The 144,179-nt window shown below is 36.4% G+C and overlaps 13 protein-coding genes and 2 non-coding genes across 16 annotated transcripts in view; 4 read left to right on the top strand and 11 right to left on the bottom strand.

Annotated features, from left to right (window-relative positions):
- Positions 1 to 16,335, bottom strand: part of LOC111599073 (transcription factor SPT20 homolog) — a 40,178-nt gene extending 23,843 nt beyond the window's left edge. The window contains exons 1-3 of one of the 2 annotated variants that reach the window (XM_023314601.2): positions 16,197 to 16,335; positions 12,351 to 12,485; positions 5,952 to 6,122 (exon numbers count right to left, since the gene is read on the bottom strand). In XM_023314601.2, coding sequence (XP_023170369.2) covers positions 5,952 to 6,122; positions 12,351 to 12,485; positions 16,197 to 16,320 — 430 coding nt within the window. In that variant the 5' untranslated portion in view covers positions 16,321 to 16,335. Of the gene's footprint in view, positions 1 to 5,951; positions 6,123 to 6,722; positions 6,886 to 12,350; positions 12,486 to 16,196 lie in introns of those variants that run through there. The other variant, XM_023314602.2, reaches the window with a different exon arrangement.
- Trnag-gcc lies at positions 9,227 to 9,297 on the top strand. The gene has a single exon. It is a non-coding gene; the product is annotated as a tRNA-Gly (tRNA).
- Positions 9,869 to 9,939, bottom strand: Trnag-gcc. The gene has a single exon. It is a non-coding gene; the product is annotated as a tRNA-Gly (tRNA).
- Positions 16,336 to 31,550: 15,215 nt separating the features above from the next.
- On the bottom strand, positions 31,551 to 86,937 carry LOC111599125 (AF4/FMR2 family member 4-like). The gene is made up of 3 exons (XM_030224530.1): positions 86,339 to 86,937; positions 58,882 to 62,423; positions 31,551 to 31,686 (listed from the first exon to the last, which is right to left on the bottom strand). The coding sequence occupies exons 1-3, from the start codon at positions 86,345 to 86,347 to the stop codon at positions 31,551 to 31,553; spliced, it is 3,687 nt and encodes a 1,228-aa protein (XP_030080390.1). The 5' UTR covers positions 86,348 to 86,937.
- Positions 86,938 to 87,453: 516 nt separating this feature from the next.
- LOC111599157 (NADH dehydrogenase [ubiquinone] 1 subunit C2) lies at positions 87,454 to 88,117 on the bottom strand. Its single transcript, XM_023314728.2, has 3 exons — positions 87,910 to 88,117; positions 87,694 to 87,837; positions 87,454 to 87,615 (listed from the first exon to the last, which is right to left on the bottom strand). Exons 1-3 carry the CDS (start codon positions 88,070 to 88,072, stop codon positions 87,566 to 87,568), a joined length of 357 nt encoding a protein of 118 aa, XP_023170496.1. The 5' UTR covers positions 88,073 to 88,117; the 3' UTR covers positions 87,454 to 87,565.
- A 1,742-nt stretch (positions 88,118 to 89,859) lies between these two features.
- LOC111599171 (protein mothers against dpp) lies at positions 89,860 to 93,270 on the bottom strand. The gene is made up of 3 exons (XM_030224469.1): positions 92,827 to 93,270; positions 90,946 to 91,636; positions 89,860 to 90,289 (listed from the first exon to the last, which is right to left on the bottom strand). The coding sequence occupies exons 1-3, from the start codon at positions 93,094 to 93,096 to the stop codon at positions 89,883 to 89,885; spliced, it is 1,368 nt and encodes a 455-aa protein (XP_030080329.1). The 5' UTR covers positions 93,097 to 93,270; the 3' UTR covers positions 89,860 to 89,882.
- A 14,483-nt stretch (positions 93,271 to 107,753) lies between these two features.
- LOC111599126 (caspase-like) lies at positions 107,754 to 108,669 on the bottom strand. Its single transcript, XM_023314688.2, has one exon. It carries the CDS (start codon positions 108,653 to 108,655, stop codon positions 107,840 to 107,842), a length of 816 nt encoding a protein of 271 aa, XP_023170456.2. The 5' UTR covers positions 108,656 to 108,669; the 3' UTR covers positions 107,754 to 107,839.
- Positions 108,670 to 108,940: 271 nt separating this feature from the next.
- LOC111599106 (probable tyrosyl-DNA phosphodiesterase) lies at positions 108,941 to 111,205 on the top strand. Its single transcript, XM_023314657.2, has 5 exons — positions 108,941 to 109,126; positions 109,188 to 109,749; positions 109,841 to 110,230; positions 110,353 to 110,950; positions 111,009 to 111,205. Exons 1-5 carry the CDS (start codon positions 109,051 to 109,053, stop codon positions 111,138 to 111,140), a joined length of 1,758 nt encoding a protein of 585 aa, XP_023170425.2. The 5' UTR covers positions 108,941 to 109,050; the 3' UTR covers positions 111,141 to 111,205.
- A 2,775-nt stretch (positions 111,206 to 113,980) lies between these two features.
- Positions 113,981 to 119,382, top strand: LOC111599151 (adenylyl cyclase-associated protein 1). Its single transcript, XM_030224459.1, has 7 exons — positions 113,981 to 114,299; positions 115,314 to 115,809; positions 115,904 to 116,025; positions 117,146 to 117,509; positions 117,573 to 118,120; positions 118,179 to 118,693; positions 118,763 to 119,382. The coding sequence occupies exons 1-7, from the start codon at positions 113,996 to 113,998 to the stop codon at positions 118,844 to 118,846; spliced, it is 2,433 nt and encodes an 810-aa protein (XP_030080319.1). The 5' UTR covers positions 113,981 to 113,995; the 3' UTR covers positions 118,847 to 119,382.
- A 71-nt stretch (positions 119,383 to 119,453) lies between these two features.
- Positions 119,454 to 120,276, bottom strand: LOC111599096 (vacuolar protein sorting-associated protein 29). The gene has a single exon (XM_023314637.2). The coding sequence runs from the start codon at positions 120,120 to 120,122 to the stop codon at positions 119,574 to 119,576; it is 549 nt and encodes a 182-aa protein (XP_023170405.1). The 5' UTR covers positions 120,123 to 120,276; the 3' UTR covers positions 119,454 to 119,573.
- Positions 120,277 to 120,370: 94 nt separating this feature from the next.
- On the top strand, positions 120,371 to 121,840 carry LOC111599095 (general transcription factor IIH subunit 3). Its single transcript, XM_023314636.2, has 5 exons — positions 120,371 to 120,647; positions 120,704 to 120,884; positions 120,942 to 121,137; positions 121,206 to 121,624; positions 121,679 to 121,840. Exons 1-5 carry the CDS (start codon positions 120,614 to 120,616, stop codon positions 121,749 to 121,751), a joined length of 903 nt encoding a protein of 300 aa, XP_023170404.1. The 5' UTR covers positions 120,371 to 120,613; the 3' UTR covers positions 121,752 to 121,840.
- A 28-nt stretch (positions 121,841 to 121,868) lies between these two features.
- Positions 121,869 to 123,867, bottom strand: LOC111599093 (5-methylcytosine rRNA methyltransferase NSUN4). The gene has a single exon (XM_023314633.2). The coding sequence runs from the start codon at positions 123,694 to 123,696 to the stop codon at positions 122,164 to 122,166; it is 1,533 nt and encodes a 510-aa protein (XP_023170401.2). The 5' UTR covers positions 123,697 to 123,867; the 3' UTR covers positions 121,869 to 122,163.
- A 267-nt stretch (positions 123,868 to 124,134) lies between these two features.
- LOC111599094 (sialin-like) lies at positions 124,135 to 126,067 on the bottom strand. Its single transcript, XM_023314635.2, has 5 exons — positions 125,879 to 126,067; positions 125,610 to 125,824; positions 124,780 to 125,551; positions 124,432 to 124,718; positions 124,135 to 124,356 (listed from the first exon to the last, which is right to left on the bottom strand). The coding sequence occupies exons 1-5, from the start codon at positions 125,910 to 125,912 to the stop codon at positions 124,240 to 124,242; spliced, it is 1,425 nt and encodes a 474-aa protein (XP_023170403.2). The 5' UTR covers positions 125,913 to 126,067; the 3' UTR covers positions 124,135 to 124,239.
- Positions 126,068 to 126,503: 436 nt separating this feature from the next.
- LOC111599108 (sialin-like) lies at positions 126,504 to 130,403 on the bottom strand. Its single transcript, XM_023314661.2, has 5 exons — positions 130,328 to 130,403; positions 128,570 to 128,811; positions 127,721 to 128,501; positions 127,011 to 127,297; positions 126,504 to 126,952 (listed from the first exon to the last, which is right to left on the bottom strand). The coding sequence occupies exons 1-5, from the start codon at positions 130,365 to 130,367 to the stop codon at positions 126,764 to 126,766; spliced, it is 1,539 nt and encodes a 512-aa protein (XP_023170429.1). The 5' UTR covers positions 130,368 to 130,403; the 3' UTR covers positions 126,504 to 126,763.
- A 5,937-nt stretch (positions 130,404 to 136,340) lies between these two features.
- Positions 136,341 to 143,677, bottom strand: LOC111599086 (probable serine/threonine-protein kinase tsuA). Its single transcript, XM_023314622.2, has 5 exons — positions 143,073 to 143,677; positions 137,719 to 138,201; positions 137,421 to 137,646; positions 136,710 to 137,017; positions 136,341 to 136,645 (listed from the first exon to the last, which is right to left on the bottom strand). Exons 1-5 carry the CDS (start codon positions 143,272 to 143,274, stop codon positions 136,524 to 136,526), a joined length of 1,341 nt encoding a protein of 446 aa, XP_023170390.2. The 5' UTR covers positions 143,275 to 143,677; the 3' UTR covers positions 136,341 to 136,523.
- Positions 143,678 to 144,179: the final 502 nt, after the last annotated feature.

The raw sequence follows: 144,179 nt of genomic DNA, 5'->3' as shown, positions 1-144,179 counted from the left end.
GTTTTATTGACCGGATATGTCTTGACTTGTCTTGTAAGTCTCCCCCTCTCTAAGAGCCGAGTGACCCCAAAAGACCAGTTTTGTAAAGAAATCAAAAATAAGCCACGATTTCATTAATTATGTGTTCCAAAAATTGATTAAATAATTATTGCACAATTTACCAGAAATATAATAAGAGAAATAGTTCATATGAGGCAGAAAAACATTTGAAAGTTAACGAATATGAAGTGCTCTTAAAATGGAATTCGAGACGATTGGGTTTGGCTTAAGGCAAAGGAGATGGAGCTAGGGCATAGATGTTGCTTAGAGCAGAGTCACAAATGTGTGAAAAATATGGAATCATAATATTTTGATAATAATTGATTTAAGAAGATTCATACAGAAAATGTCAAAGAATTTTTAGTTCATGCTAAGATCAAGCTAAGAAGGCTTCAACTCTCACAAGAAAATTTTAATTTCAATTGAAAATATTATAGAATATAAATTATTTAAATTACAAGAGATCGTATATGATAAAGATAAAAGAAAATATTATACTTAAAATTTAAGTTAAGGAATAAGCAGATGATCGGAATATATTAAGACATTTGTACTTGAAGGCATGAATGAATGATATGTTGTTAGCTATGTAGATAAGTAAATATAAATATAATTTAATATAATATATAATATAAATATATGTATATAATTATATAAGCGTTAAGCTACACGCTTCAAATAAACTCTAAAAAAACCTTTAGACAGCTGTTCGAGATAGGATGAAAATGATTCAGATTCACTTTTGATTCAGTTTCCCACAAACTTAACGCAAGTTGTATATATATATTATAACTCTCATAGGCAACACCTCAATTATGTCCAAGACAAGGCTCATTATCATGCCCATAATGCCCATAAATTAAAGTGTATCTGCATAGCGTGCCGGATATCAGTTCAAAAATTATGCATAGATTCGCATGCGATTGGCAATTGAATGTTTTTTTTTGTTGCTGTTTACATTTTTTTCCACTCAGGAACTATAGAGCAATTATATAAGATCCGACAATTGGCTAAAGAAACGAAAATAAAATTGTGGCACCCGCTGTGTGGCAGCAGCTAACTGTGGCAGCTGTTGCTGTTGCCACGCCGATTGCGTACTTTGAGCCTGGCCAAAATTTCCCACCTTTTTGGCCAAACACAGTCAAAAAATATGATTGCTATATAACGCAGTTCTCACGCTTGGCCCTGTTAAATATTCAAAATTGAATTACACCAAAAAGAAAACCCCGCGTAGCCCCCTCCCCTACCAAAACTTCGCTTTGGTTTGCTAAGCAATTTATGCAATCGGCTTTTGGGTTTGGTCTTTGCTCTGTCTCCCCCTCGCTCTTAACTCTTTTTGGACTTACCTAAGTCAAACCTTTTTTGTGTGCAAATATCGGCAAAAAAATTGTCGAAAAATATCTTATGCATGTTTTTTTTTTTTGGACAGTTTTTTCTTCTTTTTTTGTTTGTCATGCCAATTAAGCTTGTGAAATATATACATTTTAGCTGATTTTTAAGTTTCTTATGTGGCACAGCGCAATTGTAAAAAACAAAACCTAAAACTCATCTATTCGAATCAGCATTTATTGTGACTCTTAACTCATGTGCAAAGTGTTTAATTGTCTTTTTACATTTGTTTTTGTGTTTCTTTTGGCGACTCATTTTTGAGAACGATGATGAAGGGGCTTACAACACATCGGATTGGACAGATTTGTCAATTGGCTGCACAGCAAGTTACAATAGCTACGCCATATGAAGCACGTAGTTTGAAATAATAGAAAAGTCACAAAAAAAATATCATATATTATTGATTTTTTAATATATTTTATATTAAATTGATTTTTTATTTTTAAAAATTTGAAGATTTTTTTATGTTTACTGTTATTTTTATATTTACTAATTTTTTTATAAATTTATTTTTATATTTAAAAATCTTTTAATATTTTTTGATTTCTTTTATTTTACATTATATTTTATATTTATTTTCATATTTTATAATTTCTATTATATTAGATTGATTTTTTTGCGTTCTATTATGTTTTTATTCATATTTGTGTTCTATATATTTACTATATTATTTCTTTTTTACCTTGAATGCCCCTTTAATCGATAAATATCGATTGTGATAATTATTCCCATTTTTTACCTATTCTAATTGTATTGTAATTTCTGAACTACAAACCTAAAACGCTTAACTAAGCATATAAAAATACCTTGTTGTGGGCCCTGGCTATAAAGCACACTTCATACGCTGTGCGCTTCGTTTATTTGAAATGCTTATTTATGGCTTTCACGCCCAAAGCTCAAAGCATTCAATTAATTTGTCACTTAATTTGATTGTGTTACAAATTAAAAATAAATAAAAGAAGAAGCATTCGAAACACGCCAACTTTGTTTGGTTGGTTAAATGAGTGTGCGTATGTGTATGTGTGTGTGAGTGAGTGAGTGTGGCACGCCTGTTAACTTTATCTCGTTTTCACTATGTTTTATAGCCCCAAATACAAACACACAGACAAGTTCATTGATTTCGTTTGTAGCTTCTCTCTGCGCACACTTTTCACGCTTTCATTCGATTAATTGATGAATGAATTTTGTGTCAAAACATTTTTAACGTCTCCATTGGCGTCCAACTCCGCCCGCTGTTCGCCCTGGCTGACCTCCAAGAAAAACATTTGCAAAAAAAACAAAACGAGGGAGAAGCACGAGTTAATGACCGCCTAATGAAAGAAACCTTCAACACGCACCTTGTGCGGCATTTCCATTTTCATTTCCATTTTTCATTCACTTTTACTTTTTCTTTTTTTTTTTTGTACGCCATGCGTAACCAGCCCAAAAGTAAAATCGCAATCGTTATATCGTTATCGGCATCGTCATCGAATTTGATATTTATGTTATTCATGAGTGTTTTTTCAAGCCATTTATATTCATTTTTTACTCTTGAGTCATTAACTTACAAATTGCTTTGTAATTTCCCTCGGATGAAAATAAAAAGTTTTCATAAGCTATCGAAACTAATCGATAAATGAACGTAATAAAAGATAAGCGTGAAAAGAAAATATATATACAAACGTAACATAACATAACATAAAACTATTCATTTTAAATTTATTTATTATTTATATTAACAATAATTTAAATATATTATGCTTTATTATTTTTAAAAAAATCTAAAGTATTTATAAATAAATATAAAATTCAATAAATAATTTTAAATAATAAATTTACTTTTAGCTTTCACAAAAACAAATAGATTTGAAATCAAAATTTGATTGCAGTATCAATAGAATTTTATTTTTAAAATTTATTCTTGCACTTATTTAAATTAATTGAAATTTTTTATTTATTCATTTGCTTTTCAAATATTTTATTAATTGTTTACGTTACTTCTTCGGGCTCAAATCAAGATAAATAGATAGATCAACAGCGCTGTCTTATGTTTGGTTGTTGCATTGGCTGAATGCCCAGCGCGGTTGTGTCCCCGCTAAAGCCAATGTCAAGCATTAAGCAAACAATTTAACTTCAATAAGCCAAAAACATGGCACAAGTTGTGGTTAAGCAGCCTGTGACATGTGGTGGGCGGACAGTGGGAGGCGTGGTTGTGTATGTTGCCGCATATTAAAGGCACACGCCAACACACACACACATAATCCCAGCACGCCTACTTCCCCCTTCAGAAGAAACAGTTATATTTCAAGCGCACAACTCGTTGAGCATCAAAGCGACGCGCGGCTAAACGTGCAACGTGTTTGTGCTACAAAACAAGTTGTGACATTTCTGTGCAGGTAATTATGGTGCACGGGGCAGGGGGTGGTGACTGGCAAGTGCTGCGCGCTGCAACGCTCGCAGCGCATTATGCAGAACCTGGCGAGCACTCGCAGAGCCAAAAGGCATTCATAAAGCGCACAAAGTGCACCAAACACATGAAATTAGCGCTTACCAGAGCAGCGCTAAAGGAAGTGTTATTTTAATTAGGCATAAATCAACTATTGAGAGGCTAATTAAATGATGTGATGTCTATAGATGTGAAATCAGATGAATATCTTTTGAAAATGTTTTGCAGAAACAGAAACAACAGAATACATTTCTGAAAACTTTGGTTAAAACTGAATTAAATACTAAAAATGTTATTTTAAAAATATATAAAATCTAAAAACATTTCTGAAAGCTTTGGTTTAGACTGAATTAAATACTAAAAATGTTATTTTAAAAATATAAAGTCTAAAAACATATTTCTGAAAACTGGTTTAGACTGAATTAAATACCAAAAATGTTATTTTAAATATATATAAAATCTAAAAACATATTTCTAGATATTTTAGTTTAGTATTAATCAAAGCGGAATACTAAAGATTACATATGAATTTTTTATAATAAACAAAAACAATTTTAAATAATTTTTAAGCCATTTTACTTAAGAGATTTCTATTTAGACTCATATATATAGATATTTTTATATCATATTGAAAATGGTTAAAGTATTTAATATTACTGTTTTTTATGTATAAAAACTTTTTGATTAAAACTTTTATTTTATATTTGTAAATAGATAAATGTATCGAAAAGATTTGACTGTTGAAATACAATATTATAGTTATCGGTATCTTGTTTTGGTCAATCTCTATAAGAATTTTCTAATCAGTCTGTAGGTCAAATTGGAAAGCGCTTATATATTTCTAAGACATATGCTTAAAGCTTTCGCTGAAAAATAATATTAAGACCGAAATGCTGCACTTATATGTATTTGCTATAAATTATATATTTTCTATAATATATTTGCTATAAAATATATCTTGAGTAAAATAAAAATAAGTTGATGAATGATAACTGATCTTGATACAAAAAAAAATTAATTTTTTTTATTAGTTGAAAATTTTATATAAATATTTTAACAATATATGCCACTTATCTTTGCCATTTCTTATAAGACATTTCATAGTTTCTGTATTTTTATCTATTCATATTATTCATACGACATTTTCTGTATGTTTACAACTCATTTTTCCTTAGCACAGCTGTGTTATTTTGAGTTTTGTATACTTTATGAATAAGTTAATTTTATAAATTATTGTAGTTATTGAACTTTGTTTTATGAATTTCGAGAAGATATGAAAGTGTAGACTTTAAGCTGAAGCAATGCAATTTTTGTCAACTACAACATAACAAAATATTATAAAAGCTAAAAGTGAGAAACCGAGTTTAGCAAACGTATAAAAGTGGCCAAGCCTTAGCTGAAACTATGCTTTTAGCTAATAACATTTTTGTCTTAGCTTTCGCAGTCAAAGCTAGCAAACTCCTAATGCAATTGCATGAATATGCAGCAAATATTTGGCTTTTAACAGAGCGAGCTCGAGCTCTATTAAGTGCATAATTTGCTTGCATGTTTGCCATTGAAAAAGCGTTAAGGCGTTTTTTGCACTCGAAACAGGTGTCGCCAACAAGGTAACAGAAAAACTGAAAAATAATTTGAAAATATATATCCACATATGCACATAGGTATGTGTGTGGCATATTTATGGCAAGCCGCAAGCGTGGCATGCCCCCCGAGGTCTAATTAGCGGCATTAATATTAATTAGAAAACTTGCGTCAAGACGCAAAACTTTTGAAATAGCCGCAAAATGAGCCCAGGAGCTCAATTTGTAAGTGTGTGTGGGAAAGTGTGTGGGTGTGGGTGTGGGTGTGTGGTGGTAAAGTTTGTGTAACTGTTGCAAATAGTATTATTATTATTATTGTTGTTGTTGTTGTCAAGCCAAAAGTTGAAACTTGAAAAATTACTTTTGATTTGCTTTCACAAAACGAAACAATTGAATCGAACTGCGAATCAAATTCGATGTTCATTCATATATAAATATATATATAAATATATATATATAAATATATATATAAATATATATTTTATTATTATAATTTTACATTTCTGTGTGTGACTTACCTTCTGCAATCACCGCGGATAAAGTTTTCGTGGTATTTTTCTTATTGTTTGTTGCATTTCCTGGGGCATTTTTGACGCTTTTCTGTTGCGATGCTTTTGTTAAGAGTTTGAGGGATGTACCGCCTGACGCTGTCGGTGTTGATGTTGTTGTTGCTACTGAAATACGTTTATCTGCAAAGCGAGAGAGAGAGAGATAAGGTGATATATGTTGAGATAAAGCATGGTAAGGCTTAATTACAAAGTGGAAAATAATGAAAAATATAACTGTATAACAGTTAGGTTTAACTGATATGTATAACACATATATAAAATATTTATAACAGATATTTGTCAATTTTAATCAATATAATAATATTTTTGTCATGTAGATTTATATTACTGTGTCAAACAGGTCTGTTATACGCATATGCTATGTTATACATATCTGTTATAACTACTAACAGATTGGCATAGTATGTATGCAAGTATGTATAACCATATGTATAATAGCCCGCTAGAATGTATAACAGATTTATATAAGAGCTACAAATCTGTATAACATTCAAATATTTATAAGATATTTATAACAGATATTTATAACAGTAGTCTAAATCTGATTAATATAGAATCTATATTAATATAGACTCTATAGATGCTATAGCTTAGCGTCAGCTTTTTGGGAAATATTCGCTTGCTACATTTTGGGACCTCCTCAAACCACTTTAAAATGTTCAAAATATTTAAACATTTCGTTCATTTTTCGAATCTATATTTGACACAAATAAAACTCACGATTAGCTTTGTTGCGGGTGTCCGTTTTGGGTTTATACCATCTAAAAATTCGTTTAAGAAATTGGCTAAGCTCCATTCTTTTCAATAGGTACGAAGAGATTAAATTATTAAAAGAAAAATAAAAGAAAAACAAAATAAAAATAAACTAAAAATAATTTTGGAAACCAACAAACAACAAATACTACAATGTTTGCTACGATTAACGAAAATATTGCACAATTTCGATAGAATAAATAAGTACATAAATAATTAAACGAGCTAAATGAAGCAATTGTAAGCAAAATAGAGCTTGGCCAGGGAGCGCAGCAAAACAAATATAAACAAAGCCAAGCACAATATTATATAAACCAGTTTATAGAGTTTTTTAGAACAGTGCCAAGCAAAAAATTAAAACATAAATAATGAAATAAGCACCTGTTTTTAGCAGGTGGAAAAGAGATAGCAGAGGCAGGGGCCGATTACATAGCGCAAGCAGTTAAAAGCAAGTTTGCTGTTGCAGCATGTTGACAAACGAACAAAAAATGACGGAATGACATTCCATGTACAAGCAGTGCAGCTTGTTGCCAGTGCATGCTAAAAACGTAAGACAAGCAACAAATTGCAATCGATAGACGAAAAGCAGTCAGATGTTGCAAGCAACATGTTGTTAAGTAATAGATCTTCAGGCAGTGTAAGTCAAAAAAGCAGTGAGCAAGCAGTATTCACAAAACTCTGAAGCAAGCAGCATGTCCGACCATATATATTTACATAAAAAGCAATCATAAACTAATAGTATAAGTAGAAAATAAATAAATAGTAAAAAGAAAAAGTATATAACAAAAAATGCTTGAGAATGAGAACAGGAACTCTGCGGTCAAGTGAAACATGGGAGCAACAAGTTGCTCGATAGCTAAGAAATTAGCAGCATATGGCAAGCAGTTCAATTATGTACAAGCAGTTGATCAGCTGTAAGCTTAAGCGAACAGCGCATACCTAGTCCACAAAGCTTTTGATTTTTGCACAGCACCTCTAGCAAGCAGTTCATGTTGCTGCAGCATGTAGCCGAGCAACTCTCTAAAGAGAGCACAGCCCAACATAAGTAAATGCATTCACTCTTAGTTCTCTTCACACATACCAGTTTCTCTACACAAATAATTAGCATAATTTACTTTTATGTGTGGCGAGGGAAGCTGCTGCTGCTGACCAGCAACGCGTTTGTCTCTACCTTGTTTACTTACTCTTTTTACTTTACTTTTTTTTCTGCCTTTTTTGCTCAGTATTGTTTTAGTTAATTTGCGAGTGCACGACAAAAAGTTGTCGCGCGCTAGCTCAATGCTAACCGCAGCTTTAGAAGAAGCAGTAACAGCAGCAGTAAAGAGACAAAGCAGAGTCGGAAGCCATAAATGGCTAATACAAGTCTAGGCCGCAATGCACAATACACCCAAGTCGCCAAAAATAGAGGAAACAACATAAACAAAAAGCAAAAACATTACAAAGTAAGGGTGGGCTATAGGCAGAGAGTGCCAGACTGCATAATACCCTGTACCAGAGTTAGAAGTTCTTGTTACGGAAGTCATCATATAGCTCCCGTAAGAATTTCGTACTTAAAAATCTTCGCTGAACCTAACTCTTATAAAATGTATGATATTCAAAATATATATATATATAATGTATAATTTGTATATGTATCATACACATCTCTGAATAGAACTGTGAATTGTAAGGGCTTAATGAACTTCGAAATTTTTATAAACAAGATCAAAACTAATTCCGCTACTAAGTTAATGTAAAAATATACCCTACTGGCCGCTTTCGTTGCGTACAGGGTGTGGAAAAACACAGCGAAGTTGCAATGTTGCGGCCAATGTCATGCACCAAGCGGCGCCTAAAAAGCAGCTGCCAAGGCTAACCACAAGTTAAAGGAGAGACAACACAGCAGAGGGAAAGAGAGAGAGAGGGAGAGACACGCAGAGAGCACAGAGAGAAGAAGATAAGTAAACACTGTGGACAGCCGAAGTGCCACTGAATTATAAAGGTTAAGCAGGATCCTCGTTGCAAATCAGTTTTTTTATACTTTCTGCTGATAAGCAATTAGTCAATGATCAAGTCTAACCGGATCTGTGGCGTTGCAGCCTGTGAACAGCTTTAAAGAGGTGACAAAATGCCGTCACAATTAAGCCAATAAAAGTTAAGCCTCTGCTCAAATCGATAAACATACGTGGGCCCATTCAGCGGCACGTTCAACCTACGCGCATGTCCATTGAATCTTAAGCAGGTTAATTGCAAAATTACGTTCAATTTGCAGACGCGTTTGAAGAGTGCGCAAAATCCCAGCCAAAGAGCGTGTGTGTCCAAAGACCCCACGTCTATAAATAGAAACTGCGTCTTATCTTCCTCTCTGATAATATGCGAGCAACTGTGAATTGGAATGTCTCAGCACCCAAACTGCTTGACCAGCAAAGAGCAAGGAGATGAAAGAAGACACTGCGTTGATGTGCAGAACTTGGACGAAGACTTCCAACAGAGCATCGGTGGTTCAGTGGTAGAATGCTCGCCTGCCACGCGGGCGGCCCGGGTTCGATTCCCGGCCGATGCAAACTATCTTTTTTATTTCATTTTGCTGTGCCTTTTACCTACTTCTAAATGCTAGAAGTAAAAGATGCATATCTTCAGGCTTTAATTGCCATGAATTGCTAAAGAAATAATAACGGCGGCCCATTGCGTGATACTCAAGCTAAACAATAGGCCGAGATTTCAGCATTTTATTGTGCGCTCTCCTATGGGAATTTGCATATGCAAAACACGTTTCTACAATGCCTTTTGCCTATTCGTATTCATGTGCAAATAACTGGAAAAACATGCGCAATAGTGCGAGTAAATTTAATTTAGTCTGCCTCGATTGCGGTGCGCTAGGCTTTGTGGGCAAGCAAAACAAAAAAAAAAAATATATATATATATATATATATATAGTAGAATGTGCCGTTGAGAGCACTCGGCGGCGATTTAATGCGACAATATTTGAGCAATTTGCTTGACCAAAGGCATAGAAACTACAAATGGCTCAAGTAATACAATGAATTTATCCATTAAAAATAATTTATGCAAAGGCAAGAGAGAAATAAGAACCAAAATATAAAGAGAGAGAGAGGGCAGCAAAAAATGAATTTTGCATCGGCCGGGAATCGAACCCGGGCCGCCCGCGTGGCAGGCGAGCATTCTACCACTGAACCACCGATGCTTACATGAAGATTTACACAAAAGCTCAAAGAGTTGACGGCAGAAGAGCAGAAAGAGAGAAGTCGAAAAACTTGATAGTTGTGAAGCCACAAATAGCAAGTTTTCATTTGTGTGTGTGAGTGTATCTGTGAGATTGTCTTCATATCAGCAAATATTATATTTGCTTTAAAAGCAAAAGCACTTTTGATTATTCAATACGAAATGCCAAGTATAGCAGACGAGCCAATGTAATTATGTATTACGCAACGACCAACGATTGTAAATTGAAATATGGAAATATTAATTGATATGTGAAGCAAGCGATTTAAAAGGTTTTCAATTGAATTATGCCACAGGCATATGTTGCACAGTGCGAAATGAATTTGTAACATAAAACATTGTGAACACATGTCCAGAAATATATACAAAATATATTAAGTGTGATTGATATGAGAAGTGGGTATCAATGGGTCTTAAATAACTATACCATATGTAAGATTGTTAAAAACGTATCAAATTACGATATCACATAGCTTAGCTAATTACTAAAGCCAGACGGTCTGTATATAAAATAACATCAGGTGCTGACTATAATAGATAAACAAGTTTATTAGACAAGTCTCGAAATATACTTAATATACATATACATATGAGCTTCCAGATCTCTTAAACTCAGTCTTCCTTCTCTCTATTGCTGGCATAGCTTTTATTGGAAATGTTATTTTATCGATCATTGGTAATCGATTACCTTAAAAATATATATCGTTTTCTAATGAAAGGAGCATATAGTGAACTAATGAAGAGTTTATAAAGTTAATATTAGTCCATATCTAGAAATCATCTTACTTTTGTATTCTAATTTTAATATAATTAAAAAAATTAGAAACATTTTCTCATATTTTTCTTACTTTAAGTTTCAGTTAGGTTTGTTATAAAATGTAGAAATTTTCTTTTTTAATAAATTTTACAAGTTTTTCCCCCGGAACGGGTATTAGGCAGTCGGATTGTGCAACATTCGCTTGTTTTTCTTGTTTTACAAGCAATTGAAAGCTTATGTATAGCAATAATACCTCTATTTATAATCAATCTCTGTAAAATTAGTCCCAAATGTTATTTATGTTATATGAGACACTCCAACTCTATATAACATATGTGTGCCACGAACCAGATGCCCAATCTAATGCGCCCTTGACCAAGTCCAAGTGAAATTGGCAAATCATTTTGGCGATGATATTTAAGTTCACTTTTGGGTCATGCCCCCAATGAGTGCGCACATACTGCGTGCTGCCGTTATTTGGTGGGCGTGGCGAGTGTAGGCTGGCAACCGTTAGTTTTCCCGCTGGGATCATGCGAATCACAATAGCCAAATCTGGACTAACATTTGTTTTTCCTCTTCATTTTTTTTGGGTCCATTGAGATAGAAATCTGTGTGCACAAAACATTCGCAGCAGCCAAACGAATTGGCCAAAAAGCTGACTCACACACAGCCAAACTGTGTGACTCATGCCCAGTGCCCAGCGACATCTGAACGATACAGGAGCTACAGGCACACACACACAGATACAGATACAGATACAGATACATATGCAGCTACAGCTACTGAGCTACTCAGCTCCACAGACCTCCATCAACGTTGAGTTGCGAATGTGTCAATGACAACTGATGCGTTTAGCTTTTTATCTTTTCTTTTTTTTTCAAGTGTATTTTGTTAATTTTTAGGGAGTGGACGCTATATACTATATACACAAGTTGCCGAAGCTGATGTCAGTCATTAAGGTATCTTTTTTCAGTCTTTTTTGAGGGAGACAAATCTGAATAGCTGTCAACAAAAAAATAAAACTGACTACACTTCGAAGAGTCTTAAAGAGTTTTTAAAAATTATTTCATATTTATAAAAAAAAATCTTTTTGCTAAAAAATCTTTTTTATATTTAAGTATGTTGTTTTCAATATGAATTTGACTCTCCAAAAATCAAAATAAAAATTGCACAAAATCATTGATAAGATTAAGAGTTTTTGGTAAGCTAATTCTTGACTTGAACATAAAATATATAGAAAAAAAAAGTTATAAAAACATTACGTTATTTCTATAAGGAAACAAATTCTTTGAATCTATTAACTACAAACTGAATTCAGTTCTAAAAGGTTTAAGGAGTCTTGTAAAATTTTTATGTACACCAAAATTCGTTTAAGAGATATTATAAAGTAAACAGAACTAAGCTCAAACTTGTTTATGTATTCCTAATAATATAAACTACAATATAAAATATTTAAATTTAAATTATTTATATTATTATTATTATTAATATAGTATTTGTATTATGAATTTATATTATAAATATATATATTCAACATTTATATAAATATATATATATATATCAATTGAAATTGATCCCATTAAATATTTTATATTTTCTCATTTTCTTCTACTTACGTATAGTTGTTGGTGTTGGCGTTAAGGATTTATTCCACGACGATTGCCCCTTAGCGGTCTGCTGAGTCTTTGGCGGCGGTCCCAGATCCGTGGGCGATATGCTCAAGTTGCGCACATCCCGCTTTTTGGCAGCTCCTGCAATAGAGACAAAAAATTGATGATGATGCGAAAAGTGAAAAACTGGTGACATTTTCACGCATATTTGCATGTAATCGATAAACGTAATGCTGTCTAAATTATGCGCGAACACGTCGGACTTTGTGCGCTTGACATTAAATAAAGGCAACTTAGTGAGGGAGAGAGAGAGACCGCATCGCACTTTAAAACGTTGCCCCCTCTCCGCTCTTTAGATGTAGAGAGATTGCTCTGCTATTTGCATTTCAATGTTTGTCGATTAAAACAAAGCACTTGCGTATAATTGAAGTATCTTTGCTCTGCCCCAGACCCAGCTCCCGCTCCCGCTCCCTCTTCAACTCTAACTTTTTCCATGGCAGCCAGCATCAACACCAGGAAATGTGTGAGAAAAAAGTGAATGGATAAAAGGGGTGAAATTATAATATATTATGCGAGTGCATGTTGCTAACGCCAGGGGGCGCTTTATTATAGCAAACGTAATGTACACAAAGCATTACGATAGCCAGACAAAATGGGAAGAGATATGTAAACTAGAGATATCATAATATGGCGGGTTCTCAGCGTGAAGTTTTTTTTTTTTTTTTTTTTCGTTTTTATTTCTTTATTTTGTTGCAGCTTATTGTCTTAGACTCTATAGCGCATTTAGCTCTAAACCTTAACTAATGGGAGGGCAGATATGCCAATTATTCTGCACTTGTAGCTACTATCTTAATTAGTTCTAATATTGTCTAGAGGATGCAATCTCTTCAGTCTTCGCCTATTGTTGTTTATAGCCAGGTTGCTTGCGAGATGGTTAGGATGCGCTGCAAGTCTGTCCGCGTATCTTGAACTGTGTCGCCCAATGAGTTCAGCAACTGTGGGAATTGCTAAATCCCTATGTAAGACTGAGTTTCTTACAAACCAGCTGGCTCCAGTCCATCTGCGTAGTGCTTTATTCTGCAGGGTCTGAATTTTGTTCCTTGTAGTCTTCGCCGAGGAGCCCCATAGAGAGATACCATATACGAAGGTTGGGACAACTATTGCCTTGTAGATGGCGGCCTTGCTGCTGTAAGACAACTTGCTTGAAGCTCTCAGCATCCAGTCGAGGGTTTTTAGCTTGCTTTTGCATTTTGAGGTTACTTGACTTATGTGCGCTTTAAAAGTCAGCCTTCTGTCAAGAGTGATACCAAGGTACTTTACTTTTGAGGCTTTGGGAATAGTGGGCCCCAATGCAACGCTTGGGCAATCTCCTCTTCTAGTGGCGAAGGTAGTATGTACAGACTTTTGTGCATTAATGGTGATACACCACCGTTTTGCCCAGCGTCCGAAAGAGTCCAGATATTTTTGTAGTGAGTCTGAAGCTTCTTGCGCAGATACGTGACGTGATAAGATGGCGGTGTCATCTGCATAGGTCGCTATGAGTACTGCATCTGTACTTCCTATATTTGGCTCGGGAGTTGGCATATCTCCTGTGAATAAAGTATAAAGTGTTGGGCCTAGAACACTACCCTGTGGTACTCCAGCCATAATTGGTCTAGTCAAGGATACTGTTTGCCCCCTTGACACTTGGAAGGTTCTTCCAATAAGGTATGAAGCGTGAAGTTGCTTTGATATTTTTTGGGGGAAGTATTTTGAGTTGAAGCAAATCTGAGAGCATTTAAGAGTTGATAGATGATTGACAAGAGTTTTTGGACTAGTTATAACTAAGTGAACTCAGCTGTAAGTGAAGATAACTTCTTGAAATTTGGTATAACTGTTGCTTTAGTGTTATCTAAGGTATATCTGAGACAAACAAGGAAATCATCTTAATATTTCCATAGCAAATCTATTAAGATGTAGTGCTTTGGTTCCTGTTTCTCTTAGATATGCCTGATAAGAGAGCTATAAGGTTACGATAAAAGTACGTATACTACTATAAGCTATCGGAAAGTTCTCATAGATACTTAAACAAAACTTAATATCATATCAGAAATACTCAATTCCTTCTCAATTCCTTCTCAATTTATCTAAACCAAAATCTAAATAAATAGTTTTGTACTAAGAACTTCATTTATAAACAGGCAATATTATTTGTCTCCTATTTATAACTTTCCCTAGAAACAATCAAATGTTTTATTGTCTAAACACTAATAAATATTTAAAATATGCCCGAAATTCTAGCTGAAATTGAATTTTCCACAATGCAGACAAACTTTGAGTCAAATTGAGTTAAAGTTTTTACGCAAATCTCGCACTTGTTATGGCGGCGCATTCAACACAATTTGCTGTGGCAACTTCGTGTTAAACGATGTCTGCATGGTGCAACGCTAGGGAGCCACAGCAACAGCAACAACAATAACAAAAGCGATTTGCACAGCTGCATGAAATCTAATAAATTTTATTTTTAGCTGTCTGCTAATTGCCTAGGAGTCGGACTCGGACTCGGCCTCGGTCTAGAGCTGCTGCTGGGATTTGAATGTGAACCACAGCAGTGCGTTGCACGTGTGGATTGCACCAACTTTTTATCAGTGGTGAAAAAGTGGGCGGCACTCTGCCTGCTTGCCTGACCACCTCACTTAAGCCGCATAATCCCCTTTGCGGCTTATCAAAAAATGTGACCGCGCAGTCAGAATGTTCCAAAAAAGTTTTCAGTTTTGCAAACTATTTTAGTCATTAAATTTGTATGTTATATATATTATATATATATATATATATATATATATATATATAATATATATATATATATATAATATATATATATATATATATATATATATATATATATATATATATATATATATATATATATATATATGTATATATGTATATGTATATATGTGTCTTTTAGCTAACCACAGTGCATTATAAAACTAAGCTTAACTCAGTTGCAGCCACAATGAGCAAATCACTTTATTTCAATTTCTATACAAAGTATGTTGAAAACGGAATAAATAACTAAAATTAAAATTTAAAAAACCATTAGTTATAGTGTTTATATTGTGTTTAAGCTTTTACAAAATGATTACTTTATCGCTACTTGCTGCACACAAAACTTTCCTCTTTGATCGTTGGTAACGTAGCAGTTTGATATTGTGTCTACATATTTGTTCTTTTCTAATAAGCTCTCTTAAGTTTAATCTTCTTTCATTTACTCTTAGAGCACTTATACACATAAGCAAATTTACATTTGCAATATTCAGCTGCGCCCACTACTTGTAACTTATATTCTTTGCCTTTCTCTGTCTGCCCAATAATTGTTAATATTTTATCTCTTCATATAAAAAGTTCAGCTAGATTTGGATTTACTTAAATATATACACATTGATTGAGTGTAACTGACTTCACCCGCTTCAACTCTCTTTGCAAAAGCTGCAACCATACAATTCTCAAATGGTTATAGCTTAGCTAGAGTAGCAAAGCAAAGACTTGGCTTAACTTGACGAAGCAGTCCATAGCAATGTTGTCTGATGATCGGGAGCATTTCTTGAAGTAGTTATACAGAAAAAGTGTTGACAGTCTCATCTCAGACTGATCTCATACAATAATAAATATATCTATATAAAAGCATAAACTATTCATATACGATATTTATAAGTACTTTAAGAGTCCTCTCTAGACTCAAAGACCGTGTGAATTGCTGCACAATTTGCCATTCATAATTTATTACTTCTATTTTTTCTAGTGTTTGGGCAATCAGAGTTTAATTGAATTCAAAATTTCTGCTTGAACACTTGAAGTGATCGTAGCACTTACCTTTTGTCACGCTCTTGGCACGTTTGCCAAAGCTGCCAAATCGTTCGCGTTCGATCATTTGACTGTGAATATAGCGCTCGGAATACGAGCGCGATAATTTCTCCTTTGAGCTGTGAGCGCCCATTTTGTATTGGCGTAATATCGGGATAGATGTATATAACTATGATTAAGGTATATATTGCCTATATATAGATCTGTGGCGGCAACTTTCACACACAAAGAGAGAGGTGCGCCTCACTCGCGCTTTCACAAACTGCGACACCCGCGCCGACGAGGACTTTCATTTGTTGCTGTCATTCACAATAGCTGATTGAAGACATTTTTAGTTTTTGCTGTTGTTTGTCATGTTTTATTGTGTTTTTGTAAGGTTTTTCTTTTGTCAGCGTTAGTTTGAGTTTTTATTAAGCAGTTTGCAGTTTACATTTGACTGCAATCAAAAGTTCACGATTTTTGGACACATTTTCATCTATATATATATATAACTGTTAATTGCTTAATAACCGTTTCAATTAGTCGCCTCATTTAACGGTCAAGAGCGCACTCAAGCACAAAAATGATTTTTCCACACTATACCCTGTAGGCATACAGTGAGGCAATGGGGTATATTTGATATTGTATTTAGCTAAATAACTAAATAATTTAATTTTGGGCATATGTTTGGAATTAGTTTATTGACTGATTAAATTTATAATTTTATCGTAAATATTTAAACATTTATTTTTTAGGGTATAAATTAGTTGAACCTTAAAGCCATCATCAATTTTCATATAAGTTTCATAAATGCTTCAAATAATACAGAACGACCTCAATATATTTAAAAACTCATTTGTATACAGGGTATCTTTAAGTCTTTCAACTCACTCACTCTGCTCCGCTAATTAAAAGATTTTCATGACACATTTTTAATGGCGCATTTAAATGCTCTGGGAAAATTCAATGCATGTTGAGCATGTCCATTAAAATTGTGTGAAAAATCCAAAAGCTTCATAATTCAGCCAAATATTTGACTTTAAAATCCAGAAAAAAGCCAAAACAAAACAAAACAAAACATTTGAAAGGGGAGCCGACGATGGCATCTGCAGGAATTTCGCAACACAAATGTCGTCCGTTTGATAAATTGCTGCAGCAGCTGAAACGACCTCAATTTTCCACTCGTAGACCTAGCTGTCGTCTGGCAGGTGCAGTGGCAGAGCGCACCGCCACATCCATAGCCGCAACCAAAAACTATTGCAACAGGCCCCAAATAAATCTGTCGACGATCTTCCAACGCCTCGAGCTAAAATTTCCTATGCTCCGCGCACTCTGACGACAGCCACTTGAATGTCATCATAACTTATTAGCCGGCTGGAGTAGGAGCAAAATGAGCTGACAAATTGCTCGCCAGCATTTGAAGCCGTGTGCAGCATGCGACGAGCAGCAGCAAAAAAGTACCTGCTCATAATTTCCCCCTCACAGCTGTAACAGCGAACAATAAAAACTGGGAAATTCATGCGCGACAGGCGAAGCGCAACCTCATTGCTATAAATAGTTGTGATGTGCTCTTTATAATCAAGAGGGAGCGACAGGGGTGGTATGAAGTGATTGTGGTAGTAGTGGAAATGAATAGGCATATAATACAGGCTTATGCGATATATATCTATAGAACTATTTGGTAAGTGAAAATCAAATTTTAAATTTGTAAAAAATTACCTTAATTTTAACAGACAAATTTAACCGTACTCAAAGCTGCTTAAGCAGCCCTCGCTCAGATTATATATCAATAGGCATATAATAAAGGTTTTAATAAAGGTTTATGCATTACATATATTAGAGATATATCTATATGCATTTATAACTATAAGTTTGCAAAACTCCACAAACAAATCTAGCCAAACTATATATAGCTTAAGCAACCCTCGCTCGCTTCAGTCAGCGTGGCACAAGCCCTGCAGATGACATTTCGGCCAGCCAAACTATAATTAGCCGTATTTAAGGCAAAGGTGTTCCGAATCGCAGCAGAGACTAAGACAATTGCTATGCGATTGATAGAGCGAGAGAGAGAGTGAGAGAGCTGCACCAGCTGGGCTGAGGGGATGTGGAGATTTCTAGTTGGAAGTAGGTCTAAATTTGTTGGCGTCAGTCAATTGGAAAACTTGAGAGCATAATTCACATGCTTCGAGTCAGATCAAATGCCGGAAGTGTTTCAAACTGAAAGCGGAAGTTGCGGCCCATTCTCAAGGGCATTTTCCTCGCGCCATGCCTGATCGATGGAACGAACCTGCGGCGGCTCCATTTAATTAAATATGCAAAAATTGAATTTGAGTTTTAATTAAAAGTTGCTGGCGCTTCGCTGCGTGGGCGTCTGCACTTTTTCGTCTCGTCGCGACTGCAGACAACCAACAGCAGCAGCAGCAAAAGCAATTAATTGAGCAGGCATGAGGCTGAGATGAAGGTAGATACAGGTGAGCATAAATATGCATAATTCAGGGAGCTCGCCTGTGCTGGCAGGTGGCAAGTTGCAAGTGGCTGTTGAGACCATTGCCACACAAAAGCCAACGACAAGCAGCGCTCTTAATGGGGCGTAACTTTAACAGCAGAACAGAATATAAAAAAAGGTTTGTAAAAGCTAAAGAGAAGAGAACAAATGATAAAGGCTTGAATTAAATCAACATTTCCATAAGAAATAATTTGGTTTTTAATATTCTTTTATATAAATTGAGTTTAGTGTAAATTAACTGAGTAATTGAGAACTGAGATATCAAAAGAAAACGTAAAGATATGAAAAGAGCTGCAAACAGACTCGACTAAAAATCTGTGTGTAAACAAGCTAGAGACAAGCCAAAAATGAGCTAGAAACAAGCTTTAAACAAGCTAGAAAACACGTCAATTTAGATACAAGCTAGATACATGCTAGAGACAAGCTTCAGACAAGCTGAAGCTAAATACTTGAGAATAGATTCTTTTTGACTTGTAAACTATAAATATATATAACAAAATTATAATTTTAATTTTATGTTTAATTAAAATTAAAAAATATTAATTAAAAAATTTTAATTTTAATGAAAATTTAAATTATTTTAATTTTATTTAATTTAATTTAAATTTATTTTTAATTTTAATACCAATTTCAGTTTTTATACTTTTAGATCAGAAAAAAAGACAAAATTTAGCTATTTAGAATTTACCACATAAGCATAATTTGTACACAATTATCACATCTCTTCCTAAATAATTGTTGCATTCATATCACATCCGATCAAATACTACTTAAAAACAAATAAACTGAAATTAATTATAGTTATCTATAATTTCCAGGCATTTCAAGAGTTGTGAAACTATAAAAGTTCCATTTAAACGCACATTATGCAGCCAGATCAAGAGGAGTTTTACGAGTTGTGTGATTTTTGCAGGCTTGTGGCAATTAATTGCGCACATAATCGTAAAATGATCGCCCAGACCCGTGGACGAAATGGACTACAAAAATTGCAAAAAATTTGATTATTCAAATGGACGAATGGGCGCATGAAGTTTCGAGCTTCAACTATTGCAAAGCCATAAAACCAAATGGAGTTGAATGAACTCACTCAACTCAGCTGAACTGAACTGAACTGAACTGAACTAAATGAACCAACTGGTCAATAAAATTAACCATACGCAAGAGTACTTGTTTTTTATATTTTCGTATTTTTCTTTTTTTTTTCATAAATATAAAAAAAATTGTACGTCATTAAAGGCAACTACAATAGGCCAAGAGAGGTGGCTCGAGCAGGGAGTACCGGACATGCACAGAGGGTAAAGCAGAGTTGGGGTATTCAGCCATGTCAAAGAGTCATTAAAACCCAAGCAAATTGCCAGCCATAGCTAATGCAGCTGCCATTATATAGAAATATATACTTATACACATATTTATCACATATATAATATATATATATATATATATATATATATATATATATATATATATATATATATATATATATATATATATATATATATATATATATATACATCGACAATTCTTGTAAATCTGGCTGTATATAGAAAATTTGAATTATTTTTGTTAAAGATTCATTATGTCGGATGTCTGATGTCATTGAAATGTTTATTTCCCACTATTTGCTCCAGTAAATTTCATAAAAACTGCGCAGGGCCAAAAACAAATTTAGATGTTTGACATAGATTTGTTGTGTGTCTTTAATACGCTGTAAACATTGAATGAGCGTCTGGGGCATATGGAGTCGATCGTACATTGTTTTTAGAAAAAGATCTTAAGCAGGCATAAATAATTATTTCTGATTGCAACTGTTTCAAGGTTTAATGTTTCAGTAAAAACATTTTTCTTTTGACATTTTCAGTTTCTTTAATATTTCTTCAGTTAATATATGTGTTAAATTCTAGTTATTTTTCATTAATTAATAGCTTTCTTTAATTTTTTCACTTAATTCATCATTAATTAATATTTCTTTATTTTAGCTAGGTTTCTATTCTCTACTGCCCATACAATTTCTGCACATACTGGGTATTTACTTAGTCACGCATACCCACTCACTCGTGCAGCCTTCGCCGTCTTGCTGCGTCTAGCGTCGAGTAAATTGCAACTGCATACAAAAGGCGCAGCACGCAGGCAAATGCATTCATAATGCAATTTTATTTTTAAATCGTTGGCTGTCATCTTGCTTAGGGGATATTTCTTCTCTCTCTCTCTGTCTGTCTGCCTCTTGCTCTCTCTATTCTTCCATTTGGCTCCTGGCACACTTTTCGAATGGCAAGCAAGTGGCGGCAATTTGTTACAAAAATATCCATTTGCATATTAACATAGATTTAGACTCAAGTAAACTTAGTTTTTCTCTGTTTTTTTGTGTATTTGTCTAGATTGTTGGGCCAAAAAAATGTGTGAATCTTTAAAGCCAACACTTGTCACACAGTTGCAAAATGGTTTCTGGGTAAATGGCATAAGAATCTCAATTTTTGACTAGCCGAACAACAAGTGGGCCGCTAATTTGTCTAATTTGTGTTAAATAAGCCAAGAGAATCGCATTCAAAATACATTTCGTGTTTTGAAAAAGGCGGATAAATAAGGCTATGAGTGGATGATGTAAGAAGTTAAAGCTCTTTCGAATTTCAATGAAACTTTAAGCCAGCTTAAAGGCGGTATAGAGTTTTAAGATATCTGTATATGAAGTAAGAATTTCTAAAGATTTCTGCATATAAAGAGTTAAGAATTGGTTGACTTTGAGTAAGCTTTAAGCATTTCCAAAGCTTTAAAATCTCTAAGAACTACTAAAAGCTAAAAGCTATGAATCTACATATAATATATGTATATGAAAAACTAACAGTTCTTTAGTGCTTTAAGATTAAGTCTAAAAGTTAAAAGCTAAGATTGCATATAAATCTGAAAAGCTACAAATAATTTGATTTTTTTGCAAAGCTTTAAGTAAGTTTTCAGCACATACAGAGCTTATCGACTTATCGAGGTTTCTTAAAGCCAAAATCTAAGATTCTATATAAGCTTAAAGCATTTATTTTAGGTTACAAATGCTTGTAATATTAGTTTAATATAACTCTAAAAACAATCAAAGTTTTGCGATAAAAGTTCAATGAATTTAGCTTAAAAATATAATATTTTACTTTATTCAAATATTTTCATTCCACAGTCAACTTTCTTTTCTAAAATTCATACTTTTTTACAGCTGAGGTCAGTTTTCTCACACGCTTAATTTTCGTTGATATATTCGAGCATCATTCAAGTGTTTTCACTTTCTACATAACTATTTGAAGAATCATCTTCACGAAACGTGCTCATATTTCTGTTTGACAGACTTCTTGTTTGGATTTTCAAAAGCTAAAGCCTCAATGACAACAACAACGAAATGTTATTCCAAACTAATCAGCGATCGTCTTAGATATTGTGAGCCAAACAAGTCTATAAACGAAAACATATTAAGACAAACCTTGACTGCGTCAACTGAAGTGCTTAGAGTTTCTGTAACAAATGTGGAGACTTTTATTAGATGAATACCTGGGGTTTACTTAAGAAAGAAAGTTCTCTTTATCCACAAGAGCAAAGAGTAACAACAGACAGAAATTTTTTGATAAAACTTGGGTATATTCTTATTAATCGATTTATCGATATCTTTAAAAACTTGATATGATCATATGATTTCTAACTAATTTCAGCTAAGTTGCCTTTGCCAAATAATTCCAGACACTTTTACCTAACTGATCAATTTATAACAAATAAATATTGAAAATTTGTACAACGATTCATCGACATGAGGCATCTAATAGATCTGCTGACATACATTACTATAATATACCTAATATATATGACTTTTCAGATAATATATGTACCCTACTATATGCTACAATGCAGCGGCTGTGAGGTAAGTGTTTAGCAGATATATATACATTTATCTATATTCGAATATTATAAATTTCGTTTCTAGGACAAGGAGGAAATGATAGTTAAATGTTTCGAAAAGCCGCGTAGCTGTTTCTCAACTTTCAAAGACTGTTTGCCTTTGTGCACAAGAATACGATAAAAAGTAGCGATTGTGAGTTTATGGAGTCATTCGCCTTGAGGTTATTTGAATATTTCTATAAAAACTTTGGCGGAATATCAAATATTTTTGTGCTAATACTTATAATTTAAATTTTTGAAATTTATTTATATATATATATATATATATATATATATATATATATATAGATTCTAGTATATAGCGGACTCTGTAAACTCTTACTATTTTTACTTAGTTTTAAAATAAATTTTATTTTAAGAATAGTTACAAAAAAATCGGTTGTAATTATAACATGTAATATATCATTGAGAAATTCATCCAGATTTCAAAAAGTTTGTTAGCGTCATACATCTTCAATAGAAACAAAATTTTTGAAAAGTTTAGAAATAAATATATTTTTGTTTAATAATGGATGATCGCTGGTACATAGTATTTTGGGTGATAGTATTCCTATTCTCATTCATAGTGGCTTACTTTGCATCATTCTTTTACATTTGGTTCTATATTTTTTCACAGTGTGTTGAGGTGTGTGTGGTAAGTTGAACAAATTTCATTAACCGTTATACATATTACATCCGTAATGCCTTTTTCAGAAAATAGCCGACTTTTTGTTGAAAGGCGTACAGCTACCCGGTTACTGCATTAGGGGCTTGATCGATCGTAAGAAGCCATGTTAAACATTTTTAACAGAAACAAAAGAATTGCACATTTCTCGTCTATTTCATGGCGTATTTTTTAGATGAAGAAGTGCAGTGGAAATGTAATAGTCAACAGAATAACAGAGTAGTTAATTGGTATGAAATAATACGAAGATCTGATAATACACAGCTATATTTATACTTAAATATTTGGCTACCTATTAGTAAATCGTATATTTATGTATATTCATATGAATAAATAGATTATATTAAATATATCAATCTTGAAAAGATGAACTGTTGTTCGATCGATTTTTATCGAGAAGGAATTGGAATGTGCTATCGAAAACGAATAATTAACTTGTGATGCGTATGGCATGCGGGAGTATATATCTAAAAATAACAGACGAATAATTCTCTGAAAAATCAGCCCCTCCTAATGCGCTCTGCTACTCCTGCATCTGCATGTTTTATAAGTCTACAAGGAGTATAATATTCTGAATTCCAATTTACACGGTTTCACGCTATAAGAAATTGAACAAGTTCTGAAATATAAGTATATATATATACATAAGAATATATATGTTTCTGAAATATAAGTTAATATAAGAAATGAATGGAACTAATGGAACTATTATACATTTGAATATTTCTCACTCATATCTCTATCTGGTAACGCCAACAACGGTAGAGGTAGAGTCAAGGTTTTCTCAATACACCGACATGATTTTCTCTCTATAAATTTGTATTTAGTGAGTACTTGAACTTGTCTAATGAATGGCGACAAGTTATTATTGTTGTTGCTGCCGGCCAAATGCTTCCGGCTGTCTTGAGTTAGGTTTTGTTTTTGGATTTCGTTTAGGCCGCGCACGTGCGACCTCCAAAAGCAACTTTGGCACCCTGCGAATGTGTCTGAGCACAGTTGGGTCATTAAATTACAATATGAATGACAATTGCTTGGCCCACAGGAAGTGACAATGGGTAAAAGCTGTCTGCGCGCCCTCTAACGACACAATTAATTTATTAAATTAAGCCGCTTTCAGCATGAGGGTTGAGCTACATAGTTTTGGCTCCGCCACTTGAAGGCAAATGCACTTTGATGGGCTTAGGCCAAGTGGAAAGCACTCGAGCCCAAGTTTCCCCGGACTCCATCCATTCCCAATTTGAGGTCTTTAAAAGCCTTGCGCTGACTCAGTTTCATATGCAAATTAGCCGCAAGACGTTGCATGCCTCTGCATATTGAAGTCAATAGAAAATGCGTTGATGAGACCCAGACAAAGTGCCCCAATGCAGAGGCAGCTGCCCCCAGCTATAGACACACACGCAACACAGCTAACATATATAGATAGATATGTGTATAGTCTCTCTCTTATCGCGTGGCCATTCAACAACTCAACAGCAACAACAACAATCAGCATTTGGACCCAGCTGCTGGTGGCTTTAACCGGTGCGATCAATCAAAAAAGTAAACCAAATGCCGACAACCAAACACGACGCAAATGCAGCTAATCATAAATGCGAAGACTACAAAATACACTATCATCCACTGAAAGAAAATTTAAAAGTAACGCTGGTCAAACATGCTCATTAGAGATCGCAACTCAAGAATTAAAAACGTTTTTCGAACTAATGCTATGAACTGCTGGAACTAGTTGAGAATTATAAGCAGAAAATGCATAATCTACGCTGCTTGCTATAAGAATAAAATATACAAAATACAGTGCAAATTGGTTGATTTAACCTGCATTGATATATAGAAAAGAACTGGAAAAATATTAAAATAAATTATAAAATTTATAAAAACAATTATAAAAAATAAATTATTTTTTAGTTGAAAGTAAAAAAGAAATTATTAAAATCAGAGAGAAATTATAACATAATTTTAATGTAGTTACTCTATAACTATAACCAACTAATCTATGAGAAATATAAATGCAGAAAACTTGTATAGATTTAGAGCCAAATATAAAAAAATTATGACGAATCTAATGGAACGAATCCATGAGACATATGGAATCAAAAGTTAATATAGTTTTCGAGTTAACATACAAAGCTAAGAAGAATCTTTAATTCTTTAGCATTATATCCAGGTTAATTAACGAACAGAACTCAGGCTATAAAAATCAATTCAGAATTTACAACATTTTCATGTTATGCTCAATTTGAAAAAAGTCAAACTGGAAAACGGGCCACGAAACGGTTTTAACCTCATTTGCAATTGGACAACGTCTCTCGGTTCGAAATGTCTCCATCTTTTTACGATGGCCCCACAGATCAAAGCGTATCGTTAGCCGTGTTAATCTGTTAATGGGCTCGTTTGCTATATATTTTCGATTTTAATGTTTCTCATTTCAGTGTTTTTTGCTCTTTCAGTTAGATGAAAACATGGCTAAAAATGCATAGGACTCAATCCAGTGTGTTTACACTGTGCTACAAAGTGCTTGCAGCTTTTCGGGACACGCAAGAATCGAAATGCGAAACAGCAGTGGCAGCGGCAGCGGCACCAACAACATACAACATACAACAAACAACAAATATAACAAGCAGTCGTCGTCAAGATGATCAGCACACAAGAGCTGACAACAACAACAACAAAGGAGTTGTTTGTTGGTTCAGTGACCACTGGAAATTCGTTGTTGTTAACTGATATGTTGGCCCGCTTTGGAAAAGTGCCTCAGTTAGCTGGCTCTTAGCTGCTTTTGCATACATGACCTCAAATTAAAACGGGTATATTGGTTTTCAAGAATGTTTTGGATGTTGAAGTGAAGTAGTTGATATTCGGCATTTAAACAGTTATATAAATTTTTATACAAATTGGTTTACAAACTGTTATACAACCTGTTAAAATAACGCTTATTTAACTTTTCATAAAAGCTGTTATACATACTGTTATAGAAATTGTTATACTACGTTTTGTGCAGCCTTTTATAAACAAACAATTTATTATGCAACCAGTTATACAACTTTTTACACAAACTGTTATACAAATTATTATACTCTTATTTAAACTGTTATACAAATTGTTATACACACTATTATTAATAACCTTAGTCATGTGTAAGTCGTTCGAAGTTTAAATTAATCCATATCTATGCACGAGTATTAGGCAGCCGTATATGCTCAATTATAAATCTCTTATTAGCATTTCTTTTTTAATTTCTGTGTTTGGCTTATAAGCACTTCGTTATGCCAAAATGAAAAGTGCCCGAGTTTTCAATGAAAGAAAGCTAGGCAGGCGGCATTATGCAAAATATATCAGTAACGAAAAAAACTTAACAAAAAAAAGTTTATCTCCCCCCACAAGAAATGCATTTTGCTGATATGCATTCAAGTGAAAGTTGACAGCGAACTTTTTTTCTTTAATACATTTTTATGTTGCTGCTTTAGATATTTCCTGAGGTAATTTAACAATTGCAAAGGGCGTCAAATTGTTGGGCGTTGCCAGCTGATTAACATAATTATTGGTCTCGTTTACTCCATCTTTTTTGAGGAAACAAGTGTTTCATATGGCTGAAGGCGCTGCAATCAAATTATTCAGTGAAAGAAAAAAATTTGATTTGTAATTCATGGTAAAAAATCAAGTTTTTTTAAATAAAAAAACAGCATTTAATTCTCTTTAAAGTTTACTTAGATATTGCATCATATAAATTTTTATAAAGAATAAATATCTATAAACATCATGTCAAGTACTCAAAAATGAGCTTATGGAAATTAAAAAAAAAAATTAAAAAATTAAATAATTAATTTTCGCTGTAGTTTGCTTATCAAAAAACAAAAAACATTTTTACAAAATCAACAAATATTTGCACTAAAACTCAGAATATCTTTTACAACTTTTTTCATACAGAAAAGTTTTCTGTTCGGCCCTGGAAAAAGCAAAAAAAAAATTGAAAGCAAAACGAGCTCAGTCAACTAACACAAACTATTTCAAGCGGCAAAATGTAACAAGAAAAAATTACTGTAATATTTGTACCTATTTTCTTTACTTTTTTGCAATACATTTTTTAGAGCATGTACTTTTTTATGATGAACAACGCCTACAACACTTTCTCGCATAGTTAAACGTATTGTAAAACAGAAATAAAAAATATACAATAAATTGCGAAATATCAGAAAAAATTGCAGTATATGAAAAAATCAAAGAAAAGCTACTACAGGGAAAAAAAATTTCTGTCTAGCATTTTACAAATTTCCCACATAATTATGAAGCGCCAGCCAGCGAAAAAAGAAGAAATAAAGAAGAATGGCATGAAATGCAATGCAGAAAGCGAGTGCGAGTGGGAGAGCAAGAGGGCCGCCAAAACAGTGCAAAGCAAAAGAAAGCACACAGAAACACACACACAGACACAGAAGAAGCCGACGTCAACTGTTCAAAGCGCCTGCTGACAGACAGCTGAGCTCTCAGCTGAATGAAGTCTGAGAGAGAGAAAAAAAGAGCGCGCGGCGGAGTGTAAGTGACGGCAGAGGGAGCAGCATAGCTGCGGTTACGCTTGTAAATCACGAATGCATATGCATGCAAGGGCGAGCGAGAGAGCGCACAAATGCAAATATGATAATAATAATAATAATAATGTAAAAAGCACAAAGCACACGGCACAAAGCACGTCAAGTGAAAATTAAGAAAGAGCAAAAAAGAAGCCGCAGCGCAGACAACGCTCGACTACATAATGAAAATAATAGCCGTCACAATGATAAATATACTCACACACACGCGCGCACATACACACACTCACACACGAGGGCACGCAAATACAAAGATGCAGTTAGCTTTAGAAGCAGTAGAATATATGAACATAGAGCGAGAGAGCCTGCATCTGACTGCAGGCAGTTGTAAATGAAGCAGTTGAGAGATTCACAAGCGCCGGAAACAGGTGTCGCACTTGCACTTGTCTAAAACAACGGGAATACAAATTTACATCATTCATTATTCCCTCTCGCATTGCTTAATCTTTAGCAACTGACAGATAAATGGGCGATAAAATAAGAATATTTGATTATTTTTCTACATACTTTCTTTGTAACTTATAAGAGTTTTTGATTCTTATCGATAACAGAAAGTATTGTAGAATATCAGCATTCTTAATGCAAGAATAACTTAAGGAATGGCTCGGTAAAAGTTGTGCTGTTTCTATTAACATTTTAGATTTCTATATACAATTATCGACAACTTAGCCCAGAAAATCGATATTGTACAAAATTGTTATATCAACTGAAAAGAGCCAGAATAGCAATCACTTTTCCTAACATTTTGCTTATCTTTATAAATTGTTAACTTTGCACAAATATTGTTGCTGCTATCTCTTTAAGCTCCTCTCACATTCCTATCGATAACAAGACAAACAATACAAAAAAGTCGATATCTGCAAATTGCGAATTGTAGGAAAAGAATTGCGAAAACCTTTCAATCACAGTCGAGTAGTGGCAAATGGAAGGGAAACCACTAAATATAAGAATCAACAGATCTACATTGTTGATCCATAGAAAAGAAATGTGAAATTCACATTAAATTCGACCTGATTTGCCGAACACATGTTTTTCTTAGTCTTAATCATCATTAATCATATTTAAATAAAAACTTTCACATTTAGGTTAACATTTTTAAATATTTGAAGCAGAAATTTGGGCAATTATAGAACATGTTTGTGCAAAGAGAGGAGGAGAGAAAAGAATTTGAATACAAATTTATGAAACTTGGAATACTAATCGAATTCATATCGTATGTATACTATGTCAGCTCTATAAATATCTGGAAGCTGTCAGACAATACATTAAAAGAGATATAATATGGAGTTGACATTTCAATAATTAGACATTATTTGCTAAGTGATACGAAAACTTGAAATTTAAATCGCAATCAAAGGAACTGGTTTAAAAATATATATTTAAAAACAAAGCAAACAAATTCAATTGAATAATTTAGTCAATTAAAGTATATTAAATTAATGCCAAATTATTTCTGTTTTATTAAATAATTTTCAGATTATTTTGAATAATTTTAATAAACTTCAATTGCTCTACTTTACAGTTCATTCGCCTATTATATAAGGCATAAGAACTTAAGATCATTATGCGAGCTGAATAACAAGAATAAAACCCTTCCTACTTAAAGCCCGCCCATTTAATGAATTTGATCTCGAACTCTATAGAACGAAGCACGTTTCTAGCCTTAAGACGGCTGCCTAGGTAAATGAACTTGCAGACAAAAGCTAACGGCGCTTAACAGAGACAAATACAGCATAGTAAAAGAGTGAGAGAGAGAGCAGAGAGCAGAGAGCGAGGCGTGAGCTAAGACTGTGGCAAGAATTTTGCGGCTGTCGTGAGAACCGATGAACCGAGTTTGCCACAAACTGTAAACTGTAACAAAATGATTAGCCGCATAATTTACTGGCCAGGCCAAGACGTTAACAAGCAACAGACGCGACTGACTGACTGACTGACTGACTGCATGATTGATTGATTGATTGCTTGGTCGCCCAAAACTAATGCGAATTCTCGTTCGTTGCGTTAACTTTTTGGTTATTCAATCAACGCACAACTCGATCGCCTTGAAGGAGAGGCTACCATAAGCAAGCAAACAGAAAAAGCCAAAATACGTAAAGAGCTCAAGTCATATAAAGGCAAATGGTTGGGTATATTCGACTAGCAGAAACAACGCTTTGACATGCTCTTAATATATTTGAGCTATGTAGAGTATCACATAAGAAAATAAGCCTAACTTTAGCTCGACTTGCAGATATCTAACCTCTACTTAATCTGAGGTTTTCAAATATATATAAATTATTTCTTATTGAAGTTTATATAGATTGCTAACATCGGCGCATTATAAACTCTTTCAACATATGCCCACATACAAAATTCCATAGCTTTAACCCTGACAATGCCCGAGTTCTTTGAGCACAGTGCACAAAACAATTAAACAAAATTGGAAAAAAAATATGAAACTCAAATGACGTCAAATGCAACACAGCAGCAGCAGCAGCAGGTAAAAGCTCAATTTAGGTTTCAGGTGTTTTGATCTTAAGTTCGATTGTTTCAGGCACGTCGAATACATTTCCAGAAACCGGCATACTTTAGAGAACAAAACCCGTTTGTTGCGTTCGATGTATATGAGAAAGAGAATTGGCTTGAATAGGGGTTCAGTTTTGGTTTTGGTTTGGTAGTTTCAAATAGGGTTCAAGGGGTTGCTCAATGCGCAAAGCCCAAACAAATTGAAAAACACTTTGTATAGAACAATCTCTGTAGATAAGTGTTACTTATGCTTTCACATTGTATTCACATTTTACATTTTTTTAATTAATTTTTTTTCTCTATTTTTGCAACAAAATATTATGTTGGCACGTGTTAATTGCGCATTTCTGGTTAAAAGAACGCGCCATAAAACACGCAGAAAATTGGTCGAAAGTAAAATGCGAGCGCGACCGGCGAGCGACAACATTGAAAACTCGCCGCAGACTAAAGAGACGTCGAATGGAATTTGTGTTGTGCCGTTTTTATCGAACGCTGCAGATACATTTGTATCTAGATACACACGACACGTTGCCACTGCTGCGCGCTGCACAGCAACTCTTCAGCTGGCCGTGCAAGCAGCAGCTGCTCTCTAAAGAAAAGAAAGAGAGAGAAAAACAAAAAGCCGGTTCGCTTTTTATTATAGACTATTCTGTTTTGACCATTTGTTGAGCTCGTTTTAACCGCAGCTAAAAAGGCTGTAAAAAAAACTAGTTTCATTTGCTCTTAAGTTCTCAAATGTTGCAGCAACATGAACGCAGTATTAAACTGCTTCACAATTGCACTGCTTGCTCGGCACAGCTTGTTTGGGTTGCAATGATCGCTGCTTGTGTAAAATTATAGCATACTTTAATGCCATACAGTAATTGTTGTAGTCTTATACTTTTACTTATACTTTTTAATTACGTAGCGTAACTTGATGCGTAGCTAACTATTTGTTAACTCTTAAATATTTTAAAGGTAACTTCACGTTGCTGTTATTGACATTTATAAAATGTATATTATATGTGTATAAATTGACTGTCGAGTTATTGGTAAGCTAATTAATTCGCTGTTTGATGGTCGGCTAAGCAGCTTTTCGAGCAGCAATTGCTGTTAAATAATTGTTGCATACTTTTAGGCAGCGCAAAAATTTTATGCGCAGAATTCTTATATCATTTATTTTAAGTCAAATTAAATTAATATTTAAGACTTATCCAAAAAAATAAACTTTACTTACGCAGTGGAGTTTTTGCCAATTGTTTTGGGGAACCGCTGCCATTGCCATTGCCATTGCCATTGCCATTGCACAATGAGCTCAGATCGCTATGCGAGCTCTTCTGGCTGTCCTTGCTGTAGGAGCGACCGCTGTAAAGAGAGCAAATGCATTGAAAACATGTTAACTAACAGTCTGTTAAGCTTCAATATGTTATGTGGCATTGTTAAAATATGCGAAAATTAAATGAAATTTTGTGGGCTGTATTTGGGTAAAAGTTAATGAGCGTGCAGTCATATATATATTGCATTCATATATGTCTTGCATTTTCAATTGCTTTTCGCGCATTGTGAAAAGCTGGCGCCTACTCAAAAATGCGCCAAGCTGTGAAAACTATAAGAAAAACAATCATAAAATCCAGGTGAAAATTCAAGTGTATCAATTTGGCCAAAAACGAAAAAAAAAGAAGAAAAACGCAAGACTTGTTATAGTTTATTTCTCGCTGCAAATTTCCCTTTTACAGCTGTTTTTGACAGCGACTTCCGCTTGAAGCGTTAATTGAAAATGCAGCAAAAAAACCGAATTAAAAGAGGCAAAAAAATTTCGTTGGGCAGGGAAATTTTTGCAATTTTTTTTGTTGCAGGAAACGGACGAACAAGCGAATGGCCAAAAGGAATTAGCATTGCCAACTGCGTTTCCGTTGGCAGCCAGCGGCGGGCATAACTGTAATTTATGTGCAAACAACTCCAACAACAAAAACAACAAATGTAACAACTGAGCAAATGCCAAAGTTGCTGCTCCGTTTGCAGTTGTCAACGAGGCGACATTTTTCTTGCCATCTTTAGCTACCCTACAGCTGGGGTACTCGAAATATGTTATGAAGTGTGCAGAGCCATATTTGGTTATATATAAGAGTGTACTTAGTATAGAGATATATTTTAATTCACTTATGTATAGATAAAGTTCTATATAACCAGATCAACCTATGAGAACTCAGCTTCCCGTGAAGCTTTCTTATTGAAATTTGTTGCAGTTGCCTCATTTTGCTTTAATCATAGTATATGACGAGCTTAGCTGGATCATACAGCTATATCACATAGTTATCACATCGTATAGTGACTTATAGCCAGCTATACATATGGTACTCGAGCTTTAAGTACAGATTTCTTGTTGAAGCTTGCAGTAGCTGAATTTTGTTTTAAATATAAAATCAATACAAATTTTGACTTCTATCTGACATAGTTATCATGCCATTTAGCGATTTATGATCGACTTTGCCCATGTGAACTCAGCTTTCAGTGAAGCTCTCTTGTTAAAACTGGGTATAGCTGCTTCTTTTTGCTTTAAGTATAAAGTATAATCAAATCATGCGCTTTAGACCAACTCATCAGCTACTTATCACACATGAAATTTGGTAGTGTTACCACTTTTTGGATTTGGAATAATTTAAAATAGTATTCTTTAACGTAAGCTTTCATATCATTAAGTCTGACATAAGCGACTGGCAGCTGGATGCTGACAGGTATGCATCCAGCTGCCAGTGAAGCATCCTCTCTAGCACCTGTCTATGTGCTCTCCACAAAATATATATAGAGCCAATCTGAAAGTCTTTAAGCGAAGCTAATGTAATCTCAGTTTCATAATACTTCATAATACTTCCCAAAGTGTATTTAAGTTTCGCCAACTTTTCGCCTATTTTGCGCCCATTTTTTCTTTTCCTTTTGTCGTTCATTGTATTTAATTCAATTTTCTTGTCGTCGCATAATTAAATGCAATTATAACGCAATTGTCAGTGCAACTGCACCTGCTGCCAGCCCCTCGACTAGCCCATAAAAGCAAACCACTTTTTTAAGCCATCCGGTTATATGTAAGTCCACATTTTGCGCAAAATCGAATTCAATAAGAAAACAATGAAAAGAAAACTTTTTAACATTTAATGGAGCGCAAGGGAAAACTACGTTTTCCTTCTGTTTCACTTTGCATGAGGATTGCCAACATATGGAATGATTTAAGTACAGTTGGGTCTAGTGGAAGAGAGGCGCCAGAGTTGCCACCAAATTTGATTTCGGAAAAAGTTAAAAGTGAAACTTTTAAATCGTTTTATAAACTAGAAATTAAATATTATAATTAAAATTAATAATTTAAATATATATATTCTGTCGAATAGAAACATTTATATATAAAACTCAGATACAACCCAAAAACTGACTGAGAATAGACGTAATACTATTAATCAAAAATATATACTTTATGCATAAATATATATAAAAAATCAAAGTAAATTATAGCAGTTTCGTAGACATAGTTTAAGCTCAAATCAAACAAAAAAGTTAAAAGAATTTTAATAAATTTTCTGATTCCTGGTTTGAAAGCTTACACTCACTACGATATGTGACATTATTGCCACATGCTCTATAGGCTCATGCTCAACTAATGATCAAGTGGGTTACCTTATTCAATATTCCAACAGCTTCATTGATAAATTTAACAGTTGCTCAAATATAGTTATCGGTCATAGTAATACTCTTGTTGGGTCACTCTTTATAATATCATATTCCACCAATTGTTTGCCACAAGTTTTCAGAACCTTAAAGAAAGGCAAGCACTGAAGACGAATTATTCTTCAGCAACTCTCACACAAGAAGATATTTTGACTAATGATAAGATGGCACTTATAGCCCAGATTCCCTGGAAGTTTGAAGCCTTTAGCCTTAATCCCTTCTGAGTGTCAAAAGAGTGAATGCAAGAAGTGTGACTTACAAGGAGATTATTTTGAAGCACAATCTAAATCCATTTTCTTTATTATTTTACAATGTTTACCATATAAAAGCCAAACCTCGTACAATATATTAGAACATTCTGAGCAAGGTTATATAAAGACAAAACTTTCTATAAATATAAATATATACAATATATACAAGCTGCACGAAGTGTTCCAAGAATTAGCAATCTATCTAAGCTCTATGCAAACACACCCACCCTACGTAGGGTATCCAGACTCGCCTCTAGAACTGGAAAGAGCACGAGCTCTTCCTGCTAAAAAGGGCTGACAAAACAAGCAAAGCTCATATGGTTGCACTGTGACAGTCGTGTCTACACTGCATATTTAATTAATTTCTTTGCATTTGCATTTCATTAATAATGCATTTTAATTACACTGCGCACAATTCCGCCCGCCACCCCCTTTGACAGCGCCTGTAACATTTTCAGTGGTTGTCGATGATATAATAAATATTTATAACAAACGTCACGTCAACAGCAACAACAACAATTTGTGAGCTATTTTAAAATACAATTTGTTTATAACTGCCTCTTACTATCTGCCTCTCTATGTCTCCCTCTGTCTCCCTCTCCTTCAGCTACTTTTTGATTCTTCGCCTTAATTTCCGCACAATGTTTATGCTTCAGTTCACTTGGCGGCGCGTCGCTGCGTTTTCCTCTGCTCCCGCTCGACGTTTCTCCATTTCTCGCTTTGCATAATTAATTCCATTCCCTCAATTGCTAAAAGTATCCAGCCTTGCCCCTACCAAACCCCAACCCCACGCATTTGTTGTCCAACACAATTTGGACTTAACTCAACTGCAGCGGCAACTGCAACTTGTTACCTGCTGCTGCTGCTGCTGCTGCTTCTTTTTCTTTCTTATGAACTTGACAGTGAAAATATGAAAATGGAGCTACGCATTTTCATGCAATTTCTTTGCAATTTTAATTCAATTTTCTGCAACGAAAATCTTTGGCCAGAAATTGTTATTTTAAGCCAAATTAAAGACTAAATGCAGCATGAAACGAATAAAACTCGGGCTAATGAAACTAAACAACTTTTTCAGAGTTTCGAGTTGGCTAAAAATAAGATTCAATTCTGAAAGCAAGTACTTGAGTAGTTCTTTAGCTACTCAGGAAGTTGCAAAAAAATGAATGAAAAATAAATTAAAATTAAAATACAAAAATTTAAAGAATTTATAGTAGATTTATAGAAGTTGTTGTTGTCAATGAATAATATAAGAGAGTTTATATAAGTAATTCAGACTTGTCAATAGCTGGCTAAGGGTGGTTCATGTATAAGAAGTTGTAGCGCTTTTGAGCTAAGTTATTTTTAAGTTCAGAGTTCTTTCAGAAATTAATAATTTCAAGCCGCTCTCTTACAGAGTTCTTAAATCTTTTGATTGATATTCTGATATAATACTATAATAATACATGTATAATGGCATAGTTGTAGTGAAGAAAAATGATAGAATTGAAGAAAAAATATAGAATTTATTTTTTATCTGTGGCTTAAAGATCTAAGCCTATAGATTATGAACGTATAAAAAATTATTTAAAAAAAAAAATAAATAAATAATTACTGGAGCTGAAATGCGACCAAAATGTTGGCTAAGAACTGAGGCAACATACTTAAAATAAACATTCTAATAGAAGTATATATATTGTATGATATGATAGGGTATATTAAAGGATATGATATGATATGAAATGCTATGGTATATGCTATATGGTATATGCTTCATTTAATCTACTCATCATTCTGTCAAGAAAAAAGTATCTCAATGTAAAAAAATTATGTAAAGAACATATTGAATTTGGTAAATAATTTTATAAATTCAAAAAACACAAAAGTTTGGATATGAAACACAAATTAAGTTATTAATAGCTTTTGTCCTTGATAAAAAGATAGAACTAAAATCTTAAAATCTTTATACTTTACTTGCCACTAAACAGATGCATATAAAGTATGTAACTACGCAGCTCAAAACAAGTCAGAAAATTGGATTGAATAACAATAAAAAAATGCCTCAAAAGGTTAATATATATATTATTTGAAATTACTAATTAGATTAGCATAGAAAGCTGCAAAATATATGTAGAAAACCTCAATTTTTTGCTGCTCCAAAAAATTGTCAAGCTCTATGCAAAGTGTAATTGAGTTAAGCCACAACAAAAGCCAATGTCAGCAGCTAGCTCAACAAAGCTGGCTTGCTATAAAATATATATCAATTTATTTATCCATATCTCTATGTGACGCTCTCAACTTCAGCTCCAAGCTACGTTCTATTGGTATATTGGTATATATTCACGTGTAATTAGAACAGTGTTGTTAATGAACGATAAACACGGCTGAAACATCAATTGAACTACATAAAACAAATGAAAGAAATATGCATAGACAACATTGGCTGCGACGGCGGCTGCTGCCAGACAAATCAACAAACCACAAGCAACAACCAAGAGCAACTGTTGTCAACAGAAAGGAGAAAAATAATAATTACCATTTCTTATCGCGCTGCTCTTTCAATTTACACATTTTGCAATAGGAGAAGCTGAAGTCGGCGTGCTCTGAAGTTGAATTCGTATCTCTGGCTGGCTGCACATGTCGTGTCTCATTAAGAAATGCAACAACAACGGCAACAAAGTCGGTTTCCTAACCTCAATGTTGACAGCCGTCTGCCGCAGTTGCCAACGCTTCAATGTAAAAGATATATATATATTTATTATATATATATATGAGTATCTATCACATATAAGGCACATCAGCCCATATATGACAAAATGTGCAGCAAAAAGTGTAGCGAGCAGGTTGCAGACGTGTTCACGTTGCATGCCACCACCAACAACAACAACAACAGACGAAAGCAACTGGTAGCAGGGGAATTTTGCTGTCGTTGTTATCGTAATTGCCGTTGTTCTTGCTTTTATTATACTCTAATTGAACTTCAGTTGATTGATGTTTCTATAAAGTTTGTCACGCTCTAAGTGAATTATGTTCATGATACCCTGCAATTACGCGAGAGCTCTGTGAAGAGTATTAGGCGTATCAGAACTGAAGCCATTCATAAACATATCAATATATCAATATATTTATATATCAATATATCAATATATCAATATATCAATACATCAATATATCAATATATCAATATATCAATATATCAATATATCAATATATTAATATATCAATATATCAATATATCAATATATTAATATATCGTAGACCTCTATTTGGTGTAGCTGAAAAATATATCTAATTTCATAATTTATTAAATTTTCATTTCAAATGAAAACTTAATAAAAATCTTATAAAATATAATATGTAACATAAAGTATTATAATATAAATAAAAAAATATATATATTAAGTATTTCACACTCACAACTAGGGTATTTCATAGTCGGCAACCTAACAGTTCACTTTTCTACACTAATTAATTATATTCTTGTATGCTATTATAAGTCTAAAAAGAGTATTTCATATTTATAGAACATTTTTAGCACTGCAGTTCCGGTTGCTATTGTAGTCCACTATGCGGGAGCTTGACTGTACTAAACTTGTGCACAAAATGCTGCTAATGCAACATGAACAACTCAAGCGTTGAACAAAAGCTGTGTGCCGGCTGCAGCGTTACCCCAACATGTCTCGCTCGCTGCCTCTCCCCCTCACTCACCATCTCCATCACTATCTCCATCGCCATCTCTCTCGCGTCCTCCTTCTCTTTCAGCTATTAAAGTTGTATGACCATATAGTGAGACTCATTCACATAAGTCTTCAATGGTTTTAAACGCAAGCACGCTGATCTATTGTGAATTAGACTGTTGCAGACTGACGTGACAAAGCGCCAAATAGGAATTAAATGGAACTGGACAAGTGCAGCGGAACGATGGAAACGAAGAGCTGTACAAAGAAAAAGTGATTCGCGGTTCCTCTAAATAGAGACATTCAACAGCTTTGCAGTTCCACAGAATCCATGTTATTATGATTGCTGTTCTTTGGAAAAACTTTAATTAACTCTAGTGAACAATAAAAACAAAGAGAGATGAGCTTTGCAAAGAGTCGAAAAGAATTTTCCTTGACTAATTAAGTTGTATATAAATTAGCCGAAAAGGTCACCTAGTTATGCGAAGAACAAAAGAATTGATTAATGGGAAGTTTCACAAGCAGAAAAGCAAACACACCAAACACACTCAGGCACACACACTGCGGCCGAGTCATGTAAATATGCAAAAGAACTCGCATAATGAACTCATTGTGCCGCTTGGTCGAGCCGATCCATGGAAAAGGAAGTGGGCAATTTAATTATGCCGAGACTTGGGGTTAGCAGATCAGAGCGTGGCCCGCGGTCCGCATCGTCTGATTAGAGCAAATTGTCTGTGGCCAAAGTGAAAGTACGCAAATTGTGGGCAAATAAACGATAAAAATCCAATACGAAAATGATGATCCAAACCCAAAACGAAAGACTTCAAAAGCCACTCGGCATCAATTTCAGGCAATTGCCCCAGCAAACCGAGCAAACAACAGTTTGATTGAGTCTAAGAGATACTCCAAATGCCATCAACTGTGGCTGTTGCTGCGACATATCTTGTAATCTAAAGAGCTGCAATTGTTTAACTGCGACATTCAATTTGTGAAATTTATCAAAAAGTCAAAGTTTGGTAATTATTTTTACAAAATGTTAACTTTAACTTTAATTAAGCTAAGTCTAGTATCGTTCGTTAAAGCTGAAATAGAGATTAAATTTTAATAATTAACCAAATCGCAATATATGATTTACTATATATAATAAGATATAAAAATAAAATCTAAGGGTCAGGTATAAAAAATTGGACATAGTCTAAGATACCTAAGAGAATACCACTAATTTCCTTCCCACCCTCTCCATAGAGTATACAAAGTTGATTGAATTTCAATTAAATATTGCAAATAACTGAGAATTTGAAGGCTCGCTGAATGCGTGGAACAAACAGAAGCAGATTAAAAGATGCGCTGTAATGAGAAGAGAGAGAGAGAGAGAGCGACATATACAAAGAGACAGAGATAGCTAGCTTCCGCAATGCCTCGCGACCCATCCAAAAAGCTGGCTTTGGCCGCCTCTGGCCAACAGTTGCAACTGCAATTAAATTTAATGGAAGCTCATTAAGCGAACGAATTATGTGTTTTGAGACTTCGAGAAGGTTGGCGGCCGGAGGGCGCTTGCTGCTTAGCGAATTGCATAATTTGCAGATCCCTTTTGACTGCTTTTTGCCGCTGCTGAGACTCGCAAGTTGCAGCGACAAAAATTATTGAGGAAGCTGCACAACTTTGGCAACTTGCAACTTGCAACTGGCGTGCGGAAGTCGCTCAGTTGTCAGCAAATTTCAATGGCTCCTCTAGGGCCGAAGAGGCCAAAAGTCAATCCAATAAAAAAATATGCACACAGGCCAGAAAAAAGCAAAACAGAAGCCCACACTCAATGCCATAAAAAAGTGTCAAGCATTTTTTAGTTCCTTGTTTTTTTTTTTTGAGTTTTCTCTCTTTTTTTACAGCAATTAAAACGTGGCCCGTAGCATCAATAAAACGGAACAGTTGTCAGCTAGCAAAAAAACGTTTACAGCATCAAAGCTGACAATTGATGTTGTTCGTGTCGTATTAACCTTGCTATGAATGAGGCTTACAAGCCAACAAATTTAAGGTAAATGTAAACTAAAGGATTAAACAAGCAAGGAAATATAGAAGAATGGTTTGGAACAACAAAAATATAGAAAGACGGGTTATAATATAACGAATATGATGTACGATGTCTAATATTTGATTTTTGATATAAGATGTATGGTACATGGTATATGATATATGATATATGATATATGATATATGATATGTGATATATGATATATGATATATGATATATGATATATGATATATGATATATGATATGTGATATATGATATATGATATATGATATATGATATATGATATATGATATATGATATATGATATATGATATATGATATATGATATATGATATATGATATATGATATATGATATATGATATATGATATATGATATATGATATATGATATATGATATATGATATATGATATATGATATATGATATATGATATATGATATATGATATATGATATATGATATATGGTATTTGATATATGGAATATAATAAAGATAACATCATAATTAATCTATCTCTTATAGAGATCAAATCAATCTATTATCAATATATTTTAAGCTGTCTACACTGTACTGTAAGAGTGTAAATTTTCTAAAGGCCTGTGTAGAGAAAGGTACATAGATATGTAGTTATATCGACTATGTAGCTATATTTGGGGATCGAAGAGTTTTCCCTTTATGGCTGACATAATCATAATAACCTAATATGACAAGTAATTCATTTCGAATAGCTATCGCAACAGATCTATTAAATAATTTTACTGATCAATTCAAAGTTCAATTTGAAATTTTTATTACGAGCACTTCCTTCCTCAGACGAAACATAAACAAGATCTTTGGCCATATTACATCATCAGCTCCAGATGCAACATGGCTAAAGACCGCAACCCCAATTCGTATAGTTTATGTTACAACAACAACAACAACAACAACACAAACGTCTATTCAAATTGCGGTCAACCGAAAATTACGTTATAAATAGCCTCGCTTTTCTCAAAGCACACAAAAATTATTATTTGTTCTGGCACTTTGGACGTCTTTGGCCAAGATGTAACCGATTTTATGTTGCTTTGTTTTCCAGCTGAAGATCGTAAATATATATATGCATTGTATATATATATGTAATTATGCATGTATGTATGTATATGTGTGTTTGTGTGTGTATGCATACTTATTTCGAGGCAAACATAAAACAACGCCCCGTTTTTAGGTTTTTTTTTTTGATTAGACCTCAGCAAACTGGAAAATATAGCTAGAATGTGTTACTTATAAATACCCTGTAGAAGGTTTGAAAAGTTAAGAATGTAAGTTTACAACTTTCTTGATCTACATTGCATTAGCTATGCATTTTACTATAGTCAAAAGAAGAGCCAAAAATTGACATATCTTAGGCTATCATCATTGAGTTTAGCTATCAGTCTAAGTCATCCCACTAGGTCATCATCATTTTTACAGCGCATACACAAAAGAGAAGTTTGTTTTCCAACATTAGCGCACTCAGCTGGAACCTGAGCGCGGAAATTTGTTGGTGCAAAAAGTGTCCATTACATGTTATTAATTGAAAGACGTACAACAAAATTTGCTAACCCAAAAGAAATACAAAAAGTACCAAAGCAAAGTAAGCAAAGTTTTCTAGAGGATGTAGCACAACAACAAGTGCAACAACAGCCACAGCAACAGCAACTGCAATAGCAACGTAATTGATTCTAGAATTTTAACAACCGGCATTGGTTTTGGTTGAGCGCCCGTTTGTTTTTTTTTTTTTTTTTTGCTACCCATGTAAAATGAACGAAACTGACCGTAAACATTTCAACTGTTCTTTTTTCTCTTGCAGATAATCCCAGTTGCTGCAAGAAGTTGAAACGGTTCAAGGCAAATTCATACGAATTTTTAATGCGCTGCAAGCAATTGGCAAGGGGATCTTAGCTTAGGCAATAAGATTAGTAAACTTTCAGTGGAGCTTTCATTTAATTATATAATAAATTCAATTAGAGCAGCACACAAACTTTTCTTTGAACTTTTTAAGCAGCTTTCGTTTTTAAGCTAAGACAGCGAGCTTTCGCTATATTTCGAATTAGAGTTTATATTTTCAAGTTACTTAAGCATAATACCTAGAGCATTCAAAAACTTTTAAGGCAGCTTGTTACAAATTGGTAAGCTTTTTATTGATAATCAGTCTGAATAATCAGGCTAAAGCCATGTAATTTTCAGAAATATTCTATCAAATTCATCTTGAACTTTTAACATGCTTTTCAAGCAGCTTTACAGTGTAAGTGTAAGCTTTAAATCTTACTCAAGGAGCTCATTATTATGACAACAAATTGAAAGTAGCGTTTTTCCAACTGGTAAACTTCTTACAGATGAGCAGTAGATTTAGTCTTGTAATTTGCAAAAATATTAATTTAAATCCTTTTGAGCTTTTAAGAAGCTTTTCAAGCAGCTTTGAAATGCAATGCATGTTGCATATAGTAACTAAACCTAACTTTTTAATCGTACTTAAAAAGCTCATAAATAGCAAAAAACAGCTTTTGCTTTCTAATTTGTGTATGATTTGTCTTAAGAGTTATAAATCAAATGAAAAAAGTTTAAACACAGCAGCTTAAGGTACTTTAAGCTAATCATTAAGACTGAAGACAGCTTTACAATCTCTCTGTGTAATCTGAATTTACACTCTGCCTGAATATAACTGAGTTACAGCCACTTCTGTAGGGTATGCATATAATAAGCGTAAGCCTAACTAGTCGATCTACATTATCTTATAAGACAATATAATTGTAACTATTACAGCCACGTTTACAGGGTACATCTCAGGCTGTTAAACCAACTCTCATTACGCGCTCTGTAAATTTGTTTTAATGCCCACCTTGTGTCGGTTACCTGGTCAGCGCTGTTCGATTTTCAAGTATATTCAAACATATGCCGGCATAGGCAACAACAACATTTGCGGTCGGAAAAGCCGAAAACGCAAAAACAAGTGTTTTCCAACGCGTTGCGCATCGTTTGGAAGGAAAAACAAAAACTTGCGGCATGTGGCACGGTGGCTAGGCGGCCACAACATGCAACATTTTGGCCGGCAGTCCTAGTTTTAAATATAGCATTTGAACTAATTTCGCTTGTTTGCATCTCGTTGGTGCTCCATCGGCGAAGTGGTCGACGTGAGGGGCTCGGGTCCGGGGTCCGAGTCCGAGGCCGAATCCCGTCGAGAGCTGCATGCACGATGCAAAAATAGAGTTGTCCGAGTTGATGTTGGATTTGAAATTTGAATTTGAATTTGGATTGGGATTGGGATCGGTGCTGATGCTGATGCTTGCCCCGTGTGCGCGTTGTCATTTTATTTTATAAATACGCCACGTGATTCATGAGTGGAATTATGTATTGTAGTTCGTTGAAGATCTGTTCGGTTGCATGTTGCCAAACACGGGATATGTGCCTGCCTTCGAAGTGCCCATGGGACAGCTAGACGTAGATATTTGTTTGTTGTGTGGATATAGAAAGCCATTGCGTGGGCGCCCAAGTGGGTGTGCATTGAGGCAGGTGCATAGGAGCTGAGGCACTTGGCGGGTTGCTTAGGTTTGCTTAAATTTATGTTTGATAAACGGAACCTTTTTGTGAGTTTCCTTAAGAAATATTAGTGGCATTAAAGACATGGACTATTGTTAAGCTTGGAGCCAGAATAACAATGAGTTTACAGCAAATATATTATAACTTGGCATATGAAGAAGAGCTGACTCTGTTACTCTAGACTCAAGAGTCTTATATCGAGATCTATCAAAGTATATATTTATATATTTTGCTAGGTGTAGTTAAACGTTTACTTAAGTGTGTTTTGCTTGAGTTACTTTTGCCTGGTAAGTCAGTTATTTGAATGTTACCCGCATATGTTTGTAACATTGTAGAGTTTAGTATAATTTGATTCAGCGAAAGATACTTTTGTAAAGCTGAAAAGTATAAACTATTGCTCAGCATTAACAATAGAGTCAATAGAGTTAACAATCAATGCTTTTTCTACTAGCTCATTGAGCACACCTTCATTTGCCAACTGCACTGTACTAAGCATTGACACACAAGTCATAAGCATCAAAGTTCAACTACAAAGTTCGAACTTCACCTTCCAACTGCACTCATAAATATTACTTTCAAATTATGTCTAATCAACTAGGTAACTAGGCAACAATTCTCAAACAAAATCAATCAAGCTCTCTGATTAAAAATTGTAGTTCTAGTTCTTTAACAGTTTCTTACTTTATCCTAATGTCAATTCAATTATAAGTTTGTTAAGCAACATTTAAATTAAATATTACATTTTATATAAAAAATGGTTCAAAATTTTGGTCCCCAACCATAGGCCAAACAATGTTTCAAATGCTATTTACAAATAACTTTCACAAGGTGCACAGCTTCTTCTTTAATTTCATTTTTCTCAAAAGGAACACACACATCGCACACATCACACACGTAATCCCCACACACACACACTCGGATGATAAGTATCTTCTTTCAACTGGCGCTTTCACAAAGACCCCGAGAAAGAAGGAGAAAAAAATCGCTTAAGCTCATTAGTTAATATCCAATTTATAAAGAGCAGCAAAGGGCGAAACAAAACATCAATCAAATATCACCCGGCTTCATGTGAAGTGAAAAACTAAAACAGAAGCAGGAAAGAAAGACACAAATTTCACTCACTTGTAAAACATTTTCGAACGAAAAACAAAAAAAAAACTAATTCGGATGAGGGGGCGCGCGACAAATTCAAAAAGTCGAAATCCGCTTGCGACAGAGCCCCACTGATATATCGGGCCGTGAGATGCGAACTGACAGTATTTAGAGGGGATATATACCCAGGGTGTAGATTCTGTTGACACTCGGTCTGCCCGAAGATTGCGAAACGTGCGAAAACGCATGTGAGGCAGCAAATATGTGTGTGTGCCGAAGTGTGTTGTGTGTGTGTGTGTGTGTGGAGCTGCCTTAAATGTAGCCAAGACAAAATGTGTAAACGCAAAACCTATAGACACAATACGAAGTGCATATAGGCGACTGGCAGATACCCTGTGACCTTTCAAATGTTGTATGAAGAAAAACAATTTTTATGGTAATGTTAGTTAGTGATTAAAGGTTAAATTTTAAAGTCAATGTTAATGTTAATCTTATTCTTGGTGTTAATGTCAAGCGTAGCACCTTGATTTTAGATATAATTATTGACTAGATTTAGTCTCAAACAAACATAGAAATTATATATACTCTAAACCCTAACTACTAAAATTTTATGTTGAAGATTAAGCTTTTAAAAGCTTTAATCCTTTGACCTAACTTTAAATATATTCTCTGCGCTGGTTAAGCAATTAATGTTTTTTAGAATAAAATATATATAAAATTTGAATACAATTGACATACATTACTATACCCTGTACATTTTGCATATCTGCTTTTGCTTTAAAAAATAGAACAATATAAAAAAAATGTATTTTATAACTATAACTAACACAGTTGCCATCAATGCCGCTTAACCCTCTCAAACGCCTGTTACAGGGTATAAGCCATAAGCACAGCTAACAGCCGACAAAAGGTACTGACAGTAGGCACTGTCAGGGGCAACGGCTGAGGCTGTGGCTGTGGCTGTGGCTGTGCCAATGCGTTGATTGTGTAAATGCCTCACGTGACGCATGTGGCATGTGGCGAGTGGTCAGTGTGCTTTGTCTGCCTCCCAAGTACCCCAGCCCTACTAAAGGTGTCGGTGTTTGTTGAGTTGCTGTGACGAATTCATGATTTGTCATCAATTTCTATGCCTATCGCACTCGCTGCTCAGTGCGTTTCCTCATCGAGTGCCTCCCCAAGTGCTCCGACTGCTGCTGTCTGCCTTTTTTCGACCATTTATTTGATCTCCATATGCAATAATTTTCCATACGTTAGGCAATTTGTTTTCACGCTCACATAAATTGCTGCCAGAGTTTTTTCATTCTCTCTTTTTTTCTCTGTCTTGTTGACTCTTCCCCAACGACTTTTTGGCTTTGCGTTGCAAATGTCGCCACGTGAACATTTTTTATCGTTTTATTTTCAGTTTTTTTTTATAGTATCATATGATGATAATGTTGATGAAGCTGACGGTACAAATGCCGCAGCTGTTCTTCGGCAACGGCACTTAAAATATCATCAAATTGCATTGGACCCCAGGGACGAAAAGTCGGAAAGTTTTGGAGAGCTTAAAGAAATCTTTTTATTAACTATTAAAATGTAGTTATTAATTAAATACTCTCTGCTGATTAGCAGCTTTATTAATAATAATAAAATACTATTTAGATATATTGAAATTCATACAACAAAATATATTACAAGCCACCCAAAAATGCCCAAAGCCACAATTAAAAATGGGAATTCATGAATTAATATATGCAAATATACAAGGCCCATGTTTCGGGCATTTCCTAGTCGGATAGTCCCGACTTTTTTACTTTTTCAAAAGTGAAGCACTACAAAAACATTGTATTTCATCAGCTGTCTGATCTGCCTGTCCTGAGACTTGTTAATCTAGATTAAGCTAAAAGTTGAGTTACTTAACAAACTAAACACTTTCTAAACTTATCTCTAAAACTACCGTTTCAGCCAACATAAGCAGGACAAACTCTGAAGTAACATTTTTGCCAACACTCGCTCGTCTCATAAACTTCAACTTCATCTCATCCACAAGTCTGTTTATATAGAAATTATTAAAGTTTATGGCTTAAAACAATATTTTCACTTTAATTTAAGCCGCGACTTTTTCGCCCTCGCCTTCAGCTTACGCGCAAGCAGCAACCTTTTAGCCAGGCTAATAAACAATTTGCATTGGCCACAACGACTTGGGCTAAAGTTTACAACCGCAAAGTTTGCACTAAAAACTAACTTGATTATAATTTCAAATTTCACGTTTCTTATACGCGGAATCACAAGTTGTATTCCCTGCACTCGTAATTACTGTGCAGAAGCAAAGGAAAAAAAAACACATAATACAAAACCTGCATAAATTTTGAATGCAAATTGTGTCAGCGGCTACAGTTTTCTTCCATTTTGATGCTCGTTCCTGAAGTGTTAAGGCTATATTAGTTGGGCTAGCTTTCTGCCTGGCATAGATTGATAAAAGTCCATGAATATGAACGCTTTAAAGACGATGTAAATCAGAAGACAAAAACTAGTTTTAGAGCTAAAATCTTACATCTATTCAAATGGATCATGGATTATATAGAACGGATTAAAGATCTCTAAATGAGAGCTTTCAACGAGTATTATGCAGTCAGTTAAGCTCATTCTTTCTTTGAGGTATAGATGGCATACAATTATGAGCAAATGGCAAGCGAAACGGAAACAGCTTGGCATATGGTGCTTAACTTTTTGCAGCTACTGTTGCTGATTTCGGAGCAGTTCCGCCAAATGCTAATTGGCATCAAAATGCAGCATTGACAAATTGCAACTGAAATTGCTTTGCACCATCGCATTTCAATTGATTGTCGCTTCATTTGCCTTGAATTGACCAAGAATTTATAACTGGAGTTCGTTTTTATTTGCTTTATAATTATGCATTTTATAATTGATGTGAAAAGTTCTATCAGCGTGACATTTTTATTTTATAAAAAAAAAGTAAAAAAAATAATTTTTTTAGAGAAAATCCTTTATCTTAATGGCCTTATCCTTGTTTTAAATATAATTCAATAAAATTTCACAGACTGTAGCAAGATTTTTTCAACTGCTTGCTGCTTCATTTTCCGTTCACTCTCCATAAAATGAACACCCTGTTTTAGTATAAATTACATGATCTCCATCAAGAATCATACATTAAATGAGCATTGACTTGAGTGCGTAATTTGGCACTTGAAAATTGTAGTCATGCCTAATTAGATCGTGACATTTCCATTCTTATTTGTATTACGGTCGCATCGGCTCAACTCAAAACCGGCTAACATAAAGCTGACAAATTCTACGCCTCACGTTAAACAATTAATAATGTTATCAATGTAATATGGAAATGAAAATTTCGCTAACAAAAAGAAGAGAGCTAAAATTCCAATTCTATAAACGTGCCCGTTGCGATTTTCAATGAAACTCGTTACAGCGCTAAATGCAAATGTGAAAACAATGATTTATTGTTTTCCATTAGAATGCGTTAAGCCTAAGCCTTTATTGTATACATATATCTATATAAAAGCTTTTTTATATATATAGTTTTTGCCAATTTTAGGTCGTCTCATACCAAAGTCATTTATCAATTGACTTTGCCAACAAAAACAAACTCTGCTATGACATATTTTACAGATTAAAATTCAATTAGCCAAGCTAAACTTGTGTGACAGATTAATGGCGCCAAAACTAGCAGAGAAACTATGCAGGCAAACATAATTAAATTGTATTTAATAACTGCCTTTAATATCGTTAATATTGCTTTAAATGCCGCTAAATATTTATCGATCCATGAGCGTATATATATATTTGTGGAGATTTTATAGAATTCGATTTATATATATTTTTTATTATTTTATCAAATATTAAAGAATATTTCCTAATTTAATTTCTTAATTTCAATAAACAATAAGTTTTTTAGTGCAAGAATTTATATTTGTTAATATGTATTTTTGAAACTCTGTTAAAAAATGTTCTTAATATTATTTATATAAACAACCCAACCTAACTCAACCTAGGGCAATTCAGGTTTCAGATACCTGTTTACCCGCTTCTTAGTAAACCCCATTTAACCTATGTCATTAGTAAATAACCTCCTCTGTTTAGGCCACTTGTATTATTAGCAAATGACCCCCTCTGTGTCAGCGACTCGTACACCGAAAATCTTAATTCTTACGGTGTACGAAACAGAAGAGCTTCTTCACATCATAAAGCATAAATATGGCTTTATGGCTATGTAGACATTTTGTAATACAGAATTTTGCGGTTATGAGCCACGTGTCATGGGCCAATAACAGACTTTTGCGGCGCTTGACTTGAATTTGTTGGCTCATAAATATATATGTATAAAAAATATAAAAAAAAATAAAAATAAAACACGTAATTCGGCAATTTATATTTATTTTGTTTTAGCCAAAAACACATTTACAGCCAATGCCCATAAATATAACAGAGAAAGACGGGGAGGCAGAGAGACGCTCATTGATTAGTGTATAAATATTCACACGATAACCAAACTTGGGCTCAGCGGGCTGTCAATTGCCGCATCTGCAGCTTCAATCTGGCCACAAGTTCAGGGTCGCCAGAGCTATAAAAGCAGGCATACATATATAGATATGGATAGACATAAGTATATTAAGCATATATTTACTTATAAATATATGAAGTTTTGCTTCTTTGTTAGCTTTTCCATTTATAAATTACAAGCACCAATAACACGTTTAAATTTCATTACAACTGAAGTTTTTTAGTTAGTAAAAAGGGCTTGAAGTCTAAGCCTTCTGGCAGCTGCCATGGATTAAAAGTTTTAGTTTGCGGTTTTCAGGAAGAAACTTTTATATTTTGACACTTTCAATTGCCAACAATCGTTTAACTTTCAGCTCATTTGTTGTGCAAACAAATGTGGTCTGAGCAAGTACTTCAATAGGGCAAGACTAAGAGATGCCCTGTTGCGAAATCATAGATCAAACTTTGTACATAATTTGTATTTGTTGAGTTTGATCTTAGATAAAAAGCCTTCATTAGTTCAAGTAAAATCCTTTATTAATAAGGAGCAAGCTTCAGTAACTGAAGCTATATTAGCTGATGCATATATTGAGTAGGAATGTGTCTTACCGTTTAGTATCCCCTATACTATAAGAGATTAGTTGTATATCATACAGCATCTAAGCTAAGAAATGTGTATACCCTGTATACCCTGTATGTACATGTATTTACATGCAGCCTTACTCAACTTTATTTACCACATAAACATTGCTAAAGAGGTTTGTCTATTGTCATTTACATTTACATTTACATAGCTCGATAAACCTTTCATATTTACAGGGTATACAATTGGCACTTCGTATATTTGTTCCGCTTATTATGAATATATTCATAATTTGCTAGATTATTACATAATTATTTGTGAATTTTATTTAAATCAGGTGAAATTTTTATGTTATGTTCACATTGCAAAAAACCAAATATTTTAGCATATTTTTAATCAGTTTTCTCGTATTTAAAAAATTTTCAATTTATGCTCTATTTCGTAGTCTATTTTCGTATCAATTTCCATTCAGCGCATTCAAAATTCTTCAAAAAATCTCATCAAAAAAGAGTCTCAAAATTCAATTGATCAAAGTTTATGAACAACTTTTAATGGACTTTCGATCTTCTTTGATATTCGCTTAGCTCGAATTAAGATATTAAGCGAAAAAATTGAAGAGAAACGCAAATAAATATCTCTGCGATCTTTCAATTTTGTTTTTTTCTTGTGTTTATTAATTTTATGGCTGCTCCATAAATTCATTGCTGATATACAAAATGTATCCTAATTTACACGCAGCTGGCAGCTAATTTAATATTTATAAACAAAAAGTTTTAAGCAATTTTTAAATTCGCCAGGCCGCAAGTTTGCTTATACATAATTGTGTATTAATAATGTAAACAAAAGGTGAGCAACAAAAAAATAAATAAATTCAAAGCGTTTGCCGTGCAGAGGGAGATGAGGGGGTCGCCGCTTGAAGCGAATATTGGGAGCTACTTTTCAACCTTTTGGTCCGAAACACGTTTGCCATTTGTTTTTGTTGTTGTTAACTTTATTTTTTCATGTATTTTTTTTTCCAGTTCAACGCTATTAAAAAAACCGCCGCTGGTTAAGCGGGCATCGGTGGGGGAAGAAACGTGAGTCGCGTCGTTAGACTGCGAAAAAAATATTTTGTTGTGCGTCTGACTTGCTACGGTTTTTAAATTTTTCACGCATTTGCCCGCTGGAACGACCGAAAGGCAGGCATATAAAAAACAAAACCCTCTCCATGAAAATGTTGCATAATACGAAATTAAGTTTAAAACATGATAAAAACGCGGCAAAAATATTAAAGAAAAAAATCAACAAACTGGCTGTATTTTTAATTGCAACAACGCGCTTGCATTTTTTGTGGGCGTTAAATAGTTGGCGAGTGATAAAAGAAATATATTAAAATACCCTGCATTGATAGGGTAGCATACACGCGGCAGACAACGATTATTATTGTATAAATTAAACTTATCTAAATTAACAAAATATTTATGTTTATTTAGCATAGTCAAAGATAGACAGATAGATAGTCAGTCAGAGATATACATAATAGGCCAAATAATTTACAAGTAATTTTTTTAAGGAAGCTTTAACTGAAGTATAATCAGATACAATCAAACATATTAAAAAGCATTCCCTTAAAACTTTGCTGAAAATTATATTAAAAACTCATTTTAAATCATTAAGTTTAATTAAATTTTTTTTTTAATTTGCTCGAACAAAAAACTTATAATCTACATATTTCAAGTGATATGATAATAGCTATAAAAATTCCGATTGCTTTTTTTTTTGTTTTAGGCTAACGATTAGATAGGGTGAAGGAATTTAGTATTATAATCGCAGATAAGAGCTACTGGTATATTCAGCATTTCTACTCATTGGTTTTTGTTATAAACGAAAGGCACGTATTCTAAATAACCTTCAATTTCACAATATGACATAAATAAATGTTTCGTAAGATTAGCTTATAAAACCTAACCTTACCTAACAAAGCAGGAGCTCACTTTATATATCTTACATAAGCCAAGTAGTTTTTACACACATTCTCATTTTTATATGACTATAACAATAACTATATATATACTTTGTTTCTTAAATATTAACAATATTAATCCTCTTTAAGTTAACCCTAGACAAGTTTAATTTAGACAAAAGTTCCTTCACTTCCTTCAGACTCCTCGCAACTTCAAGTTCCTCAGTTGCATCTGCTCATCTGATTTCTTCTACATTTTTATCATATTAATTTCCAACTTTCACAGAGCATCTTTTTGTCGGTCATCTCATATATATATAATTCATTTTCTCACCATATTTTTCAGCCGACATTCGCCGGCTGGTATCGTTTGCATGAATTTTATCTGAGTGGAACGTGTTGACAGCTCTCGTGACACTTGTCAAAACAGCGCTACGAGTATTTGCCACCAGCGCCTGAGAACGGCAACGAAACCGAGTTCGGGATCGGATGCGGGCGGCTTGGGTCCACAATTGATTTACAGCTGCGCTCTGCCGGCGACATGCGAAAAGACACTGAGCCAGTGACATCTGTACCACAAGCACTCACACTCTCTCTTGCTGCTGTGTTGATAGACAATTTTATTATCATTGAATGGTTTGTCACCGAGTCTCAACTTTTACCAATTGTATAAATGATGGGTAACTTTTTGTTATTAATAACACAACACAATGATATTTAATGGCTAGTTTGGCAGCCGTCATGATCATTAACATTAAATTGACAGCATCATTCAAAGGTCAAAGTCATAAAATCTCCATCGAGCCACAGACAGAAACAAACAAACATAGAAATTTCTTGCTGTCTACACGAAGTAAAAAAAAAATAATGATAATAAAAAATCAGCCTATACATAGTTGCTGAGTACTATTCTCACTTTGATCTGTGGCAGTATTGTGCTAAATATATACTTAATATATTTCTATATTGAAATCTCTAGCTGCATCATATGAATGTAATAAATAATATATACTATATAAGAATACTGTTATAGAAGGAAAAACAATAGTAAATTCTCTAAAAACCATATTAGTTAGATTACTACTAAAATCATAAGCTTATAAAACTTCTTTGTTTGAAAGATTCCTTTGAGCATTTTCATTATTCATCTTTTCCAACTTTTAGATCTTCAAGAAAGTCTTTTTTTGGTCAGCAAGATTTTCTTTTATTATCTTCATATTTATTTTTCCCAGACCCCATTATGCTAAAAGTCTTAAAACTTTCAAGACTGAATACTTGTCTTAACATTATTTAAATTATGTGAAATTTTAATGAATTCAACATAGTAGGAATTCTGATTTTTTTTGGGTATAAGAAAATGTATTCTTAAGATTCATGCAATGTAATCCTAAATGATTTATTATAGAAATTATAGAGTTGAAATTTAGTGCACACAAACCGCTTACATTTCCTCAGTTTAGTATTTTGCTAGTATCCTTTTTTTTCACCGATCGAACTATCTTATACATAGACACTATAACTCAATACTTATATTCAAATTTTTGCACTTTCTTTCTACAATTCCAAATGTTGTAACTTCCAAAAATTGTCTCCTATCGTATACAATTCTCTTCAAGAATTACCCAAAAATTGACATTTAATTCCTTGTGATTTTCTTCAGTGTATGGTTACATTCTCTTATCTGTTTGACCATCGCTTAAGCCGCTTGTTTTCATTAGCTTGCAAAAAACAGAAGCGAAAAACTGGGTATAAAAAATGTTCACAGACTCGTGTTAATGAAGCCGCTTACAATGCATAAATTGTTAGCTAGATTAGTGAAGATTTTTTTCTTAGCCTGCCTAATGCACAACTTTCAATTCAGCATGGAGATCTACACTCAATTATTTCAACTCAAAATCAATATTAGTTTTTCTACTTATTTTTAGCTTCTTTTTTGTATCTTGTGTGTTTCTTCGTGTTGCTTAATAGTTGTTCTGCTGCTCACGTTGACCTTGTTGAAATTTATGGTATTTCTCATGCCCATCCATATCTCAATTGTTGAGTCTATCTCTATCTCTCTCTCTGTTTGTGTGTTTTTCTACTCTCTGCCCCATGATAACATGTGCCCAGCCCTAAAAACCAACAATTAGTGCTTGTGAGCAGGTGAGCGGGGGTCTCGTCTATGGCTTTTGTTCACATTTATGTTTCCGTATCGACAACAATTTTAGTTAAGCTCTGACTTATGCGAGTCTTTGCTAATGGCATTTGCTTTTTGTGGTCAGCTTCTGCTATGCTCGAATAAAATCGAAAATATTTTCCGACAAGGCAATAAATTCGATTACAACTGTTTGGAAATGTTACTGAAAGCAACTTGGAAAAACTTTCAAGCTGCAAAAATGATAACTAAAACTTTGTGCCAAGGGACATCAAATAAATAATAAATGTCCATATGAAAGTTACTTTTCGCTGCTAGCCAACAGATAAAACTTTATCTTTTATTTTTTCAAAAATTTACAGAAAGTGTTAAAATTGTAACAGTGAAAACTTTGCCGTACTAAACACAACTTTTGTTAAAAAAATGTCTTAAACAAAAAGAAAAATTCCTAAAAGGCAATATCTGGATTTTAGATATTTTATAATTGCTCTTTATGAGAAACTAGCTTGAAACATCTTCTTTGAAAGTTTTCAACATGAGAGAATCTAGAACGTCTAGAATTATTAAAGTTAAAAACATAAAACATTTAATGGATATTTTTTAAAATGCTGAAATTTCTTAAATGACTTTCTAAAATGATTTAATATTCAAATTTGATAAGGAATATGGAATATAGTTACAATAGATATATATAGTATATATATGCTGCAGTGCGAAACACCATATAATCTTGCATTTATTGCTATGATATTCTTGATTGATAATGCTATTGTTGTTGATTAAACAATTTCACCTCAAGTTATCAATTGCAGTCAGAGTTGAAATGCGTCTTGCGTCTTGATTATCTCATCTCAGCAAAAGGTCACAAGCTAAGCATTAGCTCATTTTTTGAGTCATAAACAAAATCGGAAATATAAAGTAGGTATTGCATTAAGCTGCGCGTGCCCGTGTTCTGAATGCATTTTGAGCACATAATATTTCTACTATATTTTCAGATATGATATCGTATGCACAAGTATTTAAGCTACTGTCACAATTTTCATCAAAATTTATGTTTTGTGGAATTCTAAGGCATCACCATACGAGTTGCGCTCATAAATATGTTTAATGTTATGTGAAATTCCTAAAGAAATTTTAAGGCTTCACTTGAGCTGATAATATCTTCAGCATGTTTCATAAGCTCGCCTGCAAAACTTATGAATCTTGTAGCAAATTCAATCCACACACACACAGAGTCAGAGTTGAGCTTAGGCGTTTTTCACACACTCGAAAAGGCAAAAGCAGCGCTGCGCACACTTCAAGATACATTCACACCCATTCACAGTTGTATTATGAGCAGTTGCTGTTGTTATTGCGATTGTTTTTCTATTCGAGATATCTTCTCGCACTACGTTGTCAATTGTGACACACTCACACACACTCTGTAATTATGTGCTTATTGTTGTTGTAATTGGCGGCTGCTTTGCGTTTGCTGTTCTTGTGGTTTTCAATATAAAAAGAAAAAATAACAAAATAACAATAAGCAACATTGTATAATTGCAGGTTAAGACAGGTAGGCAGCTCACCTGTTAAAATATTGTTGTCTTGTTATTTTTCTAATAGTATAATAATAATTATTATCAAAAAATTACTTTGCCCCAGTCACGCTGCAGTTAGAGTTCAAGTTTGTCCACAAATAAGGCAAGTATTAGAGAGATTTTTTAGTTTTTTCTATGTTATTCTTAAAATAATTTGAAAATTGAGCAAATGTGTTAAAGGTTTAAGAATTATTTTAGCTTTGAATGAGAAACAATTTAATTAAAAACAGATTTTGATTTTTGACTAAGATTTTAATTGAAGAATGACAAATTTTATCGAATATAAATTAGATAGATTTCATAAATGACTTTACATGGATTATAAATTTAGTTAAACTAAAGCATTTATTTTTTTCTACTAAAATCTAAGCTACTTTCGCAATGCAATAAATTAAAGATCAGTAAAGATCAGTTCAGAGCGAAATTTAATATAATTTGAATTCTCATTTCTACGCTTAGTTCAAACTAGTTGACAGCTAGTTAAATTTAACATCAACTTGCATAGTCATGTCAATTAGCAAGACCTTTCAGTTGAACTTCTCGCAAAACTATAAATTGTATAAAATTCAATTTCACTTCTTCATTTGCAACGAAGCTCAGATGGCGAAGTCCCAACCAGAAGTTGACAACAGTCCAAAGACAAAGTTAACAGTCGACAAGTGCTTGATATACTAATCAAAAGTCTGACAAAAGTACACATTTGACAGCTTTGAGGCCGTCAAATTTTTACTGTAACAAATTATTTAAGAATTTGTCAGAAATGTAAATTGGATGAGGCAAGGTCGAGCAACGTAAAAGTTCATGTGAGATAAAAAACAAAACAGAACAGAATATGCAGCTTGACAGCTCGTTAAGGTGCGTGTCAAATTTGACACACACATATATTAACATATATTATTTATAAACAGCATACCAGACTTTGGCGAGAAAACCAAGTGCATTCATCAAAAGCTATAAAAGTAAATAAATAAAAAATACTTTTATCTAATGAATTTTGATGCAATGCACATGGAAAAAGGTGCACGAAACTCGTTATCGCTAAGGCAAACAAATATACAGATGCCAGTTAGATATAGACTGCCAGAGCGAGAGCGAGAGACAGAAGAGTGAGGGAGAGCGCAATAGATCATATAAGATTTACGATTAATTTGCGGCTTGCGTTGTTATTGTGATTGCGCACAGAATTTATCGGCGTGCTTATAAGAATATATATATAAATATATATATATAAATTATATATATGTACATAAAAACCTTTTAACCACGTTTTTTGTTTCTTAATTCCCAACGTTTTGCACAGAGTTAAGCAAAAATAATCCGTATAATAGACACAGACAACGACGTCGACCCTGGCAATTAAATTAATTGAGCATTTGCTCTGCTTTTTTACACAATTTTATTATGTTTTTCTTTTTTGGTTTTTGCTCAACTAATCTCAAAAAAAAAAGGGGAAAAAAGTCAAAGTTCAGTTGTATTAATTTTCGCTATATCTTTTTGGGTTTGTCGCTGTCACTGTGTGTCTCCCTCTCTCTCTCACTCTCCCTCTGTCTGTTCTATTGTTCTACTCTTTTGTATTAATTTGTATAATGCACATACGCCCCTTCAGCCGGAACAAATGTGCAGAACGGGTAAACGGCACACATTTGCCTGGTTCACATGACAAAATACAAAATGCTGAGCTCAACTCATGTGAATCTCGTTCCTAATGCCAAAAAATTGCTGTGAAATTAAGCAAAACGCACACGCATCAGCCTCATAGCATACGCGCCCCTCCCGCGCCCATTGCGACGCCACTCTCACAACCAGCGCCTGAACCTAGCCTAATTTATGCTTAAATATTAGGCGCCTCTTCGACCCCTCCCAAGGCCGACAAATGATGCTTAATATACACGACACGGGTCCAATAAATTGTTCGACTTGGCGTCGCTTTGCCTTAGCTACTCGCCTTACTCTCTGTCTTTCTCTCTCTCTGTCTGCTGTCTATAGGAAATAGTTAAATTTGACTTTTGGGCCCAAGTTGTTGTGGAATTCCGGGGTTAGGGTTCTTGGTCACATCGAAGTCTATTTGCCAACCCAATGTGGCTAATTTGTTTATGTTTGCAAGCCACAAATTTCATGACATCACAGAAACTGAATAAATAATTGAGATCAGAGTCTTTGAGAAGTGTTCCCAGATGAGCAACAGACAGGTAATTTTTAGGTAAATATCTATAGATGTTTGGTAAATTGATATGTATATTTAATCAAATGTGTTATTTCATATATTCGAATTGAATTTCATAAGATCCAGTTCTACTTCAGAACTTAACCCCAACTCACTGCGTGAACAACTTGTGAATTACAACAACTGATTATATTTCTATAAAACAAGAAGGCTTATCGCAAAGTGCGCTTGACATTTGAATTCGAATTCATTCCATTTAGCATTTACTATTATGCAAACTTGATGGTAATTTAATTTAAATATTCTACAGCCTCTAGGTTAACTATTTCCAGTTGGAAACTACAACTTAATAGCCTGTTGCGCCACTTTATAACAAAAAAAATCAGACTCTCAACTGACCCTGAACTCAATATTAATGTACATTCGAGTCTGACCGGGGTAAGACTTTATCGCCAACAGGTGAGCGATGGCTATTAACAGTGAATTCGATAGCCTAATAAACAAAATGTGGAACACAAGAAATCAATCAATGGCCGCAACTGATAAGCAGACGCAGACAATGGAATGGAAGTGTTACTTGATTTTGATAAAAACAAAATTGGCATCCAGCTGATTGGCAGATGTTAACAATAAATATGCCATTAAAGGGGCTTGGAGTAGATTGCTAAGAATGATAAGAGGCTATGGAAATAGCTTTGTAAGAACAAGGGCTGGGGCACATGAGAGAAAAGATTCTGTTTGAATTTTTGGCAGTTGTTTAATTGATGAAGTTCTTGAAATGGAAATCCAATTGAAATTTTGTCACTACACAAAGTTTTTTTTAGTAACAAATTTCAAATGGATTTCCATTTCGAGAGTTTTAAAAATGGAATTAGCGATAAAATAAATAAAATAATAAATAAATAAAAAAATAAAGGAATTTGGAAATGAAAGGAATTAGAAGAAGAATTTTGCGAGCATTCAAATTATAGTAGAAAACATAAGCTAGAGTATATAAGGTGTTGATGGAGTTGGAGTCTCTGAAGAAGATATATAATTTATATGATTAAGAGCTCTACTTGAGGCAAACATTTAAACTAAAAAGTTTTTAAATAGGATATATATGAGAGACATAGACTTTAGAAGCCTAAGCTTGAGTCTGATTAAACTATATAAAATATATCCCTAGCCATTGACAAGGAAAGAACAAGCAAACGCCTATAGAAACACAGGTGTGTGCTGTTGTAGGTAAGCAAAACCAATAAAAATACAAAAATTTTAAGTGCCACCAAATCAATGCAAATAATATAATCTTTAGACACTTAACTTATCATCAATTAAATTCACTTTCAACAACATTTTCGCTCAGTGTAACTGGCTGACTTACCGCTTAACCAGCAACGGCTGCAAACGCTTTGCTGCTGTGCTGCCAGTGGGCGATGTGGGTGACTGCGATTTGGTGAGACGCGCAAACACATTGACGCCGGCGCTGCTGCTGCTACTGCTGCCGCTGCCGCTGCCGTTGCCGACGCCAACAGAGCCTTTATCCTGTGGCTGCCGCGTTGACGTCGGCGTTGTGGGCGTGCCATTTGAGGATCTAACACTAGTGCTGCGCTTCACAACGGGCGTCACAGAGGGCGATCGCCGCACAGTGGGACTGATGCGCGGACTGCCGCTGCTCGAAGGACTGCGCGCGACAGTTGGCGTTGCGCCCGGTCCGGCCATGGTGCGCGTGGTGGACACTTTGGATTTTACATCATTGTAATTAGTTTTGATTGTTGACTTATTGCTGGCGATTTTATGCATAACGGCATCCCATTTATTGGGCGTCTGAGATTTGCGCGCAACGGGCGCCTTAGCCTTAGCACTGCGCGGCGTTTGCGGCGATTTCAGTTTACGATTTGTGGCTGTCTTGCACGACGATTTCGGCGAGGAGAGCGACGAGCTGGAAGAGAGCGCCGAAGCTGTTTGTAAATTCTCAACGGTACAGAGCGACGTTAGCGATGCGTGCGGACGCGGCGAAGTTACGCGCTGTACTGACGATCGCAGTTGCGGCTCGCTGGCGCTGCCGCTGCCGCTGCCAGTGCTCGCATTGAAAGCTTCGTCGCAAAAGCTTTTGGCGCTGCCGCCGTCAACGCTGCAGTACGAAGTGCGATTCGAGAGCGTCGTCGCTGCCGACGACGACGAGAGCGGCCGTGGCTGCACGAGCTGCTGCTGCTGTTCGGTTTTCTCTCTCTGCGCTTGACCTTGAGCCTTGCGTAAGGTTTGGGTCGACTCGTCGGGCGACATATCCACATCCATTTCCATGTCCACCTCCAGCTCGGGCAGACGCATTTCCTCATCGCAGCGATTTTCGACATCCGTAAAAATGCCCGATGATTCCATGCACGAGTCCTCCAGCTGCGGCACCGATGCACTCGGCTGCATTGCCGGCCCATACAGCTGGCCGTCGATAACCTGGGCGCGCCGATCACCACGCTGCAGCACATCATCCGCATCGGATTCGGTGAAGAAATCCGAATCAGTCATGGGATCCTGACGACGCATTGGAGCACCTCCGCCGGCTGGCATGGGCATGGGCGGAAAGCTCGGCTGGCGGCTCACGCGGCCCAAATGCGGTCCATTGCTGGGCGAATGATCGCAGGCGCCGCGTGAAGCGGGACGCGACATTTCTCCATCGCCCTGATAGCCCGTATCCAGGCTGGTCACACTGGTGACGCTGGTTATGAAACTGTTGCTCAGCTTGGCACTCGCCTGGGCAGCGGGCGCAGCGGCAGAGGTGGCAACGATGACAGCAGCTGCTGCGGTTGTAGAGGATGGCGCAGGCGTCGCTATGGCAGCCACCAGCTGTGGCTCTATGGGATCAAGAGGCAGCTCCTCGGGAGAGGGTGTTTGCTCCAAGCGCAGCTGCTGTTGCAAGTGTTGCTGTTGCTGCTGTTGTTGCTGCAATCGCTGCTGGAAATGCTGCTGCTGATGCAGCAGCTGCAGCTCCAGCTGATGGTTAAGAATCGCGTTGCTGTTGTTGTGCTGTGAGGATGAGTCCAGGAACTCCTCCATTTGATCAGGCGTCAGGATGCCCAGGCTCTCATCCAAATCGAAACTGTGCTGCTTCTTGAGCAGCTGCTGCTGCAACTGTTGCAGCTGCTGCTGTGACGAGGATATGGAACCATCCACCAGTTCTATCGACGCATCTAAGGACGTATCCTGCAAGTCCAGACCAAAGCTGTAGCGTGAGCGCGGCGTACGCAGCTGAACGGCCGCCACGGTGCCATCCAAGGGATTGGGCAACAGTTCACCCTCCGGCGTGCGCGTGGGCAAAACCAAATCACTGCGCGCTGCCTTCAACAGTGGCGACAGCAAATGCACCGGGACCGGCGACTGCTGGAAGCGTCCGGATAGCGGCGTCGTCGTCGTCGTCGCCCACTGCGGCGTCAGGCAGACGAGCGATTGCTGTGGAATCGAGCGACGTCCGAGTTGTGGATTCATACATGGCGACGACTGCTCCAGAAACTCCCGCGTCAAATTGAGCAACTGAATGTGCCTGGCCGGCGACTGCAAGCCGCTAATGTCCAGCAGACGCTCCGTATTTATGGTGGAGTTCAGTGGCAGCTTCATGTTGCTCTTGTTCGGCGCCAGCGCCGTCAACGTAGCATCCAAATCAGAATTGTCCAGCTCCGTTTCAACGGGCAGCTCCGACTTGACGCCGCTCAACAGATCCAGTCCAGAGGGAATTGACATGTGCTCCAGCAGCGGCAACTGATCCATGCTCTTGGTCAAGTCCAGAGATAGATTATGAGTGAGTGTAGCATCCAGGTCGCTGGCTGGTTGATCGGTTCGGGTGCAATCTTCTCGATTATAGGTGCGATTGTCCAGCAACTGTGTAGCATCTCTAGTCTCGTCCTTGACAGGAATCACGGGTCGAGTGCGATCCGCTCGAGCACCGCTAAGATTACCCATTAGCTGTGTAGCATCTGCAGCCTCGTTGCTAGCGGATATAACGGGTCTGGTCCGATCCGCACGATGGGAACTGTGATTGCTCAAGAGCTGTGTGGCATCCGCCGCCGTCTCATTGCTGGCGGGGATCACGGAATGTGTACGATCTGGCTGAGCACAGCTGGCATTGCCGTCGACTGTCTCATTGCTGGAGAGGATTATGGTGCGTCTGCGTGAATTCAGCAGGTGTGTTGCATTTTTATCCAGCTCCAACTGTTCCTTCTCCAAGAGAACAGTTCTATTACAATTCTTCAAGGAGCCACTTTCACTCATGCCACCCATTGCATCCATATCCAAGGTGCGACCAAAGCCGACGTTGGTATGACGCGTTTGCTCCAAGTGCGTACGGCTGGGCGTAGCCTGCTGCAGCTGCTGCTCCGCCTCATCGCACACAAACGTCTCGGAGCGCATCAGCGGCATGGGCGTGCTGGTAGTCAGCAAGGGCTGTGGCTGCCTCTTCGCCTGCTGCTGCTGCTGCTTGGCACTTGGCAGCGGTGTTTGTGGCAACGAGCTGCTCATCAGATTGGAGCCGACTGAAGCTGTAGGGGCACTGTTGCCCATCATTTTGCCCTGGCCAAAGTATTTCTTTAGCACATTCGTGGTGCGTTTGCTAATCAGACTGACGGCATTGTTCAAGCGTTCGCCGGACGCGCTCTTCTTGATGCTGGCGCCTAGATCATGCAGCGGCACAGCCGTCGGATGATAGGAGCTAATGGGCCGTGCCTTCGCATTGGGATGAGCATTGGCCGGCAATGCGGGCGCACGAAAGATTTGTGTTGTCGATTTCAGTGCTGTGGGTGGGCGTATGTGTGAGGTGGGGGCGGCAGCGCCAGCGGCAGTGGCGGTGGTGTAGCTGCTGGTGCTACCACCAAAGCTGCCCGGCGGTGGTATGCGCGAGTGGCCATCCAAGCGAGGAATGCGCGTCGTAGCCGAATCCTGTAAACGTAATAAACAAATATTTCATGAATTAAATTGTTGTGGCTAAAATGAGTCAGAAAGGAAGGCCCTCAAAGCCCAACATATACAACCCTCTAACTGGAGCAGAGTGAACGACTTGAAGCTACCCTGCACACAGTCGACAAACTGTCAATCTACAATTTATCTTATTTATACAAATGAAAGATATTCAACCCTGTTTTCCTTAGTTATATGGCCATAAACCTCAACTATAAGTGCATCAGTCCAGCCTATTCGACTTGAAGATACCCGGCACATGTCATAATTGTCTTAATGAAGCACATATACACAGAAACACAAATCAGACCGCTAGTTCGACTAGGAGATACCCTGTACCAAGCTGTTAGAAGTGTTTATATTACAACTGTTGCAGCTAACAGATACCCAGTAGCCGGGTACAACAACAGCTATATACCCGCTTGTGCGCTCTTTTCATTGGCTACAGGGTATGCAAATACGGCAAATGCCTTAACAGATTACGACAGCTGTCGACTGACCTAAGACCCTACATCTAATCCCCTGTTCCCCGTTACCTTCTGCATCCGCGACTGGTAATGTGCGTAGTTATTTGGCGCCCTGGCGCCAATTGGTCTTTGGGCCCTTGCTCCATGCGCCCGCAGTGCACGTGCTTAGACTTTGTGCCTTTTTTTTTTTTTGGCAGGCGCCATCCTGCAATGTAGTTCACTGGGGCGTTTCCACTTGGCAGCAGTTCAACGCACTTTAAAACAGGGTGACTGACAGAGAGGTGGGAGCTGATGGCATGTGGAGGGGGAAGCATTTGATAGCGAACGACAGTGGCAGGGGTTGCCTGGCGCTGATGTCATCAGTCTAAGCAAATTTAGAGGGGTTCATATACATATATATACCCTATATTTAGTAGCTAGTGGGTATATTGACAGTCGAAACGTGCTCAATTCTTTGTAGAGCAGATATTTATGGTGAAAGCTTAAAAGTTGTAGATCTACAGCCAGGTATTGCAGCTGAACAGGGGTTGCCCTTATAATCTAAAAGGGTATATAAGACTTTATGCTTACTATGTAACAGAAGGAAGTTTTAATCTCAAAGATTAAAATATTATAAGACTTCAATTCTTGTTTAGTTCATCTAGAAGTTGCTCTACTTTTTAGTAATATATAACACTTTCTGCATACCCTTTACATTTACAGGATATCTGCATAGTCAAATGCTTTTCACTTTGTTTTACTCGCCTTTATTTAGGGGGTTGCTCACAGACTAATTGCTAATTGCAGTCTAATATAATTAAATGGGGCAGGTTTTTGGTTACACTGAATTCTCCTTTTACAACTTCTACTCTCTTTATACATGTATTATATGTGTGCCAAGTAATTATACAGTTAGAAAAGTAACTTGGGTAATTATGCACGTGTTTACGATAATAGATAAAAGAGAGGATGGTATGGTTATGGCGCCAGTAATCTAATATATTTTTCCTAAATTATATAATTACATTCCATATATAGCCCATAATATTCATAAGCAAAAGTTTAGCTAATCAATATATATATATTTAGTTCTCATCACATATTAAGTATTTGCTGAGTTCTTTATTCGCAAATGAACTCCAAGCACTCTCTCAAGATTTCACTTCTTCCACATTAACAAGACATTGGCCACGACTCTCAATGGACGCAAAAACTTTCGCTCTTATCGTTTGTGCGGGCCGCTGCAGCACACAAAAGTTTTTGCCACATTCATCGACACAATATGTTGCACAAACATCGAGCCGCTATATTAAATGCACCCGAATTCAGTTTACATAGCTGGCTTAATCGAAAATGCAATTTTCGCAGCGCAGACAAGTTAAATAAAGCACTGGGAATACCTAGCCTCAGGCCCCACCTTTAAATGGCATGTCCTTGAACTTTTCGTCGTCGTGGTTCTTTTTTTTTCGCGTGCCATAGAAAATGTGAAAAGTTTCAGTAGCGGCAAACACTGAACAGAAACCCACAACGAAAGCCAACTCAGCTCAATGATTGTTATCAGCTGCTGAAACTTTTTGCTGGGGCGTGGCCAGGGGCAAAATGTAAAACCCAAAGGAGCCGCTACATATTGCTCATTTTGCCATATGTTGCACATAATTATTGCAATATGACACGCAGCACGCGCTGCAGCCGCATTTCAACTACTGCTGCGTCGATAAGAACTCGCGGGAATTGCCATAATGAAGAATTTCGCGCAATATGGCGGCAAAGGTTTATTAATGAGGCAGCAATAAATATCAACTTATATCCACGGGGAACCGACAGACGATGGCCATAAATAACTGATTAATCTTTAACTCTTTTTTTTCTTACAGCTGTCTGGCTCTGATAAGTTTTGATATGATAATGAGATGGCATTTACATATTTGATTTCACATAAACCTTCTTCAGTGTGAGAATGTATGATAATGAATCTGTTAAGGTATATAGAGTGAATATTTATATTTATCTGACTATACTATATATTCCATGGCATTATTTCAGCAATGAATCTATACTCTTGATTAAAGTATAATTAAAGTTCATTTTATTGCATACTTTTCTGCATAGAAATTACCTTTAAGAAAGCACCTGAAAGTATAGCATATTATTTTTATATATATGTATATTTGTTTACGTTAAGGATTTGCCTTTCAATTTTCCTGCAATTTAAACGCATTTGCTAATTCCTTAGATATAAGAAAGTATTCAAATCAAGTTGACTTTAAGCTGCTTATGCAGGATTATTCAGTCGAAGTGTAAAACTTCAAGCTAAAGTCAAGTCAAAAGCTGTTCATAATGAGGCAATTGAATTGAATCTGAATTTGTATTAATTTTAACACATTCTATACTTTGAAAATAATTAAAAATATTTTTCAGGTTGAATTTATGGTCTTTTAAAAAGAACTCTATAGAAAACTTTTCCATTACAAAATATTTTATTTTTTCTAACACTTTCCTACTTCACCTAACATCGCTTCTTAAATTCCCTGAATTTCCTGCAAATCTATTAGTCTTCTAATCAAAAGAAAATGCCAATTACCAAGAAAAAACAAGCAATAGACAACAAAAAATTAGCTATCTGGACCAAAATATGTGCACCAACAATAGGCTAATACAAAAATATTTGTACCGCTGTCGAAAACCGGCAATTGGCGAGCAGACCATAAAAAAACGGAACAAAAAATGACAAAAAAAAAGGCTAAGGGAAACGCAGCACGCAACGAGAAAAATAGAAATACTAAAATATAGCCATAACGCGGGCAGAAAGAGGCAAACGGAAGACAACAAAAAAGTCAAAGTCAAGCGGAGAAAAGAGGAAGAAAATAGAAAAAAATACAGAGAGAGAGGGTGGCTTTAATAAAAAAAGTGTAGCAAATGACAATGTACACACAAGCGGGCGCACACTGTACTAAAAATTCAGTTATGTGGGTTAAGCGCCAACGCATGTCCTTAGCCTGACAAGGCAACGGAAGAGCGGGGCGAAAACGGAAGGCGACAAACGGAACTAAATAAAATTTATCGATTTACACACACACACACATACCCACACATATGAATATCGATATGTGGGGAGGTGAGGTCAGGGGCAGCTTAGCCTGGGTATTAATAGCATCCAAGCGGGGGTTGGTACAGTGCATAAAAACAAAATCCAAAGAGTTGCGATTTGTTTGGACTATTTAGACTGTGCCATGCATAATTTGCATGACCAATCGATAAACGATTGTCATCGAGCTTAAGCGACGACGAAATATGAGCGAAATCTGCAAAATTATGAAACGTTTCGTGTGAAGGAGCTTGGGAAGCGTGTTCAGCTGACATTTAATAAGCTAGAGAATTCGTTTTGCATATCGTATTGCACTATCATGACCTAATTAAATATTAAATTTCCCAATTGACATATTAATGTTGTATGATATTAATAATTAATTGAGCTAGTAAATTAACAGTATAAGTTTACCTATTTACGATTGTTATTAGATTACAAAAATGCTTTAATAAGAAAAATATGTAGAAATATATATATAAAATAAAATGTATATAAGAAAATATATATTATGGAACTTATCAAAAATTACTCTAATTAGTATTTACTGTTCCTTGATAAATAACTTACTGGAAGTATAGGATAAGTATAGCATTTAAGCTTCAATACATACTCTCTGACTCTTACATACCTTTTATCTTTTCTATGTCCTGCTCTCTTTTCTCTACTACTACTCTCCATCTTAGCTACTCTTCATCTCTCCTACTTGAACTACTCTCCGTCTGTCCTGCTCTTTTACCCTACTCCTACACTCTCATACTCTCCTCTTTCTTTACTCTTCTACTCCCCTTCCACTGCCCTCTTCACCAACTCTCCTACTGTCCTACTCATCCACTCTCCTAATCCTCCACTTTAGCAAGCCTTACATAAAATATTTAGCATATTTGGTTTTGCTGTATTGTTGCTTTCTATTTCTTAGTTCACTTTAATCTTCGTCTGCTTCAAGTTTGCCATTTTATTGGAATATCTATGCCCACATGATGGACAGTTCTTCTCAGTCCAGCTTAAAGCTGAAACAACTCAATCAAGTTAACTGTCTTGTCCATAGTAGCAACTTGGCTCGTATATTTTACAAGACTGCGTGGCTACAAACATTTTCACAAGCCATTAGCTCGTATCCATCAACGGGGCTAAGCGGCTTATCTCGGCCGACATCCGGAAGCGGGTCAACATTTTAAAATGCCACGGCAAATGAAGCGAAAAGCTCAAGTCAACCACTTCAGCTGCCCCAAACTGAAAATTCACTTAAATAAATAAAACTTCAAACACAAATTAAACTGCACAAATGTTGACTTAAAGAATTGTGTTTAAAAATCAAGAAGGAAAAAAGAAATTAGCAAGTAAATAAAATGCGCAAATAATTTCCATCAGCTGGCAATTTGCAGCTTCCACGACGGCAGAAATTATTCACAGCATACTTATTTTATGCGCAAGCAGCGTCTGGTGAAAAGTCGTCAATAAATTGAAAAAGTCTGCGACAATATTTTTAATATTGCGCTGGCGTTATGAGATGAGTGTGTGTATGTGTGTATGTAGGTGTGTGTGTATGTGTATGTGTATATAAATGTGTTTGTGTTTGCGTGTAGTTGTCTGATATGTTGAGTACCCTGTACTAAATTTCTATATCTTGAGCTACAAGAAATTATAAAGTGAAGTCTCTAAGAACAAAAGCTATAAAGTTCCAAAGATACAAACAGAACATTAATAAAAAATTTACAGCTTTGTTCATAAAAATAGTAGCACTAAACGCTGGACAACAAAATTTTATGATATACACAATATTTTGAAAACAATTTGAAATGAATACTTAGATTAACACATTTCTTACTAATTTACACTTAGGCTTGAGAAAAAAAAGAAATAAAAATTAGTCGTTCATAAAAATAGTAGTGGCTACTAAAAGAAGGAAAAAACTATTTAACATTAGTCTAACTTCATATATTATGTTCTATATTATATATTTTTTGCCCTAACACTTAGTTGTAAGTGCAGTATTTTTTAATCGGCGAGGTCCTGGCAACGTTTTGATGCCACGCCTCCTGGCACAGCTCTGGCTTTGCAGCTGCCACACAACTCTCTTGACTTCGTCCCATGGGCTGTCGATCGGAGTTATATGCATTTTGTTTATAATATTTTCTTTAATATTATAAGATATTCTGATATCCCCAGCTTCATCAATAATTCTATATTTACCTATCTTCCCATTTCAACTAACCACACCAATAAAATTCATACTTTTCATATTTACAGCTCATCTGCTTAGTCTGGCTAACCCATCTAATGTCATTTTACTCATCACATATTGCGCAGCTTCTTAAAAATAGCGTCTCGTTTTATTTTTCTCCCATACATTTGGTGTGTTTTTTTTATCTCCCGAGGGGGCAATAATTTTTGACAATTTTGCAGTCGTGCGTAAAATTAAATCATTTTTATTGCGTCTTGGGTCCGAGTCAAGTCCTAGTTCTAGACATATGTATAGAGAGTGAGACTACAATCTGCTGTCAGCCAGACAATTAATGTTTGAGAGTTAAGCTGGACATATTTTACTCTCGATGCAGAGCCAACTAGAGAATTTTTCTGATAAATTTATGTGTCTCATCTGGGCGAAACAGTTTCTAGTAGTTTCAAGGCAGTTAAGCAAAACACATGCCGAGAGATAAATGGAAACTAGTTGCCAGTCAGCTAAGAATGGGCGAATAAAACACATATTGTAGATATTCCTTGGTTTCGCCTGCTGTTACCAGAGCCAAGCGAAATCGTAGCATATTTCCAAGCGCAGATTGAAAAGTCGACCACCCATGGGCAAAAATGCTTGTTCAGCGGAAGAAAAAAATGGGAACAGTTGTGGAAAAAGTCAAGTATTAAAAAATATTAAAAAAAAATAAGCTAAGGATTTCCGGTATGCGAGATATTAAATACCCTAAAGATAATAAATTCAAATCAAAAAAAAAATATTTATATATATTAATGTATATATATATTCAAATACAATAACAATGTACAATTTGTTATTGAATTTATATATAAATATAAATATTATATTCAATAAAAATCGATACGTTTTCTTTATTTTTATTGATTGTTATTGATTAATGCTTATCTATTATTTCTGATAAAATCGTTGAAACTATGTATATTAAAAACATTGTTAATTATCAAACAATTTTTCATATTATCGATTTGATATCGATAATTATTGATCAAATATTAATTAAAGTATTTAATGAGAGTACAGTTCATTGATCACTTGCAATCAATGAGCGGATATTATATTACCAAAGTATTTTAAATTCCACTATTATGCCCTATGTCAGCTCTATTGCATACAGACCCCGCACAGCTTGCGACGCCATGCTGGCTTAAAATATATCTGAAAAAGGTCATCAAGAGCTGTCTTAGCCAAAGCTACTTAAAATTCATATAAGCGGTAACCAGAGAGCCAAAGGAAGATATATAAATATTTTTTGCGAGCCTCAAACAGGGTATAAAAAGAAAATAATCAAGAAAAAGATGAGAACAATAAGCAAAGGTCATAACAAAAGCCAAATGAAGTCGGGGAAAAAAGAGGCAAATGAAAGGAAAAACATTTGCCATTTTAATTTGTATTGTGGAAAAGTGCGTGGGGCGAAACAAAAAAACACTTGTCGAAATAAAAACCGCCTTCTGGGTGTTGGTATAAACGAGTTCCTTATGATTGCCCATAAGAATTTCTCCCTTGCGTTCGACTTAAGGCGGCTTTAGCTGGAAACTCAACGTGAAATTAATGTGTTGAAACATTTGTGCAACACGTGTGGCACGTCGGCTTAGAGTGGCTTAAGGTGCGGCAGTCTTTACCCATGAACATGTTTAGCAGTTGGGCGATAATTAAGAGTCTTAGATACGTTGGAAACGATAAACGGATTACCGTGCTTGCCGGAATGTTGGGATTATAAAAAGAACGAAAATAGAAATTGACAATAAAATCTGCAGAAATTAGATAAAGTCGACGCAAATGGAGAATTAGTTTAATGAATGCGAGAACTGATTGAATTGAGAAAATGACAGTTTCTAAAATATAGAGCAGCTTAGCTCGACTATCTAAAGCTCAAGATCTAATTAAGAAGTCTATATATATATATATATATATATATTCATGAACTTTCTTTTGAATCAATATATTACCTAACTTGGCTTCAAGGATATTATTTTAAAAATGTTGTCCCTCAAGTGCATCTACTGTAACCTGTCTATCACGTAATTGCACACAAATTCCTCTCGCAATTTCATCAACTGAATGCAACCTAAGAAAATGCTTTAAGAAATTTGCTATTTGGTATGTGGGGCTTGCCTTAGAATATGCAAGTAATTTATCATGCCCCACGGTATCGGGACGCAGGCACAGTGGACATTTATCAAAGGACGGCAGCCTTGTGGCGGAGAACGTGCAACATGTTACTTCAGCCCCATCCGCCACCCACTTAGCTCGCTTTCAACAATTTTTCTTGGACAAGCGCAAAAGCTCGAAGAATATTTGAGGCCATCAACAACAGCAACAAGAAATTTCAAATGTAAATCGTTCGCTTGCACATGAATTGATGTTTCCCCCTTGGCTATGACACCTTGTGCACACTTTCAGTATCATTCAATGGACGGTCTATTCCCAAACCCCAAAACCAATTTTCCAAATTGCAATCGCAATTGCAATTCCAATTGATTTGCGAGCTTTGCATTTTCAAGCGCATAAGAACTAAAATATAATCAACCTCTGGCATTATAAAAATTGTGTTGACTATTGCAAAGGTCATAAAGAAATGTTTTGCAGAGATATCGATACAATTATCGATAGTTTGTTATGGATGAGCACATTTATTGAACATAAAAATAAATATTTAAAGTTTCATAATTTATTCTCTTGATTTATTCGTTCCATTTGTTGTTCAAAATTAAATCGGTTATTATATCGATTAAATGATCGATAATTCATTTCTATATCATTTCATAATCCTAAGAATATTGCTTTTCTATTATTATAATGTATAATTATAGTGTATAATACACATTATTAAAATTAAGGCCCATTTTCAACACCTAACGGTTGTTTAAATACATGAGATTTTATATTAGTTTTCTTTCAGCTAAACATAAAAATTATATATTTCCTAGAATTTTCCACATTTTGTTATTAAACTGAAATACATTATCAAATACAGATTGTTAAATTTACAATCTAAAAACAAACCACAAGCATTGCTAAATACGTGGTTTTCCTTTCAACACTATCATTCTTCTTTTGAGTGGCATTTCATTGCGAGGCCCATGAACCGCATTGCTGCACAATGAAAGTCCAAGAAAAACCGCACAACTGGAAACTGCATAACAAAACGCACAGTTGCACACAATTGTATCTAAATCGAACAAGAACTACTACAACAATCAGAAAACATGCAGAACAAGAAACAAGGGTAACAATTTGCACAGAGACAATAAACATAACCACAAAATGTTCACCAGCTTCATTATTGTCCACAATTTTGGCCTGGCAAAGGCCAATTTACAATCGCATTTAAATGCTGAAAGGGGACTTAGAAATCGAATGTGATGCATACATCGTTCAGACAGCTGATTAAAGCCATTGTCAATGTCACAATGTTATGTTAGCTAATACGTTAATCCACTTGTGGCTCTAATTGGAGATTTGCCTGTTTGCCTGATGTAAATATGAAATTTTATTTTTGACTGTAACTCAAATAGAATTGTTGATTGCTTTTGAAAAGAGAATGAGTAATTAAAGCTACTAGGGGAGAGAGAAAGAGAGAAATGAGGAGAGAGAGAAAGAATTTATTGCTCTGCAGAAATATAAGAAAATTTATCTTCCTTCCATAGATAGCTCTGACACGCTCTACTTTTCCAGCTTTTACGTCTCAAGCGTTTATGCTGCACAGCTTCAGTAGATAACTACGCAATATACTGTTAGGAAGCCTGTGAATATCCGCAGCAGCATTTCTTAACATATGCCAATCAATATTAAGCGCCAAGTGCTTTGCCTAAGCCAAGGGCCTGTATTCATTATACTCGATTAACACATACTTCAATTGAAAACCAAGTAGGTCTTCAACTTTTACAACCTGTCCGACACAAAACTAAATTATTTAAGCCAATATGCATTTCTTGGCAACCGATTCTAGCTGTTTTTTCTCTATACGTTTGCAACCCACATAACATTTTGTGTTTTTTTGTTCTATTTTTTCCTTTACAATTCCAACATCATAAGGCAATTGAAATCAATTTTCACTGCAGTTGAGTGGTTTCCCAAAAACAACAAGCGAACCCAAAGCAATGTCCAACTTAACTCTCCGGTGAGTGCTGCAACACTTTCATAAAAATATATATATATATATCTTTCTGTTTTTGCTTTGCCACTTTTGGGCTTGAAGCTCGTGTCGCTGCCAGCGGCTACAAATGCTAGTCGATAGTTGACCCAAATGCCTCAGTCATATTCCCCTGGATATAGGGGGAGAATGAGAGGAGAAAGAGAGAGAGAGATAGAGTATTCGAAAAATGCTGACTGTCACGTACAAAGAAAACTGAGTTCTTTACGCCCAACACAAAAATTTATATGCAACTCTTTGCAATTCTTTTTATTTTTATTCTTTTTTGCCCTTTTTCTTTGCACTTTTTGTCTCGTTTGTCATTCCGCAGTGCAGCGCATGTAACTGTCAAAAGCGGCAGCAACAACAACTGTCAGATATATCAAATCTTTGCCCAAACATATAAACCATGCGGGCAACACGACTGACAACTGCGGGTTTTATATGACACTGTTTACCTGTGCCAACAGCAACAACAACACTGGGAACAACAATCACATGATTTACGATTGAGTTGCGTCCTGCTTAAAAACAATGTCATTTAATTTTGACGCTCCGACAAGGCTAACGAGCAAACGACGAGTAAAAAGGTTCCACGAACAACGCGTCGTATGAGCAACGCGCAAGCAAAGCGAATATTCCGCATACGCCACGTATGTCACTTGGCATTAGCATTCGTTTTGCGTTCTCATGCATCGACTTTGAGCTTTGCCTGTTGTGACTTTCGAACATTTTGCTTTGCATATTTTTGAGCACGCAGACATGTGGAAATTATAAAGACAAAAATGTTATAGAAAATTGCGGCTTTAAACCAATAGCCAAACATGTGCACAGAAATAAAATGTTTACTTATAGTTTTCTTTTAATTTTCAACATATTTAATTAGTTTCCACAGCTTCTCATGTTAGCTTAACTTTTAGTTTATTTAGCTCATCAGAAACTGGCAAAGAAATTGCAATTTCTAGAGCGAACATTTTTCGCGAGTTCTGCCCGGATTTGAGGTCTATGCGGAGAAGGTTCGAGTTTATGCCGCATTGCAAATGCAGTTCACATAGTTTCTTCACTTTGAACTTGCGCAAAGTTTGGCATAGCAGCGATGGCAGCAGCAGCTTAAGTTAGGGGTTTAGCAAAAACTTGTCTGCAGCTGCAGGCAAAAGATGTTCGCACTTGAACCCTTGTAGCTGCCCAAAGCTGTGTGAATATCGTTTGGGGCTACGTCTAAAACTAACTTTGGCCGCAAATCAAGCGAGAGTTAAGGCTATGTAATAGCCCAGATAAGCAACTTTAACTATGCTATACAGATAACAAGTTAATTGCTCTCGAAATGCTCTCAAGTGAAGGCAATTTGAAACCATACTTCAAAGTCATCTCATGTGTGTGACATAATTAACATGCATGTTAAAAAAAAAATATGTATATATTTATTTTATTTGCTAAGGCAAAACTTAGTTTATATAAATATATATATAAATATTTTTTTTTAGTTTCGTTGAAATTCCCTGAGATAAATTCACAGCACATGTTAGCATAGTTTGCGAAGGACGCACACTCGTTTGGCAGCGGCAGAGAGGTGCATCCACAGGATGTGCGGCTGTCTTAGTGCACGCTCAGGCGTAAACACAGACACGACACTCAAGCGGACCAACCCGACCAGCCAACAGGGCGGAGCAAACCGGGGCAAAGCTACGGGGAATGCACAAAACAAAAGTTTCAAACGTCAAACGTTTTGTAGACTTGCGTACATTTTCTTTCTTTTAGCTTTTGCTGCTGCCTTTTCCTTTGCTCTTCTCAATTATGCAGCTTGAATAAAGCAACGGCAGGAAGCAAATAGAGGGCGAAGGTCGTTTGCATAAGCACTCAAATGTATGCTAGACTCACATATATCTACATATACATACATAGATTTCTACTACAACTGGTATGTTTTTTATTGAGTTAAACTCATTTTATTACTTTTACCTCTCAAGCACAAACATCCGAATATATTTACATTGTAATTTTCTTTAAGCTTTGCTGCTTATTTATGTAAATCTCTTGAGGTACTCAAATCTCAACTGCCCGAAACTGATAAACTCTTTAGTGTAAACACTGTTAATAAAGATTTACCTGACAATTTTGTAAATTATGTTATCAACCCAAATATTAAATTCTCTTTAAAGTCAACCAACTCCCGTTATATGCCACACATAATTAAATCGAACTGAACACACACATATCAAGGATAAAACTTCATTTCATGACCATATAATTATGTGCACACTATTCAACTGCAAGGGCATGCACATTTTCCATTCATTAGAGACGTTTTTTCGTTCCTATTTTATTTTATGCCACACAGACCGCAACTTCCATAGAGTTGACTGGCCTCCATGTGCCACATAGCACCCTCTCTTCGTGCTCATAATATGCAAAGTCTATTAAAAATCTACCCGAGTCATGTCAGCACCTCAACGTTATGTGTTAAAGAGTGTGTGCATAACATAAAAACTGTGAACTGTAGTTGTTGCCCAGCTCATGGAATACCTACACCTAACAGATTAAATAACTAATTATTAATATTAACTTTCGAATTGAAATGGTTATATAGCTTTATCAAATGTTAACTTATGTCAATTAATTCTACTTTTTGGCATTTTTTTTCAAATTTTTTGTTGATTAATAGATTTAACTGTTTCAGAACTTTTATTTATCGTTATATCTTATATATATATATATTTATGCATACACATTTTTAAAAATATTTTTAATTATTTTGTATTTCTTTTTTCTTTTTATTAATGTCTTATGTATTAATTTTTTTATTTATTTATTATTTTTTTATTCAAAAATATTGTTTCTATATTCTTTAATTATTATTTAATATTTGGCGTCAAATATCGTGTCGAAAAAGATAAAAGTTATGCCATAAAGGAATTGAAAGTTCTTACTAAAGCCTTTCTACATTTTCAAACATTCATTGTATTGACCATACATTTATAGATAGATATATTCAATAGATCTATTCCTATATTTGCTAGAAAATACTCGACATTTATAATTTAAGTACGGGTATGACAATGTCGTCGCGTCAACGAAGCGTATGAAATGTGTTATACAAGGAAGCACAAGCACACACCCATACACACACACACACATTCTCTGTACACACTTTGACACTTATAACATTTTGTGCAACGCCACCTGGCGGGCAAGTCATTAAGTGAGCTTGTTTTGTACTGATTTGTGACTACGCTTGATGAACAGAGCGCCGGCAGCGGGAGGCCATAAAACTGCTCAGACTGCACAAACACACACACACACAGGCACACATACTTATATATAATTATAATAGGCATTAAAACGGACGCCTGCGGCCAGCCAGAACAGCGTTGCCAGAATGTTTTACGCGCGCAACTAGTGAGAGAATAAAAAAAGGGTGCAGTAATAAAACTTTTTCTGGTTTCTTACTGCATACACTTCTATAAGCTTACATAGGATACTTTTGTTATCTTATGAAATGTGTGTGGAATATGTGAAATATATATATAAAAAGTCGTCCAGTATATATATATTGTATATATTTGTATCATAGCTTCTGTTAGTGTATAGCTTATTCGTCTCACCTCACTTGGCATTAACTTTCACTTAATTGTCAAACTTACCAACAAAATGACTAAGCAGCGTCCCCAGCCAGCATTTAGCGCTTGCAAATTCATTTTGTTGCTTCCGGTGAAAGACAAAGGCTGAGCAAAAGGCGCCGAAAGTCAGTTACTTACTGTTCAACAAATACATATACACAACTTTGTATATACATATATAAGCATTTATTTGTGTGCTTTAACAAAAATCAACACCAGCCACACAACCACATCTGCAAACAATGAAAACCCAACAAGCCAGCGCTTGCTTAACCACATTTATATGTATAGGTACTTTAGTTTTGGCACCCCTGCATAAGCTACACTTGGCTAGGCCCTGTGGAAAACCCCTATTCAATTGTTACCCGTAAAATACTCTTCATGCATTTCCGTTATATTTCAGACGCTTTCCACTTTTATTTTGCGCCTTTTGTATTCTCATATTTTCTGTTTTTCAACATCGCGTGCGAAAGGCGCATTACGAGCATTCGCAGTGTTTTTGTTGTTAGTTTTAGCTGTTGGCTATATGGGAATTGAAATTGGGTTAGTAGTAAATTCTGTTGTTTGTTTGCGCTATCTCTGAATGGGCTTGCTGAAAAGCCAAAAGCAAATTGCATGCAAATTCCTTTCGCTTTGTTTTCTGTCTGCTCGAAATTCAAGTGCATTTTCGTGCTGCATACTTTTGGGCGATGTCAGCGAAATCAAATGCTTAAATTAACTAAATTAAAATGCAATTCAATTAAATTGAGTCAAGTGTTAAACAGCGCTCTTGGCTAATTGCGCGCTAAAAACAACAATTGTATAAATCAGAAATTAAAGAAAAGTCCATTTAAATTTTCTGCTTAAGTGACTCTCAAAATGGGCTTGAATTTTCGAATTGTCATTCTGTGATTTATTTTATTTGAGCAAGGCGTGGCACCAAATTTATAGTCAAATGCGTAAGAGATTTTCATCTTCTCGCTGGAAACGGAAAAGGATATAAATATACGCCCACTTGTGGGCGGCATGATGCTAGAGCAATTTCCTGTACAACTACATCGTCGAGTTGTCAAATGCACTGAGAGCACAAAGAAGATATATATTGAGCATAAGAATTTAAAGACTAAACTTAAGAAAAATTCAAATATGTTTTATATTGTTTGGTATACGAAAAATGAATCAACTTTTGTAAAAGATTCGCCTTGAAGAAGCACAGGACAGAAGCATTTACTATGCTAAATGAGCCCAGGTTTTCTATAGATCTTTTTCGAGCCTCGAACTTTTTTGATTTAAATCAAAGTTTTTGTATTAAAATTTTGATATAATTTTGTTAAAGGATGAACAACTCCTAACGCCGTCAATACCATGTTCATTTTTGAACATTTTCCCGAGGATTGGAAACGTCACTGCAGGAATCTGCCTCCCTTCAAAAAAATTCCTTCTTTAACGCTTACTAGAGCCGTCCACATATTTATGCTTTAACTCATATATTACTATAAACTTCATTCACAGCTAGTTCAATTTACAAGGTTGCTTATAAATAAAGTTATTAATTACAATCGATTTTTAAGCAGCACAAACAACTTAGACCTTGGCCTAAGAAAACACTAGGCTGTGATTTGAACTCTTAACCTATTTATTCAGCTATATAATAGTGCATTTGCTATATTAGATAGTTAATTCAAGGAGTTCTGCCCACCAGTTTATGTAAGTAACTAAATCTAAATCTAAATTCAAGGAGTTCTGCTCACCAGTTTATGTAAGTAACTAAATCTAAATCTTTTGCTACCTTCGGATATAGTATAAAATGAAAGTATATATGTTATGTATACATATATCTGGCAATCACAACTGCCCACCTGACTATTCAAGCCAAGTTTGTTGCTATCATTTTGTCGTTTTCACAATAGCTTGCTTTCTTAGTGCTTCAATGCACTGCATAGAACATGTCTGCAGGCCATAAAAACTAATCACCCACGAGGCACAAGGACACACACACAATATCCTGGCTATACACATGACTTGCATTCGCTAACTCTCTCTCTCTTTCTAACTCGTCTCTCCCTCTCTCTCTCTCATACACTTTCTGTTTAGCTAAAGCCGATTTGAAACAAATTAACCGCACATGGCAGCCGTCACACGGATTTAAGTGCATCGCTCGGTTGGTTGGCAATTTTCCAGTGCGAATTGAAATGCGAAGCAACACAGAGCAACACACCTGGCATAGCCCATTCAAGCTGTTGCAGGTTATACGCCCCATTAGTGCACCCACTGACCCAACATTTACTTATACCTTTTTGGCCCTCTGGCCTCATGACACGCGCTTAATTTTCAATTACGAACACATAAAGTGCGAACGGACCAGCTAATGGTAATGCCATCATATGCTGGACAGCTCCAATACAACTACAAATAGACATATAAATATATATATATATACACAGTCTATATACTATGCACATTTATATCAATGTATTGGCTTCCGCAACACGTTCACACGTTTTAACACCTTGCGATTCACGTTTTTATTTCATTCGCTGCACTTTTAATGGCGCAATACAATCAAATGCATATCATAATATAGATATGTACACAGACACACATAGATGTATGTGTGTGTGAGCGGATATGCAGGTGGCCTAAGTGAAAATAACAAGGAAGGCAGCTAATGGCAATGGCATGGGCGCAGTCAGAACTTCATAAGGGGCGTTGGTAAACATGAGTACTTTGAAATTGGAGAAGGTACAAATAGTACAAAGTATATCGACTTCAGTTCAAGATACAAATTTACCAAACTAAATAGTATACTATGGGTACACCCCTACTAAAAAGATTTCAAGCAGCAGAAAGTTGTCAGTCTATAGATGTCTATATATTTCAAATGTTTGAGTCTAAATGAAAAACTCTAGATATAAATTTTAACTTAGAGGAATATCCCTAATACAAAAGGTATACCATTAAAAAGTAGATTTCTAATAGAAAAAAAAACTATAACAAAACAATTCTTCACAGTTTAATTGACATTTAATAAATTAAGCAAAATAATATTAATATAAAATATTTAACTACCAGTTTAACTGTCTGTCAACTTATACAAAATAATACCCTCAATAGTATCTCAAGCTGTGTTGCGTCAGCAATACATAGTTACACATTAAATATTTACGAAGCAATCTCTATTTCTGCCTTCCACCTCATCCGTCTGCTAAAGTACCTGTTAACTTTAACGGGCACAGACAAAAATGGGCGTTAGGTTTACAAAGATGTCGTCGACGCCCAAGTTTAGATCAAATATTTACTCCTTCTCTTTGGCTTCTGCCTTACGTTCTGCCTTCCCCTAGCGTTCCAGTTGAGTTCACAATAGTCGCTGGCGTTGCCACCCTGAGCCAAACTATCTTCATAGTTATCTAAGCTCCCCCAGTCAGCTGTGGCCAATCCCCATTTTCAATATGAAATTCAATTATTTTGTGGCCTGCAAAAACGAACAACTTTTTATGTGTCTGCGTAATATTCAATTGTCAATTGTGATTCAATTTTTTGATTGAATTTTCTCGTCGCTTATGCTGATTGCGCACTTAGCGTCGCGTTTGCAATTAATTTAAATGTTCGCCATAAAATCAGCATTAAATATTAATTTTGAATTTGCGGTCTGTTTGCTGTTTCAGTATTATGTTTATTACCGTTATGTTGCGTTATGTTGTGGCATATTCAAACAGTTAAAAGCGCAAATTATGATCTGATGAATGACAAATTAATTAATTAATATTTTATTGACCACCTGAAAGAGACGAGCAGGAGAGGGAGTAGGACAAGATGGGTGATTCTAAAATTGACATATTCTAACGGTTGATAGTTTAAATTATTATCTGATATATAACAAACTAATTAATAAATATTTTATTGGAATAGAAAGAGAGAACGAGAGTCAGAGAAGAATAGACACGGAGGGATACAAAGAAAAATAAAAATTAGTAAAGGAAAGAGAGACAGTAAATAGAGAGTAGAAAGTAGAAAGTAGAGAGTAGAGAGTAGAGAGTAGAGAGTAGAGAGTAGAGAGTAAAGAGTAGAGAGTAGAGAGTAAAGAGTAGAGAGTAGAGAGTAGAGAGTAGAGAGTAAAGAGTAGAGAGTAGAGAGTAGGGAGTAGAGAGTAGAGAGTAGAGAGTAGAGAGTAGAGAGTAGAGAGTAGAGAGTAGAGAGTAGAGAGTAGAGAGTAGAGAGTAGAGAGTAGAGAGTAGAGAGTAGAGAGTAGAGAGTAGAGAGTAGAGAGTAGAGAGTAGAGAGTAGAGAGTAGAGAGTAGAGAGTAGAGAGTAGAGAGTAGAGAGTAGAGAGTAGAGAGTAGAGAGTAGAGAGTAGAGAGTAGAGAGTAGAGAGTAGAGAGTAGAGAGTAGAGAGTAGAGAGTAGAGAGTAGAGAGTAGAGAGTAGAGAGTAGAGAGTAGAGAGTAGAGAGTAGAGAGTAGAGAGTAGAGAGTAGAGAGTAGAGAGTAGAGAGTAGAGAGTAGAGAGTAGAGAGTAGAGAGTAGAGAGTAGAGAGTAGAGAGTAGAGTAGAGAGTATAGAGTAGATTATGTATGTTTAAATAAATTCGAAAAGAACTTCTTTCACGCACCATTTTCTGTATAGAGATTTACTTTGCTATCTTAAGAACGTAGTTCTTGTGGGACATTGCATAAATTGGTTTTGTAATTTATAGATCCTGACGACTATGGCTGGCACAGATGCTCAGCTCGTGATGGCCTATGCGCAGTTACATATTTAACATTTGCCACTTGTCTGGCAGCCCACATAAACTTTTGTGGACCCATTTTAAATGTTTGTGTACGGCTCACAGTCGGGCATTTTATGGGCGGACAGCCAAATGGACATTTCACAAACAAAAAAAAAAAGAAAAAGAAACAAAAACTTGCAGACAGACAGACGCTCGGCGCTCGCACCGTGGGACATTTTTATCTGCGGTTGTTTTATTTATGCAGCAGCTGCAATTCAGAGAAAACCAGCTAAAAAGAGGTCTGGACGCAGATATATAATATATAATATATATATTTTTGGCAGCTGCTGTAGAGCTGCAGAGCTGCAGAGCTCTTGTAGTGCTTAATTTAATTAGTATAAAGTGTAGAGCCAGAGAGAGGAGGACCAAATCAAGCTGTACATAAAGCAAATTAGTTTAGGTTTCTGCTCGAGTTGATATATTGATGTATGCATACAGTTTGTATGCCAATCAATCAATATATAATCATCAGCTAACAGCCGAGTCTATCCTTGAACTCTGACAGGGCAAAAGAAAAGAGGAAAAAAATGAACTAAACTGCCAAATGATTAAATGATAATTTGTCAGTGGCAGCTGCTGCGCCTAAACTAACACAGCACAAAAAGTAGAACACACAATGTGTTTATGTGTGTGTGGCCAAAACTTGCCTGGCACGTTAAAAATTGTGTGGCAGCAGCAGCAGGCGCCACTGCAGCCAATCGAGTTGCCGCTGCATTTGGCTTCTCCATTTTTTGTTGTTTTTTTTTTTTTTTGCGTCCCTCTATTGTTGTCTTTGTTGTTCTGGTTGTTTTTGCTTGTGTTTCGTGGCCATGAATATTTAATGAAATTAGCTCAAGATACTTGCAACGCGCTGCGGCTGTGTCGTATATGTGTGCATCCAACAGCACCCAACCAACGTCTGAGTCACGTCTTTGGCTTTGCCTGCGACACGTCTTTACCTTCCGGAATTTTAAATTAAAAATTGTTGCAACACAAAATGCGCGTTCCTAACTAATTGCCTGCATTTAGCCCAAAAAAATTATTTTGTTTGGAGAGTACTGAAGGATGAGCAGACTTAAGAGCACATTACTTAAGCTGCACTTGAGAGAGAGAGAGAGAACAGATTTGAGATGATAAATGATTTTATATCAAATATGTATATAAATAATATATAAAAAAATATGTATATACATAATCATATAAGTATATAGCGCATACATACACTTAAACTTATCTATTTCAGTGAAGTTGTCTAGTCGGAAATGCCCGACTAAGAGATACCCGGAACCCTGCGAAGTGCTACTATGCCTATGATTCTAAGCTTTCTATACACATACAAAACAAGCTTTTAGATAGGAAATTAGAATGAGTTATTGGAAAAAAATGATTAACTCTTACTACGTGTGCTGTAAAGGTATTCTATATAGCTATAAAAGTATTTTTTTAATTTTAATTTTTCTAAATTTTCAGTGTTGGCTTAGCTAAATTCTTCGCTTAAACAAATTATATATATATTCATAAAAATTTCAGAATTAATTAAATGAAGTGCTGAAAATTATAGCAAATATTTTATAAATATTATTTATAGCATTTGTATTTGTCGAGTGCACACGAGTGCATCCTCTAGATACGCGCAGCGTTACTCCTGTATTTACTATATGTTTTTATAGATATTCCACTGAAGCGTAATGTTTATCGATAAATATGCATGAGAGCGAGAGAGAAAAAACGGTAATAAATAAATGGACTCTCGATTGACAGCGAGGTGAAGGGGCAGGGGGCACGTGGAAGGTGGCATGTTCTGCAGAGGTGTTGCCATTGCCATGAAATACGCAACACGAATTCTGCGTTCAGTCAATACGGAATATTCGAAAGGCTCGCGGCAATATAAATCATAAATGGTCAGCGAACAGCAGCACGCGGGCTGGGCGGCAGGGGGACAGTTGGTTGGATGTGGCAAATATCAACATGACCAAGGGCCAAAAAGATTCGCAGTTGAAACAGATGCCGAACCTAAAAGTATGCAACGTTTGATATATGGCAAATATACGTGAAACGGCGGCTGCAGCCACACATAAAATTTCCAAACCAAAACTTAAATTTTAAAGAGTTTTTCGTATATTTTGAGGTGTGCTTAAACATAAGAACTCTTACATATAGATACCATATAATCATCTTTAGTTAAGCATTCCTAGCATGATTTTAAAACTGAAATGTTACAATTATTGATATAGCAGCTCTGAGCAGTTGCCAGGGTATTCCCTAGGCAAGTACTCCTGGATAGAGCACTCTTAGTGCTACCTGTTTACTTTGTACGTTTCTTTGACAGGTATTTGAATTAGGTATATAAATGATCAAATTCTTAAAAGAATCGTTTATCATCTTACATTCAAGTTTCTAACTTCACTTTTTTCTTTCTAAAAAGTTCTTTTGTCTCAGCATTATTTACGCGCTGACTTACTTTATAAACATTAATAGCAATTGATAAATTATATTTACACAAAATTGTTTTTTGTTGTTCTTCCAACGGAGCCAAGTAGCTTGTCGCCAATGAAAAATGCGGCAAGTTGTATGCCTTGTTATTATCCTTGCAGCAGCAACAGCGGCAGCAGCAGCTCCTGCTGTTGACACACAAAAAAGCCACAGCCGACAATTGTATAGCAGGCGAATATGCTAGAACTGGGGGCTTCTACGAAGGCTGAGTGGGCAGCGAATGGGCGTGGCAAGGCATAGTTGCAACGACAAGGAGGCCACTGTGGATGATGTTGATGATTATGAGGCTTGTCGCGGAAGGGCGCACAATAAAAGTGCAGCGTCATTGAGTAGAGCTTTACTTATTCTTTCGTATACCCTTTAAAAATGTGAAATGTGGCATGTGGCATGTGGCAAGACAGAAGCTTGATAAACTGTTACTTTTGAGTAACTAAAAAAAACTCTTTCAAAATGAACACGATCTAATTTCTCATATAAATTAAAGCAAGTATCGATAAGTTATCGATAACTAATTAACGTTTATTAACATAATAATCTAAATAGCAAGAAAAGCTTAGCAGACGTTTTGGTTCAGATATTAATTATACTTAGCCTATTGGAATTATTGATATATATATATATATATTGATATATATATATATATATATATATATATATATATATATATATATATATATATATATATATATATATATATATATTTATTTATTTATTTATTTATCGATAGGTGTTAAAGTCGATGTATCAATATAGTTTAATTTTCTTTGAAATAAATAATCGTTTATCGCTCATTATCGGTATTATTACAATCGATTTTATACACATCTGGGTCTCTCTGCAGTATAAGATAGACAATAGGATTTTTATAACTTCAACGTTTCTAAATATAATCGCCTTCGCGATTCAAGGACAAGCCACGCCTTGCCTTGCCCCGCCTTAGAGCTCATATCAAATAGATATATATATGGCTAATAATATGGAAACTTATTTGCTTTTGTTATAGAGCAAGCTGTTAGGCCCATAGAGTCTGGTCTAGGCCATGGTTTTGATTGTGCACTTGCCGCCAGCTGTTCGCTCCATATTTTTTACTCTGTGAAAATCAGAATTTTTATGCGCTGCATCATAAAGGCGAAAGACAGCGGGCGCCAAGTGCAAAGAAAATAAAATGACAAAAAAAAAATACAAAAAGCCTGTGGGCGTGGCACATAAAAACAAAAACAAAACAACTTGGCTTCAAGATAAGAACTTTATATGGCAGCGACAAGTGACGTGAAAAAAAGTAATTTATCTGGCAAGAATATAAGAGAAATTACAGGCACGCGACTCTCAAACGTTGGCCTCAAACACCCACCCACACACACTCACTCACTCGTGCCATAAAAAATGCATGAACAAATTCTTTGGGGCATGTGAACAGAAAAATGTTGCTCATTTTTGGGTGAAACGTGGAAAACGGAGAATGATTTCAAGCACTTGAAATTGGAGTTTTATTTTGGGCCTTGATTGGAGCGTTCGCTGAATTTCGAACTTCCGTGTTTGCCCTTTTATGGCCGGAAATCTCATTTACTTGCGGTTTAAGCAAATAGCAAAGGCTTTCCAGTTTATTAGACTTTTCATTAGCCAAAGTGCCAGGTAAATGAACCCAAAAAAACAGCTCGAATAGAATAGAGAAATGTCATTAATAACGCGAATGATAAATGGTATATATATTAATAACTCCATGGAGTGGACATACCTCAAAGTTGACATAAGATAGGAAACAAATGTTCTGAATGCAATCCATACTTGTTATATATTGTGTATATACTGAGCGAGTCTGAGCGATTAGTTTGCATAGAAACTGAAACACAGACATTTGCTCAATTTACTCAGCTGTTTAAATTGATCACTAATACATATATCATATTATTTATTTCTTCGTATCAAGACTAAAGTATTAAAAATATGTTTCTGTTTCTCTGCTCTCTGAATAAATATAGATAATAGCAGCAGGCCTGTTGAGTGTAACCGACTGCTTAGTACTCGTTTAGTATTGCCGGAAACAATAAGATTTATACCGATTTTGATTTCTTCTTCTTCTTTGATGCTACCCATGTACCTTATGTGGGCATCTGTAGCTGTAGTCCTAATTTGGTGATTGTAACTATAGCACTGATCATGGTATACAAAGTTCTTTTTCTCATATTTGTATATATATCATGTTTAGTACGTTTATAGAGGGGTTTACTGTCAAGTTTACCTGTCATACTTTATGTTTCTATTGTGAAATATATAGCTTTTTTCTACTTTTAATTTGCCACACGGCTAAAGGTTTAGCTTTTTAACCTGCATATTTTTCTGAGTAGTTGGTCTGTATGAATTTATATATATATATGTATATGTAAATATAAGAATATATTATAGGTTTTCCTAATTTTCCACGCCTTCAAAGAGCAATAGTTTATCAGATGAGTCTAAACAAGAGAACATATTAGAATTAAAATTTATATTTTTTTAACATTTTATTTGCACTTTAAATAATATCTATGCATTTATCAATAACAACAATAATATGTTAAGCACATAAATAATCACCCAAACAAATAGTTCTAATTTTGCAAAGCTCAAATCCCGTTGGGATTTGGGCCAAGCAGCAGCAGATGTATTATGCCCATCAGATGCCATCAAGACCAATTCCCGTTACAATCTTGCCGAACTTTCTTGCAATTTATGTGACTTTTTACACATCCACTCACACACATACGTTTACCCAACTCTGGCCCTCTTAACATTTGTTGCCAATTTTACACGCCATAAAAATCGCACCTTTCCCTTCTGGGGCTGCGAAATTTGGAAAAACCAAACTCAAGAAATCAATGTACACCCAACCAGCTAAACTACCATCCCCTGCAAAGCAGCGGCGGCAGCAGAAGCAGCCCCCAATTGGCAAAAACCACAAATATGCATAATTTATACAAACACAAGTGAAAATCAACTCCCACATACATTCACAGACACACGCACGCAATCAAATGAAATCCATATTGACAAAGCAGCTGTAAAGAGAGCGGCAGAAAGGGACAGTAAATGAAGCGCTATGCGCGAGAGGAGCACAGCATAGGCACAGCGGCAGGCCGTCTGCACATAAATAACTAAATAATTGTTTTAATAAAATTAAAAGCTCAGCTTTAGATTGCAGCGCTTACCTTAGACATAACGTTTTGCTGTGTTCTTGTTCACTAAACAAAATTTGTTGCTTTTTTACATAAAAAGAAAAGCCGTCGGCCTTTTGGGCAAAGACTAAAGCTTATGTGGTTGTTGCTAATGTTGCTGCGGTTGACGTGGGCTCGCTTTGAATTGCCTTTCCAGAAACTGCGTCGTTGTTGTTATTGCTGCTGCTGGGTTCGAGCTTGGCGCGCTCTGCTGCCAAAAGGTTGATAGTAAAAAAAAAGTAAACAGCAACAACAAAATACTAATAGCTGCACAACTTTGTTTTAGTTAATTATCAATAATTTGTGTGTTAAGTGGAGCGTTGTTTCTTTTTTTTGTATTTTTGCTTTTACTTCTTATTAATATGTTTACACACGCTAAAAGAATTCGCGCCGTTTCTTATGTCTCTTCTTTTTCACTTCTCCTAATTTGTAACGGTAAAATCCTAACAGCACACACTCACATACACAGGAACACAAGCACAGGAACGCGCACTCACACAAACTTGCGCCTGTAAATAGTTTAACATCAGTTAAATAACATCGGAGCTTACGCACAATTAATAATAATGTTATTTATTAAATTTATTTTATTTATTTTGCATTTAAATGTATTGATTTTTTTGGCGCGTTTATTTGTCTTATTTTTCAACCTGCAACGGTCTTCCACTTAGTGCTCGCGCCTGTACGTTGCGTCCGTACACCCTGCGAACAGAACGATTCACCGGAAACTGAGACTAGCAGCGCAGCAGTGTGACCCGAATGCCCAAAGAGCGTGTGCGGTATTTTTTCGGAAACAAGCAAATGTCTTAAATATACCGGCAAAAAAAATATCAAAAGGAGCTTAAAGTATCGTTCACAAAGCTATGGTGATATTTGTTCAAGACAAACACAAATGATTAAAAGCAAACAATATTTCTTAAATCATGCTTATAGTATACTCTAATTAAGCTCATGCTGGTTTATTGAATAGTTATTAATTTGTTATTCTTAGTAGATTGCATTCAAATATGCGCGCCTTAACTCCATTCATTTTTTATTTCTAGGGCTGGTAACACTGCATTTTGCCGTGCTTGGAACGAAATGCTTGCAGAACACTAAATACAAATAAATGCCTTCATTACAGTTGTTTATTCATATGTATTACAATTAAAGCCTTTTAATTAACTAAAATGTGTTTCGAAGCAGTGCTTGGTCAGTAGACCTCTAAGCAGCACCGTGATCTTAGCGAACTGGCACCCAACTTTCCAAAACTTCGCCGTACTTCTTACGATCTGGAAAGCCAAGTATGTATATAATATAAAATAATTTCCAATAAGTGTCGAAAGCTTAAGCAACAAAATGAATATCACCTGTCTTTGGAAAATCATCGGGATGCAGTTCAACGTAATGCCGGAGGACAGCATCGCGCTTAGCCAGATACTCGTTGCGTTTATTGTCCAGGAAATAGCCAGCTCCGCCGCCAATAAGTGTGAACAAAACATGATTTTGTACACCTGAGAACAAATAGTTATTATTTTAAACATAGAAAAACAATGTTACGTCACAGTGGTGCATCGCGAACTTACCAGAGAACACGGGCTTACGGAGGCCCCAGTTCATGAATAGCGCAGCGCCAAAGCCGGCCAATGCGCCGGCCATTGGATTCCATATTGGCGACAAAAATGTAGGCTGGCGTGTGCCTTTATTTGTCAATAATTCCAATGGATCGTAGACTGCCGATGCACCCATGTTGACAAATTCTTACAGCAAACAAAGTGTGACCAAATGGTGAAAACACAGAAATACCTGCTTCACGCTATATGACAGCTGTTTATCGAGTGTGCACTAAACACAGCACTTGAGCTATATCGATAAAAATGAACAGTGGAAATGAAATAAAGTGTGCCCAGAGCGAGCAAATTGGAATGTATCTGCTAATTTTGACTGCTTGTCGACTACACACATTACACATAGCTACATTCATAATTAAGGAAAGCTAGTGTGACCAGAACTAAAGCTAAATACTATAAGTAACATCTCAAATGTTCACTAAACACAGCTATGCTCAACTTATTGCACGACAAGCTAAGCGTTGCCAGATGTTGTCACATTCAAATGTTTTTTGTTGTCTTTATTTTACGTTAAGTTTTCAAAATTGTTTTACAATAGTTTTACATAAAACAACGCTGCACAAAGCTCGCAAAAGGCAATTCAAAACTGTGTAAGGCATTGTAACTGTAAACTTTAAGGCAACCTTTTACTTTTCTCTTGTATTAAATATTTTCAAGCTAAATGAAATTTAAATTTTCTTTTTTTGACATTGAACATTGAAAGCGCAAGTAAAACGTGTTTAGGCACAATTATTACATGTATATATACTAGTGTTTTTTTTCTCACGCATTTAAGCCATTAATGTACAGCTTATACAAATATATTATAGTTGGTTTTCAATATTATTTCTACAGGTAGTTAGAAGGCAAAACTGTTTCGTTTGTTTTATTTAAAAAAATTAAGACATTAAAGCTACTTATAAACAAAATGGGAGTTTTTCGGCACAAATTAAGAAAATCATTGTCGAGTTTTTTTCAAAAAACCAGCGAAAAAAAATTGTTTTTTTTTTTTTTGCAAATAAACTAAAATTATAAAAATGAAAGCAAAAAGTAAGCTAAACTAAGGCAAAAAATGTTTTACAATAAAATGTTTTCCCTTTTTTTTGTTTTTGTTTTCTTCCTTCAAATTGTACTTAAACATAAACAAGATCATCAATTAGTTAAGCGTAACTTTTGTGTTGTTTTTCTCTTTTTTTGTTGTTGTTTTGTTTTTAAGAAATGTATTGCATAAAAGTTGTTTAAAACTTGCCCTACATAAGTATTTTAATTATATATATAAATGTATATCTTTATATATTTATATATATATTTATATATATATATATATATATATATATATATTTATATATATATTTATATATATATATATATATATATATATATATATATATATATAGTTAGGTTTATTCTGTTTGCTTTGCTATTCTTTTAAAGCAATGACACATAAGTAGCACTTGAAATAGATTTGAACAACATTTGCCAATCGGGCATATATCATCATTATATAATAGTAAATAGTTTATATATATATATATATATGCATATATATATATATATATATATATATATATAGATCAAATTGTAGTTAGTTTTCTTGCTTGCTTTTAACATAGTTTTCAATTTGTTGCATAAGGAATGACATTCGCATAGAAAATCATATGTTTAAACTATAAAATAGATAAGTATGTGTAGTGGGCGAGAGGCGGGTTGAGTAGCTGTCTAATATATAACTAGTTATATATCATTCTTTATACATATATATAATATATATATATATATATATGTGTAAGGCATATATATACACACGCACACAATTGCAACACGTCTTTTACATAGTTCACTATGTGTGTGTGTGTGTGTGCGTGTGTCTTTCTGTGTCTGTATTTGTTGTTTCCTTTTCCCATCGTTTTCCTCTTTTTTTGTTTCATATAATTTCCCCGATTTTGTCTTTAGGATACGGAACTAATTGCATTATGCGGCGACCCCATCTGTGTGAGCACCTTGTCCAGCCACTGCAGCGGCCCATGCAAATGTATCTCGATCCAACAGGGCGTTGACGTGACATCCTGCCGATGGTATTCAGCGCCCCAGCCCTTCACGAACGACATGCGGATCGTGCACATTTTCGTCAGCTCGTAAACGGCCTCAAATCCATTGTTGACCGATTGCGATAGCAGTTGAGCAAATTCCTGATTGTTGAAGATCTTCAATGAACAACCTGGCGGTATTTTGCAAACGGTGCTCGGATGGAAGCCGTGATGATAGTTGCAGTTGCGCGACTGCACGAATATCGCTGAATCGGACAAGCATTCGGCATAGACCTCGCCGGTAACGTAGTACAGATGAACGCCTTTACCTATAAGCACAAAAGAAAGATAATTTAATATGGAAAAAAAAAGAAAATGTTAAATATATAATATATGTAAAGTAATTAAATTAAGTCTACATAAATTTAATATTTGTAAACTTTTAACTTAATTCAATGACTTTCCGCTTTCAACTAGAGTTGAAGCACAATTTCTCATGTCAAATTTGACAGCTACATAAATATGCCATTAAATTAACAGAAGCTTAGAAGGTTTAGCGTTGCCACATATAAGAAAGCTATTCACTTTTGACACAGTGTTGCCAGATTGTCAGGCATGCCTAACATTAGTTTAACATGAACTCTATCAAAACCCTTAACACTAGCTATAGACTTATGCCTAATATTATATTTATTTAGTTAATGTTAATGTTTACAAACTAAATAATAAATAATTAACATGACTATAACATGAATATTACCTAAGGCTTAAGCAAAAATCTTTAATATTCTATAAACTAGTCTTAAGCTTATAATAATGAGCATAAAATTCCATACTAAATTAACATGAACTTTGCCAGCAATATAAAGAAACGTATCTCGCTCTAGTTTAACTATTTTAACATGAACTTTGCTAACATAAGTTGAACATGAACTTTGCCAGGAGCATGAATTCAGCATTCTCTCTATTTTTTGTAACTACTTACCTATGTGACGGCGTGTGTTCTCTATGGTACTGTTGCGATTTACATTGCTCAGCTGGCCGAGGCAGCAGCGATCGGAGTTGTTTGATGGATTCGTAAAGCCATCGACAATGACCGAATTGTTATTGCAGTGGAACACCTCGCCGACACGGCAATTGAGCTCATAGTAGGCAATGGATGCCCAGAAGGCCGGCTCCGAGTAGCTAACCTGAGCCACATCGCCCATCTGGGCGTCGAGCATTTGTGTGCCATCGTTCGGATTGTTGGAGTTGCCATCCTCTGAGGGACTGTAAGCGGGCGGCGGTGTACCAGCCAAGCTATCGTACGGCGAATTCGGATTCGAGTTCACGGAACTGGGGCTGCCCACCGATGTGTTGCTGTTGCTGAGACTATGCGAATTGAAGCCACTGTTCGAGTAGCTGACATTGTGCGGCATACTCGGCTCGGCCATCTGATTGAACTGCAGCATCGAGTGGCCCGGCGCGAATTCCGAGTGACGCGGCACTAACACTGGTGGCAATACTGGACTCTCCACGCGCTTGTAGTGATACGGATTGATGCAGACCTCCTTCTGTTTGGCGCTGAACGGATATTGGCATAATTCGAGCGGTTTCAGTTCGTGATGCGACTGTAGATCCGGCCAGCGCCAGACGCGGCAATAAATCACATGCGGCAGACCTTTGCGATGAGATACCTGAGCGAGAGAAGATCGAGTTGAATGCTTAAGCTGGAGATTCGCAAAGGGCAATAATTTTACAGATACTATTTAATAGGTTAACTATATCTATATCTATATCTGCTACTCTATCTAAAGCTATTTTGTACTACCCACCTTTACTTACTACTATATCTATAACTACTACTGTCTATCTTTATATACTATTGCATATCTATAGCTACTAGTATATCTACTATTAACCTACATACTATAACTATATCTTTCTACTACATCTATAGCTACTACTACCTATTTATTGGTACTACTATATAGCTACTACTATATCTAAAACTACTTATTAATTCCTATACTAACTACTTATATTTACTACTAAGTCTACTACTAGCTATATCCACTTCGATATCTACAACTAATTTACCTACTACTATATTTTACTAGTTTATTTATATCTACTACTGCCTATCTATAGCTACTACTATTTCTACTACTACCTCTCTATAGCTACTACTATGTCTACTACTACACATATATAGTTACTACTACTACCTACACCTACTACTACTATTGCATATACTATCTGGACTATGTCAATCAATTTTCTACATTGTTGCCAATAGTTTCTATTCCTCTTAATTAATATTTTCTCAAAGTTGTATAGAATTCTAAAATTTATACATCTAATAATCTCAGTATGCTTTGTAAATATAAACCTTTCTCTCATTTACAATTTCTATATATTGTTGTACCTTCTGTGCAATTTGCTGTCAATATATACTGCCCAATACTTTGCCTTTTCATATAGAGATATTCCCGCTGTCATCCATTGTTATTGCTTTTATTTTATCCCTTCTATTTTACTCTTCTCTTATTACCAATTCAATTCAATTTAATTCAATTCCTTCATATTTTCATCTCCATATTGTCCTCCATTATCACTTTTTATGATACAATTATTTATAATATATATTTTACATATACATATAATTATATTTTACTCTAAGCTAAAGCTCACTTTACAACTACTCCCATCTAAATCAACCATTCAATAATTGAATGCTCTTAGAGATCCATTGAGCTGTTATTCATCGTCACTTTTTTGGCTGCTCAATTTCGTTTATTTATTTATACTTTACTTAAAACTTTATTCTTTATTCTGCCCTTTATTCAGCTCTATAGCGCTTGCCCCACTCTGTTCGTTCAGTTACCTGTAATCGTCCGTCTAGCGATCGTGGTATGGTCACACACTTGGATGGCTGACCGGGGCAGGATAGGGCACGTTCTAGTTCCTCGATGGCACCTTTGCGCTTCTTGAGCTTCTTAACCAAACTGTCGACGGCCTTCTCGGCCCATTTCTCCTCCTCGTCGCCCTGTTTCCAGCCCAGCAACTTTTTGACGGCCGGCGATTGGAATGAGAAGAGGGTGCCCAATGTGGTGATGGCGCTGCTCGTGTTCGACTCGACATCATCGGTGTCCATTCTGTGGATGTGGTGGTTGTTGCTGCTGCTGCTGCTGCTAACGCTGCTGCTGTTGATGTTGTTGTTGTTATTATTATTGTTGTTGTTGTTGCTACCACCACTAATGTTGTTGTTGTTGCTGCTGCTTTGGGGTGGAGTTACCCGATAACCGGTATAACTATCAACGGGCGGATAGTCTGTGAATAGACCAATGCAAATGCGTTAGATATACATATTGGATTTATATGCATACATCAATATCAATAAAAATAATATATATATATATATATAAATATAGATATATGTAAAGCCACGATTAGATTCGATTTAAGCAACGCCCACAACAGACTTGGCCATGTGCCCAGCTTCAAATGAAGTCGTCGTCTGATTGATTGAAAGGGGAAGCCAAAGGAGGGGTCTCAAATGGTTGTTGTTGTTGTTGTTGCAGCTGCTGCCAGGCACAAATCATGCTTGACTCCGCCCCCCTTTGGGCGCCGAGCTTTTTTGATCAAGGCCAGCGTCCATTGCATGCAAATCGTAAAATTCAATTTTTATTTCTATACTGAAAAGAATAATACTCTGGAGATATCAATCGGCAAATGCAAAACACACAAGTGTTTTAATAAGAATTCATTTTCTCATATGGCTCGGAAATTATTTTATTTTAACTAATTAATAAGAATTCAGTTTCAAGGGAGACTTTTATCTCGCAGCTGACGTCAGAGAGTTGTGAGACAAAACATATTCAAATCGCATTCGACAGTGGGCACAATTCTAATAGGAAGCTTTCAACACTGAAATAACTTAACAACACTGAAATCGGTTTACAGTTCAAAAAAGTGTTGTCTAAGGAGCACAATTTACTGAAGAAACCTAGAGAACTGTAAATATTTAATATAACTATTAACTAAACGAGATTTTCAGTTTTCTTTCTTAGCTCCCATCTAGGCATATCATAATATTCAGACATTTATCATAAAATTTTTTACCAATTTTAGTCAATAATTTATTGAAATATGCCAATAGCTTCGACGCTTAGCTGACTCATTCCATTTAGCTTTGCTTTGCTTTGCTCATGCACAAAGCAAATTAATTTTATGCTTGAGAAATGCCAGTTTTATGGCCATCTTCAAGACAAGTGTGACTCGAGAGGGCGGGCTAATGAAATAAGTCGTTGACTCATTGTAATGATCCAAAATTCAAAATACAAAAATACAAATACAGTTATAAGTATTTATTACCTGGCTAATGTGAAGTACCTGCTCTTATATTGTATTTTAATCTATTCGACGAATAATATATACTAACTGGAATTATAGCAGGTGACGTATTTATATCGCATTGAATAGAAGTTATAAAAACGCTTCTTAGAAAGCTTTTATTGAGTGCTCTAATTTGTTTTGACTTTGAGTTTTAACATATAGATGACTTTGCCCAAAAACTTGAGAAAGAACAAAGATTCTTTGTAAACAACTTTGTGAGGCATAAGCTGAAAGCAAATCAATGCTTATAAAGTCTACAGTTTTTGTAAGGCAGATTGGCTTTGTGTTATTACCTATTTGGGTAATAGATATTGAACTTGACGAGACAGTAGACTTGCTAAAAGTAATACTAATCCAAAGAGAAATAAAATAATCAAAGTAATGCATCAGGCAGAATGCTTATCATAATATATATTCGTATCATATTATCATAATATATATAATAATATGTTCGAATTCTAATAATAATAATACTAAATACAAAACTAAAACATATACCAATACTAATACAAATGCTAACACCAAGTTATACTAATGCTAATGCATTATTAGCATGATTGTACGAAAACTTAATGCTGATACTAATGATAGTACGATTATCTACATATGAAAACTATATGAAATCTAATAGTTCTCATACTAACAATAATATATTCTAATGTTATAATGATATACCAAATATTAGCGTTAAGGCTTGTACTAAAACAAAAATTAAAACCTATTGAAAATACTAATGCCAATGCTAATGCTAATGATAATGCTGATGCTAATGATAATGCTGATGCTAAGGCTAATACCAACACTAAAGCTAATTCGAATATTTAATGTTTATATTAATTTCATTACTAATACTTAAGCTAATGCTAATGCTAATGCTAATGCTAATGCTAATGATAATACTAATGCAAACACTAATTGAATGAAAACTGATATTGCTAATGATATTGACATGTCAATACTAATGTCAATAATATTGATATTAATAATAATAATATTATATTAATATCAATATCAATACTAATGCTAATACCAACACTAAGACTGATGCTAATGCTAATACTAATACTTCTACTAGTTAACTACAAATGAAGGCTACTATTATGAGGAATGCTAATACTAATAATTGTGCCTATGCTAATACTAATAATAATAAATATGACAACTTCATAATGCACTTACTAATGCCCATACTTATACCAAGATCTATAATATCAATTCCAACTTTAGTGCTAATATCCATACCCATTGCAATTATGCCCAAGTCAGTCTAGCTTTTGCTCCACAGTGCCACACAGTAGAGTGCATTACCGATCAGCTCGACGTACATCATAATTAGCACATGGCAGAGATAACACCACGAACAAATGTTCTGTGCAACTTGTCACCACCAAAGTGGCCCCCATCCCTCGCTGCCGCTTCCCATTGGTGCCGCCCCTGACTCTTGACCAGGTACGCATTACCGTTAACGGTAAAGACAGCAATTCAATTTGAATTATGACATTTCAATGTAAACCACATTACTGAAAGAAAATACAACTAAAGCAAAGTGCGCGCTATCTCGCTCTCTGTCCGTCTAACACTTTGGATGACAGTTGATACAATTTAATAAGAGTGAGAAAATCTAATTGAAAGAAAATTTGTTGTAGCAATTAATTTCGATTTCATTTTTGAGTTATTTTTCTCAATTTTTTTTTGCGGGTTGGCAAATTTGAAATCCAATTTCAAAACCAATTAAATGCCGACAATAAATCAACAAGTGCAACACTTGGGGACACCTCCTAACACGCCTGCCACACACTCACACACACACACACATATACACATTGGCCAAATTAGCCGCCGCGTGAATTAATTTTCAACATTTTTCTGTAGCCTACGCGGGGCGTTGCCCGTTTTCATTTTTGTTTTTATTTTTGTTTAGTTTTTGTTTTTGTTTTTGTGTGTTGTATGTTGACAATTTGTTTGGTTGCTGCCACAAATTGCGGCCGCCCCAAAAAGTCAACAACGCCTCAGGGTATCCCCATGTCAACTAACTGCTAACGGAACACCCCTCGCCAGCACCCCCCCCCCCCCCCTCTCACTTGTTGTAATTATCGCAATATTTGAGCAGCTGGCAAAAGCCTTGCCTAAATTGGAGCTCGATCGACTCGAACTGTGGGGTAAGCATTCAAATTTTCTATAATTGACCCCCCCGAGGCGTAACTCTCCCAGTCAACGAGTATTTCTGTTCTGCTCAGTTCTGCAGGTGGTGGACTTTGCGACTTATTGACATAGACCATATTTGGTCTTACGACACATTTCATTAGAACTGCCCACCGGCTGGCCACAGCTGCTAATCTTCCAAAAAAAGGGGAGATTTCCCAAGCAAATAAGTAAAATATCATAATAAGGCATTATTTGTTATTTGTATTTGCAGGGCAAAGAAGTAAATAAAGAAAATACCTAGAAGACATAACTTATATACAAAAGATGTATTTTAAAAGAATTTCTATGACGCCTCGAGGGAACTTAAGATACTACAAAGTAGTCAAAAACTAAAGAAAAAAATATAATTCAAGTTTGTTTAAGAAAACTTTGTTAAGATTTGATTTTTAACAAAATAAGAACTTATCTATAGAACTATATTGTGGTGCTTAAGATCCAATCAAATTGAACATTTGCAAGCTTTAACTCTTTAATAATAATAATATAATAAATAACATTGTAATAAATGTAATAAAAAACTTCTTTTAACAATCTAAACTCATCCTAATCTATCATTAAGCTTTTGTACAGCGCACAATTGACTTCCTTTAAAGTTTCTTCCAGCAAGCATTTACAACATTTTTATTGAGCTGAGCGCTGAGCTGGCCCCAGTCATCAGACTGACAATAATTCGCAACTACAATTAAAGAGCAATAAACGTAAACTTCAATTACAAATTAACCCCGTCTGATCGATAAAATGCGTGACAAGAGAGAAACAGAACTGGGCAGCTAGTAAAGTTCCAGAGATTCCTTACAGGGAAAATTCTTAACAACCTAACTCATAACTCAAGCGACGCTCCACGGCCAGCCAAAGCAAGCCAATTCGCAGGAGTCTCAATTTTTTTTGTATGGCAGGCACGCATTCGCGCATGCGTATCATATAATTCCAATCAATAATCAATCATAAATGCGGCAATGACAATAAAGCGTAAATCAAAGCGAGCCAGGTAGATCGAAAGAAATGCAGTAGCCAAAGTCAAAGCGAGGTAGCTGCAGCGAGGCAGAGCGAGAGGGAAGACAAAGTTATCGCAACGCTTCCGTTGCCATTGAAAAATGTCAAAAAGGGAGACGAGGATCTGCGCATGTGTGTGTGTATGTGCATGTGTGCATGTGTGGGGACATGTGTTTAAAAATAAACAAATAATGCAAGCGAACACAGCCCAATGATGATAAATTACAAGCCCAAAAGGCAGAGCAGAAGCAAAGTTTGATTTGGTTGGGAAAAGTCAAGAAGAAATTAAATAGTCGAGAAATCAATAAAACAAAAATAAATAAAAATAATAATTAAACACAAGTGTACTAAAGTAGTGTGAACGACTTGCAGATACCTCTTGGTACAATCCAAAAATCATTCAATAAAAAAGTAGGAAATCAAAAGAAAATGATAAAATCAATATTTAAACAAGAGCTCACAACTGGTTGACTAATAAAATTTACATATTTTAAGACAGTTTTTTGTATGCTTATAAAGTAAATGTGCTTTTTGCACTCGATGTCTTAAATATTTCAAAGCTACGCTCAATATGTTTTTTTTTAATGAATTTTAAGAGTCGGTATGTGAAAAACTATAAAAGCTTACATCGATATTGAACAAAATATTCATTATACATGAGAATTTGTAAGTGTTATAATTTCGATTACAGTTATAGCAAATTTCCTTTTTTTAGGTACATGGTACAGGGTACAGGGTACATACACATGATGAAAGAGTGGAAGAATGAGAAATTGGTAGCTGTTGCTGTGTCGTTCTTCACGGTTCTTCGATGGTTGTGGCGACGGCGTTGACGATGGCGACGGCAACTTCTGCTGCGTTTGTTGTTTCTCTGCGCTTGTTGACGTTTAATGGCAAAGATTGCAGATATTATTCTTATTTATTTATACTGCACGGCACACGCACACAAGACACATACACAAACACACACAAACACAAATACACTCATACCAAATCTAAAAAATCAGCATCCAAATGTTATGCGAGACCCTCCACAACGGCGGCCGTATTTAAATTACAACAAAAATATACACAAAATATATACAACGGACGACAGCAACGAGTTACATTTTTCGTTCAACGAGCTTCAGTTATTTTGATTAAATATTATTGTTATTATTGTTTATAAATAAGTGCGTAATATTCGCATATTAAAGTTCATTCAATAATTTGAGATCGAAACAACAACACGAAAATAAATCCCGCAAGGCGCAAACAAAAACACAACTGCACGAAGCGAACGATCGACGACGAATGTGAAGCGAACGAGCGAACGAGAACAAGCTAAACGAAGTGTCTGAGCATGAGCATCTGAGTATCAGGGCTGGGCGTGTGTGCCAACAGGAGCAAAGTAACTATCGCCAAGTTAAGGTTACATTGTAATCGATAGTTCCGATACGTTTACAAGCCTTACTTTCGAATTGTCATAGTGTAACACATGCATTACCTCGCCATTAGGCAACGATAGGTGCTATGTGTGCAGCCCTGGCTTTGAGTAACTGCTGAGTGACGTATTGTGGTTGCCTGCCGCCGATTGTGTAGAAAACCACAAGCAACACCACAGACACACACAAACACACATACAAGTCTTATTTTAAACAAATCAAAAGTATTTAATGTGAAGGAGTAAGGCGGGGGCCTATCAGCCCTGCACGTGAACACAAACGTGTGGGTTGCAATCAAACTAAATGCTGCCACAACAAGTGCAGGGTGGCAGAAGAGAGAGGGAGAGTATTTAAATTAAATGAACAAAATTCTTGCACGCCGCGTTGCCAACCGAAAAGTAAATGGTCAAATTGCAATTTGGCGTTGCCAGATATGTGTGCTGCTGCCGTTGCCGTTTGAGTCGCGGGGCGCCACTCTTAATATTGCCTAGTTTTTATTGCGTGTTTAACACTACTAAACGCGAATTTATAGCCAACATGGGTAACATAACGCAGTTGTCGTAAAAACCGAAAATAGTCATGAAGCGCACCCCCACACAAAAAGAAAACCAAATAAAAACAACTTACAGCAACAGCAGCAGCACCAGCAAACATAAACAACAATAAAAATTTATGCATGCATGCAAATTATACACATATGCAACATGAGCACACAAACGCACACACACACATATATACCCTCTCTCTCTACATATATCTCTCTCGCTTGCTCTCGCGATCTAGCGCACGTGCCAAAAGTGGACATAGAATGAATCGAGGGTAAAAATCCTTTTGCAAGCACACAAAAATTAAGTCAATTCTAATTACAAATAATTGACGCGTAAATTGCTTAAGCGCACGCCAACCCTGCGCCCTTCTAATGTAATTGAGCTGTCAACACAAAAACCCTAAGACCACGCCCACGCCTACGCTCACACCTAGCACAGAGACAGCATTGCCAACTGCTTTGCGGTAGGTTCGTGCTGTGTTTAGTACACACTAAAACATGTGCTAAACCGCAACTAAACTATCGGCTGCAAAGGCTGCTACTCGGCTGCTGCTGCAAGAGGCGTCGCCATCACCAGCGCCATGCAACAATTGTTGCGTGTTCAGCTGCCAATCAATGGCAATGACTGACGCAGTAACCAGCGACCACCACATATCAAATACAGTGAAAACTCTGCTCAACGAACATTATTTATTTGATTTAATAACAGCGAAAAGAGTGTCAAGTAAAAAACTAGAATACAATAACAAATTAATAGAAATATAAAAAAATAAAAATTAAATTAAATATAATTAATATATAAATATTTAACAACTGTCTTCTTTACCCAACTTTCTTGTCAATAGTAAATCAGTGAATCCACTCAATAGAGCCTTAACTGTACTCCATCCAGTTGGCTTGTTGCATGCCACAGCGCACACACCTCCAACCCTTTGCGCCACATACAGCATCCACATGATGCGCGCGCTCGCCTAAATGGCCCATAAATATGTGGAGTATGCGCAACTGCAGTCGAAGGAGGCGAACAGGCAGCGGCTGCAGCTACTGCAGTAAATGCTAACTGCAGCAACTGCTGCTTGGGGGTTAAACGTGGCCGCGCTTTGTGGCGCCTAATGCGTGCGCCAAAACAAAACGCAAAGAATTCTTAGAAAAGCGTCGCCAGAGAATGGAGAGTGAGGAGGACATGGAGTCCGAACGGATTAAATGGCACAAACATGGCTAATTACATGTATTTAACACACACATAAACAGCAGCAACAACAACAACAACGTCGACGACGACGTCTGCGCTGTCGGTGCGTTTGCGCTTTGGCGTTGCAGTTGGCAACGCGAACACAACGAATGACAAGTACAACAATTATGGTCAAAAGCGACTGCAAACGTTGTCACTAAACACAGCCAACAACAACAACACAGAGCCAAAGAATCGTTCAAGCTGATGAGCATTACACGAATTGTGTGCTCGCCCCACAGGGCTGTAGAACTAATTCTATAAAATGAGTTGAGACCTTAAAGGAACGTAGTTCATCAGCTTTACTTACAGCGCTTAAAATCTCAAAATGAACTACTTTAATTGACTTGAAAGCAACAAATATTTATGAACTTGTGCTTCATTGAACTTCATTCATTGAGCACTGAAGCCAAAAAGTTAGAAAGTTCTTTAGTTTAACTGGTTCTTGAGCATTTCAAGTTAAGTCTCACATTTTAAGAGGGACTTCAAAGAACATAAACTATTTTTTATGAACTAATAGCTGATGAACTACACTTATATGCATCAGCTCTATACTCTAACCAGTTCATAAGAGAGCTAAAGCTGAGCTTTTAGGCGACACAAACATCTCCGTTTTATAAACTTTTGCCACATCTGAACGCTTAGTGGAACTAAATTCAACCTTTTGTCATTCCTTCAACCTAATTAGTTGAAGGCAGTCACTTATGAACTTTCGCTGTTCACACTAAATGAAACTAGTTAACACTGCATTTAACTGTGGCGTAAAATAGAATTAGCAAATAGAACTAGTTTGGGTATAGCAATGAATATGCTTAGTTTGACAATAATTCAATAATGGTATCTTAAATAAATAGGTTTATTTACTTATTTCTTAATACTTACATAAGTTAGCTTATTTAACTGTTATGCAACACTGGCTTTAGAAAATTTTAATTGAGTATATGGTTTCACTTCAAATATGATTTATATTCAGATCATTTTTTAAACGTTAATTCGTTTCCACTACGGATTATGTATATATTTATTTCCATACATAAATGGATGTCTAATCGCTTTTACAACACTGATTTCATATGGTTAGTGGCTTTACGCTCTATAAGCCCTTTATAACGCCTTCACTAGTTTGATTATATTAGGTTTAGCTATAAACATTATACAACACTGGTTTTGCAGCCAGAAAACATAGCAATGGGTATTTAGCAACGTCTTCATATATATATATATATATGTATACTTCTAAGACAATTTAGTTATAAACTAAATTCGTTCACTTACTAAGCTCAAACGTCTATTTTTGCTTTCCTTTTTTTTGCATAAATGGCAAGTATTGCAACCCTGGCAGCAGCAGCGGCAGCGCCATTAAAATAGGAGCGGCTATTTAGCGAAGCGTCTCTTGCCACCGCCGCCTCAGGTTGCTGCGTCGAAAATCCACAACTCCCAGACTGTCAATGCATTTATTTATTAGATTTTAAATGCAATAATTATTAGTTTTATATGGACAATGAAGCGCCAAGCGTTGTCAAGAGTCGTGTGTGTGGCGCGATCTGAATGCCTGAGCAGGCCTCCACAATACATATATAAAAAATCAAATAAACAAACAACACACACACTCGCACACAAACAAGAGAATAATACTTAATACGATACGAGCTGTAGACTCCACCAAAACATTGCGTCCACTTGTGTGGCGCTGCTGCCTCTGCTACTTGCCCCAAGTTGTATTTAATATGCAAACGTCGGTCGTTTGCATGTGCAACAACAGTAGCTGCCAAACTGTACATTCAAACTGTGTGTGCGTGCGTGTGTGTGTGTGTGTGTGGGTGTTGGCTTCAATTTCCAACTTAACTCCCGACTTTCGTTTCTCGATGCAACTCCACAGCACAGCACTCGACTTGACAGTTTAGCGACAGAGATTTATGCGCTGTAATTTCCCACTTTATTACAGTTTAAAGTTGCATTTTCATAAGTTTTTCCCCTGGCTGCCGCTCGCTTCAATTTGGCTCATTGACTGCGCACTTAAATCCAAGAATGGGAATGGGAGTTGCAGCTATCGCTCTGTGGTCTGCGGTCTGTTTGCCAAGTAGTTGAGCCCAGCTCTTGGTATTTGAAGATTGATCTAGCTATTAACTGGAATTGATATCATCTTAAAAAGACACTTCTTTTCACGTTAATTGTAAATTTATCATCTAGTTTAGCATGTGATGGAAAATGATTGCTGCTTATGCAATTTATGAAAGCTACATTTGCAACGATGAGCCAAAGGATGTGAATAGAAGACTCATGAGTCGGTTTTTTCATGTTAAATTTATCCTCATGTCAGCTGTCGTGAAGCAGTTTGATAGTCATTATGGAGTCTATAGTTATATAATATGGAAATTAATTCATAAGCATTAGTTTTATGAGATCAATCTTTACTTGCAAAATCTACAGGGTAGTTCAAGCCGCCTCATATTAAATTTATCCTCATTATAACCATTTTTCACCATAAAGTTAGCTTTAAAATCAATATCCTTATTATTATTTATAGTAAAAGTTGTCTTATTGCTTTCATTATAGAACCTCAGATGCTGTAATGCTGCAAGACGTACCTCATGTTAAAATTATATCCACAAAGATGTAACGCACTTCGAGCAATGATTCTTGTTATAATATAAATTTACTATATATAAGTTGTTATTAATAATAGATATATACCTGTTAACAGATACAATTTGGCAAAGTTACAAATCACTTTCAAGCCTCGTACCTCATGTTATATTTGACCTCTAGTCAGTTGTTTTGAAATATGAAATGAAATATTAATACATATGAAAAAGTATGACAACATCTATATTACTTTAAGCAATGAAGCATAGCCAGGCATTAACTTTTGACAATTCCAGACAACGCAGCCTATGTTAAAATTATTCCCAGCTGCCGCGAAACATAAATTCATATGTGAAAGTAAGCCGCTATCATTATTGTCTAGTTTTTATTTATATATACTTCTGTTCTGCCCTCACTTCAGATCTATATCTAAATTTTTCCAAGCCTGAACCATAAATCAAATGGCAAAGAACATAAATCATTTTAGGCAAGGTAAGAACTTTTAACTATGCAAAGTAAGTTCTTGCCTAGTCGCACACACGTCTGGAGCGTTTGACGCCTTCGATTTGTATGGATATGTATGTGGCTAGGTATATAAATGAAGTCAACTGCCTCGAGTACTTCAAATCATCCACGCCCACGCCACCAACTACAACTAGTAGAGACCAAAAGCCTACGTTTCTTGTCTATTTTGTGTTTTGTTTTTACGGTTCAACGGTTATTCTAATTTATGTTGCATATTGTTTATCCACACAAGACACACACACAGACACACACTTACATTTACTTGGTCTTAGCTTGATTGGGCAATTCACAATTTGCCAGGTTGGCGAAAATTAAGTGCGCAAAGTCAATATTTCAATTTCGGGGCGAAAAAATAACTAAAAAAATTAAAATAATTTGCATACGAAATGGTGGCTGTGGTTGCATGCTGCATGTGGCATGATTAGAAACCAGCTAACCAGCTGGTAAGGCGGCACATGCACTGCCTACGCATCAGGTTGTTGCACGTTGCACGTTGCAACCTAACGACTTTTAAGCGGCATTTTGTAAATGAGCTTCAAATGGTCTCGCAGTCTTTCGCCTCTCTCGCCTAAATAATTATGTTATTAATTGGATTTATGCGCAGTTTGTGCAACATGCCCCGCAGCAAGCAAATGAAATTTGCATGTCTTGCTTTAGCCCTGAGTCGTAATCCCGTTGTTTTTGTTGTGCTTTTTTGGGGGGCGGGGCCGGTCTTATCGCTGCACAACTATTTTCGAATCTATCGAAAGCGTGATTTACGCTTTTCAGTTTATTTTCAGCTTGAATACATTTTTTCCTCTTTTTTTTGCTTGTGGGCGTCCCTCTTGTTGACTGTTGATATCCCCCATATAAATATTTAATTCTCTTTTTGTTGTTGTTATTGCTTTTTGCGCTGCTCTTGATCTTCTTGTCGCGATAATCCGCGCAATGGTAATAAAAAAATTGAAAAAAGCTAAAAAAAAATTGTCAACACGCATTTGAACTTATTTTTAGACCCTGTCGCAATCGGATTTATTTTAATTTATTTATTTTTTTTATTTTTTTGTTTACATTACTATAATTATTATGTTATAGACTGGCAACAACTTTATTAAGCGCTTGTATAAACAGATGCTTATCGTGTCACAGACAGCGAAGTGGTATGAAAGGTATTTTTATTTTCACAGCATCGTGCATACCCTTTTTAAAGAGTTTAGCAGGGACTTTTAATATTACTCATGAAGTACGTTAGCAGCTAGAAAGATATCTGTGAGAGAATATATGTTAAGCTTAGATTGTATTAAGAAGACTAAGGCTTTCGAAGAATGCCTATAAATATCTCATATATCTCAACCTTGAAGTTTGTCTTCCAATTCAATTAATTATGAATATTTTGTCGTTTTTGTTTCAATTTTATAATTTGTGTTTAAAGCATTTCCTTTGATTTACATATATATATATATTTATACACATATGTATAGGCAACTTTATAGACACGTTTAATAATCAGCCCACTGACTTTCCAATTAAGACGTTATCAGCTTGGCGAATCGTCTAGTCTACGAGTAGCATCAGTTGCTACCAGAGTCAGCCTTACAGCGTTTCGCATTATGATGATGCAGCAAGTTTCCAAATTGCAGGAGCTTTATTTTTACCCACTCTCGCTATGCTCACTTAGCTACCTATAGATAGAGTTGGCAACGACTCTTGTTTTTTTTTTTTTTGTTTTTTTCTTTTAATATTATGCCTCGAACACGTCGTGCTCTGTCGTAAAATGTTGCAGAACATAAATATATAAATGTGGTACATTAAATAGTCTTAAAAAGATTTATGTTTTTTTTAGATGTAAAAATATAACAAAATCTAATTTTATTAAAAAAAATAATTAGTGCTAATATAATTTAATACAAATTTTCAAGTAGAACTCTTCATCGAAGACTTCCCAACTTTTTCTAATTAGAATTCGTATTGAATTAAACACGCTCCCATCTCTATCAATCAGCACAGCATAAACAACAAAGAACATTAGCTAGACGTATGTAGTTGCCATATCGCCCGAAGGGGAGAGCACACAGCGAACCGCAAAATACGCAGAAACCACTGCAAAATCAGCACACCCACAACTTGTCACAGTGTGCATGTGTGTTTGTGTGTGTGTAGAATTGAGTGCACGTCTTGGGTTGCGCTTCAGTTACCTTCGACAAAGGAAAAGCAGCGACGCCAAAGCTAGCGCTGGCAGCGACAGCAGCGGCCACCGTCTAACGGCGTAACGAAGGCAATACTTAATACATAAGCCTGTGTGCGAGTGCCGCCCCACAAAAGTGCTGCGCTGCCTCTGCTGGCGCTGGACGAAAGGTTTGCGCGCGCGCTGCTGATAACAACAACAATAAGAAAGAGAGCAGCAAAAGAAGCGCAACAAAAGCAGCGCGGCGTAGATAAGCGTGAATTCACACACATGTACACACGCGCACGCAATGTGAATGCAGCTGTGTGTATAGATGAATATAGAAAACAGTAAAGAGCAAAACAAATTAAAATGAAAGGTGTGTGATGAAATTGATAACAGAGCACACAGTTCTCCCGTTGTCGTTTAGTGATAACAATTTGTTTGAGTAGAGAGAAAGCAGAGAGCTATAGAAATAGGCTCTCTCTCTCTTTCTGACTCATAAGGGTAAAAGGCGATCGAAGGTTCGTTTTAAATTCATTAATCATCACAGATACAACAATCGAATTATTTGTTTTGAATGCTGACTAATTTAAAATATTAATAATAATATTAAACAAAAACACGCGTCTGAGATGCAACAATGAACTGACCCCAAACCCCTTTAATGCTAATCCGCACCTGTGCTTGGCAAACAACAACAGCAGCAACAGTAGCAATAGCAATACCAACAGCAACAACATTCAAGTGGATTTTTGTTTAAAGCACGAGCAGCAAAAATGTCAGAAATTTGTGTGCAGAGATAAGCGACATTCAAGTATTTTCAAAACATAATAAATATTTGAATTTATTGTGTGTATTTATAATTGTTTTCAATTTTTTTTTTAGTTCAATTAATGGCGCGCGCATCACAAAAACATACAAACACATATACACAGACGAGCACATATCCACACTCACACACACACACATTGCAGCATAAAACTGGCGAGAGGCTGAGAATAAAACTGTAATCGTAATCCCTGCAGAGCAAGAGTAACAGCAGCAGCAGCAGAAGCATATACAACACCAATAACAACAACAACAACAACGACGCTAGCCAAGAGACTCTTTCGGCAGCAGCGCGCAGCGAATGAGAAGTAATGTAGTATGAGAAGAAAAAAATTTTCTTTCAACCAAACGTAATTGCACTGCTGCTGCTGCTTAATTTTGCCAATGGATTTGCACATAAAACTGTTTAAAATCTACTCACTCGTACAATTTAACACTTGTGGTCTTCTTTTGTGGCCAGTTTGTTTACTTTAATGCACCATAAGTATGTGAAATTTGTTATTTATTTTAAATTGTTTATCATGAACTGCACACACGACGACGACGACAACGACGAACGACCGACGACAGACACGAAGTGTGTACAACACGAATAAGCTACCATTTATGATATTTTACAACACTGTTGTGTTGCCAGCTTTTCGTACAATATATATTGGTATATTATTTATTAATTATTTTAAAGTATTGCCACCCTAAAATATTAGAAATTAAATTAATTATGCTAGCACACACGCGTCCTGTTTTATTTTGTATAATTTTCGATAGGTATCGAAATGTATTTGCAGTGTGCAAAGTCTGGCAGCACTAGCAACTAGCTGGGCGCTTAGCGCTAGAGATGTCAGAAATAAAACGAACTTTTTTGAGGTGGATGTTTGGGAAGATATTTATTATGGCTCTAACCATTTTATTTAAAAATTGAAGTATGTAATACTCATTTTCACAAACTAGTGTGTAAATTTAAATATATATTTTTAACAAAAATATTTACTTAAAGTGATTGGATGAATTACAAAATTATTCATTGTCCGCTTCGCCGTTATCGCGAAAATACAAAATACGGGTCAACGTCGACATTGTGCACGTTATTTGTTTTTTCTGATGCAAGCTGACATCTATTGGATGAAAACTTTCATAATTGAAGGCCACACGCTGAGCAACAAACGTCAACAGTGTTAATATATCACGAGTTGTACCACAGGCGCTCAGCTCTTCACAAAGACTTTTTATAAACCAACTACCTTCGACCGTGTTGCGCCAGGAGCAGTAACCGGGTATAGTTGAGAAGGCAATCAGAAAGTCAGCGTGCAATGGAATTCTATAGCTCATAAAGGATTCGTTGTCGCCTGCAGTACAACAGGGTTCCAGGAGGTAATGACCAGGATCCTTGTGATCCCCTTGACAGGCTTGAATGATGAATAGCTTCGGCTTGCCCGCCAACGTAGAACATCGCTCAGGCTTGAAGGGGCTCAATATGCTCTCCAGCGGATAATCCGTATCCTTCGCTTGAATCGAGCCCATTTTACCATGCGAGAGTATAGCTATTAGAATGCAATCACATTCCGAATGATCTCGGCTTCCGACTTTGTTAAGTTTTCGAATTATCGCTCTGCTAGTCAAATCCGTATATTCCTTAACGTTAAAGCCCAATTGCTGAAGAATTTTACCCAGGCTTTTGCTATCCACATCCGTACCCTCTCGTGTTGGAAGTTGTTGCTGCTCAAAGTATTTGTTATTAAAGATCAACGCTCTGCCACGGCGTTTATGTGACATATTATATTCATGGTCCAGTATATTGGCCACCTTTCCCGAGGGATAACAATTGTTTGACATCCTTCTTGTTGAAACGGTGATTTCTTAATGTTTCTTATTGCAATGCAAAGTAAACATTCATTTATATGTTAATTATATTATATATAGTTATTTAAATGCGGTTGATGTTTCAGTGCAATAAATATAGAACAAAAATTACATGTCTAATAAACTTTATTGACTCATTACATTAAACAGTTAAAAGTCTTGCAGATAAGTTAACTTTTGCGGTTTGTGGTTTTTGAATTTGCGATTTAATTGGCGGCTTTCTCAATTTGCATGATACATAATATCGATAACATCGATTTGGCATCGATAAGAATTAAGAGAGCAACTTTGCATCAACTGCAGCTCCCGCTTTTGTTTCTATTGGACTTTTTTTTGTTAATATATTAACTAATAAATTGTTAAATAAAATGCAGGAGTGTCCATACGGCGAGAAATGTTATCGCAAGAATCCCATTCATTTTGGAGAATATTCCCATGCACACTGTAATGTTTCAATTCTTTATTTGATGTACTCTATTATTAATTGCGTTATTTCCCTTGTTAGTGGATGCAATTTATGCCAACGGCTGCAATGGGGATAACAATGAGTATGACATACCCGCCAAGTATTCCAGTGAGCTAATCAATATACAGCTTAAGCTTTTGGAGAAACTATTCCCGCAGTTAGCCGGAAAGGAAGTCAAGGGCAAGCCGACAGCTGTTTCCAAGCCGGCAACAAAGAAGGTCTCAGCACCCGCAGCCAGCACTAGTCGAGCCGCTGCTTCTGACCAAGCCAACACTAGTAGAGCCGCTGCCTTTCACCAAGCTAGCACTCAGAAGGACACATCACATCTCGAAAAGAAGCCAAAGATAGAGCGCAATGTTCGCGACTACGTTGCTGTTGTGGTAGAGAAGGGACGCATGGCTCGGAAGCTGGAGCAAGCAGCGCCCTATAATATGTTTCTCACAGCCATCACAGACTCGAAACCCACACATCAGGAGCCACTCAGCATTACACTGCAGGAGATATTCGATGAGAGTCTGGGCGAGATTGAGTCGACTGTGCAAATCAATTTTATGATAGACATAGGCTGGCTGCTGGGCCATTATTACTTTGCGGGCATTCTGTAAGCTGGTATAGTATAAGAGTGTTGTATAAGAGCTTATGCCAGCTAGACTGTCTGTATATTCATTGCATTCACTTCAATTCTCTTCTAGTTCCAAGCCTCTATTGGTGCTCTATGGTGCTGAAAATCCGGACCTGGTTGAAATTGGAAAATTTAAGCCACAGGTTACAGCGATTAAAGTGCAAATGCAATCTCCATTTGCCACATCGCATACGAAGATGATGCTACTTGGCTATACAGATGGATCAATGCGTGTTGTCATATCTACGGCTAATTTGTACGAGGACGATTGGCACAACCGCACGCAGGGCTTGTGGATAAGTCCACGGTTGCCTGCACTGCCCGAAGATGCAGATACAACAGCTGGCGAGAGTCCTACAGGCTTTAAGCAGGATCTTATGCTATATTTGGTGGAGTACAAGTTGTCCCATCTGCAGCCGTGGATTGCGCGCATACGCAAAAGTGATTTCAGCGCCATCAAGTGAGTAGGAAGGAATACTGAATCTTTTTAAATCTTAGCAATGCCTGACTAATGGTAAAAGCGTTTTCAATAAGTTCTGGTTGAAAACTTAAAATAACATGAAATATGTCTTTCCTTCACAGTGTCTTCTTTATTGGATCGGTGCCTGGCGGACATCGTGAGGGCGCTGTGCGTGGCCATCCTTGGGGCTGTGCACGTCTTGGTTCGTTGCTGGCCAAGCATGCAACGCACGTGGAGCCCGATATACCTGTTGTCTGTCAGAGCTCCAGCATTGGCAGCCTGGGTGCGAACATTCAACCCTGGATAGAGCAGGATATTCTCAGCAATTTTCGCAAGGATTCAACGCCAGTATGGCGACTGAGTCAGCTACCACCGTTTAAGATGATCTATCCCAGTTTTGGTAATGTGTCGCGCAGTCACGATGGCATGCTCGGTGGCGGTTGTCTGCCCTATGGAAAGAGCACAAACGACAAACAGCCCTGGCTCAAAAATTATCTGCATCAGTGGAAATCCGGAGATCGACATCGCTCGCAAGCTATGCCACATATCAAGACCTATACTCGTTTCAATTTGGAGGACCAGTGCGTCTATTGGTTTGTGCTCACCTCGGCGAATCTCTCGAAAGCCGCCTGGGGCGCCTTTAACAAAAAGTCAAATTTACAGCCTTGTCTACGCATCTATAACTACGAGGCGGGTGTTCTGTTTTTGCCAAAATTTGTGGTGCGTTAATTTTCAAGTATTTCCATTTAATTGCCTTAAATTGTAAATTTTTTTGTAGACTGGAAAAGACACTTTTCCTTTGGGCAATGCACGTGATGGTGTGCCTGCGTTTCCCTTGCCTTATGATGTTCCTTTAACACCATATGGACCAGATGATACACCTTTCCTTATGGATTATTTGCACGAATGAAATATTTTTCATATTTGTGAAGCATTATTAAACTTATTTTTATTGTTAAAATCATTAAAGGAGAAGGGAACTAAGAGTCGATTTTTTATTATAAAATAACATTTGAAAATTTAAAAGCGCCGCTAATCCTAATTGGAATATCTTAGTTTGTTATCGATACCATTGGGAAATCAGTGCTGAGCAGCATCTACATGTTATCGAATTTAAGCAACAGCTAAAAAAGCACTTTATATACCCAGCTTTCCGGTAACTGTTATAATATGTCAGACAGATTTTTAATAAACTGTAATATAAACACACACACTACATTTTTTAAGTTTGTAAGTCATATTCCTATCAAAATTAACTGCTCCTCAAATGAATCGATAAGCAACTAGCGATGGTTGAATGCTCGCTGTTAATAGCATTGCACAGATCTGTTAAACATATTCGCTGTTAAAAACAGATGTTAGTCAAATGAACGAGCGAAAAATTAGTCACTCGTCGTCGATTTTTCGCACACAATTGTTCTCTGGCAGCGGTAAATTGGTAATTAAGAAATTCAGCGCTACTATTACAAATTTGTGGTAAGTGCAATTACAACAATATTTAGATATGTGTATGTCTGTGTGTGCTAAATATTTATGTGCTTTTCTTAATACAAAAAAATGTGCGTAAAAAATGTATACATATATAGAAATGCTACAATTCGTGGAGTGCCAAGCAGCGCAGCGTAAAAGTGCCGGCTGCTTTGAGAAATGGGTGGGGTTACAGTTACAATTCCTGCGGCCAGGCTGTCTGGAATTCTAAAATGGCACGTATATATATCGGGGTACGTGTATATATATATATATATATATATATATATATATATATATATATATACATGTATATATTTATATGCAAGTGTGGGCGTGCGTTTGAGGACAGGAGACAGCTGTGTTGCCGGCTATTCGAGCCATTTGGATATATTGAGGCTATTTTTGTATGAATCATTTTGTTTGTTAAATTAAATACATTCACACATCCATTAATATGTGTGTAATGTGTAGCTGTTTGCCTGCGTGTGTGTATGTGACTGTTTTGGTATATTTTTAATGATGATTTCATTTACAATTTAATTTTACTTATCGCTGTACATATGAATACTTAAACTACCGTAAATGCGCGATTACAAATGTGCAATAGTTATTAACTATAAATGGTATTGTTAGCAGTGCATAGTTTATGGAAGTTCTCAGCTGTTTGCCGCTTCACATACGGCCATTGTTGTTTTTGTTGTTGTTATCGTTGTTACTTTCTGACTCACACCCCGATAGTTGGCTGGCAAGTTTACGCAAGAGCGAACAAATGTATGTATATATGCATGTATGTGTGTGTATTCGTGTGGAATCAAAGATGGCCAAAAAGCGCTATCAGCAAAAAAAAAAAAATTATATATGAAAGCCCCACTCATACATAGATAACATATTCTTTCTTCTTTACCTATGTTGCTTTGGTCATAAACACGCAGCCGGTTTAATTTCTAATTAATTGTTATATGAGCCGCGCATCAACAGCGCATATAACGGTACAACTACAACAGACACTTAATCTGCTCTTGTTGGTGTTACATATGTGTGTGTGAGTGCGTGAGCATTTGAAATGCGTTTGATGCTTGCAAAAGAACAACAGGCACACGCACACACGTATGAACATTCACATCCTACTGTAACTTGTCTTTGTTACGGAGCGAAAGTTGTAGGCACAAGCAGACGTATTCTCACTCTAATTGCCAAGATTTATTTGTAAGCTAATGCATTTAACTGCTGTTAAACAACAGCAACAACGTTAGCCCCGGTGCAATAAACTCATTGTTGCTGCAGCGCTTACAATAACAAAAAGTCTGCATAGCTTTTGCGCTCACGCTCTCTGGCTGCCCGTCTCTCTCCATTGACGCACAAACTCTCTTTTACATTGTTGTTGCTATGGCCACCGTGAAGCTTTCTCCATACCAGCTTCTTTTCAGCTGTTGACCCTGTACCCAAAGCGAAACGTTGTCTGCAAATTTTTTGGCTGCTTTCAATGCGCACTCAGTTGCTTGTACAATTTTGCAGTAAAAGTGCAGTCTAGCGGATGCTGCAACATATTATTAAGCTGCATTTACACTGCTGCTTTTGCGTCGGCAAATTTTTAATGCTGATGTTCATCCGTTCACTGGTTCGTTTGTGACCTTTGAAGGGGGAGCACTGCTGAAGCTGCTGTTAAAGCTACGCCGAAAAACAGCAACAAGCTGTACTCACGCCACTATTAACATGACCTTAACATTAACATTGCGCTGTTAAACGAAATTTTTACTAATTTTGCGTCCTGTGCGTGCGCGCGTTTGCTGCCCTTTTTTAGGGTGTGTTCCGTTCAACAGCAGCTGTGGAGCTTTGTGCCTCTGTGTGCGTGTGTGTGACCCAGTTGGGTGATTGCCGTGCCCCATAGTGCTCTGCCCAGGCTCTCTGTATTAAACATTGAAAAGTGCTTTAATTTGCTAATTTTTCATATGTCAAACGCGAAAAAAAGCAGACAGGAAAAAATATTGCGTTCAAGTGCGTGTGAAACGATTTGCGTTATACGATATAGGGAGCTTAAGGAGTGGTTTTTCTTTTACAGCTACTTTCTTTTCCTTTTGCGGCTTTCGTCATATGCCTAACCGATTTTTGTATGGCTGCTAGACGTTGTGTTCATTCCTGTTGTTGCTGTTGTAAATGAGAATGAGCTTAAGCATAAAAAAGTAAAAAAAAATACGGAAATTGCATAATCTTAATGTGACACCTACCTAAATCGTTCATATACTACTACTTTTAAAGTATCCATAAACCAAACCAAGTCAAACACGAGCTGCAAAAATGTTCTCATGTTGTCGTGCAACTTCAAAAACTGCCAAAAAGGATAAGGACAAGGATAAACAGTGTAAAAACGATGCGAACGTAACAAACGAACAGCTGCCCACAGATACAGCTAACGAACAGGTCACCCAGGAGGAGGTCAAAGCAAATGGTCAGGTATCAAAGCCTGAGCAACAAGCCGAAACTCAACCTCAACCTCAACCAGAATCAAAACCAGCGCCAGAACCAAAGCCAGAACCTGAAACCCAAACCGAACTAGCTGCCGAAACCGAACAGGACTCTGTTCATATTGAGCCCCCAACTGGTATTCACAACATGTATTTCATTTGTATATCATTTAGTTCTATATACACAATTGGATATGCTGTCCCGCTACTGGGAGCTTTAATACACACGCTCTGCTATTGTGTATTGCACCTGGCTGCAGGTCCCTGGAGCTTGGTGCCAAAAAAAAACTATGCCAACAGCCCAGGATCAGCGCCTCATTAAGCTTATTTTCCTTATTATTTTGCCTTATTAGCAAATGATACAGAGCACGACCAGCAGTCAGTTACTTATATATATATAATATGTATAATATATATATATATATATATATATATATATATATATATATATATATATATATATATAATAGTGTAACTGCATAAGTACATATCCTAAATCAATTAATGTCTCACATTTATATATTCAATCTTTAGAAACGATGTAGTAATCAAATTTAGACTATATATTATTAAAGCTTTATCCGAAAGATATAGTATTCCTATTCCGATCTTATTAAGAAGGTAAAGCCGTTATCTTTCACGCGTCATCAAAAAAAAAATCGCAGTGACGAAAAAATATATATATTTTGTAAAGCTGCAGTCGGGCATCACTGACTAAATAATACTCGTTTACGGTCCAAAATTAATTAAATCGGTTTTGGCAAATCTCAAGAACTTTCCACTAACTTAACTATAATATTTTTTTTTTTGGAGCTACGCCCACTTTTTACAGAATTACGTTTTTCTTATACTATATAGTATTTCCCGATTTGCCACGCTTTAAGGGGCGTACCGGAAAGTTCTTCGCAAGTCTCCAAATTTCAAGCCTAGCTTCAATAGCATTCTATGAAACCAATATACCCCTTTCTTTTCTTGAGCGATAATAATTCATTTATTATAAATTAGACTTTATCTCTGCTAGAAAGAGTGGAAATTTTTTTCCAACTTTAAGCTGGGCTTACAAATTCATAAACCTAACTTTATCAACTTTCGATCTGCTGATCAAATCTATATATGTATATAAATGCGCGCTTTGTGTCGCATCTTCACAGCCCTTGAAGTAGAAGCTATCAGCGCTGTTTCGTCGTCGCCAGTGCAGCGTTCGACGCACTCATCCACATCAACCGCTCCGCCCGCATCGATGACCAGCGCCACAGAGGATGAGCCAACGTCAATTGCAATGCCACAACGGCAACAGCAGCAGCAGCCGGTTTATGAGCCACAACCAGCCAATTCGCACCCCACAAAGAGCTGCCTCTCACGTCACAATTCGACGCATCAGTCAATCAAGAAGAAGGTGAACATAAGCAATCGAGCCGAGATCATTGAGCCAGATCCATTGAACACATCGCTGCTGATTCATGCCAATCACAACAACAACAACAACAGCTCGCTGGTCGATGATGATGACGTGTTCTCCGACTCGCTGCCGCCGCCCAAGCGGGAGAGCATGTGTGCTCCGTACATAGAGGGTGAACTGCTGCCGGAGACGCTGGCCTTTGCCCACGGACTGCCCGCCTGGTTCGACGATGAGCGATTGAATGAGATGTACGCGTTCTCTATCGTATTAGCCATTAACACTTAGTCTAAACACACATTTTTCTCTATTGTTATCGTTGTTGTTGTTGTCGTACGCATGCAGCGGCTGCATTGAGCCACCTGTGACACCCGTGGGCCGGGATGAGCTGGAGCTGAAACGTCAGCGTCTCTACACGGAACTTCTGCGCGCCGCACACGCAGCCGTGGAGCATAGCGTGGCCGTGCGTGGTATGAATGGAATTCAATTGTTAAACTCGTTCCGATTGTTCGTTGCATGCGTTGCGTTATCGATCGCACCTTTTGTTATATACCTATCGATAACGTGTTTGTTTTTGAAGTGCAGTTATCATCTTGTTCCTGTGAATGTTTTTATATATTCTTTACGAAACACACACACCTTTTCTCTATTTGAATTTTTAAGAAGTTTCGTCTTTTATCTATAATACTTTTCATCTAGATATAAGTCTATTTCAATTTAAGATAAAGAGATGAAGACACAAGTAAATAGCAGTTACTAAAATTACTAAGAGTTTCCCATGAGTTCATTAAAACTTTTCAATTTTGACTCGTTTAGCTATGAATGATTCTTAACAAACTGAAGATTTAATTAAATTTAGCATTGATTTTTTAGTTCTATTATAAAATAGTTCATCATATAGTATAAAAAGACCTAAGCTTAAGCTGTGAATATTAGTTAGGAAAAGGTTTAGATTTTAGAGCAAATAGCATAGTTAAACATTTTCAGACACCTCTGAAATAATTTTTAAAAATTTATATTTTAGTTTTTTTTATATAAATATTTTGAAAAATATTTATTTATAAAAAGTACTTACAATTCCCTAATCTATATGTCTTCAAATTAGGCTTTTTCCATTGTATTATCATACCTCATTCTAGCTAGCTTTTATAGGGTATCAAATCGCTTAAGCTGTATTCATACATATCTTTAAACTCACTTATTTTAATATGCTGCACCTGAAAGTTTTTCATTTTATAGTCGCTCACTGATCTCTGCTTGTCATCATCATCATCGTCATGGTCATCGTCATCGTCATAGTCAACATTATCATTCAGCGTTTTTTGTCGTTTTCAGTGATTCATGCAAATTTGTTTTTATTGCATACCCTGCGATGACATCAATTACAATTACATTATTATTATATTTTTTTTTTTTTTTTTTTTCGTAGACGGGGTGTGAACACGTTTTGTGCAATGTTTTTATCATGATTAAATATATATATTAATATTTTTTACGCTTACATTTTTTACGCACATCTTTTGTTATTAGGCACAAAATCTTTATAGCGAACTTGAATTAAAATTGAAATTGTTAATTCATTAACAGATAACAACGAGTCGGAATCGAAGCCCACGGCTGCCGTTGAGCATTTGGAAAGGATTTGCGAACGTTTGGAAACTTTAGTGGATCGGCTGGAGCATACGCTGATAGTGCCACAGCCACAGTCAGAGGTAATAAACAAAGCAGTGTCGGAGCCAGCACCACTCACACCTGCATCATCACCAACGCCGCCACCGCCACCGCCACCCCCAGCTCTTACGCCAACACCAACAACAACACACAGCAACAACATGAGTGTAGCCGGCTATGAGGATATTCTCGCCGGGCCATGCAGCGAGTATTTGGCACTATCCGCCAAAATCGGCGGCGATGTGGCTCAGCAAGCGCAAATTGTGAAGGCTGCATTTGAGTGAGTAGTAACTGCATTTCGTGCTGCATTTTTGCCTGACTTAATCTGATTTTGAACTTATAGCGCCCAGTTGCATTATGTGACGCTGGCCACGCAGATTGCTAAGCCGGCGCAGGCGAAGCAAATGGAATTGCTGCAGCCAACATCGACGCAAATCAGCGCCATCCAAGATTTCCGTGAAAAGCATCGCACCTCGGCGTTCTTCAATCATTTGTCGGCCATTAGCGAGAGTATACCCGCCCTGGGCTGGGTGTGCACGTCATCGATGCCCGGTCCCTATGTGAAGGAGATGAAGGACGCCGGTCAATTCTATACGAACCGTGTGCTTAAGGAGTGGAAGGAGAAGGATGACAAGCATGTGGAATGGGCACGCGCCTGGATTCAAACCCTAACTGATATGCAGGCCTACATTAAGCAGTATCATACCACGGGTCTGGTGTGGTCTGGTAAGGGTGCAGCACCCGCTGGTGGTGCACCACCACCGCCACCACCCGGCGGTATGCCCCCACCACCACCTCCACTAGATCTGAATGCCTTGAAGCTGGACAGCGCGGGCGATGATCGCAGCGCGCTCTTTGCGCAGATCAATCAAGGCGCTGACATAACCAAGAGTATGGAAAAATATTAAAGTGATGTTGAGAAATGAAAACTAATTAATATTTATTACAGACTTGAAGAAGGTAACCGGCGACATGCAAACCCACAAGAATGCATCGCTGCGCACTGGTCCTGCGCCTTTCAAGACGCCCGCCAACACCAGCGCCCCAGTTGCCCGTAGCACTGCGCCCGTTAAGGAGCCTGTCTTCACGCGCGATGGCAAAAAGTGGCTAATTGAGTATCAGAAGAACATCGCTGGTCTAGTTGTTGACAATGCCGAAATGAACAATGTGGTGTACATGTTCCGCTGCGAGGGCTCTACCCTCACTGTCAAGGGCAAGGTCAATAACATTGTCCTAGACTCGTGCAAAAAGTGTTCGCTGCTTTTCGATTCGGTGGTTGCCTCCGTTGAATTTGTCAACTGCCAGAGCGTTCAGATGCAGGTGTTGGGCTCGGTGCCAACGGTGTCGATCGATAAGACCGACGGCTGTCAAATGTATTTGTCCAAGGATTCGCTGGGCGTTGAAATTGTCAGCTCCAAGTCATCCGAGATGAATATACTCTTGCCGGAGGCAAATGGCGATTATGTAAGTAAAATTGACATTAGAAATAACGTATATCATCATTGTGTGAAATATTTCTTATCACTTTTGCAGACCGAACTGGCTTTGCCGGAGCAGTACAAGACCTTCATCAATGGCAAAACCCTCAAGACTGTGTGCGTCGACAGCCTGGGCTAAAGCCTTGGCATGTACATCAGGGATCCCGAGGGCGTCGTTGATTGCTTTTTAAATAAAAAAATATATATATGACAAGACACCTCCCTATCCCCTTAAAAAGCCGCATTCAACTAATTGCAAGTGGATTGCAGCAAAGCTAAACAATCTAATTTTAAGAACAGAGTTTTCGTATTTGTGTATTTATCATTTATATTTTGTAACGTACGAGAATTTAGAAAATTGTTGCCAAATCTGCTGCTATCGTGAAAAAAGTGGGGCAAAAACAAAAAGTATTCACAAAAAAACAGATCAGAAAAAATAAAAACAATAAATTTATATATATTTATTTTATACTGCAAGAAAGCAATGCGACGTTAACCGAGCGAGAATCCAAACTGTATTTATATATTAACTACAAATGTAATGAGAATAATGCACGCAACTTTGTCAACATTTTTATGCAGACTTTTCATTCAATTATAAAATTAATCATTTTTTGCACATTGAACATGTAAGCGAGACACCAGAGTCAACAGTGAAAATCGAGCAAAAATAAGAACTCTTTTTATATTCTATTTAAATAAAATTTAAACATTTTTTATTAAATAAAAAAATTAAAGAAGCGCGTTTTAATTTATACAATTTTTTATATATATTTATATATTCAGATTTTCACATAGTTTAAGCCAAGATCAAAGACAGATCGGATATATCAGTGCGTGCGGAATGAATTGCTGCTAATACTTGGTTATATCTTCTTATACTCAATGCGCTCCACCTTGACCTCATCGCCAATCAGTTGATAGACATAGGTGACCACCGTGGTGCTTTGTATGTCCATCAGCACAAAGGAGGGCACCACATTCGTGTCCAGCGGATTAAAGGCGCCTGTGGCTGAGCCCGGATTTATGTAGAACTTATTGCCATGCTCGTATGCCTCAAATTTGTACGTATGTCCCGTTATTAATATATCCACATCTAGTTGGCGCTGGATTAGGGCCAAAGCTTCTGGATCGCCTCGAGGAACGACTTGATGCCCATGACAGAGGCCAATTCGAAATTGACCCACTGTCACAACCTTCTGCTCCGGATAGCTGAGATTCTCATCGAAATCACCACGCACTATGTGCACATCGTTGGCCAACGATTTAAGATAGTCATACGATTCCTTGGTGCAGATGTTTCCAGTGGCCAATATATGATGTATCCGACCGGGCACCAGCAGCTTTTTGAACTTTGCCGGCAGACTGCTGCAGCGATGTGGTATATGCAGGTCGCCAAGTACTAGAACAAGCATTATACGGATGTGTTATGTTCTTGTTTCTTAAAACCGGATGTAATACGTGTTTAACACAGTTTTTATCAACAAAAAGTTGGTGAAACGCCCAACAAAAATTTCAGTGCTGACAAGAACAGCTGTTTCGAGTGTTCGCGTTTTTCATTGAATGGCAAAAGCAATTGGTAACAGTGGCAGCTCTGGCACGAGCAATTCGCATAGTGCAGAGGGTGCAGCATACAAATTCCTGCCTATGACGTCACGTTTAAATATTAATCAAGCACATTGATTTAAAAAAACCGCACTTAAATTAAATGTTCTTTTTGTATTCAAATACATTATTAAGTCTGGGTTAATTGATGGACTGTAATAGAGTGAAAACAATTTCAATAAACAGTTCTGGAGACAATGTTAACAACTGACGTTCTGCAATTCACACACGCGTGAACTCTTTTGCACAACCTTGAAATCATTTTGCTACATTAACACAGCGCTTTGTTTTGCCGGCAAAAATGGAGATACCAGACGTAGCAGCAAGTAAAGAAGGTATATTTTAAATGATTAAACGTAATGAAAAGTCAACTAATATTGTAATCTTAAAGCTGAGGCGAGCATTGATCTGTTGGCCATAGTGCTGGACACGAATCCATCACAGCAGATTGTACGCCAAAATCCACAAAATCTAACACAGATTCTGGAGGCTGTCATCGCCTTTGGCAATGCGCATCTCATGCAGAAGGCACAAAATAAATTGGCTGTTCTATCCTGTTCGCATTACACCACGTAGGTGGAGGTTAAGCATTGAGTGTATATTTATTAAGCGAGTGTTTTGCTTCTCAGTGAGTTTCTATTCCCCTTGCCGGGTAGGCATGTTGAGCTGCGTCAAATAGACGGCCAATACGAGGCGTTTAGTTTGGTGGAGAAGACGGTGAAACAACAGCTGGGCAGCATACTTATGAATGCGCCGCGATTGAGCGCTCCCTGCGAAAGTTTACTGGCTGGCAGCATGTCCATGGCCTTGTGCTACATATCTCGAGTAGGCAACCTATTCCCTTCTGATTACTTCGTTGCTTGGCATGATTCTAATTATTTTTGCTCTTGCAGCTTCAACGAAACGTTCCAGCTGGCGTGAAGATGCACTCACGAATTTTGGTGCTCACGGGCAGCAATGAGTGCGCCTCTCAGTATATGACATACATGAATGTCTTCTTTACGGCCCAAAAGTTGGGCATTGTGGTCGACACCTGCGCTTTGGACAAGACACTCAGTCTACTGCAACAGGGCTGTGATATAACGAATGGTCAGTTCCTTAAAGTTAATCAGTTGGACGGCTTGTTGCAGTACTTGTTGTGGGTCTTCCTACCATCACCGCAGATGCGTCACAAGCTGGTGCTGCCCCCTACACCTAAGGTTGACTATCGCGCCTCCTGCTTCTGCCATCGCGAGCTCATTGACATTGGCTACGTTTGCTCCGTTTGCCTGTCTGTCTTTTGCAAATACAGTCCCATCTGTACCACATGCCAGTAAGTGACGCAGTTGTTAACTTGAACCATTTATTTATATATGATTGCTTGCAGCACTATTTTTAAGACGCCTGGACCACTGCCCGTTAAGCCCAAAAAGAAAAAGAAGACTGACAAACAAATATGAAAAACCTTGCTTCAACTCGGATGCGAAACTTTTTGTAAATGTCAAATTATGAATATGAATATGAATTATAATTTTATATATATTGTAAGCAGCTATTAAACAGCAAATCCTTGGTCTGTTTCTTTTGTTCGTGTATTTTAGTTTCGTCTAACATTTAAAAAAAATTTCTACCTCACTTAATTCTCAGGGAGTGAAGCCATTCAAAAAGACGCTTGGTTGTAACAAGTATTTAGTTTCTTCTTTAACAATATACATTCTAGAATTTACTAGCATTAAAAGTGTACAGATGTAAGATTAAAGGCAACTATATACCCATTATAGAAAACGCACTTAGTGTACCCAACATATCTGTTTCCTCTCATGCACATTTTGCTTTACATCTTAGAATTTGGTTTAATTAAAATGTTTAACATTAGGTATTTCGTGTGATTTTACTGAAATACATCGGTCCAAAGTTGGCTGGTAAATAGGGCAGAACCATTTGTCCATATTTCAAGCCTTTCGGCTGCTCAAATCTGTAAATATCGCTAAATAGCGCTGTATGCTGGCTGAGATCTTTGATGCGAGCCGTAATGCCATATTCGTTGAAGACCTTTTGCAGTGCCATGTGGATGACACCATCGTTCTGTACTGGAGACAAGGAACACGTGGAGTAAACCAAGCTACCGCCAGGTTTGAGCAATCGCAAGCAGTTGGCCAAGATGCCAGCCTGCAACTCGGGTATGCGCAGACGTTCCTTGATGCGTGTTGGTTTGAATATATTATTGTCCTGATGCAGGAGAACATGCCTGTCTGTGGTGCATGGCACATCCACCAGTATCTTGTCATAGCTGTTATATTCGTCTAGATTTCGCGCATCACTCTGACTAAAGATCAACCGCTTGCTCGCCCAACGCTGTTTGTAATCGAAAAGGTACTCCTGCATGACGCGTCGCAGCTTATTCAGCCTGGACTCTTGTACATCATTGCACACCAGCTGATCCAGGTGTAGCGTCTGCAGCATTAGCAGTGACTTGCCACCTGGTGCTGCACAAGCATCAAGAACCCGTTCCCCTGGCTGCACTTGCAGAAAAAGTGGAGGCAGAACAGAGGCGCCGTCCATTAGAAAATGGGACAGGACACCAGTTAAACATTGCCTGGGTGGCTTAAATTCCGCACAGTTGCCCATCTCATACGTGTAAATGGCCAAGTGTTCGGGATATTGAAATATGGCCTCGGGCTCGATTATTAGTGGAAAATCGGTGCTGGTTTGATAATATTTATAATGTTCCGATTCGGCCACCCAATCTTGCATGCCCTTGATGCTATCGGCGGGTACATACTCGTACAGGCCGCCTGTGCCAAACTGTGGATCCACAATACGGCTTTCATCCACTTGCACATCTTGCTCCAAGGCTTTGGTCAAACTTTGCGTAAACTCCAGTGACGAGGACTCCTTTTCACTATCTTTTTGCCCTTTTGTGTCAATGTCGCTATTCTTCCTATCGTAGCTCAGCTGTTTTGGCGGCTCATGTCCATCTTCTGCCGCAGTGGGATAGATGGCAGCTACTTCGCGTTCCTGTTGCTTGCGCAGCAACGATTCCAGTTTGTCATCGATGTCGTAATGAGCATGCCGATTATGTAGAATATTCGATTCTATGCCGATCTCCTCTCGTTCTATTGCCAGCCGAATGAGAGATTTAATGTTGATCGCACCGTCTAGTTCCAGCATGCTACACGTCTGTTCAGTGTCCCCAAAATTATTTACCATGGCAACATATTTGTGCTCGGTGAGGAGGGCGGCACGCATATTTTTCCAACGTCCGCCGTAGACAGAACCATAGAAATAATCAAATGTTTCCAGAGCACGATCGCAATTGTTGCGCTTGTGCTGCAGCACATTCCAACGCCTCTTGCCGCTCTTCCAGCGTCGCTGCAGAAGGCAAATGTTGCGTATTTTCAACATTTTATCACAACCGGCAATTTCACTAGCAGCGACTTCACCAGAGTTGTGCCTCTTGGTGCAGCTCTAATTTTGGAATAGTTTTTCAAATTTCAAATTTCCTAATTGCGCATATTTTAAGCTAATATATCGAAAGCGTTATGTACACTTTGTTTTTTTTTTTTCGGTGTTCTTAAATTATGTTTTTAATTTAATTTCGTTTTTATAATCGATTAAATGAATAGTAGACATTAGGTAACTGTTATCGATAACGGCAAAATGTCGAACTTGCGCGCCAGTTTCAATGCGACATGAATTGACCAGAGAACCAGTTTATTGGTTCATTATTAACAGATTAACAGCTCAGTTCCTGTTATGCTTACTTTACTTACAGCTACATTAAGCCAAAAGATGTTAATTTCAAATATAAATACGTTGAAAATAAATGTTATAATTTGTTTGTATGTCTTAGATCTTTTTATTTAGAGTTATCCGTGAATTGAAAGTATTATACATAAGTGCTGAAAAGTTAGAAAAAGTATCTAAAAATTGTATAGCCATCTTTTGCTATCCATCATTCCACGGTTGGACTTCCGCCGTTGCCATAATCGTGTAAGTGACAAGTTCAACAAAATACATCACATTGGTGAGACCAAAGATCAGTCTCCAGGCATGAATTGTTTGCTTTTTAACAAAAAAAAAAAGATAAAAGAAAATACAACATAATTCGAAGTTGGATTTATTTCGAAAACAACTTACATTTCCATTGGTGATATAACCAACTAACTGAGGCAACGCAATGCCAGGTATTGTGGCAACCGTGTTTGTCAGAGCCATTAATGTGCCAGCAAAATTTGGTGATATATCCATGTGATTCGAGAGGAAGCCACAGTACGAAGCACCACCGGCGATAATGCCCACAGACATAATAACAACGGCCGTATAGTGCAGACATCCAATGAAACACATGCCAACTAGACAAACCCCTGGCACAATTGTACTGATAACCGTTGAGATCTTTCGGGCAGTAATTCGTTTTATCTTTTCTACAAATAATAGATTACAGTATAAATTATAAGGACTTAGCTCTGTCATATCAATACTAACGTCGACTTTGTAAAACATCGAATAATTTGCTCAGTGAAATACTGAATATCAGCATAGGTATATGTGGTATGGAGCTATATAGCGCATTTTTCGAGATATTGAAATTGAGCACCTGCTTCATGTAGAACGGAATCCCGATGAGGAACATATAGAAGCCAAAGTTGTTGCAGGTATGAGCAATGAGAATTGCCCAAAAAGCATTTGACTTAAATATCTTGCGCCACGGTACTTGAGATTTTGGACGAATTTCGGCCAAGGACTTTTTGATCATTGTGCGTTCCTTATTGGACATCAGCACCTGCCCATCTGGATTATCCTGTACAAGGAATATCCAGAGGATTATCCAAATAATGCTCAGACCGCCCATAATATAAAAGACTGCCTCCCAGCCAAACTGAACGGATATCACACCCGACAAAAATATCGATATTGTCGTGCCCACCGTAGTGCCCAAATAGATCAATGTGACGATCAGCAGCCGTTCATTCTGTGGCGCCCATTTGGCTATTAAAATGTGCACCGCCGGAAAGGCGGCTCCACCGGCAACGCCCTGGAGAACGCGCATTACTATCAGACCGGAAAAGTGAAGATTCGTCAATATCGGCGTTAACAGCGAGCAAATCACATTGACAGCAGCAGCCCCAAGGAATACCCACTTTGCTGAATATACTTCAGCTAGGCGTGCCAGCGGAATCTGCGACACCATATAGCCCCAGAAGTAGGAGCTTAACAGTGTGCCCTGAAGGGTATCGCTCCATGTGAAAGGTCCATCCTGCCCACACGATATCTTAGTTATATATATTAATTATAATTGAAATGATATTACGTACCTCGGCTAATTGGTTCGGTGATGTGTCTGACGGTGGAGGACAACCAAGCTGCCTATTTGTTATATTCCCGTCTAAAACATTATGTTCGACACCTTGGGCAGCCGAATGATTGACCATGGCCACCATCGTAACGTTAATATTTACCTTTAAGCCATAGACAATTGCCAGACCGATATTTGCGAGGAATGCAAGTATAAAACGTGCAGGTAGATATACTGGATTCCATTTCTATTCATTAAAATTCCTTAATAGCTCTGCATAAGACTTACATGGATTTTTATTATTTTCGGTGACATACAGCATTGCGTAAAAAAGTTTTTTTTTTAATGACAGTTAACTTCTATGGGTTCATACTGTGCACTCTTATTTGACTACGATTTTTAGAAAATAATATGGTTTTGAAAAAAAACATAAATTTATGTGAATTTTTAAATATGGTAGGCAAATTTTGGAAAGGCCTTATGATATATATAATATAGTATATATTGTAATTATATATGTATTAAAATAGGACACAATAATATGCCAGTTTAAACGTATAGCTGTATAACAGTATTGTTGTTAAGCTGTTATACTGTTATACAGCTATACGCAGTATATTGCAGTATAAGTATATAGAAGTATAACAGTATAACAGTTTAATAGCATGCCAGTATAGCTGTACAGCAGTATAACAAATTAACAGCATAACATTATAGCTGTATAACAGTATAACAGTTTAACAGCATACCAAAATAGCTTTATAACAGTTTAATACAATACCAGTACAGCTGTGGATGAGAATCACATTAAACACCGTAATAGTTCAGCTGTATAACAGTATAACAATATGCTTAACCATACACCCAGATCAAAGGCAACAATTTTACTACAATTTTATTATATTTTTGTCTGTAGGCGGATTAACATTTGAATTCCTGTCGTTTGTTAAGTACATGTTATAGGCGGGTAAACGAAGTAGTGTAGTGTAGTGTAGTGTCCATAGAGAGATGCACAGATACGAGTATACCTAGTATTACAGGTTAAACTAAAAACTATAATTGGTATTTTGTAGTATTTACAGTCCAGTGCGACAGTTCGGTGCTTTAACTACACAAAAAGTCATGCAGGTGAAATTCTTTATATGGTTCGATCCACAGAACGAGATTGCGCATTTATGGCTTTTGCTGTACATTAACATCTTTGAGCGGTGTCTTCTCATCCTTAACTTCGGCATCCTTCTGTGCACCCGATCGGTTCCACGATTGTTCGGCGCCCGATCCAAATATGACGAAAGCTAAGAACTCCAGAACGAACAAAACGATTGTGACGCCAAAGATGATACGCCAAGCTCCAATATTTTGCTGCGATAGGATAAATTCTATTGATTCTGAAATATGTAGTCTCTTTGGAAACACTCACATTTCCATGGGTAACAAAGCCAACGAAGAGGGGCACGATAATACCAGGCAAGGTGGCAGCAGTGTTGGTCAACGCAACCAAAGTGCCAGCAAAGTTCGGGGCGATGTCAATGTGATTGGATAGGAAGCCAGAGAACATGGCGCCCATTGCCACGATGCCCACGGACATGATAGAGACGGCCTCGTAGTGCCGGCAGCCAATATAGCACAAGATCAGTAAGCATATTCCCGGTATAACGGTACAAATCGAGGTGGCGGTCTTCCTCGCAAAGGTAGTGCTTATTTTGCCTAAAAACATACGTAGATCAGAGTATTGTTTAAGGTTGGATATAGATATGTATAAGGAAAGGGATAGGAATAGGAATATAGAAATTCGAATAAGGTGATGGATAAGAATTTGAATCTGGATAATGATATGGACTTATAACTTTATAGCATTGAATGGGGATATGGATATATCCATATGGATATGGATATGGATATGGATATAAATATGGATATGGATATAGATATATTGGTAAGGATGTGGATACAGAATTTGATAATATCATATTGATACGAACGGATATAGAACTGAATCTGAAACCGGATATGGACTTGGATATGACTATTATTATAGATATATGGATTATATATGTATATATATGGATTGAATACAGATAAAAGTACATATATACATACGGATAAAGCTGCCGTATGTGGATAGCTTACCCTTCGCTTGCAGAGTGTCCAAAATTTTGCCAAGGAGTATGCTGAAGATGATCATCGGGAAATAGGGCAGGGCGCTAAGGGCTGCATTGCTGGCCACGTTGAACTTGAGCACTTGCTTCATGTAGAACGGAATCTCGATGAGGAACATATACCAGCCGAAGTTGTTGCAGGTGTGAGCAATGAGAATTGCCCAGAAGGGCACCGATCTGAACACCTTGCCCCATGGTACCTTTGGATGATGTTCGACCTTCGTTTCGGTGCCCAGCGAGCTGGTGATCATGTGCCGTTCCTCGGCACTGATGAAGCGCTGCTTGTTGGGATTATCCTGCACCAGGATTACCCACAAGACCATCCAGATGCAGCTCAGAGCGCCCATCACATAGAACACCGACTCCCAGCCCCAGTTGGCTGACAGAACGCCAGCCAACAGGATGGAGAGTGCAGTGCCTGCCGATGTGCCCACATAGATGATGGTGGACATGACCATACGCTCGGTGGGTGGGGCCCAAGAGGCAATCATGACATGCATAGCTGGGAACGAGGCACCGCCGCCCACACCCTCCAGGACGCGCATCAGTATCAAGCCTCCATAATGGGCAGACGTCAGAAGAGGAGTCAACAGAGTGCACACCACATTGATGGCCACCGAGAATAACATGACCCACTTGGCCGAGAAGTTTTCGGCCACATGAGCCAACGGGATTTGCGAGACCAGATAGCCCCAGAAATAACAGCTCAGCAGTGTGCCCTGCAGGGGTTCGCTCCAGCTAAAGGGTCCGTCCTGGCAAAACAAATCAAATGTTTTCACAAATTCCACTGCTTGTGATTGCTGCGCAGCTGGAGACCTACCTCAACCTTGGCGGTTACATTGGTGGCGCCACCTGGCGGCGAGCAGACCTCAACAGCCTCGGCCGAGCTGCTCGAGATATTCGAAATGGTGTGATGATCCAATGGCTTCTCCTGCATCAGATGTATCGAAGTGTGGTTCACCATGGCAACCATGGCAACACTCAGATTCACCTTCAGCCCATAGACAATGGCCATGCCAATGGAGCCCAGTATGGCAAGCACATACCGTGCGGGCACCAGCTCTATAAATGTAAATCAAATTGACAGTCGATTAGTTGTTGGGCTGGGTCAGGGCAATTGAAATGGAGACGGTACCACGCGCAGACCGAAAATAAAAAACAGTTAATTGGACCAGACCTCGCCCTGATAACGAATTTCAAATTGTTTATGGTATTTATTTTCCATTAGAAATTCACGTCTGGCCGACGACCGACGGCAATCAAATTGATGGCAAAACAAATTAACGTTTCACAATTGCTCAAACTTTATCGCAGCTATGCGAAATATAACGATTCTTGGACTTTTATAGCTGCCGTTAAAGATAGATGCAAGGCATTATCAAACGATTTCTACTGCCAACTGAAGAGCTCAATTTCAAAGAAATATCGATTAGGTACAAGGCGTGACAGAGCAGGTACAAGATGGAAACGATTAGTAGATAAGCTGAAAGTTGGACGCAAGTGAACTTAAGTTAAGTATTGAAAAGTGCCATAACATGAACTTTAATTGAAGATAACCGAAAGAACTTGCAGGGGTCGACACTGTAATCTATAAGCCATTCAAAAGGCCATAAACTTGGGTTGGAGAAAAATTATTTATTTACTTTAATGAACGAAAATAATCAGAAATTGGAAAGCAACGCAATTGGTCGCGATTTGAGCCTAAAGGCTGATAAGGATAAAAAATTGGCAAAGATTATTTTGATTTCCGGTAAAAAATTTTCAAATAAAAACCTGACAAAACTATAAGAGAAAATATGAAAAAAATACAAAGCTGAAAAACGCTGCTGAAACAGGAAACTTTAGTGAAAGCCAAAAATCAATCAGACCATCAGTTGCTTTCACCATGTTATAGTAAAGCTAAAGTAATTATTATATCATATTTTTGTCTCTCCTGACATGACAGCAGGATTAAATTGACATTTTTATTATAACTACTAGATGAGATAATGCGGCGCACAGCAATTTCCATATTAATTTGTTGGCCTAGGTAAGTGGGGGACGAAGCAAATATGTAGATTTTGGCAAATGTTTGGACATTGTTTATAACGCTGACATACAAATGACCTTCAGGCCGGCTGTCAATGGGATGTCGTCTATGTATACATATATATAGATATTTCCAATCAAATATATATTTTTTATTTCTTTTCCTTTTGATTTGCTTTACACAGGAGCTCATAAAATGTTGTTGTTTCTAAAAAAAAGCCGTCTCATATTGAGCTGAAAGGATAGCGCACACGCACACATACACACTCACACTCACATACATACATATCTGCACGGAAATACGCACACACACGCACGACCTTTCGGCGGCTTTTGAGGTCAAACACGCATTGCACAAGCATTCGAGATACTTTCATCAGGACTTGCTTCCCTCTCATTGCCCCCATGTTGCTGTGTCTCTCTATGCCACTTGTTGCACTTGCACTGTCTGATGCATTTGGCACTTGCACTGGCGCAATTCAATCTCCTCACATATGCCACAAGTTGTCTTTGAAATTTTGAACACTTTTTTCTTCAGCTTTTCACTTACTGCCCAAGATGCTGCCCTTGGCGATCACTTCTTCGGCCATAATGCAGAGCGTTTAGTCTTTAGCCAAAAGTATAAGTTTGATAATATATATATATATATAAATATATATATTTATTCCGATTTGTACGTGCGAGCTGTGTGCTCTGAAAATGCGACGCGTGCGTTGCCACAGGCAGCTGCCTTACAACTGAATTCGTAGCTGGAATACCATTTCCGACGACGCGCCGCTACCTCGAAATTTTGGCTTTTTTTTTCAAGAGCATAATTTACGTTTTGTATATATACGCATGTGTGCGAGTGTGTGTTTGTGTTTGTATGCCGGCAGCTCGGGGTCTCGTTTTTTTGGGGGCTGGGTTCGGCCTGCGAAGCGTGCGTGCCTGCTAGCTCGCGCATAAGTTCTGTATCTTGACGCAGCAAGTTTTTGGTACAACATTTTGTTGTCCTACTCCAGCTGGCAGTCGCCATACCAGCCTCCCGCTTTTCCAACAGCTGCCACATTCCACAAAGTCTATTTCACATGCGTTCCAATCGGTTGCGTAGTACAATCAAAGCAAGCTGCTGTTGTGGTTGTTGTCTTAGCTAAATCGAACTTCGCATGACAAAAAAGTTGTATTAGGTAATACCCTGTTGTTTTAGATGCATGGAAAGGGATGATACTGATTTTGGCATTAAGTAAAACATATAACAATGACAAATATTTTTAACAACTTCTGACAGCTGTATGGTTAGATAAAACGTTATAAAGCTTAACTTTTTAATCTTAAAAAAAATTTGCAATTAAAAAAAATTATATTTTGAGTTAAAGTATATATGAAAAGAATTTTAAATAAAATACATATATTTTATTTAAAAAACTTTTTTTGTAGAATATTCTTAATATAATATATATAATATTTTATTTAGTTTATGATTTTATCTTATTTATTAAAAAGTAACATTTTTAAAATTTATATTTGCATTTTTTTAAATCAATATTTTCACAGTAAGCTTTTATCTTTTTATGTTTTCACTGAAAATAGTTTTCTATGTTTTTTAAACTTAAATATATAAAGTGTTGCCCTTTTATAAACTAAATTAAAAAAAAAAAATTATATTTTACTTAACATTTTTTTATTATTATTTTAGCAATTTGTATATTATTCAAATACAGGATATGTAAGAGTCGACACACTCAATTACAGAATACATTCAATTGTTATTCATGAACGGCAAAAGTTGTACAACAAATATGTATATAAAATATTTATAAACAAATAGGCAAAGCGTGGAAAATAAATAACCAAAAAAGTAAATACAAAACGCCTAAGCAAATTTTCAAATTTCTTCTTGTTTTGAATTGTTTTTGACCAAAAAAAGTATTTGTCTATATAGCGCAATTAATTAGGCATGCAAAACGCGTGCATAAAATAAGTATAAATTGACATAATCGTGGAGCCCACCTGATTTTTGTTTCATTCGTAAAACTTGTCTCGCTTTGATTTTTATAACTTTTGCTCGCATTTTGTTTTTTTGCTGGGTTTTTTAATATTATTTTTAAATAAACTAAACTTTTTTATTGTAAATTGCTTGTGATTATAATTAACAGAAGTATATGGTATTTTCCTCATGACAAAGGTGCTAATTGATTTTGTCTTTTAACTAATTCGAACTGTTTTGCTGTAGCTATGAGCGATATGAAGCGGGATTATTTAATTAGAGCAGAAGTTGAAGTATTTGATTTATTAATTAAAGAAGACTAGCTCACAAAGTTCGTGTTGTTTTTTTAAATTATATATTTATGCAGTGCTAAAAACGGTTTACTTTTTATATACATCTTTTTTTAAATTTATAAAAATGGTTAAAAAAATTAAGTAAATGTTTATATATATATTTAAATATTTTTAGTCTATATAAATATATTTTTCTTTCATAAATTAAATAGGTTTTTTCCACATTTTATCTGAAGATAGTTTTTGGTTGTTATACTCTAAGAGAACTATTCGCTTTTTATTAAAATTCTTTATAAGCTGTTAGCACATTGATGATTTGAGTGTGTAAATAAAACAGTTGTGTTTATTTAAGAACGTCTACTAATATATGAAATTCTCAAAGTTCTTACACTTGAACAAAGCTCGAAAACCTGTCAACTTGTCAAGCCGGTTTGAACCGGATACTCCAATTATCATGAACTGTTATAAGACTGAACTTTCAGAGTAGTTAAAAATAATTATTAGTTATTATAAGTATTATTAGTAACTATAAGTATAAAATAAGTTTGCTTTATATTTAGAATTCTTGAGCAGCTATTGTAGCGGAGTCTGTTCCAAAAGAATTACATTTCCAGTCGAAATATTGTTTGATTGAAAATATGGTTTCGTTTCGGCTTTAGTTCATCTGCTTAAGCAAAAACTGGAATAACAGGTACAAAGCGTTGCAAATTGATTTGCAGCCTCAATTTATACAAGCGCTGTCATTCCTAGCTTAGCTGTGACAACACTCTGATTTGAACCACAAACCAAAAAATTTAAATAAAAAATATTGCAGGAAAAACAATATTTGCTAAAGCGAACTGTTTTTTTTTTTTTGGTTGGCTTTGTTTGCTTTATGTGCTGGCAGATCAACTAAAAAGCCGGCCCAGTTTTCCAGCCAAATGATGAGCATAATAATGATGTTGCTGATGATGATTTGGTATGCAAATGCGTCAACACTTAAGCAGAGGAGTTGTCAGTCGCTTTTACACTCCCCGCTTTGGGCTTAACTGCCTGTCGCACATGGCAGACGCCACACACACACACACACACACAGAGGCACTGAGTCCGCTGTACATATAGAAATACATATTAATGGCTTCGCTTTGCTGATGTTTGTTTTACTTTTTTCTTTTCTTTTCGTTTTGTTGTTGTTTTTGTATTTATTTATTTTTTGTACTCGCATTTTTATTTGTCTTTTTATCAGCCTGCTTCCATATGGCATACTGGCCGAGGCGGGGCGCATATACTTCTCTGAGTAATTGAAAGCCGCACTCATCCAAATGAGCTGCTAATACGTCCATCAATATTGAATGCATTTGAATACAGCGCGAGTGCTGCTGGTTTGGGCGACTCGCAGTGTATTCAATATTCGCAATAATTTATATTTATTTTATCTAATTCTCTGCACATTGTTTTTTGCTGTTTTGTTCTGTTCTGTTTATGTCTAGCTTTGGGGCCTCTGTTTGCACAAAGCTGACGGCTCTATGGCCCATTACTTGCCATCCAGCTGGCCAATAGATCCGGTACCTGGACATGCATAGTGGCTTCTATGCCTCGATGCTTGCAACGACTCTATTGTCTAGCGTTGAGCATATGCTACACCAGTTAGATCTTATTATTTTATTTGAAAAAAAAAAAGTGAAACTGTAGCAATTTATTCTTCTGGCTTGATGGCTATATAAATTGATTTTTATTGAGTTTACTGCACACACTTTCAATAAAAAAGTAATACGTGAAGCCACTATTTCACTTGATCTATTTAGCTGTTAATTGCCTTTCATTGAATTGCCTTCCAAATATTTATTTATTTCACTTGTTTTTCGTTGACAACGAAACTTGAAAATTAAGCTATATATAAATTTAATTAATGATTAGAAGGGGTATATTGCAAGAGTATATAGGGCCATGGAAGATATATATCTTCCGAGTTTTAGTATACATAACATATGCAAACTGAATATTATATTATTAAAAATGAGTTAAAATAATAAAATGAATATTAACTTGTTTAAGGATTATCAAATTCAATCATATTTAGTTCCTACTCGATAAATTATTATTGAATATTTTTTATTATAATATATGTTGAATTTTATTCAAATAAATATACTTTATATATTTTAGGAAATAATATAAATTTTTTTTATATTTTTTTGTCTATCTTTCTCTTCTTTTTCGTTAAATATATGTATTTATTTAAAAAATATATTAAAAATAATTTTTTATTTAATATTTTTTAATATTTTTTTATTTTTTATTTTTAATAAATGCACTAAGACTTCTTTCCTAATATAAAATGTAATTATTCCGAGGTTGAAGTCAGTAACATATATAAGACTTTTGCAATTGCAGGGTATTTCATAGTCATCTACCAGTACCTTTATACACTTCGTTGACAACAGCACTCTGCTATACGCTAACCAAAATCGTTGTATATTTCGATTGTAAATATTGTTGTGCTGCGCCATTCGTGACGTCATAGATACACACATATGTATATATATATATGTATGTATCTATGAAGCAGCCCTTCGTCTCCATCAATGAATGGTCGAGAGTTACGCGTGTGGCGCCATCTAAATTGCTGTAATAGCTCTCGCACGTTTCAATAATTGAATATCTATTGAATAAATTAGTAAAAAGAAAATAAATAGAACTAAACTTAAATTAACCATAAATCTGTAAAAGTAAATGTCGCCGCCAAGGCGCTAACAAATCAATCTCACTTACCCTGATAAGGCTTATTTATAGACTGTGCAGAGGCCAGCTGCATGTATAATAAGTACGCAAAGTATACCCAACCAGTTGATAAAGACCCTAACATAGTATATAATATGCTTTACACTGTTTCATTTGCTTAGCTAATAGCTAACAGCAGCGCACTGTTAATGCAAGCGCTAACAGTCTGCTAATTGGCATCCAATTGGAAACTATTAATTGAATTGATAAAGGCATTTGAATTTGAGGTTTTCCAAACCAAAAAAGATATATTTTTATTTAGTTCGTAAATGAATCATAAATCAGTTTTTTACCGTAAAACCAATAAAAATGAAGCTCGCATAATACCATAACATAAATATAATGGCCATAATATTTGATGGGCCAATAAAAATAAGTACATATTTCAAAATGTTATATATAGTTTACATTGTTGAGTGTGTGTGTTAATATATATATATATATATATATATATGTATATATATATATATATATATATATGTATAAAGTATGTGGGTCACAAAACACACATATTTGTAGCTATTTATAATTTTCAATAAATGTTTTAAATAAATGTTGTATATAAGTATGTATAAGTATGCATGTATATCGTAGTATGTATATATATTTTAAATGTTTCTTTTTGTTCTCCCATTGTGTATTCTTTCAATGTTTTCAATAAAACAGTCAGACAATTTTTTATTAAAATAAATTAACACGCCGCCGCCTTCTTAAATCGGCATAGAATATTTTCAATATTTTATGCGCTGAGCCACTTAAATGTTTTTCTGTGTGTTGTTTTTTTTCTTCTTTGACAAATAGTATTCATAATTGTATACATATATTTCGATTATAATATATATATATATATAATTGTTTTTTTTTTTTTGTATTATTTGTTAATATAATTGTTAGTAGATATTTCAAATAGTTTGCATAAAAGTATATTACTTTTCGCTCAGTGTAAATAGTTTTGAGTGTAGTACAGTGTAATGGCGCCTCCTTGTAAAAAACATTTAAAGCAAATTGACAGACAATCTGTTGCTGCTGAGCTCATTTAAAGTAATTACCGTTAAGTATCTATAGATTGTATTTTTCATAAATTTTTCCATATTTGGTTTTTGTTTTTGTTTTTTTGTTTTTTTTTTGTTTGTACTACTTGGGAAGCCTCTAGTTTTGATATTACACAATTAGATACTGATAGTGTTGGCGGTTCTTTGGTTTTTTTTTTTTGTGGTTCCAAGACCTTGACCATAGAAATAGACATCGATTAAGTGTGGTTAGGTTTAGTTTAGTTTAGTTTAGGTTCGATTGGGCATTGGTAAGTTCGCAGTTGTCAACCCTGTCGGCGTCAGTGTTTTAAAAACATTGATTTTGATTATGTGGATGTTCTTCGACATACAATATTCATATATTTATATGCATAGATATAATAATATTATGTATATATTTGTTTACTTTTTGCTTCAAAATTCAAATTCTACACAGAAATTGCACATTGACTCGATTTTTGTTTTTTTTTTTTTAATTTAAGTTATTTTTGGTTTAAAATATTTTGTATTTTCTTTTCTTTCGTTTTGCAAACTAGGGCAAAGGTCAAATGATTGGGGTTTATTTTGTTTTGGTTTTTTGTTTTAATCTTTTTGTAAATGTGATTACCAATAAATCGGGAAAGCTCAGCTTAAAAGCTTTTATTTTCTCTCTCATTCTCTCCGCTCTATCTATATTTGTCTACTTTGCTCTCCATTTTAGTAGAACTTCTCGCCATAGTAGCTGGGTCCACGCTCGCCTACCGGTTCGTTCATGAACTGGTTCTGGTTAATCGAACGCTTCTTCTTGGCCACCATGAAACGCTTCGAGGATCCCAGACCTGTAATGAAAATTTCTGACATTTAGCAACCCGTTTGAGTCTACTTCAAGTTGCTGCCACTTACGACCATTGCTGCCCAGATATTTCTGTGGGCGTGGCACATATTCATACTTTGGCACCACCTGCGCCTCCACTGGCATGCCATAGTAGTCAACGAGAGCGGGCGCCTGCTGTTGCTGCTGATGCGGTTGCATGGGCGCATCCAGCCAGCTGCCAGCTGCTGGCACATAGTCCAATTCCTCAGCATCCACCAATGGCAGCGAGATGCCGCTATCCATATCGCTCTCCTTGCGTGCCCGCTCACCGGCTTCGACTAAAGCAACCAGTGCCAGCATATCAGCGGGTGTCAGTTTGGTGGTGTCACGTTTTAGGCTGAGCAGACAGAGATGACAGAGATAGCAGGGATTATCAGAAAAGCTTAGATGGAAATTCTTTAGGAATAGAACTAAATGTTTAACAAAAGCAGGTATTTTATATGCCATTAAGTCATAAAGATTTGGAAATTAAGAATTATTGAATTCAGTTTGCACAGGAAAGTTAACAGCCCTTTGCTATTTTAACAGCGTTAGCATCTGTTAAGCTCAAAAGAGCTACTTAAAATTTGTTCAACCTGTTAACTCTTACAAGGATGTATCTCTGTTATTAACATTATTGACTCTTATAAGATTCCAACGAAACTTAGCATATGTTATATGAACTGACAAATCGTTCTGATAACATTTTGCATAAGCTGCTAACATTATGTTACTATGGTAGCTAATGATTTTTGACTTACCGCATATCACCATAACGACGATACTTGTTCAGATTGAGATTCTCGCTGGGAGCATTAGCTGCAGCCAAGTCGTAGTAGAGCCCACGCTTGTTGCGCTCATCCAAATTGTAATTGCGATTGGCATAGGTTAATGGCACAGACAAAGGAATGCTCTCTAAGTAGGCCTCGGCGTTGAGCAGATTCTGCAGATTATCGTAAGCCTTGTTGCGGCCAGTGGGCGTATTAGCTAAGTAGCCAGACGGGAGAGAGAGAGGAAGGTACTGAAGTGGCTGAGGAATTATGTTAATTGGCTGCTTACCATGTCGGTCCGGCGCATAGTCCTCCAGTTCCTGCAGCTCTCGCTCATTGTTGTAGCTGTTGTAGCCATTGTAGCTGATGGGCGCATTGGGCTCATAATCGTCGGCCCAGACACCGGCGGGCACATCGCTGCCATAGTCGTTGTTGGCCACACTCATGTACGGATTGTATTCGTAGTTAATGCCACGCTTGCGCATCGTGGAGCTGGCCACCGCCTCCTCCAAGGCGGTTGGGTCGCTTTGCAGCTGCTGTTGGCTGCTTTGAGCGGCAGCTGCCACCGCGGCCAGGATCTCATCGTTGCTGGGCAGCGCATAGAGACCAGCCTGCGGTTGCTGTAGCTGTTGCTGCTGCTGTTGCTGTTGCTGTTCGATGGGGCCATTACGGGCGGGAGCATTGCTAAAGGTTGCGGGCACAATTTCCGGACTTGACTTCTTATCGGCCGGTGGCACCGTGGCACTATTTGCCCCATCCTCGGCGCGTTTCACTGTTCAAATTGAAATTGAAATCGAAAATGAAAATAGAATGTAATTTGCCATTGCGTGCTTTTAGGGGTCGCTGCGTATTTCAATTTGCGCTCCTTGATTCAATAAACGTCCGAAAGCAATTAGCCAAGCTGTCTACCATAATTTCTTTCATATTTCATTTTCTTTCTGCTCGCACCACTAATTGCTATTAGAGCTCTGTTTATGCTCGATAGCAGCTGGCAGTCGCAGCGTTTAGCTAGTTGCCGTATCCCCATAGCAACGACTACTACCCATTGACATTATTATCCCTAATCATATTTACTGCCGGCTCTAGCGCACTGCTAATTGAATCGACTCAGCTCAACCTCAACCTGATAATCAAGCGTCTCGTAGCGGGCAATTAAACGTGAATTAACACCAGCCGCAATCAACTGGTGTTAACTCGAACTATCATCTAAGCTAATTGTTTCTTTGCATATGTTATGAGCAGATCTGTTAAGCTAATAACAGAAAATATCTTACAGAAAATTGGCAAATTGCATAATTTTAATACAGTTTTCTTTAATTGTTGAGAAAGAGATTGTGCTGTTAACAACATGTTAACGATTTTTAACATATTTATTATCATTCTTTGCTATTTTTTATTTTCTATTTTTTTAATATATATTTATATTTTATAATTGAATGAAATTTTCTTACCAATTTTTTCTTTGGACTTTTTCTCATGTTTATAAATACTCTGTTAACCAAATATTATTTTCTTTCTTTTTTAATGATCAAAATATGTTATTAACATAATGTTAAGTCTTTTTCTCAGGCGTATCAATATTTTACGAAATTTTTTTATTTTAAAAATGGTTTGTTTATTAATTTATTAAAATGTTTGAATATTTTTAAAAATATTTTCATTTTTTCTATGCGAAAATCTTAATAAGCTGTCAAAGTTTTAAAAAAAGTTTTAAAAATGTTGCAAAATTCGTTAATGGCCTTTATTGCTGACTGCTTTCTGTTAACATTGAACAAAATAAAAAGGTTCTAGACTAAAAGTCTGAACAGCTATAGAGGTATTTCCCTATAGTGTCATAAATCAGAGACCTATCCAGGGTTTCAGCTGGCTATCAGCCTTATCAAAATTCGTTTATTTAACTCAATTCAAATTAGTTCTTAACACATGCAAAACTCACCAAGCAGTGCGCAACATGTTATACGTATCTCGGAGGGTTTTTCCTGCGGTTTATCTACTGAGCACTTCACAATGCATATTAAATTGACATTTGAACTGGTTTTTCTATATTTATCATGACAATATTGGCGATAAGAAAAACCAGCGCGTAAACAAATGATCAACAATGATTTATATGTAAGTACATATGCACGAATTGCAATAATTGAACAGAGCAGACCCACTATAGAGGTCATAACTTATCTCCCCAATGTATCCGACGTCCACAACTGTGATGTAACCGAACTGATTTGACTTAGCAGAGAGTGTTTTTGCTTTTTGGCCATGATTTGCAAATTTGTGCTTCAAAATGATATATGTGATAGAATGTTATCGTCTGCGTAGGTCACCAATCAATGTGGAGGGAGGTAAAAACTAATATATATTTTGATATATTATAATTTATGTCGGATGAGGTGAGTCTGAAAAGTAGATGACTTCAAAAAATATACATATGTTGGGTGGGCTTAGAGTTGAGGTGCGCATATGGTAATTTCCATATTCAGAAACTCGAAATGAATCGAAAATGGTTCAAGTACTTAAGTTAGAGATAGTGAACTAGCTCAAAGAGTCAACCAAACCAACGTCAATTCACTTTTCTCTTAGTGATGCACGGATTGATTAACATATGCATAGCATTTCCATATAAAGTCTGAAATCTCTCTCTCTCTGTGAGCAGTACTTTACTATATGAATTTATTAAGTTATCATTTTAAGCTCTCTATTAAGTAGCTTATGTCCTTCATTGTAAGTAAAGTAACCCAGTTTCTAGCTGCTGTTCATTATGGCAAGCAGCTTGACCATATGTTTGTCTTGTCAAGAGCCAAGAGCTTCGTCATATGCCTGAAACCTTGGCTAAGTACTGAAAAACAAGCGAGCAAAAGAGACAGAGATAGATAGAGAGAGAGAGTGAAGCGGGAGCGGGAGCAATTGGGTTGAATGAAAAATATTCCCCAGTGCTGTTGCTCCGTCTCGCTTGTCCTGCGGGCACAAGGAATTGTTGGAACTGTAGCAGCAGTGCAGGGGCATAAATAAATAAAAAACAGCCAGCTAAATTATACGCGCTGACGTTTGCTGACGTCGCTCTACGCGTTGTCATTGTCAGCCATTTTGTTATTGCTGTTGCCGCTGCCGCTGTCGCTGCCGCTGCTGCTGCTGCTGCTGCTAACATGAAAATATTCAGTGAACTGTAAAAATATCAACAAGTTGTTTGCTCTTCAATTTTTGCCACACACAAAACACACGCACACAGCAGTTGTGATTGTGTTGGGCGCTTTGCGGGTGTGCCCCTTGGTTCGTGTTGTTGCTTGGCCTGGGCCAGCAGCTGCTGAATAACAAGCAGCAAAGAACGTTGGCAACAGCACAATTAATGTATCCGCAGGCAGTGCGGCCTGCAAAATAACTTAATAATAACGGCATATGGAAAATTTGTGACATGAAAATGGAAATGTGCGCGCCAGTCAGTCTCTCGCTCTCCCCCACTCTCTCTCTCTCTATTGGTCTCTCTATGTAGTATATTTAGAAGTTTGCGGTTAACCAGAGCCTTGACTTTGCAATTGACAGCCGCAATGAATATTTGATGAATGCCCACAATGGCATATGCTTGCAAACGCGCTAGCTAAATGCCAAAGCCAACGACTTATATAAATATTTATTATGTGTATGCTTGGGTGCTGGGGGGGTCTCTTGTGCTTAATGAAAAGTATGGCAGCGACATCTCAGCGCAGGCCGTCAAGGCTAGGCTACATAAAGTGTTGCCTACTTTTAAGCGCGCACGAAAAAGCAAACCAATACAAACGCAAATGGCGTCAGGCAGCAGAAACTGCTGCTCCAATGGGATGTCTAAAAATAGAAATGAAATCGCGCGCACGTACACACACAGGCACACGAACAGATACACATAAGCAAACACTCGCACATATTCGCTCGCTTGCATACCAAAAGAGTCTGGCCGCCATTTTGTGCAGCAGCCGCCCACGCTTTGCGTAGGTGTAGCTGCGCGCTTGTAAATGTGTATGTATGTGTGTGTGCTTGTGTATTTTAGTGTATTATGACTCGCAATGATTGTAATGTTACACTAAGCCAGCGCTCTGAAGTGCAAAGCAACAACTACAACAATGACAGAGCCAAATTTATTTTCGTTTATTTTCCTTTTGCTCCTTTTTGTTTGGCCAAATCGGCTAAGCGTCAAGCTGCTTGCCAGCTGTCGTGCTGCCTGCCGTGGCTGTGTGGCAGCAAACACCTACGCAATTTCCTGCAAGCCCAACAGCGGAAAATGGAAAGCGCTGCCGCTGCCGCTGCTGCTGTTGCTGCTGTTAAGCGAAATGGCGAATTGCTGGGCGTTAACAAAGGGCGAGGCGCTCGACTGCCGATCAAACGGAGATGAAAAACACAGACAGGATGCTAGGTGGCAGCGTTGCTGCTGCCTTCTGCTTTTTAAGCGCGCGTGGGCGTTTTGCTTAATGTGCTCAACTTACAAGTAACTCACACACACAAATACACATACACACTCAAATTTGTATACGCAAATTCATGTACAGTGTTGCATGGCTAAGCTGCACATAAGTTGCTTTTTGAAGCGCTTGTTTTATTCAATTATAGTTCATATGAATTAAATTTTTGGCATTTTAAGCAAACTATTTTAAAAAGCTTAATATCATATATATGTAATAATAATGTCTAAACTCAATGAGAAGTTATTGAGGGAAATGTTTTATTTGGATATAAATAAAATTAATTCAATTTTAAAATTAAATCCAACATAAATAATAAAATTTTTAATTTTTCGAAACGCATTTCAATTTATTATTTAATATTATATTTTACACTAAAATGATTTATATTTCGTATTGGATGTATATTTATTTACAGAACTTACAGAAATTTGAAATTTCATTTGAGTATTCTTTTTCAATTTTTGTTTTTTTTTCCTCAATTTATTTATTATATTTTATATAATATATTTTTTTCTTTTGGACCTATTATATTTTTCAATCTGATCAGATAGCTTGGCAATAGCTATTATCTTGCAAAAGATTCAGAAGAAATATATATCTTCAGAAGAAATTAATATATATACCGCTTGCCACAAAAGATCAAAAAGGCGCTACAAAATATCTAATTCGGTTTTTTATTATTTAAATTTTAAAATTTGAAAAATGAAATTATTTTATTAATTTTTAATTGACTATAAATGGCTTTTTTTTAATGTTTTAATGAAGTATTTAAAATATATTTTACTAGTTCTAATTTCAAAGCAATTTTTTGAGCGCAGAAAAGTATGCTACAAAATTGTAACGAAATCAAAGCAACAGAGGCCCAACATTAGTTTGTCTAAGCGGACATTTAAGTTTCTGTTGAATTAATTAAATATTTTATAATAAAATAACACTGAAATGCATGCTAATCAGCTTACTTTTAACACTTGAAATATATCTTGCACACTTTAGCCAAGCTTTACTGTGCACAATGAATACTTATGCGGTACTCAGTTATAGCGCGGTACCGCTAGTACGTGCATGTCCATTTTTCTTATTTTTATTCGTCTTCAAACATGAAATTTTCAAATGACCTTTAACATTAACTACACGTTGCCTGACATATGTGGGCAAAGCGTGTCGACCCACGCACTTTCGAGTCAGGTAAATATGTTGAACTTTTTGCACTCACCTGCCGGTAGTTCCCGCAGCTGCTGTTGCTGTTGCTGCTGCTGCTGCTGTTGTTGTTGCAGCTTGTTGTTCGCATTGGTGGATAGCTCCGTGTTCTGGGCTAGAACAGATGCTGGCACCGCTGCCGCCAATCCGACGAACAGCAAGAGCAGCGCCCACATCAGGCTCTGGCCATTACCGGATGCTCCCAAAGACAATTGCATTTCGTGGTAAAAACAAAAACTAACACACACACACAGCACTAAGGAAACTTGGTAAACAAGCGAAAGACTTTTGTTCGGTGTCCCAATTAGATGGGCCTGCTCTGGTTGACCCTTTGTAGTTGTATATGGTTGCCTGCCTGCTGAATGGCTCTTCAGATGCTCCTTGGCTTTTCGGCGTTCGGGTTCAGAGTTCAGTGTTGGCTGCTTGTCCGCGTGCTGTGACTGTTCTGAATGAACTGTCTGCTTGCTGCTGTAGTGCAACAGTTTTTAATGTTCAATCGCCCCAAATTCGCTTTGCAGCCCAAAGGCAGCGGCTCAATGTGCTCTGCACACCATCTACGTCATTGTCATTGATAAGAATTGCGGCCCTCTGCACAGCACAGCACAGCACAACAAGAACAGCGACAAGAGCGAGGGACATTAGCAGGCGCTGCTTACGTACTTTCAGCCTGACCAAATGCTACGACTGCGCCTGCTCCAAGTCTGCACACAATTTGCAGCCGCCCCTCAAATAACTGAATTGAATATTTTATATATGTAACATAAATTTGTAACTGTTGCCTGCGCTCGAGTTGGCTGCTCCAGTTCCAGTTCCAGCTGCTTGACTTGACAATTAAAATATTTATTTTTGTATATCAGATAAAAATTGATCTAATTTTTTACCTTTCTTCAGGCATTTTTCTAATATTGAAAAGAATAGAGTTTTATTTTTTGATATTTAAAGCTTAATAATCTCTTTAAGTCTCTTAAGTACTTCTCGAGTAAAGCAATTTTTTTTTCAGTACCTCTAATAAAAATAAAAAATGTTCGATTTAAAATTTAACGCAAAGCTATATTTTTTATATATCAAATTTAAATATGGAATCCAACAGAAAATAGAAATTTTGAAAATTAGTTAATTTAGT

Source organism: Drosophila hydei, unplaced genomic scaffold, assembly GCF_003285905.1.
Source record: "Drosophila hydei strain 15085-1641.00,03,60 unplaced genomic scaffold, DhydRS2 tig00008114-arrow-pilon, whole genome shotgun sequence".
Taxonomy (NCBI): Eukaryota; Metazoa; Arthropoda; class Insecta; order Diptera; family Drosophilidae; genus Drosophila; species Drosophila hydei.
This window is presented reverse-complemented; position numbering and strand designations above follow the sequence as displayed.

Bases quoted from the DNA above. Each gene is read 5' to 3' on its own strand.
- LOC111599125 (XM_030224530.1), bottom strand. The intron at 31,687-58,881 runs GTAAGTCAGCCA...CTCTCTTTACAG, and splicing joins CAGCCGTTGCTGGTTAAGCG to CGGTCGCTCCTACAGCAAGG.
- LOC111599157 (XM_023314728.2), bottom strand. From the start codon at position 88,072: ATGGGTGCATCGGCAGTCTACGATCCATTGGAATTATTGACAAATAAA. The intron at 87,838-87,909 runs GTAAGTTCGCGA...ATTTGTTCTCAG, and splicing joins CCGTAAGCCCGTGTTCTCTG to GTGTACAAAATCATGTTTTG. The intron at 87,616-87,693 runs GTGATATTCATT...TTGGCTTTCCAG, and splicing joins CGATGATTTTCCAAAGACAG to ATCGTAAGAAGTACGGCGAA.
- LOC111599171 (XM_030224469.1), bottom strand. From the start codon at position 93,096: ATGGACACCGATGATGTCGAGTCGAACACGAGCAGCGCCATCACCACA. The intron at 91,637-92,826 runs GTAACTGAACGA...TCTCTCGCTCAG, and splicing joins CGCTAGACGGACGATTACAG to GTATCTCATCGCAAAGGTCT. The intron at 90,290-90,945 runs GTAAGTAGTTAC...TTGTGCTTATAG, and splicing joins GAACACACGCCGTCACATAG to GTAAAGGCGTTCATCTGTAC.
- LOC111599126 (XM_023314688.2), bottom strand. From the start codon at position 108,655: ATGTCAAACAATTGTTATCCCTCGGGAAAGGTGGCCAATATACTGGAC.
- LOC111599106 (XM_023314657.2), top strand. From the start codon at position 109,051: ATGCAGGAGTGTCCATACGGCGAGAAATGTTATCGCAAGAATCCCATT. The intron at 109,750-109,840 runs GTAAGCTGGTAT...ATTCTCTTCTAG, and splicing joins TATTACTTTGCGGGCATTCT to TTCCAAGCCTCTATTGGTGC. The intron at 110,231-110,352 runs GTGAGTAGGAAG...TTTCCTTCACAG, and splicing joins AGTGATTTCAGCGCCATCAA to TGTCTTCTTTATTGGATCGG.
- LOC111599151 (XM_030224459.1), top strand. From the start codon at position 113,996: ATGTTCTCATGTTGTCGTGCAACTTCAAAAACTGCCAAAAAGGATAAG. The intron at 115,810-115,903 runs GTACGCGTTCTC...GTACGCATGCAG, and splicing joins GATGAGCGATTGAATGAGAT to CGGCTGCATTGAGCCACCTG. The intron at 118,694-118,762 runs GTAAGTAAAATT...TCACTTTTGCAG, and splicing joins CGGAGGCAAATGGCGATTAT to ACCGAACTGGCTTTGCCGGA.
- LOC111599096 (XM_023314637.2), bottom strand. From the start codon at position 120,122: ATGCTTGTTCTAGTACTTGGCGACCTGCATATACCACATCGCTGCAGC.
- LOC111599095 (XM_023314636.2), top strand. From the start codon at position 120,614: ATGGAGATACCAGACGTAGCAGCAAGTAAAGAAG. The intron at 120,648-120,703 runs GTATATTTTAAA...GTAATCTTAAAG, and splicing joins CGTAGCAGCAAGTAAAGAAG to CTGAGGCGAGCATTGATCTG. The intron at 120,885-120,941 runs GTAGGTGGAGGT...TTTGCTTCTCAG, and splicing joins TCCTGTTCGCATTACACCAC to TGAGTTTCTATTCCCCTTGC.
- LOC111599093 (XM_023314633.2), bottom strand. From the start codon at position 123,696: ATGTTGAAAATACGCAACATTTGCCTTCTGCAGCGACGCTGGAAGAGC.
- LOC111599094 (XM_023314635.2), bottom strand. From the start codon at position 125,912: ATGCTGTATGTCACCGAAAATAATAAAAATCCAT. The intron at 125,552-125,609 runs GTACGTAATATC...TCGTGTGGGCAG, and splicing joins CACCGAACCAATTAGCCGAG to GATGGACCTTTCACATGGAG. The intron at 124,719-124,779 runs GTTAGTATTGAT...TATTATTTGTAG, and splicing joins CGATGTTTTACAAAGTCGAC to AAAAGATAAAACGAATTACT.
- LOC111599108 (XM_023314661.2), bottom strand. From the start codon at position 130,367: ATGGCCGAAGAAGTGATCGCCAAGGGCAGCATCTTGGGCA. The intron at 128,502-128,569 runs GTAGGTCTCCAG...TTGTTTTGCCAG, and splicing joins ATGTAACCGCCAAGGTTGAG to GACGGACCCTTTAGCTGGAG. The intron at 127,298-127,720 runs GTAAGCTATCCA...GTATGTTTTTAG, and splicing joins GGACACTCTGCAAGCGAAGG to GCAAAATAAGCACTACCTTT.
- LOC111599086 (XM_023314622.2), bottom strand. From the start codon at position 143,274: ATGCAATTGTCTTTGGGAGCATCCGGTAATGGCCAGAGCCTGATGTGG. The intron at 137,647-137,718 runs GTAAGCAGCCAA...CTGGCTACTTAG, and splicing joins CTATGCGCCGGACCGACATG to CTAATACGCCCACTGGCCGC. The intron at 137,018-137,420 runs GTAAGTCAAAAA...CTGTCTGCTCAG, and splicing joins CGTCGTTATGGTGATATGCG to CCTAAAACGTGACACCACCA.